This window comes from Puma concolor, chromosome D2 (assembly GCF_028749965.1).
Source record: "Puma concolor isolate L17-30 chromosome D2, mPumCon1.1.hap2, whole genome shotgun sequence".
Lineage (NCBI taxonomy): Eukaryota > Metazoa > Chordata > Mammalia > Carnivora > Felidae > Puma > Puma concolor.
Genome location: NC_141677.1, coordinates 60,075,639 through 60,218,361, shown reverse-complemented (window position 1 = coordinate 60,218,361; position 142,723 = coordinate 60,075,639). Strand labels below are relative to the sequence as shown.

At 43.9% G+C, this 142,723-nt stretch overlaps 4 protein-coding genes across 21 annotated transcripts; 2 read left to right on the top strand and 2 right to left on the bottom strand.

The window, feature by feature from the left end:
* Positions 1-43,498: 43,498 nt before the first annotated feature.
* On the bottom strand, positions 43,499-63,100 carry HIF1AN (hypoxia inducible factor 1 subunit alpha inhibitor). 2 transcript variants are annotated; one of them, XM_086680650.1, is made up of 9 exons: positions 62,878-63,098; positions 58,319-58,551; positions 57,787-58,037; positions 54,179-54,327; positions 51,625-51,770; positions 50,685-50,791; positions 50,211-50,274; positions 49,870-49,980; positions 43,499-49,062 (listed from the first exon to the last, which is right to left on the bottom strand). In XM_086680650.1, exons 2-9 carry the CDS (start codon positions 58,493-58,495, stop codon positions 49,018-49,020), a joined length of 1,050 nt encoding a protein of 349 aa, XP_086536776.1. In that variant the 5' UTR covers positions 58,496-58,551; positions 62,878-63,098; the 3' UTR covers positions 43,499-49,017. The 2 variants fall into 2 exon arrangements, with proteins under 2 accessions (XP_086536776.1, XP_086536777.1); XM_086680651.1 differs by lacking the exons at positions 43,499-49,062; positions 49,870-49,980; positions 50,211-50,274 and adding an exon at positions 50,295-50,581 and having other exon boundaries at positions 62,878-63,100.
* Positions 63,101-63,165: 65 nt separating this feature from the next.
* On the top strand, positions 63,166-68,376 carry NDUFB8 (NADH:ubiquinone oxidoreductase subunit B8). Its single transcript, XM_086680652.1, has 5 exons — positions 63,166-63,308; positions 63,569-63,695; positions 65,249-65,348; positions 65,784-65,939; positions 68,194-68,376. The coding sequence occupies exons 1-5, from the start codon at positions 63,224-63,226 to the stop codon at positions 68,284-68,286; spliced, it is 561 nt and encodes a 186-aa protein (XP_086536778.1). The 5' UTR covers positions 63,166-63,223; the 3' UTR covers positions 68,287-68,376.
* A 604-nt stretch (positions 68,377-68,980) lies between these two features.
* On the top strand, positions 68,981-108,065 carry SEC31B (SEC31 homolog B, COPII component). 17 transcript variants are annotated; one of them, XM_086680639.1, is made up of 27 exons: positions 69,000-71,580; positions 73,967-74,053; positions 80,533-80,683; positions 81,141-81,184; positions 81,320-81,515; positions 81,729-81,824; positions 82,759-82,902; positions 83,220-83,362; positions 84,424-84,523; positions 84,628-84,789; positions 85,297-85,440; positions 92,851-93,081; positions 95,009-95,083; positions 95,346-95,441; positions 95,797-95,896; positions 96,427-96,605; positions 96,869-96,995; positions 97,610-97,755; positions 98,461-98,634; positions 99,137-99,298; positions 104,037-104,205; positions 104,670-104,984; positions 105,245-105,303; positions 105,602-105,748; positions 106,041-106,160; positions 106,616-106,687; positions 106,911-108,065. In XM_086680639.1, exons 5-27 carry the CDS (start codon positions 81,402-81,404, stop codon positions 107,088-107,090), a joined length of 3,255 nt encoding a protein of 1,084 aa, XP_086536765.1. In that variant the 5' UTR covers positions 69,000-71,580; positions 73,967-74,053; positions 80,533-80,683; positions 81,141-81,184; positions 81,320-81,401; the 3' UTR covers positions 107,091-108,065. The 17 variants fall into 17 exon arrangements, with proteins under 17 accessions (XP_086536772.1, XP_086536763.1, XP_086536760.1 ...); XM_086680643.1 differs by lacking the exon at positions 81,141-81,184 and adding an exon at positions 79,846-79,890; XM_086680634.1 differs by lacking the exons at positions 80,533-80,683; positions 81,141-81,184 and adding an exon at positions 74,406-74,529 and having other exon boundaries at positions 68,997-71,580; positions 82,762-82,902.
* Positions 108,066-111,499: 3,434 nt separating this feature from the next.
* Positions 111,500-135,860, bottom strand: WNT8B (Wnt family member 8B). The gene is made up of 6 exons (XM_086679464.1): positions 135,793-135,860; positions 115,570-115,603; positions 114,640-114,778; positions 113,662-113,787; positions 112,773-112,915; positions 111,500-112,538 (listed from the first exon to the last, which is right to left on the bottom strand). The coding sequence occupies exons 1-6, from the start codon at positions 135,858-135,860 to the stop codon at positions 111,993-111,995; spliced, it is 1,056 nt and encodes a 351-aa protein (XP_086535590.1). The 3' UTR covers positions 111,500-111,992.
* Between the last annotated feature and the right edge of the window lie 6,863 nt (positions 135,861-142,723).

Here is a 142,723-nt window from a genome sequence, read left to right as displayed (position 1 = left end):
CACCTTCAAGGATAAGTCATCATCTATAAGACCTATGTTGCTCAAAATGCAGGTTGCAATCCATTAGTGGGTCATGAAATCAATTTAATGAAATAAAATAGAAAATAAAATACCAAGGTACATCACATATGTAAGTATAGGTACTGCTTACTGAAATTTTGTTTCAGAGGGATGTGTGTATGTGTATATGCTGGGTCATCATGCAAAATATATTTCAGCCCGTGATTCAGGGTAGACATGTTTGAAGGTCACTGATTTAGACCTTTCTCTGAGACCCTACTCAACCTACTACCCACTTTTGGCAGGCCACCTTCAAGAGCAAAGATTAATTGCAAGAAGATAAGCCTTAGGAAAACTCAAGGCCTATCTTCTCCATATAAAGTACTTAGAGTACAACATCATACCCTAGGGAGGAGGGCAGATCTCACAAGTTTCTATACTGCCCTGAATTAGAAGCCCCACAAATGGTCAAGGATACCCAGTGAATCACAGATATTCCCTGTGCTCCAGGACTCTGTACTTCAGCCTAATATCAACTCTCTGGGAAGGCCTTTCAGCTGATGTTTAGCAGGACTTTGAGACTCTTAAGTGCTGTTTCTCCAGGGTCTTGACCCCTAGACAGCTGCTTGAATGTGGCTCTCAAGGCCACCATAAAATAGCCACCTGGGAGAACACCTAGGCAATTACTCCCCTGCACTTAGCTCCCAGGGGAATTATCATCTGCGGAAGTCCCCTACACAGTATAGAAAGTAGAAGTGCCAGCTGTAAAGTCTTTACTTTGAGCATCAGCATTGTTATTGAGAAAGGCCCCAGCACTTCTTCCTCCGCTGTACCATCCTGAATGTCTGAAAATCACACAAGGATTCAACCCATTTCATTTACAATGAACCCTGGTATGAAGGGATTTTAGCCTCATTTAGCTTCCACATTCAGTATATCCCAAGGTTCCAAAATAAAAGAAAGAGTCATCTCTAAAAAATCAAACTGATACCCATTGAGCTCCTACTAAGTGTCAGACATTTACACCTTTTGAATGATCTCATTTAATCTTTATAGTAACTCTATGAGGTTACCCAAATAACTTTAGGGTCAGAGAGGTTAAGTAACTTGCTAGAGGTCACCTAGCTAGTAAATGGTTGCTGCAGTGGAATTTGAACTTCAGTTTGGCAGGCTCTTGACCACTATTCCCACTCTACAGCCCTTCAGTAAAAGGCCTCTCTGCCAACAAGGACATAGATTCTAAGGCCAACTCATGCAGAGCCAGTGCTTTCTCTGCATGACTGGCCTAAGAAGTAAAATGACCAGGATGTGGATGCCTTCTCCCTGGCTAGCTCCCTGGACAGGTTGCTTACATCTCTGCGCCTCAGATTCCATCCACGCTAATACGTGGACTATCTCCGTCAGGAGGCTGCTACAAGGAAGACATAAAATAATGACATGAAAGCATTTTGTAAAGCATAATATCCTATGCCAACGAAATACTCTAAAAAGCCATACAATTAATTAGCTGAATGTGTCTGCATTTTCCCTGTTGGATTGGGAGCCCTTTCATTGGCTCCCATTGCTCTTAGAATAAAACCCAAAATGCCTACTTGACCAGCGAGGCCTGTACAATATAGCCCTTTGTTTCCTCCCCCTTTCTCAAGTGTTCCAAATTTACTGACTTCTCTGTTCCTATCTCAGGGCCTTTGAACATGCTATTTTCTCTGCCTGATATATTTCTCACCTCTACCCACAACCTCTACTCCCCACCCCCACTTTGCCTAACTAACTGTTCATCCTGTTAAATGGCAGATAAATTTCCTTGGGGCAGCCTTACATGACTAGGCAAGGTCATTCTATTACACACTCTCATTGCATACCCTGTGCCTTTCTTCCACAGCACTTTGGAACACATTTACTTTACGTGCATAGTGAGGGTGGCCATTAGTGATTGAATATGTGTCTTTCCCGTTGGAAGGGAAGCTTGATGAGAGCAAAGACCATATACATTTCACAAGTCCTGTATCCCCAGCACCTGGAAGAGCACTACACTTGGCACAAAGTAAAGCCTCCACAGATATTTGAACACATTTTAAATATCAATAAATGCAAGCAGAGACTGCTTTACTCATTTTATCACTGAATAGATGTCCACAGAAATCTGTTATGCTTCAACTCCTTTAGACTGGCATTTCTGAACATGGGGCTGTCCATAGGATAGAAATAGGTGTTATACAACAGAAAGGATTTTAGGGTCAAATAATTTGAGAAACAGGTTAAACAGGTTAAAAGGATTTTAACTTTTTTTTCCTAACTATAAGACTTCTTAGATCCATGCTTGGGTCCTTGAGAGATGCCAGTGCAAAGCAGAGCCCCCAGCCCAACCATGATCCACACACGGTATGAAGGAGAAATAAACCTTCCTTGCCTTAAACCACTGGATGGGGGTTGTTACAGCCACAAACTTAGTCTACCTTGACTAAGAATACATTGTCCATATATAGTATTTTTGATATTGGAAAATCTATAGATAGGAGGCCAGAAGGTTTCTGGGAACCTAGATGGGTCCACTGAGGAGGTGGGTGACCAGGTGACCTCATTTACTAGAGTCATTCTGCCCCACACATGACCAGGGGACAAAACTATCATCATACAGCAGATAAAAGTTGATTGGTAGTAGGTCAGGCTTTCAAACCAGAAGGCATTTAATCATTGATTGATTAATAAGCTAACTAAACAACATTCATTGGGCACCTACCACATGACAAATACTGTTAGGTGCTAGTACACACCAGTGAACAAGATATAGGTTCTCAGGGCTCAGAGCCCAGGGTGGAAGACATACAAGTAAACAGTCAATTCCAGTATGGTGTTTTAAGAGCTAAAAAGGCACCCAACACAGAGAGAAGGCTCCCAAAGCAGATGTGGGATTGGAGGAGCTTCTTGGAGGAGATGACATCTAAGCTATGATCCAGAGGATAATTTTAAAAGTAGCCACATAAGAAAGGATAGAAGAGCATTCCAAGCAGAGAGAACAAGTTGCTGGAGGTGAAGAATCTGCTCCAGGTTATGGAAGGGACCCAGCAGGAGACAGTGAAGCACCGGGGAGCATAGTGCCTTCTCTAAGGTACGAGGTAGAGGAGAGACCAGACCCAGATATCAGCTGGGAACCTGAGTGAGGAAGAAAAGTAGCGTAAATCTCAGCCAGTAGGTATGATTCAGGTAACAGGATTTAACAGGGCAGGGGCAAATGGGGCCGAGAATGGGAGCAGGGCCTCTTCTTCTAAGGGTAAGAGTCACCCAGGAAGCAGGAGAATTGGGGATGGATAGGAGCAAGGAGGGAGGAGGGACTGAAACCCAACATAGGAGGAGCCAGACCTTGACTGTTTTCCTTACCAGGAGACCAGGACCCCTGCAGTTAGGCAGCTCTGAGGCACAGAGGTGTACAGCTGGTCAGAGGACAGATGATCAGAGAGGGTGGCTAAGAAGGAGGTTTGGGGAAGACCTGAGGCCCCCCAGCTCCAGCCATGGTGCTGCCTGAGTCCATCATGCTCCACTCAGGACTGGGGTGAGAAATTGAAATGGGGAGGTGTTTGGCCCATGAGCCTTGGCAGCCAAGCTGGTCTGTGGTTCAGCTGCTAGTATGTTTAGGGTCATGAGTTCAGGCACTGAGAGTGTAGCTTTGTTGTTTTCCTTTCATTTTATAATTAAGTTTAAAGATTCCAGCCAGATTCAACTGAAAGAAAAGGAGCCAGGATTGAATTAAAGGGAGGTCAATGTTAATGGTGTTCAGAAGTCTGGAACAGATACAGGAAACAGGACCTACATGTTCCAGTACCAGGTCTAGGTTTCCTCCATCACTCTCTGTGGGCCTCCTCCCCACTACCAACCCCTCTAAGAACATCCAACCCTCTCCTTAGGAACCTCTCTCACCTCAGAAAATGCCAAGAATGAGCCATTTCCTCTTCAAGGGACACTTTCTCAACTGTAGGAAAATGTCTCCCAACTCTCAGCCTTTCCCTGTCCCCTGCATACTTGCCTGCATTCCTTTGTTCATCCACAAGACAAATACTAGAAATAACATAGTACAGTGTGTAAAGGCATGGATTTTGGAATTGGACAGAAACTCAGCTCTACTACCTAATTGCTATGAGAACTTGGAAGAACTTCATTGAGCTTCAGTTTCCTTATCTATAAAATGGGGATGATAATACTTTCTTCAGGTAATGATTAATTGAGATATGTATAGAAGCATTTAGTGCGATGCCTGGCACTTATTACGCACTCAGTAAGTGTTAGTTATTATTACTGATACTATTAAAATAGAACTTTAAACAACCTGTACTTACCTGGCTCACTGGCTTAAGTGACACCATCAATTCTTTTGTAAAACATACTGACTTATACTCATGGCTCATCAAACCTTCATGGCTAGGATGCAATGCACTTGCGCTCCCCCATTTGGTTGAATTGCATGCTTACCAAGAGTCATTTGTTTTTAACTCAGCCTGTTTATGCCAGCTGTGCATATTATTCTTATTATATAATTTAACTAAATGTTACATAAACCAATAAAATATGAGTACTAAACTAATGTTGCTGTTTAGAAAGATTCTGTAACAGCAAGTTGCTTAAAAATTTTATCAAATTATGTATTAGTGAGACAACTGAAAAAGAAGGGGAAAATCATTAAAAAATCTAGCATTCTTCATTCAGATAGCTTCTCAAATACTTTCCGGTTTCCAACCCATGTTAAAGAAATCAAAACTGAAAAAGGCAATCAGTGCATTCTGGGTGCTCATGCAAGAGAGATGCTGGTGAAATGCCAATCAGTACACCCCCACACAAAAGAAGGTCTTGGCCCTACAACTAAAAATTAGAGTAGATAGTCTTTTATTTGTTTTAATCTAAAAACAAAACATTTAGGGTATGGAGAGGCAAGTTGAGAGGTGATCTCAGCCCTCAAGAAATATACAGTATAGAGAGGGAAGACAGAAAAGTAAGTTGTTGATCACAGTAGATTATAATGAAGGTTAATGGAGCAGAGGGAGGGGATACCTAACTTGGACAACAGTGCAGAGGCTACCTGGAGGAGGTGGCTCTTGAGCTTGCTCTGTCCTTCCTCACATCTGTCCCTCAACTCCTTTGAAATCTTTCTGCAACGTAAAAAGCTGGGACTTGCCCTCCAGCTTTGCCTGATGGCTCCCTTATTCAGGTCCCAGTATCGACAGAATCACAAAGAATGTTAGAGGGGACATGGCTACCCTCCCTGACAATAAGAACCCCAAGGATCTTAGGGATTTGTCATACGTGCATTTATTAAGACCTTCTGTGTTCTGTATATATTTTCAGCTATGCTCCATCTCCCAGGGTGAGGTCTATAAAGAGCTTGTACAAAACTCTTTTAAAAAAGTAACGTTTTTATTTTAAGATAATTCACATGCAATTGTAGGAAATAATAGAATACTCTTTACCCAGTTCTGACCAATGATAATATCTTACAAAACTATACCACAGTATCACAACCAGGATATTGACATTGATAATAGGGAAGCTACAAGACATTTCTATCACCACAGGGATCTTTCATGTTGCCCTTTTATGGCCATACCCATTTCCCTCCAGCCCCTCACTCCTTCCTTAACCCCTGGCAACCACCAATCTTTTCTCCAATTAAATGATTTCATTATTTCAAGAATATATAAATGGAATCATAGAGTATATATGGGGATTTGGGGATTGGCTTTTTTTTTTTTTTTAACTCAACATAATTCTCTGGAGAGTTATCCAGGTTGTGGTGTATATCAGTAGCTCACTCCTTTTTATTGCTAAGTATTATTCTATAGTGTGAATGTACCACAATTATTTCCCCATTGAAGAGCATTCTCCCATTGAAGGCATCTGGGTTTGTTTCCAGTTTGGGGTTATTGTGAATAGAGCTGCTATGAACAATGGTGTACAGGTATTGTGTGGATATAAGTTATCATTTCTCTGGGATATATGCCTACATGTACAATTGCGGCAGGTCATATGAAAAGTGTATAGTTTTTTTAAGTAACTGCCAAACTATTTTCTAGAGTGACTATACCATTTTACATTTCCACCAGCTATGTATCATTTCTCTGCACTTTGCCAGCATTTGGTATTGCTTTTTTTAAAAGCCATTTTGAGACATATATAATGATCTCTCATTTTGGTTTTGGTTTTGCATTACTTTTTTTTTTCAAGTAGGCGTCATGCCCAGCGTGGAGCCCAACACAGAGCCTAATGCAGGGCTTGAACTCATGATTGTGAGATCAAGACCTGAGCTGAGATCAAGAGTTGGACACTTCACCAACTGAGCCACCCAGGTGCCCCTGGTTTTGCATTACTTTGAATATCTTTTCATGTGATTATTTGCCATATGTATATCTTCTTCAGTGAAATGTCTCTCTTCATGTTTTTAGCCCCATTGTCTAATTGAATTGCTTGTTTGTTTGTTTTTACTGTTGAGTTTTAAGAGTTCCTTACATGTTCTATAAACTAATCATTTGTTGGGTATGTGGTTTGCAAATATTTTACTCCAGTTTGTAGTTTGTCTTTTCATCTTAACAGAGTCTTTCACAGAGCTAAAGTCTTAAATTTTTATAGAGTCCAATTTATCAATTTTTCCTTGTATGGATCATACTTTTGGTGTCAAGTCTAAGAACTCTTTGCTTAGTCCTAGATCCTGACAATTTCCTCCTATGTTCTTTTCTAAATGTTTTATAATTTTATATTTTACACTTGAGTCTATAATTCATTTTGAATTAATCTTTGTATAAGGTGTGAGACTTAGTTCAAGGTTCTTTTTTTGTTTTTGTTTTTCTTTTTTAACGTATGGATACCCACTTGCTCTAGCATCATTTGTTGAAAAGACTATCTTTCCAGTGTGCCTGGGTGGTTCAGTTGGTTAAACATCTGACTCTTGATTTCAGCTCAGGTCATGATCTCATGGTTATGAGATCTAGTCCCATGTCAGGCTCTGCAGAGCCTGGGGCCTGCTTAGGATTCTCTCTCTCCCTCTCTCTCTGCGCGCCCCCCCACCTCTTTCTCTCTCTCAAAATAAACATTTTTTTAGAAAGAATATCTTTCCTCCATTGAATTGTTTTTGCACCATAAGTTGGGCATATTTGTGTGGTCTACTTCTGGATTCTTTATTCTGTTCCATTGATCTATGTGTCCATACCTCTATCAATACCATATAGTTTTGGTTATTCTTTTAATATAATTTATTGTCAAGTTAGCTAACACACCGTGTGCTCTTGGCTTAAGGAGTAGATTCCCGTGATTCATCGTTTACATACAACACCTAGTGCTCATCCCAAGTGCCCTCCTCAATGCCCACCACACATTTTCCCCTACCCCCTACCCCAACCCGCCCAGTAACCCTCAGTTTGTTCTCTGTATTTAAGAGTCTCTTATGGTTTGCCTCTCTCTCTGTTTGAAACTATTTTTCCCTTTCCCTTCCTCCATGGTCTTAAGTGTGGAGGTTCCTCAAAAAATTAAAAATAGAATTACCCTACAACCCAGCAATAGCACTACTAGGAATTTATCCAAAGGATACAGGATGCTGATTTATAGGGGCACATGTACCCCAATGTTTATAGCAACACTATCAACAATAGCCAAATTATGGAAAGAGCCAAAATGTCCATCTACTGATGAGTGGATAAAGAAGATGTGGTTTATATATACAATGGACTACTACTTGGCAATGAGAAAGAATGAAATATTGCCATTTGCAACAAGATGGATGGAACTAGAGGGTATTATGTTAAGTAAAATAAGTCAGTCAGAGAAAGACAGATATCATATGTTTTCACTCATATGTGGAAGTTGACAAACTTAATAGTTTTGGTTATTGTAGCTACATAATAAAACTTGAAATTCCACAGATGCACTCCTCCCACTTTATTCTTCTTTTTCAAAATGTTTTAGCTATTTTAGCTCCTCTGCCTATTCATACAACTTTAGAATAATCTTGCCTATATTTACCAAAACAAAAACAAAAACAAAAAACCACCATCTTGCCGGGATTTTCATAAGAATTGTGTTAAACCTATATATCAATTTGAGAACGGACATCTTTAGTCTTCCAACTTGTGAATATGGTTTGTCTCTCCATTAAAAAATATTTTTAAATTTCTTTCATCAGCACTTTGTAGTTTCAGGATACCATTCCTGCCCACATTTTGTTAGATTTATACCTGAGTATTTCATTTTATTTTTGAGCAATTATAAATGGTATTTTAGGGGCACCTGGGTGGCTCAGTTGAGCATCTGACTCTTGATTTTGGCTTAGGTCATGATCCTAGGATCATAGGATCAAGCCCTCATCGGGCTCCATGCTGAGCGTGGGACCTCCTGAAGGTTCTCTCTCTCACTCCCCCTCTTTCCCCCCACCCCTGCTCTCTCTCTCACTCTCTCTCTCTCCCTCCCTCCCTCTCAGCACCTAGGTGGCTCAGTCAGTTAAGTGTCTAACTTTGGCTCAGGTCATGATCTCGCAGTTTGAGCTCCACATCAGGCTCTGTGTTGACAGCTCAGAGCTGGAGCCTGTTTCAGTTTCTGTGTGTGTCTCTCTCTGTGGCCCTCCCCTGCTCATGATCTTTCTCTCAAAAATAAATTAAAAAACATTAAAATTTTTTTATTTTAAATAAAAAATGATTCTCTCTCTCCCTCTGCCCCTCTCCCCCGCTCTAAGTAAATAAATAAGTAAATGAATAAATAAATTTTTATTTTTAGTTTCAGTGTCCATATATGCATTGCTAGTATACAGAAATACAATTGATTTTTGTAGAATTTATCTTGTATTCTTCAACTTTGGTAAACTCATGCATTAGTTCTAAAAGGTTTTTGTTTTTTGTTTTTTGTGAGGTCGTTTGCTTTTTTTGTTTTTTAACATTTCTTGGGATTTCCTAAGTAGACAGCAATGTCTTCCTTTCTGATATGTATAGCTCTTATTTCCTTTTCTTGCCTTATTGCCGTAGCTAGAACTTCACGCACTACACTGAATTGGTGGTGAGAGTGAACATCTTTGTCTTGTTCCTGGTCTTAGGGTAAAACATTCAGTCTTTCACCACTTATTGTAATTTTACCTCTAGGATTTTTAAGAATGCTCTTTATCAAATTGAGAAAGTTCCCCTCTATTCCTATTTTTCAGAGTTTTTTTTTTTTTTTGGTTCCCCTCCCTCTCTCCTATTTTTCAGAGTTTTTATCATGAATGGGTGTTGAATTTTGTCAAATATTTTTTCTGCATCAACCAATATGTTCATGTGATTGTCCTTTAGCCTGTGCATAGAGTAGAATGCATTGATTAGTTTTTAATTAATTGAACCAGACTTTCATGACTAGAATAAACACCAGTTGGTCATAGTGTATAATTATTTTCACATATTGCTGGATTTAGTTTGCTAGTATTTTCTTAAGGATTTTTGCATCTATATTCATGAGGAATATTGGTGTGTAGTTTTCTCTTTTTGGTACTGTCTTTGTCTAGTGATATCCAAATAATATTAGCTTCATAAAATTAATTGGGAAGGGTTACTTCCTTTCCCATTTTCTGGAAGAGAATGTGTAGCTCTGCTCTTCTTTTTTCTTTAAATATTTGGTAGAATTCTCTAGTAAAACTGTCTGGGCCTGGATATATCCTTTATAGGAATTTAAAAATGATTAATTCCACTTCCTTGTTAGAAAATTATTAAAATGATCAATTTCATATTGTGTGAGTTGTGGTAGTTTGTGTTTTTCAGTGCGTTTAAGGTTGTTCATACTATTCACTTATCCAGTTGATGTTTGCAGGGCCTGTAGTGATATTGCCTGTTTCACTCCTGAAATTGGTAATTTGTATCTTCTCTCTTTTTCCTTTGTTGGTCTTGCTAAAGGCTTATCAATTGTATTGATACTTTCAAAGAACCAAATCTTTGTTTCATGGATTTTCTCTATTTTTCTGTTTAAAAATTATTGATTTCTTCTTTTCTCTTTATTATTTTCTTCTTCTGCATGCTTTGTGTTTATTTTGCTTTTCTTTTTCTAAATACCTGATGTAGGAGTTTGTAATGTCAAGACTTTTCCTATTTTCTGATGCAAGACTTTAGTGTATACATTTTCCTGTCAGCACTGCTTTAACTGTGGCCCACAAATTTTGATATGTTGTATTTTCATTCAGTTCAATTTATTTTTAAAAATTTCCCTTGAGACTCCCTTTGACTCATGGATTATTTACAAGTGTGTTGTTTTGCTTCCGAGTGCCTGAAGAGTTTATTGTTATTTTTATGTTACAAATTCTTTTAAAAAATTGTAGTCAATGAATGTACCATGTATTATTTCAGTTCTTTTAAATTTGTTGAGGTTTGTCTTATGGCTCAGGATATGGTCTATCTTGGTGTATGTCCCATGTACACTTGAAAATAATATGCATTCTGCTGTTGTTGGAGTGTTATGTACATGTCAATCAGATCCTGTTGGTTGATGGTGGTATTTAGTTCTATCTAGTTATTCTATCAGTTATTGAGAGCGGGTGTTGAAATCTTCAACTATAATTGTGTATTTGTCTGTTTCTCCTTTCAGTTCTATCAGGTTTTGAGTTACATATTTTGCAGTTCTGTTGCTTGGTGCTACAGTGTTACACAAGTAGAACTGTATATCTTCTTGATGAGTTGATCTTTTAATCATTATATCATATCCCTCTCTGTCTCTAGTAATTTTATTTACTCTGAAGTCTGCTTTATCTGCTACTAATACGGCATATGGACTGATACACATATGGAATTCTTCTTTGTTTTGATTAATGTTTTCATGATATATCTTTTTCCACCTTTTGCTTTCTCCACCCCTCCACACACTCTCACTTGCTCTTTCTCTCTATATATTTGTGTGTGTGTGTGTGTGTGTATATACACACATATACATATATACATATGTATATACATATACATACACACACATATGTATTTAGGTCATGATTTTTAATCATTCTGCCAATGTGTCTTCTAATTTGTGTATTTATACCATTTATAGTTAATGTAATTATTGATCTATTAGAGTCTGATCTCTTATTTTTTGTTTTCTATTTGTTCTGTTTTTCATTTCCATTTTCTTTTCCCTGCCTTTTTGTGGTTACTGGAACACTTTTTAGAATTCTGCTTTAAATTTGTTTTAATGTTTATTTATTTATTTTTGAGAGATAGAGAAACACAAGTGGGGGAAGGGGCAGAGATAGAGGGAAACACAGAATCCAAAGCAGGGTCTGAGAGCTCAGAGCCTGACACAGGTCTTGAACCCACAAACTGTGAGATCATGACCTGAGCTGAAGTCAGATGCCCAACTGACTGAGCCACCCATGCACCCTTTGGATTCTGCTTTTAGACTTTTGATCTTGGGGTCATGAGTTCAAGTCCCACACTAAATGTAGAGCTTTAAAAAGAAAGGAATTCTGTTTTTATTTCTCTATAGTGTTTTTGAGTGTAACTCTTTTTTTAAATGGCATCTTTAGGTATTACATTAAATATGCAAAACTATCACAGTCTACAAGTGTCATCATTTTACTAGCTTCAGTGAAGTATAGACCTTTTATCTCATTTTACATCCCTTTATCTTCACCCATTTATAATATAATCATGTAAAACATTTCCGTTATATGCATATGTAATTTTTGTTTCAACAGTCAAACATAAATTACAAAACTCAAGAAGAGAAGGAAAATCTACTGTGTTTATGCATATTTTTGCTTACCATGTTTTTTATTCCTTTCTGGTGTTTCAAGGTTTCTTCTTTTATCAATTCCTTTGTGTTTAGAGAATTTTCTTTAGCCATTCTTTTAGGGTAAGTCTGCCAGTAACACATTCTCTTAGTTTTCCTTTATCTTCTGATGTCTTGTTTTTCCTTTCATTTCTGAAGGATATTTTCACTGGATAGTCTGGATTCAGAGTTTTTTTCTTTTAGCACTTGAAAAAGTTGTGCCACTTCTTTCTTGCCTTCATGGTTTCTGATGAAAAACCCACTGCATTTGAATTGGGTTCTCCTCCAGGTAAGGTGTCATTTCTCTCTCATTACTTTCAAGAGTTTTGTCTTCAGTGTTTAGAATTTTGACTATAATGTGTCTTGGTGTGAGCTTCTTTAGGTTTATCCTGTTTGGAATTCACTCAACTACTTGAATCTGTATGTTTACATCTTTTGCCAAATTCTGGAGAGTTTCTGCCATCTTTGAATGCTTGTTCAGTCCTACTCTCTATTCTCCTTCTGAGACTCCAATGACAAAAATGTTAGATCTTTTGTTATAGTCCTACAGTTTATTTTTGGTATTTTTTTTTTCTCTTTGTTGTTCAGATTGGGTAACTTCTACTGTTTTATCTTCCTCTGTTCTTCTCTATTCTGCTTTCAAGTCCATTCATTGAGGTCTTTAGTTCTGCTATGATATTTTAGAATTCTAAAATTTCTTTTGGTTCTTTATATTTCTATTTCTTTGCTAAGACTTTCTATTTCTGCTAAGACTTTCTATATCTTTGCTAAGACTTTTTGTTTTTCATTTGTTTCAAGTGTGTTCATAATTGTTCATTAAAGCATTTTTTGTGATGTTGTTTTAAAATCTTGTTCTGATAATTCTAACATTTTTGACAACTCAGTGTTGGCATCTATTTCTTTCTTTTTTTTTTTTTTTTCATTCAGTTTGAGATCTTCCTTGTTCTTGGTATGATAAGTGATTTTTTTATTGAAACTGGGAATTTGGGGTATTATAAGACTCTTGATTTTATTTAAACCTCTGTTTTAGCTGGCTTCCACTGGCACTCCTCTAGCAGAGGCATAGGGAGAACATTTCATTGTTAGTGCAAGGTTGGGTAGAAATCCAGGTTCCCCACTTGGCCTTTCTCCTTATTACTGCTGGGTGGAGGTAAAATCTCCACCTCTCCACTAGGCCTTCTCTGATACCTCCCTGGCTGAGAAGGGTTAGGAGTGCTTTGTTACTGCTATCCACATAGCTTTCATTGACACCATGGAAGGAATGAAAGTCCTTAAACTGTACTAGGCCTCCTCCAACACCACTCCAAAGTAAAGGAGGGTCACCTCATAACTGCTGGGTGGCAGTTGAAGTCCAGGATCCTCATGTGATCTCCACTGACACGTGGGGTGGGGTGGGGAGCTTGTTACCTCTGGCAAGTACAAGTGTTCACACTCTCTACTTGGCCTTCTCTGACACCATCCTGCCAGTGGTTGGAATGCCTCATTACAGCCTACTTAGAAGTCTAGGCTCAGCACTCATCTTTGCTGGCATGGGTGAGAGTGGGGCCACAGATTTTTTTCTGTGGAATTTGGCTGAAGTAGATCGGTTATTGTCTAAAAGCTGTCTCACTTAGTTGCCCTTTTCCTGCTTGTTTGACTAGAGAGAGCAGCTTTCATTAGGATTTTTTTGGTATGTGTGTGCTTATTGGTGTTTCTGGGTTGCCAGCTTCCTCAGCTCCACGTCTAAGATAGATGAGGTGGGACAAAAAGAAAACTCAGAGAACTTAATATGTTGTTCCTTGGATTCCAAGGTCCCTAGCTGATCTGCCTTCTTCTCTCCACCTTTCAGACTCTTATGTTTGCTTTATGTATAACATCCAAGAATTTTAGTTGTGCTTATTGGAAAGAATAAAGGAAAGTATGTCTATTCCACCTATTCTATGCTATCTTTCTAGGATAGAACTTCTTTGATGATTTTGAAACCAACCCACTTGCTGGGTCTTCAGGACCCAGGTACTGTGTAGGCACTTCAGGGGGAGCATAATATATAGATTATAGCTCCTGTATGCCAGGACCTCACCATTTGGTGAGACAGACAGCCACGTCTCATATAGTCTGGCTCATTGTTAACAGCATGGCTTAGAATCAGGACTGAGTCCCAATTCCAGCTCTGCTACATCCAAGCTCTGTGACCCTGGGTAAGTGAGTTAACCTCTCTGATACTGTCTTTTCACTTGTAAAACAGGGGAAAGGGGTACCTGAGGGGCTCAGTCAGTTGAGCGTCCAACTCTTGATATCAACTCAGGTCTTGTTCTCAGTGTTATGAGTTCAAGCCCCACATTAGGCTCCGTGCTGGGCACAGAGCCTACTTAAAAAAAAAAAAAAGAAAGAAAGAAAAAAGAAAACAAAAACAGGGGAAATATTAGCACCAATATCATAGGCTGTTGATGGATTAAATTAAATAAAATAGTGCATGTATATCATTTTGCAGGATGTCATCACATAGCAAATGCTTAGTAAATATTAGTTGTTGCTGTTGTTGCTGCTGCTCTTGTTGTTGTTACAAGGCAGGCTGGGCTAGGTATAATAATTTGTTATTATAGCCTAGTCCTTAGCCTTAGTCCTTTCCAGACAGAGCAGGTCTTTTGGCTTACTCTGTGCCCACTGCCTCTCTCTTCTTATCAACTGTGGGAATCTTTTTAACTTCATGTGGTCTCTTTGAAAGTATTGAGATGGATGTTGCACATGATGAGGGGGGAGCAGATGTTTACTATTTGTTTTCACTCATTCATTCCCTTATTTATTCATGAATTCCTTCAGCAAATCTTTGTTGAACAATAACCCTGTGGTTGGCAACATGAAGGAACTTACAATCCAGCACGAGAGGCATCTAAGTAATGATAATTTGGGGCAGACTCTATGTGCCAAGAAAGATATGATCAGAATACCCTTAGAGCTCGGAAGACAGAGAAATCATATTTGGATAGAAGAACAGGGAGGAATTCATAAGAAGAGTGCATCTGAACTTGACTTCAATAGGTAAACATGGAGGAAGTGTATGAGATGAGCATAGGAAAAGAGAAAAGAAGGTACAAGTTGTCCTTAGAAAACAGAAAATAGTATGGTTTGGCTAGAACATAATGTATTTGTGTGGGGGGGGCGGTGGATAGAGTCAGAGGTGGCTAATTATTTGGAGAGCTTTGAATATCGGTGTATCAGTCAGGGTTAGGGTTGACTGCAAGCACCCAAATTACATTAGCTTAAACACATAAAGGTTTATTTTTCTCTAACTAAAATAACTTCAGAGTTTGGTGATCTGGGGTTGGTTTGGCAGCTCTACTGTCATCAGAGACCCAGGCTCCTTATATCCTTAGCAAGCACTTCCATCTTTCAAGTTGTGTCATGGTCCAAGATTGCTGCTGGAGCTCCAGCATTCCAGACATGGAGAGAAAGGAAGGGAAGAGAGGCAATCTACCCAGCTATCTGCCTTCTTTATGGAACCTTTATGGAACCTTCAGGAAGTGGCACCCAACAACCTGTATTAATATCTTATTGGCCTGAACTTAGTCACATGGCCATTTATCTGTGAGAGAAAAACATACCATTTATCTGCTGAGAAAAATAAACTGAAACCTCTGGGCAGATTTCTCCCCTGGATAAGATATAAGTTCTATTACTAAAGATGAAAGTATACAAAGTAGACAACTGGAAGTCTCTTACTAAACCCTTACATCAGAGTAAAGAGTTTAGATGTAATTAATCTGGCAGTGAGAGCCCCGTGGGGGATTGTTTAACAGGAGACTGGCACAATCCAAGCTGCTGACTAGAAAGATTAGCCTGGAACTGTGAAGACTATATTGTAGTAGAAAGAAACTAGAGGCAGAGAGATTAGTAAGTAGGTGATTTCACTGGTCAAGCAGGAAAGGGATGAAGATATGAGATGGAAAGTGAAGGGGACAGAGGGGACACATATTTCAGGAGTATATTAGTAGAGTGGCGGCTGATTGGATGTGATTCTGTGGATTGATTTTGCAATGGGAAACTCAGTCACTTGACCAATAGACATGGAATTGGATGATGGGGCCATTTTTGGAAAGAGGAAAATCTGAGGAAGAGTTTATTTGGGTCCAGGTGATGATTTTAGTTTGAAACAAGAGATTTAGGCAGAACACTTATGCCAGTGGTTCTCAAAATGTGTGCCCCAAACAGCATAGGCATCACCTGGGAACTTATTAGAAATGCAAATTCTGGGACCACATGCCAGACCTACAGAATCACAAACTGTAGGGTTGGGGCCTACCTATCTGTTAGTACAGTAACACATACGGTATTTTTATATACTAGCAATAAACTATAGGAAATAACATTTTAAAACATGCCATTTACAACAACATCAAAAAATATTAAACACTTGTTGAGATTAATTTGACCAAAGATATGCAAGACTCATACTCTGAAAACTAAACAACACTGCTGAGAGAAATTAAAGAAAACCCAAGTAAACAAAGAAATATTATGCCCATGCATTGGAAAATGCAATATTGTTAAGACGTCAATACTCCCCAAATTGATCTATAGATTAAATGCAATATCAAAATCCCAGCAGGCTGTTTATTTTTAGACACTGACAAATGAATTCTAAAATGCATCTGGAAATACAATAGAATAGCCAAAACAATTTTGAAAAAGAACAAAGTTGAAAGGCTTACACTACCTGATTTTAAGACTTACAAAGATGCAGCAATATAGCATGGTGCTGGTATAAATATAGACAACAGTTCAGTGGAGCAGAATACAGAGTCCAGAAATAAACCCATGCATAAATGATCAATTGATTTTTGAAAAAAGTACCATGGCAATTCAATGGGGAAAGGAGAATCTTTTCAACGAATGATGCTGGAATAATTGAACAGCCATATGCAAGAAGAAAAAAAAAAGAACCTCAATTCTTACCTCACACCATATACAAAACTTAACTTGAAAAGGATCATAGACCTAATACGAGAGCTAAAACCATAAAACTTCTATAAGAAAACACAGAGAAAATCTTAGTGACTTTGGGTTTGGCAAAGATTTCTAAATATGACCGTAAAAGTGCAAAGTATTTAAAAAAAAAAAATCAAGGGGTGCCTGGCTGGCTGAGTCTGAAGAGTATGCAACTCTTCATCTCAGGGTCACAAGTTCAAGTCCCACGTTGAGTGTAGAGATTACTTTAAGTAAGTAAGTAAATAAATAAATAAGTAAAATAACAAATTTGACTTCAAGTTAAAAATGTTTGTTCTTCAAAAGATATTGTTTAACAAATGAAAAAGTAAGTCATATACTGGGAGAAATTATTTGCAAAGCAAATATCTAACAAAGCACATCTGTCCTGGAATAAATAAAGAACACTTACAGCTCAATAGTAAAAAGACAACCATCTCATCTTCAAAATAAGCAAAAGATTTGAACAAACACTAAACCCGAGAAGATATATGGATAGCAAATAAGCACCCTGAAAAGCTGCTCAACATCATGTTATTAAGGAAATACAAATTAAAACCACTACATTACATACCCTCGACATACCCACATACCCACTGGAATGGCTAAGATTTTTTTAATAAGATTTTTTAAATGTTTATTTATTTTTGAGAGAGAGAGAGAGAGAGAGAGAGAGAGAGAGAGACAGAGTGTGAGTGGGGGAGGGGCAGAGAGAGAGGGAGACAGAATCTGAAGCAGGCTCCAGGCTCTGAGCTGTCAGCACCGAGCACAACGTGGGGCTTGAACTCACGAACCGGGAGATCATGACCTGAGCTGAAGTTGGATGCTTAATGGACTGAGCCACCCAGATGCCCCTGGAATGGCTAAGATTAAAAAGGCTGGGGGGAGACTGATCATACCAGATACTGGCAAAGATATAGAGCAGTTGGAATTCTCATACACTGCTGGTGGCTGTGTATAATAGTACAACCAATCTGAAAAACTATCTGGCAGTTCCTTAAAAAGTTAAATATACATTTACCATATGACCTAGCCATTCTCTTTCAACAGAAATAAGATCACAGAGATTTTTATGCAAATGTTCTTGGTACCTTTATTTGTAATAGCCCCAAACTGGAAACTCAAATGTCCATTAACTAGTGAATGGAGAAACAAGCTATTGTGTATTTATATGATGGACTACTACTCAGTAATAAAAAGGAATGAGCTATTGATACATGCAACAACATGGGTGAATCTCAAAATAATTATGCTAAGTGAAACAAGTCAGAAACAATAGAGTACATTTTTGTGATTCCATTTACATAAAATTCTAGGAAATGCAAACTAATCTGTAGTGACACAAACAAGTTAAAGTTTACCTGGGGGTGGGAGAGGAGGTTGAGGGGAGGGAAAGAGGGATTATAAAAGAAACAAGGAGACTTTGGGGGGTAGGATATGTTCATTATCTTGATTGCGGTGGTTTCATGATTGTATTCATGTCAAAACTTATCAAATTATTCACTTTAAATATGTGCAGTTTATTATATGTCAATTATACCTTGTATAATGCTGTAAAAAATATTCTTTGGCTCCACCCCAAGCCTACTGAATCTGAAACTATCCAAGTGGGGCCCAGCAACCCATTTTTAAACAAATACTCCAGGTGATTCCGATGCACAACAAAATCTGAGACCACTGATTTAGGTGACAAACTCCCAGCAGGTGGTTGAAATAAGGCTTTGGACTGGAGTACAGATTTCAGAGTGACCTGCTTAGAGGTCAGAGCTGAAGTTATAACATGAGGGGGTTTAGAGAGGAAAGAAACAGAAAGCAAGAGGTGAGACTAGAGAATACCTACCCCCAGGAGACAGAGGAAAAAGAGGAGCAGGTGACAGAAGCAAGGAAAAAGGGATCTGAGGTTCGGGGGAGGAACATAACAGATGCCAAGGAAGACATTTTAAGATATGAGGTGATCAACAATGCTGATACTAATGTGGCATTTCCATAAATGGTGTCCAGTTTCCAAATCCTTTTCATGCATGTTAGTGTGTTAACCGTGCCAGGGCTGGGCAGAGACATTGATGATGTTATACCTGGTCGGCAGCACTGTCTACGGGAGAGAGCCCAGGATTTGGACCTGGACAAACCTGGATAGAATCTAGCTCCTTTGCCTACTCGTGTGTACATTTGGTCAAATTTCTTGAACTGAATTTCCATTTTCCTATTTTCAAAATGGGATAATTCTACCCACTAAGAAGGTAGAATATTTGTGGTATTTTGACTTACAAAGTTGTGTGTTTCTTTACACTTTTCACCTTCACCTCATAACTCCTCACCTTACAGATAAAGAAACTGAGGTCCAGAGTGGGTACATGATGTACTCCAGGTCACAGGGCTGGTAAATATTCCATTCTGGAAGCACATTCTTGACTTGTAACCCACGGACCACTGGCCAGGTGTGTAGATGGGCCTCAGGAGCCTGTGAAACTGCCGAAATCATGTGCAGACTGGATAGGAGTTCCTGGCATGTGTTTTTCCTGGAGCAAGTGTTCATTATTTACGTTGGCATCTCTATGGGGTCCAGGATCAAAAATGGTTAAGAACTTCTGCTCAAAGGTCAGTTGTATTTAGGGACACCTGGCTGACTCAGTCAGTAGTGCATGTGACTCTTGATCTTGGAGTGATGAGTTCAAGCCCCACACTGGGAGTAGAGTTCACTTAAATTTTAAAAAGTCAGTTGTATTTATTTTTCCCTAAGTGCCTTGATTCACACCCCATAGTTCTCAGCCATCCCTTCTCCCACCACATATCTTCTTCCAGAACATAGTTTCGCTACTTCCTTGCTAACTGACCAGTCTGCAAACCAGGAAACTTGCATGGTCTCATCTCAGATCGTTTATTCATAAGCACTTGCTGATCACCTGCAGATCCAATTGGCACCATCTCTGGTTCCGGGAAGGACCCAAACATGGATGAGGATCCCACCACGAAGGAGCTTACAATCTGGTAGGGGAGGCAGGCAGGGATAGAGAGAACCACGATACCTACAGACAGTCTGTGATGAGAAACATGAGAGAAGGGGCACAAGCAAAGGTCTGGAAAGATTGCATTTGGACTGGCTCGGCCCTGACCCCTGGCAATCTCTCTATCTACATGTTTGTCCATTCAGAGTTGTACAACCCTCAGCTTCATCTTTATGTTTCAAGCCGTCACAACTTGCCTTCCACCCACCACTTTGATGAAATGCTGTCCTCAAGTTCAACAACCAGAAACCCCTTGTCCTCTTCAATAGACTCTGCCACTTTTATCTTTGTTGCTGTCTCTGTGACACTGAGCTGTGTTGGCTGAGGCCCTTTTGGGTCTCCTTCCTCCTGGGCTTTCATGACAGCAGCATCTCCTTGTCCTCGCCCCACCCTGTTTCTCTGGGATCTCTTTTTTTTTTTTTTTTTTTTAAATTTTTTTTTTTTTTTCAAAGTTTATTTATTTTTGGGACAGAGAGAGACAGAGCATGAACGGGGGAGGGGCAGAGAGAGAGGGAGACACAGAATCGGAAACAGGCTCCAGGCTCTGAGCCATCAGCCCAGAGCCCGACGCGGGGCTCGAACTCACGGACCGCGAGATCGTGACCTGGCTGAAGTCGGACGCTTAACCGACTGCGCCACCCAGGCGCCCCTCTGGGATCTCTTTTATCTTCCATCTCACACTCGTCAGTTCCACCTGCAGCCAACTCTTCCCTTTATTTACTCACTAGGTGGCTTAATCCAGGCCCATGGGTCCACTGACGTTTACACAAATGATCCCCACACATTTTTTCCCATCCAGCCTTTCTCAGAGCTCAGTTCTGAATAACTGACTAGCACCTCCAGCTGGATTCCTCAAGAATCTTAATTTAAACACCTCCCCCACACCAAATCCGTTTGTGTGCTCCCAGAAGTAGTCACCCAAACCAGAAGCTTGGGAGTCACTGTGAATGCCATCTTTTTCATCACCTCTTTCATCCACACCATCACTAAATCCTGTGAATTTGGCCTCTTAAAAGCTTTTATATATTTATATTTTTTAATTTAATTTTGTTTTTTAGAAAGAGAGAGAATACAAGCAGGGGAGAGGAGCAGACAGGGGGGAGAGGGAGAGGGAGCAAGAGACAGTGAGAGAGTGAGAGAGTGAGAGAGAGAGAGAGAATGAATGAATGAATGAATGAATGAATCGCAAGCAGGCTCCACACTCAGTGCAGAGCCCATACGGGGCTTGATCCCACGATCCTGGGATCATGACCGGAGCCAAAATGAAGAGTCTGATGTTCAATCAACTGAGCTACCCAGGCGCCCCGCCTCTTAAAAACTTTTAAACTGGCCTCTTCTTTCCCACCTCTGCTGCATCTGTCTTAGCTATGCCCTCACCATAGGTTTCTTGAATACCTGCAGAAGCTGTCACAATGCAGCTTCCACTGGTCTCCACCCAGCCCAGGCTGGCCTGTAGTTCATCTTCCCTGAGGCTTGCCACATGCCAGCCTCACCCCCACCGTCTCACATCATCCTTACAACTCTAACCAGCAGGCACAATTATTATCCCCATCTTACAGACAAGGGACTTGAGGCACAGAGAAGTTAAGTCACTTGTTAGTAACACAGCTAGTAAAGGACAGTGCCAAGGTTATTCTAAAATGCAAACAAATCTTAATTAGAATCACACATTGCCCTAAAATCCTTAAGGGTTCCCCATCCTCTCAATACAAAAACTCAAATTCTTTAGCATAGCAATGCAGACCTTCAGATCTGAGCTCTGCCTACTTCTACATCAGCATTGCCTTTGGGTTTTAGCAGTACTATTCCATATACCAGAAACTCCCCTTTTCCCTACACACCCCCTTCCTAGTTTTTTCCCCCTACTTATTCTCCTAAAGGCTCGTGTATTGTCTCATACAGGAAGGCTTTCTTGAGTGCCTCACCCTTCCCAGTTGGGTAGGCACCCATGATGGACAGTGTCATGCACCATCCAGATCCCCTTCAATGAGGAACTTACCCTAGTTGCTGGGAGTGCTATCAGACAGTCCCGTTAGCTCCTGCTGGAGAATGGCCTCAGCTGAAGACAGCTGCCTAGCCCAAGGTCATGACTGCTTCTTAGGGCTACCCACCCTCTGACTATCAATGTGGGGGCATAAGAGCTGAGACCTCTGGCCTCAAGTTTGGAAAAAGTTGAAGGGCCATTCCAGTTTGAGTGCCACAAAAGGTCGGCTCTGTCTAATCCTGATTCCTTCCTCTTCTCCCACGGGTTTTGATCCCTAGAGCTTCCTGACAGCACCTTGCACATTAATCTTGATTTCAGAATCTGCTTCTTGGAGAAGCTTTTAGTGCTTATGACTCAACTAGGCTCTGAGCTCCCTGAGGATTCAGTGATCTGAGGCTGGGGCACTACAGGAGAAAGGCAGCAGTCCCCATGAACCTCAGCCCCAGTGGTGCAGCTCTTTGAATGCGGGGCAGTAAGTGACAAACCCTCTGTCTCCATTGATCCACCTGGTCATGGCTTCTTAACCAGATAATTCATTTCCAGGTAGCCCTGGACTTCCTGGCCCCAGGTGGGCCATTAATTTGGTGACTCCTGCTGTCCTCCAGCACTCCCCTGACCACTGCCCCCCAGAAACCCCCAAACCATACTGTGAAGCCCGAGCATTGATTTCAGAAGGCACAAAGCGGGGATATACGGCAACAAGGGTATAGTACTCTGTCATATACTGTGACCACTATGAAAATGGATTACTTGTACTTAAATTGCTCCCAGCCAAGATAATGTAGACCCTCACAGCACCAGCACTCTCAGACCTCACATCCTTGAGTACAAACTTCAATTCCTAGTCTGATCCTCAAAGCAAAGAAACAGCATGGTGTTTTGGAAAAGGCACAGCTTTGGAGTCAAGTAAATCTGAATTCAACTCCTGAGTCTTCTCTGTGTTGGTGGTGAGACCTTGGGCAAGTCACATCAGCTACCTAAAGCTTCATTTTCCTGTCCATGGAACAGATGCAGTGATGACCCCTTCTAAAAAGGATTTGTTTTGTTTTGTTTTTTAATTGAGATGCCACATATAAGACCCTCTGCACACAGGGGCCACTCAGTACCCAACAGTTCTCTTCCTCTAAACTTGATAATCCGGAATCCTCAGAGCCAAAGCATAATAGAATAATAACTATTACATCTATAGTACTGACTATATGCTAGGCACTATTCTAAGCACCCTACTATACCAACTCAATTCTTTCAACAATTCTGTGAGGTGGGTACCATTATTAACCTCATTTTGCAGATGAGGAAATGAGACAGAGAAGATAAGTAATTTGCCTGAGATCATACAGCTAGGAAGAGGTGGAGCCAGAATTAGAACCCAGGTAGCCTGGCTCCAGATCTGTGCCCTGGGGGTGGGAGGAGCATACTCAGCACACAGTAAGTCCTCAAGGAAGCTTGTTGATGTTAAGGAAGAAGCAGGGAGGTAGGACAGCAAGGGGGAGGAAGAAAGAATCACTGTCTGGGCAAAGTAATGAGGAAGGGTGAGGAAACAGGTAACCCAAAGGATATACCAGGGCCTGCTTGGACAGAGTGGAACCGAGAATATGAAAGGTCTTGGGGATGACCTGTTCATAAGCCTGGAGGAGCCTGGGCTCTGATGAGAGCCCAGGTAGCAAACACAAGATATGACAGTGGAACTTCTTGGTGTTTGTGTCAACATTTGTAGTTGGAGGTCAGTGTGTACATAAACAAGGGCATATTTGGTGCATGTGGGTCTGAGTTGGGAAGGGGAAACCAGGGAAGGTTTCCTGGAACAGATAACATCTAAGTACAGCTTTAAAAGTAGTGGAATGCGGGGACACCTGGGTAGCCCAATCGGTTAAGCGTCTGACTTAGGCTCGGGTCATAATGTCACTACATCGGGCTCTGTGCTGACAGAGCCCCTCTCTCTCTGCCCCTCCCCTCTTCTCTCTCTCAAAATAAATAAATAAATGAACTTAAAAAAAAAAAAAAAAGAAGTGGAATGTGGTTTGTAGAGAAGCAGGAAACTGCAGGCCTGTCAAGGAAGGTGACCCATCTTGAAAGACCTGTAGGGGTGGGAGTGGAGTTGGAAGGGGTAAATTGGGGCCTATAGTGGAGAACTCTGAATGCCATGCTGAGTCATCTTCAACAATGGGCATTTGCTCAGAGTAATGCTTCCGAAAGAATAACTAGGCAGCAGGAGATGAAGGGCAACAATGAGGAGGGAGGCTCTAACAGTCAGGAGGAATACCCCAAGGGCCACCAACTGCCTGCATCTGTGTGAAGTCATCTCTACCACTCCCCTGGTCCCCAGACGGACTAGTTATCCCTTCTTTTCTTTCTTCCTTTCTCCCTCCCTCCCTTTCCTCCCTTCCTTCCATCGATCTACAGCTGTTCATTCAGTCATTCATTTGATAAATAAATTGCTATTGAGCACTTACTGTATGCTTAGCTCTGTGCTAGTCTGGGGATATTAAAGGTGGCTAAGATGTGATTCCTATCCTCAAGGAACTTGTGACCTGCAACTTACCATGAAGAGTGATAAGGAAACCAATTTCACCATACAGTGGGTGAGGGCTGATATGGTATTCTATACACGTGGCCATGGGAACACCCAATCAGAGTGGGTCAGGGAAGACTTTCTGGAGGTGTCTGTGGTCTGTTTGTCTACATATGTCTCTGCCAGTCCTCCCATTTATCCCACCATGCTCCAGTCCATATTTCATTTGTCTAATTCACCTCTGTCCATCTGTCTATTTACTTCATACCCACCTACAAACCATCTTGCCTATCTCTGTGTCAGTTTGAAGAATCTGTTTATTGTCTAACTGTTGGTCTCTTGGTCATCTAGCTGTATGTCTTTCTATTGGTTAGTCTCTCCACTTAGGTATCTCTTCAATTCTCCAGTATTTGTCTCATTTGTCAGTTGATTTGTGTAGCAATTAAGATGCATTTGGCTGCAAGTAACAGATGGCCCTACCAAAAGCGGCTTAAATGATAAGAAACATATCATCTCGCATAACAAGAAGTTTGGGCGCAGGGAGGTTCCTAGATTAATGTAACTCAGTGGTATCATTGAACACCCAGATTCTTTTCACATCTCTGCCATCCTTGTCATGTCAGCTTTTGATTCTGGAGGAACCTCAAGGTTTTAAAAAAGGCTGCAGCTGCTCAGCACGTTGCATTTTAATACAGTGAATTCCAAGATCCAATAGGAGAAAAGAGGGCATTTCTCTTCCCTGGACCCTTTTATAAGTGAGATAAAATTTCTCCAAAGTCTCCTTAAGAGACCTCTTCCCACATTTCAGTGTTTCAGAATTATAACATGTCATTCCTAAATCAATCCCCAGCAAGTTGAAAGGAATTACCATGATTTTCCTGGACTGAGATTCACCTCTGGGACAAGGGAGGGGTTCAACCCCTCCCCTGCAAAGCACTTGGTCTCTAAACACCAAACAAAAGCACGGGTTCTATTAGCAAGGAAGGAAGATGGGATATGGGGCATGGCTACAGGCCCATTCTGTATTCTGAGCTATACATCCATCTTCTCTGTGCAATCAGCTGTCCATCTATCTGTCTATCGATTGGTCTGCCTGTCTGTTGGTCTGTCAGTCACTCCTAGAGATCGTCTGCCTGCCTGACTATTCACGTCAGTCTGTGTGCCTACCTGTACATCTATTTATCCGTGTCTCTATTTGTCTTTTGGTCTGTCTATAAATAAATCTATTAATCAGTTTGTGTGTTCAGTCAGTATGTCTATCTGTCTCTGTTCATCCATCCATCTTGGGTTTCTGCCCACTATTGCCGTTCTATCCCTCACCTGTCCCATATTTAACAAACGGATAGCTCGTTTCCTTTTTTCACCATGGAATGGTCTGAAACTCTTGAAATCATCATTCTGAACAAAGCACACACCTCAGGACCAGAGTTTTTCATCCTACCACCCCATGGTGCACAATATCCCCTCTTCCCAGGTCCTTCCCAGAGGCTGGATTGTTCATGACGTCTACCACTGGTAGTCAGGCCCTCCCTAAGCTATCTGAGCTCCCAGAGTGATTCTGTTCATTCATCATTCTTGAATGAATATATACTGGGTACTTACTACATGCCGAGCCCTTTCTTAGGTGATGGGCATACAAGGGGGATACATAGTTCCTGCCCCTACTGGGCTTACAGTCTATGCATAGACATGTCCACACAGCCTCACTTACATAGGCTTATATACCACAATAGATGTTCCCATGTGTGTGTACACATAGTTCTCAAATATACATTTACAGACATACACAGCCACATTCTGGCTCTGTCAGCCTCTGCAAACATTTGTTGAGCCTAATACATGTATGGCACTTAAATTGGTACTGTTGAAAAGCACATCTTTCTTTCAAAGGCACACACGTACACACACTTACAGAGTTTACCGCCTTGGGACCCCAATAGCAGGGCACAGGAAAGTGGCACAGGTTCTTATTTCCAATCCTCACCTAGTCTGGACTCCCGGCATGACCTTGAGTCATCACTTCTTGACCATATGGTGTCCCCGTGCACAAAAGGGGCGATGCCTGGCCCAGAGACGACCAAACCCCTCTCGTTCTCTGAACTGCTCTACTCATGCTCCTCTGTGGCATAAAAGTTGCTTCCAGTCTCTCACTGGAAATACGTCTCTGTCCTTCCCCCTCTTTCAGTCTGTCTGGCTCTCTGTATCCAGAGGGTCACCCTGACAGGGCTCCTGCTTTTGTGTTTCCCTTTAGAGTGCGACAGTGTCTGGGGATGGGTCTCTGTCTTTGTGTGACGTTTGTGTACTAGGGTGTTCAAGTTCATGTCTGAGTATACATTTGAACTGCTGTGTATTCCTATGTGTGTCTGCTGTGGGTCTCTGTGTGTTTTTATCCAAGTGTGTATGTGTGTACACACTCACATACATACACACACAGGCGCGCACTTGGCTCCCCTAATATGCTGAACGGGCCATTACGCCTCTTGCATGTGGGGCTGGGGGTGGATGGGGAGGGGGGACAGAGGGAGGCAGCAGGATTCTGTAAGAACATTAAATCCCAAATAAAGTAGAAAATATTTTTTAAAATTACCGACTTCCCGTTTTCTCCGAAATGGAGTGAAACGAGGCTGGTCCCGAGGCGGGGGCTCCGCGGGGCCAGCCACTGGAAAGGGGCAGCGCTTTATTTTTTATTTTTGTAATAAGAGGAACTGAATTAGAAAAAACGGGGAAGGAAGAGCAGAGTCAGATTGTTAAAGGATTCAATGAGCTGTGGCCAATGTATTCGAAAGGTGCTTAAGGCAGCAGAGCCGCTCACCAAACACACACTCGCATGCACGCACACACACACACACACCAAGGCACCACATACCGCCATCACACTCACATGACCAAGACAAAGGCACATTCAACCACATTCACATTGGGACACACACTCAGAGACGCACACAGGGTGCACAGACCCACTAAACCCACCCCACATATCCCCCCCACATAGCCAGCACACTCTCCAAGACACAAACATCTATCTCAGGTGCCAGGGCAACTCAGATACACCTCGAGACACAAAATCAGACACACACAACGATACAGACGCCCACAGACAAACACATGCATTCATGGTCACACAAAGACACTGACCACTCTTGGATCCACACAGATATTTTCACATATTTTGCTTATAAGGACCAAACATGCATCTAACACCTGTGTATTCACTCTTGCAACAAACTCATCATAAACAGAGTTCATGCTTACTACTCTCACCCAGACACCCACTATAACTGATACACACAGACATCCAGGCCCCTAGACACACCCACACCATCACACACAGTCACCCAACACGCCCCACATGCAATTATTAACAATGATACCACACGTTTATAAAGAGATTTACAGTTGACCATTTATTTCAGTCCATTTAAGCCCAACAATCATCCTGTGGAACAGGTACCCTCATCCCTACTTCAGAGATGAAGGGACGAAGCTCAGGGAGGATAAATGACCTATCCAAAGCCACACACCAGCAACAGGCCACACCAGGAAGCAAGCCTCCTGTTTTAAGATTTCAATTCCCATAAGCAGAGCGCTGAACACACACACACACACACACACACACACACACACACACACACACACACACACACACAGAGTCCTGCTCACATACTCTCATGACCTCAGCCTTCCTCTCATCTGTTTAGGCAGGTTCGCATGCTTACTCTGACAGTACAGTCACCTACGTGCGGGCACACAGTCTCAGTCACCCCTTTCATTCCCTCTCTGTTTTCTGCTTCTCTATTTGCTTCCTAGTCCTGCCTCCCTGGATAGTTGGAGGTCAGGCACACTGAGGGGACAGAGGAGGCATGGGACTCTTGCTCTCAGCTACACCTAGAACCGCATTCCTCCCACCCCACCTCCTGGCTGCCCCAGCCCCTCCTCCAGGGCCTGGGAAAGGTGAGCTCCAGCTTCCCTCACCCCACTCCTCCCACGCGTTCTAACTGAGGGGACATTAAAAAGTGCTGACAGGGCAGGGGAGAGGCCACCTGCCTGCCCGCCAGTCGGACCACTTTCATCTCAGCCGCCTCCTGCCAAAACCACCCGCCCTGGCCTGCCCTCTCCCAGGTCCTGCTTTATTAATCTGGCCCTGTCTGGCCAGCCAGGCCTGCCCAGGCGCCCTCCTCTCCCCTCTGCCTCCAGCTCCAGCCAGCGGGGGAGGCTCCACTCCCTGCACCAATCATCCCAGAGGCTGTGGAGAGCGCCTCCAACAGTCTCAGGAAGCTTGTTCTCTGCTAGATTTACTGCAGGAGACAAGGTCTCCCAAGCTGCACTCCCAGACACACAGACACATCACAGTCTTACATTCACATCACACAGCCACACACAGAACCATCCACAACGTCAGCCACACCTGCTGTTATTACATCAAGTTAGACAAAACACCCAAAATGATAGGCACACATAATGACACCTAGAGGAGCCTTACATGGTTACCCACGGTGGCCGTCATTTTGAGCATATGGCCAACACATTTACACACAGCCCTCATGCATAATGACACAATGCACCAACATCACACACAAAGACACACTATCACTCATCATGTTGGTTGCCCATAGTGACAAGTGAACAGTACCTGCCTCATAGCAGCACTTAATAACTTCATATTTATTGAATGAATAAATGATACAGTAGCAACACACTCACACACCAAATGCACATGTACACCTTACAGCTGAAATGCATATGCCACAAAAAGTGGAAACTAGACCTGCTGAGAACACCCCAAGCAGCATGTGACTGAAGTCAGAAAAACAGACAGGAGATGGAATGAAAGGAAGTCAGTTGAGACAGGGTTGGGGACAGGGCATTCAGTTACCTTTTACAACTGGAGACATCTTTTCGAAACAATCTAATCCTCGAATAAAGCCCCAGCACTCTTTAACAGCCCTTGTTGGTATACGGAGCCGGCCGCCTGTCTGCCCACATTCCCGCCTCCCACACTACACTCTAGCCTTGCTTGTTCCCCCACCAACTTCGCTCCCTCCGGCCACAGGGCTTTGCATATGCTGCTCCCTCCACCTGGAACACTTCGGTTCTCTATTCTCCCAGTTTACTTTTAGCTCTGGCCTCCAGGTTACTTTCTAACTAGGTTAAATCTCACATGCTACTACAGACTGAATGTCTGTGTCCCCCCCAAATTCATATGTTGAAATCTAATCCCCAATGTCATAGTATTTGGAGGTGGGGCCTTTGAGAAGTGATTAGGTCATGAAGGTAGAGCCCTCATGAATGGGATTAGTGTCCCTATAAAAGGGACTCGAGAGCTCCTCTCTCCTTTCACCAAGTGAGGACACAGTGAGAATGACCATCCCATGATCCAGGAATTGCGTCCTCACTACACATCAAGTCTGCTAGTACCTTGATCTTAGATTTCCCAGCCTCCGGAACCGAGAGAAATAAATTTCTGTTGTTTATGAGCCACCCAGTCTATGGTATATTTGTTCGAGCAGCTCAAATGGACTGATAACCACTTACAAGTCCTCCTTTTCACACTGTTGATCTTCTTCGTGGTACTTGCCACAGATGTAGTTTTTCTACCCCTGGCCCTAGACCGAAAGCCCTATGAGGGCACAGTGACTGCTTTTGCTTCCATTCACTACCAGGACTGGTACCTAATAGTCCAGAGGGCCTGTGTACTCAGTGCACAGTTGGTGCTCAATAAACATCTGCTAAGTAAATGAATGATCAACACAGAACATAAAAGAACACTAGAGAGACAGCTCAGCTAGAAGTTAACAAGTCCTAGAATGCTAGAACTGGGAGGGATCTGAGAAAATCCTGAGTTTTTGTTCTTGTTGTGTGACCTTGGGCAAGTCCCTTCATCTCTTTGGGCCGTTTTTTCACCTATAAATTAAGGCATCAGACTTTCAAAATGTGTTCTGTGGGACTCTAGGGGTTCTCAGGAGCATCCAAAGCTGCTGTGGGCAAAGGCTGGGGCAAGGGTGAGCAAGTTTGCTGATAAAAGCCACTTCTACTTTTAGCTGTGTGTATGTTTTTTCAGAATTGAAGAATCTAAAGTTTAAAATATTCTTTGAGGGGCGCTTGGGTGGCTCAGTCGGTTGAGTGTCTGACTTGGTTTCGACTCAGGTCATGATCTCACAGTCCGTGAGTTCGAGCCCTGTGTTGGGCTCTGCACTGACAGTGTGAAGTCTGATTGGAATTCTCTCTCTCCCTCTCTCTGCCTCTCCATTTCCTCTGTCAATATAAACAAATAAGCTTTAAAAAATATATTCTTTAAAATTTCTGTACTAGGTGATCTCTAGCTCCATTCTAGAATATCACAATGCAACAGAAGCAAAATGGTTCCAAAACAGTAAGATACCAGAGCACATGCTGCAAAGTTACCTAAGTGGAACCCCACCTGCAGAATCAACAGAGGAAAAGACCAATAAGAATTGAATGAGCCCAATTGGAGGAGGAATCCTAGAGAAGAGAGTTTTCAACATTTTGTGCTGATTTCTAACTCTGGTGACAGACTCAGACACCAGAGAGCTGATGAGGGAGGGATCAGGGCACCACTTCCCAGAAGGACAGGTGATCAACTTGACCGTCAATAAAGGGCAAGTCTGGCCTGAATGGGAGTAGCAGAAGATTATGGGGGAAGGGGGAGCAGAGTGCAGGGTGGTCTACAAGCTTCCTGAAAAGCCCACACGCGTTGGGGCTTTCCAAATAGGAAAAAACTCTATGGTCAGGTCACCTAATGGGAGCAAACTGTATCCTGGGGAAGGGAAGACTGAAGGCGCAGGAAATCACTGAGCCTGGAGGGCTGGGTAGGAAAGCCAGATGAATCAGAATAGTTACGGGACATGGGCTCCCTGTTCTTTTCTGTGTTTCTTGAGGAAGAACAGAGGAAATAGCCTAAACTGGGGGTTGGGGAGTGTGCAGAGAAAGGCTAGAGGATTGAGTCTGGAAAAATCCATTACTTTGTACCTAAGTTGAGGATAGCTACTTGGGAACCCCTTAGGTCATAGAGGAACCTCCTTTCTGGTTTCTTCCCCTCCATCAGCCTCACCACTGCCTCTCTCAAATACACCCTCTTAACCTGCCTTCAGAACCCCAGTTCTGCCCCTCTCTTCTTGAACTCCAAAACCTCCAACTCACCAGCCACCTTCACCTACCACCCCCTTTCCTCAGTGGCTCTATTGCCTGACTCTGCCCTCCACCCTGCTGCTGTCTTGAAGTCACTTGCTCTGAAAGCAGTCAGACCCTGGGCCTTTTCTCTGTGGAGCCTGGCACTAGTGAGGCCTCCAGGAAGCTCTTGGCCTTCTAGTGTCCTGGCCTCTCTCCCAGCAGTTCTTCCTCCCTTATGTGCAGAGAGGGCCAGGCTATCTGAAGATTGTAGCACTTCACACCCTCTCCCATGACCAATGTATCCGCAAGTAGGACTTCAAATTCAACCAGCAACCCCACAGGAACGGCCCTCAATAGATGTGGATTACTGACTCCCAAATCTGTACTTCAGTCCTGACTTCGAATAGTGTCTGTGGCTCCTCACATCTCTCTCCTGACTCCCTATTATCATCTTACATCCACCATAATCACCATGTCCCAAACACCAGACGTGGGTCCCAAACCAGCCCACCTCTCCCAGAATTCCCTCCCAGATCAGGGCCTGCCAGATCCAGCGCCAGCCACTCTCCATTTATGCATCTTCATGCTGGGAGTTTCCTTAGTGTTTCCACTTACTCCAACCCCAAACTCTGTCCAGCTCATGGCTGTTTCTTGCCAATGTTTGGAGTCAATCCCCTAACGAGTCTCCAGACTCTCCCTAACCTCTTCCCTGGCTGCACGAGTATCTTCCTAAATATAACCTGCCCCTCACCCAGAACCCCACAGCTCTCCACCTCTCCGGCTCGGTGTCCAGACCTCTCAGCCTGGCCTTAAGGGGTTTGGCCCCAGCCTACCTTTGCAGACCTCTCCACCTTCCCCTCTAGGGAGACTTGCTTCCACCAGGGTCTGATCCTTCCCAGGCCCCTACATATCTCTAAGTTCATTCCAAACGTCTGGCACTTGCTCAAGCTGCTCCAATCTCTGGCACTGCTACTCTTCTGAGTTAAACCTCAAAGCATCCTTCCCAGATGGGTTTCTCCTGAGTGTTCTCAAGTGGGGTGTGACTGCCCACTGTTAACACTCCTGGGTCCTGCCTACCAAAACGCCAAAACCCAATAGCTCCTCCAGGCCACTCTGGTAACAAAAATGTCCCTGGTTGAGAACCACTGGCTGGATCCTATTCTTTTACCTTCCCCCCACTACCTGACCCTCTCTAAATGACCTATGCCCCAGGACCTTCACTTTCCTCAAAGTCTTCAGTTTCTGTTGAGAAGCAGTAAGGGACAAAGACAACAATAAAATAATACCAATTAATGGCATCCCCTTAAGTAGCACTCTCTATGTGGAAAGTGAGGAGAGAAATCAAGTAACTTATCCAAGGTCACCTACCTGGTAAGCAGCTAATAAAAAGGCATAGCAGAAAATAGACACTCGAGTCAGAAAAAATCTTTCAAATACTAATTCTGCCACCAACCGGCTATGTGACCTTGGCCAAGCTACTTTCCCTCTCTGAACTTCATTTGTGAAATGGTAATAATAATAGCACCTAATTCGTGGGGGCGAGGGGGTGCTTGTGAGGATTAAATTCACTTATATAGAACAGTGTTTAGTACAAAGCAATGCTCCCTTTATGCATCTCCTTACATTTTTCTCTCCACTCAGAATCCATCTCAGACACTTAAAAGGAGAACAGTAACTCCTCACATTTGAATCCAGGCCCTTGACCCCCACATTGTATGGCTGCCACTGTTCCATCAAGCCCCCGTAGGTCAGGATCTGACAGCTGTCCCTCTGTTCCCCTAGCAAGGTCCCTCACTGCCCTCACGGTGTCCTGGCCTCTAGGCTCCTGACACAGTTATAATATGGTTACACTGTGACTGGCTTGCTCCATCCTGCTCCCAAAGGCACAGCTTCAGACACTGCCCAAGACAAACCCCAGCCCCACTGTGTCCTGGCACCATTGGGCAGTATGTTAGACGTTAGACTACTCCTTTGATTCCACCATTGCCTTCTTCTATGTTCCTCCAGCCCAGCCCCACCGCAGGCACCTTTACTTGAATAAGCTGACCTCAATCATGACTATTTTTAGATCAAAGCCTGGGTCCAAGTGGAGTTCCTCACCTCACCCCTTTCTTCACATCTGAGGCTTTGACCTTTTAGGCTGTTTCCATGTCTTTCCTTTCCCTTCTATAACTGGTTCTTCCCGGTGTTGTCTTTCTAGTGACGCCAGTCTCTTCCTCTCCAATGGCTTCTTCTCCTCTGTCCACAAATCTGTTTCCCTACCTCTAACAAAGCTTCACTGTAGCTTTTCAAAATGGACTGCCTCCAGTCCTCCATGTATTTTTCAAAGGATAGCCTATATAGTCTACCTTGCTGCCCGTATCTCTTCTCCACCAACTCACTTTGGCCCCTACCATTCTGCTGACTTCTTAATCACCGACTCTAATGACCTTCCTTACCCCCACCTCCTATTCCAAACTCTTCAGAGTTCAAGCCTGTGATCACCCCATGTCTGCCTCTACTCTCTTGGTTAAATTTTTGATGCCCTGGGAAGTGCTTCTTTGGCATGTTCACACCTGTCCCTGTAGCCCTCTTCTATCTCCTTGGGTACTCTCATTTGATTCTTTAGACTCGATCCTCAGTGTCCCTACAATGAGCCCAATCCAGTTCCTTTCCTCTGGCCTCCAGCCTCATACCTCCTGCTGCACCCAGACCTTCCTGCCCTTCTCACTCTGCCCAGCAGTGATCAGTAACCTCTAACCAAGTGGCCTCTTTATTGTCCCCCAAACCTTAGATGGATCCAGGCCTCTGTAGCTTTGCTCCTCTGTGGCAGAACATGTCCCACCCTCTAATCCAGTATTTTTTTTTTCATAAAATTATAGAAGAAAAATAACTAAAAATAAATCCTACCCATTTTAAAGTGCAGCCTAGCCACCCTGCTCTAGGGAACCTTCTTTTGCAGGTGTTCATCCCCCTCTGACCTAGGTGTTTACTGGCAGAACCCACAACCCTACTCTACTGAGTCTCCCTTTTCACTGTGAGTCTCATCTCCCACGTCAGCTTCTGAGGTCCCCAGAAGCTTAGAAAGCAGAGTGTCCGCAACAGGTGTCTATCCCTCAGGACCAAGCTGAGGGAGACTGCATCAGATGGTATCTAAGTTCTCTTCCAGCTCCAGTGTTCAAGGATTTGAATTTGAGGATTCTTTCTAGAATGTTCCTCTGGGAAGGTCTTCAGAGTTTCCGGAAGGTGTTTTCAGTTGGCAGACATCCACATGCTCGCGAGCTGCTGACAAGAGTGCCCCCTTTTGGGGAGTTGAGCCCCAAGAGAAATTACACAGGTCAAATGTTATTGTGTGTGTAGGCAGAGGAGATGAGTGTGTCCTGGGGACTGACTCCTTTCAAGTCAGTCATGAAATCCAGAAAGGAACTTTTGAAAATCTCATTGCATAAGCTAACCTTCTCCTACACACACACACACACACACACACACACACACCCGTATGCCCTCTGGGGGCAAGAAAGTTCCCCCAGAAGCTCTTAAGGAGCATCCTCCTCCCCTCTTACTCCAAAAAAAAAAAAAAAAAAAGTTAGAAGGCTGAGCTCAATGCCTCATCACAAATCACAAAGCATGGCTGCCCCCACGGGGCTTCACTGAGCATCGCAGTCTCCATCATTATGTCTTCTTGGTCCCATCATGATAGAACAAACCTCAATCTCCAGTCCTCCAAGAAAACGTCAATGTACTCTACCTCAACCTCTCAGCTTCTTCCCCTCCCAGTACACTCTAACCCCATTCCCTTCAACACATTACACCCAGTGCTCCAATACACCAACACCTCATCAAGTGGCCCCCAGCCCTAGTGCCAGCACACCAATTCCTCTATAGCCCTCAGTATACCCAATCTTCTCAGTTCTCAAACATCCATTTTGAGCTTTAATATCATATCCCCATCTCCAGACCCATCTTCCTTCTTCATCAAGGCTACAGTTATCTGGAGAGCAAGCCTGTGTACTCTTGTGAGCCCAGCCCAATGATCCCCATTGTCCCTCCTACAGGCTCCAAGAACTAATGCATATTAACTAGGTCACCTTCCGTGTCCTAGGTCAATTTCTCAAAATGTGGTCAGAGAACCATGAACATCAGAATCACCTGGGGAACTGGCTAGAAAAACAGGTTCCTGGGCTCCATCCAGAACCACTAAATGACTGGTGATGGGGTCAGAAATCACATTTACAATCTTGTCTGATGATTCCTACACCAGTTCAGAATCATTGCCCTAGATGCCTCATTCAATCTTAACAACTCCATGAACTTGGCATTGTTATTCTACTTCAGTTAAGGAACCCAAGACATATAAAGCGTAGGTAAGTTGGTGACAGTAACACAGCCAGTCACTATGGGGGATTTGGGTTCACCCCTGATCCCACTGTGATGGAGTCCTTAGTGTCCCAGGAACCCTCCTGCCATAGAAGCAGCCCTCTGCAGCTTGTGCTCGGTGCCAGGGCAGACAAGAGGTCATGTGTGGAGTAGCTCACGTTGGAGTATGTGGCCGTAATAGGAGCCACATCTGGATCCCACACGTTTGTGCCACGGGCAAGCTTTTCCTCACCTCAGTCGTCTTCTTGGCCACACAGAAGTCCCAAGTCAAACACGACTAAGCTGAGTGCCCCCCCGTGGGCTCCCCATAGTGGGGAGTGCGGAAAGTGCAGGTGCAGCTGCAGCCAGGCCACCCACTCCGCTCTCGCCATTGGCTCAGGATCCATGTGGAGCGAGGGCGCCACTTTGTGACCAAAATGGGGACTGCACATCCCGGGGGAGAACGATGAAAGGAGGTGCTGGAGATGCAAATGTGCAGCTTCCTTCCCACTTCACTACCCCATTTCCTACTTACTCCCATGCTGATCCCCATTCTAGACCCCACTGAAGTAACCCTTAGTCCTCCGACTAAGAAAGGCCTGTGATGAGACTCACAGGCCAGTGTCTGTGGGTACCCACAGGATGGGAGGAAAGCAGACTCCCAGATTTTTTCCCAACCTCCAGAGAAGTGCTCAAGATACACTTTGTATCTTTGTTTGGGTTCTGATTATACACCCCTGCTCTTCATCCCAGAAGCTCAGCACCCGAGTTTCTAGAAAGTTTCTGGCAGTAGTCAGGCCCACGGCCATGCTGGCTGCTTGTCAAAATATTCTCATTTGTCACTGACCTCCTTTAGAAAAGAGGACCCAGTATTCCAGAGGTGGCCTGACAATCTGAGAAAGCAGTGGAGTGATGGCCTTCCTTGATCTGGCTGCTTTTTGGTTAATGCAATTCGTGACTGTATTAGAGGTTTTAGCAGTCACATCACATGGTTGACTCCTATTGAGTTTGCAGTCAACTAACCACCCCCCCCCCCCAACCAGGTCTTTCTTCATGAACTGCTGTCAAGCTGGGCCCGCCCCCCGCCCAGTACTTATGTCATTGATTTTGTTTTAACCTAAGTGCAGGACTCTACATTTATCCCTGTTAAATTTAATCTTGTTGGTTCCAGCCCAGTGTTCCAGCCTGTTGAAATCATTTTGGATCCTGACTCTCTCATGCAAAGTATTAGCTGCCCCTCCCAGCTCTATCACCTGCAAACTTGATGAACCTGCTGCCTTGGTCAGTTGTCAATAAAAATGTCAGACAGGACACAGGCCCAGACTGATCCCTACAGCATGCTGCTGGAGACTTCCCTCTGGCCTAGGAGGACACGGATCCATTAATCAGCTCTCACTGGGTCCGGCTCTTCACCAAGCAACATGACCATTTGGTTCAGATGTTTCTGCTATGTCTACAGATACTGGGAGAGGCTATCAGCTGCATTGGTGGAAATTTCTCTTGCCCCAGGCTGTGACCCCAATATCATGACTATGCCCTCTTTCCAAAGTATATAGTGCTATTTATTTAATTGTAACATTAGGAGATTACAGGCCCCCAGTGGTGCTCCCTCCTGTATCTCTTGTCTCTGCAGATATTTCTGAGCTTCAGGATCTCCCTGAGTTTAAGCAACTATTGCCATTTCCTATCTTATCACCCTGTGCCTTCTGAGACCCTATCCTCACACCTAAGTTCTCTCCTGTCTTCTCTTCTGCCTTCACATATATGAAGTAGCCTCCCTCCTCTAAAAAGCTACTAGTTGCCTCCCTAAACTATGGTTGGCCTCTGCCTCTTTCTCTTGAAAATCCAAAACTCACCTCTCATGTCTCCTGAACTGTCAGTAATCTTCCATACCTCAGGCTAGAGAGAGCAGGTATAATCTAAAGCAGAGAACCCGGGGGGCGGGGGGCGGGGGGTGAGGAGGAACCCTCACTCACCAAACCAAAGTGAGGCTGTGGCCAAATTATAAAGGTGATCAGGAAATTCACAAGAACTGAGACATGATTTAAGTGCCTAGGCAAAACGTCTGGGCAAGAAAAGACCTGGAACTGGTCTGGTCATAGAAAAGAGCAGCAAAACAGGGAAGTCTGAGCCTGGAAATTTCTCACATATTTCCTAGAGGGGCTGAATCCCGTCCTGGGACCAATCCAGATGGGAAGACAGCCTAGCTGGAGTGCAGACAAGAACAGAGAGGAGGTTGGGGCCTGCACTTTTCCTGAGCCCTTACCCAAGGCTATGAACCAGATGTTGGAAACCTCAGAACCTCTAGTTCAGGGGTCACACGCTTAAAAATCTATGGGGCCAGACAGGTCACAGAAATGAGACAAACTAGAGATAAACCAGACAAACCAGAGACACAGTGACTATAGCAAACTGGAAGGAACACCCCCAAAAGAGTGGTGGCTACTCGGCTCCAGCCAATTGTCCTATAAATTTTATTGTCAGATCTTTTGATTTTCCAGACAGGCCAAAATCTGGCTTTTTAGATGGAAACTGATTTTAAATGCTAATTAAAAAAACTTTAAAAAAACATGTCTGTATTTCTGATTTGACCCATGTTGGCCATATTAACTGCTGCCAGTTACCTGGTACTTGGAGAGGCTAAAGACCTGGCTTTGTGGTAATACTACATTCCCTGAGTTTTCTGATATCCATATGGGTGACTTTTGTGTAGAGAATATTAGTTTTAAGATATTAGTTTTAAAAGGTATATTCAACTTTCAGAGTTACATAAACCTTAGTTCTGCTTATAAAACAAAGGAGTTTGGTTTAATGGAAGGTTAATGTATTTGATTTCCTCAAGTACTTCATTTATCTGACTGAAATAAACCTTCCCAAGTACTTATTATGTCTCCAATAAATTAAGTTTATAAATATAGCAAATCTTAAATCATTTAAAATGTTCCAAAACTATATAGAAACTTAGCAAGATTTCAACATAAGATTCAAGCCTAAATAAATTACTCAACACTCTTCAATACAAATGGCACAGGGGCACCTCTGTAGCTCAGTCGTTAAGCGTCTGACTATGGATTTCGGCTCAGGTCACAATCTTGTGATTGTGAGATGGAGCCCTGCAACAGGCTCTGTACCAAATGCTCAGAGGCTGCTTGTGATTCTTTCTCTCCCACTCTCTTTGCCCCTCCCCTGCTGGCCTGCTCTCTCTCAAAATAAATAAACTTAAAAAAAAAAAAAAAAGTATAGATTCCTTAAAAGCAAATGTAGTAATGCTGTGGCTTTGATGTTCTTAATTAAACACTACTATCCTTCATTCTAAGTCCTCCAGTGCTAAAAGATGCGTGCCTACCTATCAAAGAGGCAACTGATGCTGCCCCATATAGTTTTGAGGTCATCTTCTCAGATGGCTGAAGGTGTAAACCAGAAACTCTGGTTGGACCAGTGACTGAATTGTAAGATGGGACCCAGAAAGTCCTACTTGTAGCCTCTGGAAAGCCCTACCAAAGGACCTCCATTATTTAAAGAGGTGGCCACTCAAATCATCCCTGAGTTCTATGCTCTTCAGTACCTAACTGCATTTTCTCATAGAAGACCAGAACCCCAACTGGGCTACCATATACCCTGGTTGGGGTAATGCATATCCTTGGCTCTAAAAACATCTAGAAGTCTTTCCATCTTGAGGCAGCTGGCTGGTTCACTCAGTAGAGCATGTGACTCTTGATCTCAGGGTTGTGAGTTCAAGCCCCACGTTGGTCATAAAGATTACTTAAAAAACAACAACATGTCTTTCCACCTTGAGGATAACTGCTTTCTTTTTATATTCTTCCTTTCTGAGAGGACCACAACTCTTACAGGTATTAAAATGATAGCTGGTTGAAGGCAAGACATCTTCATAACTTTGACTTTTAGTCACTATTCCTAAGGTTCTCCTGGCAGAACTCTGGTCTTCTCACCCTTAGTTCACTCTGTCCTCCACTCCATACAGCCTCTGCTCGAATTGCTTTCCCTCTAGCAGTCAGCAGCCACCTTTTTTTTTTTTTTAATATGTTTTAATATTTATTTTGAGGGAGAGAGAGACAGAGTGTGAGCAGGGAGGGGCAGAAAGAGAGGGAGACACAGAATCCGAAGAAGGCTCCAGGCTCCCAGCTATCAGCACAGAGCCTGATGCGGGGATCGAACTCACAAACTGCAAGATCATGACCTGAGCCGAAATCAGACACTTAACCAACTGAGCCAACCAAGCGCCCCAGCACCCACCTTCTTTCTTGAAATTCTCACCTCTCAACGTCACCCTTTGTTCACCCACCCCTGTACCAACTCAATAATGAGAGTCCCTGTACTGCACCCCCAACACTGTGGGATTGTGCCCCCTTCTCCACAATTCTTCCCTTGCCTTTTTCTTGCCTTAAAGGGCAACTGATCTCACCCTAGAAATCTGGTATTACTTGTTCCTATTAAGGTATGGATAACTGAGACCCTTTTATGCTGGGTAAACTGAAGCTTTCTTGTCTAAGGGGAAAAGAAGTGAAAGAAAGGGAACAAACATTTACTGGGCACTTACTAGATAGGCACTAGGCAGTGAGGCAGCTCATTCATTCCCAACAGCCACATGAAGAGGCCTGTTAAGAAACCAAAACTCAGAGATGGTAAGTTATCTGACCATCTCAATGCTGGGAATGGTAAAACCAAGATTCAAGTCCATGCCAACTCCAAAACTGCCCTTTCTCACCACACTGCTTTTTCTTCTTTAATCAAAATCCTTCCTAGTCAAACATTGGCAGGATGAAAGAACAGTGTACTGGTGGGAAACGCTGCTTTACTACTTCCTCCTGAAATCGTGGGAGGCTCTAATCTGTGAACTGTTGCAATTCTGTAACTCATCCATTCTGGAAACGTTCTCCTAGACCCTCACCCTAACAACCACCCAACAACAAACACATAGTACTCTGTTTAGACAGCATTTTCATGTAAACTGTCCCATCTATACTGTAAGCAAGGTAGTAGCAGTATTAGCCAATTTTAAATATGAAGACTGAAGCATAGACACAAACATGCTCAAAGTCAACCAGCCTGTGAAAAGTACATCTACATGTAGGTTCACTGCCCTTGAATCTTGTTTTCTTTTCACTCAGCCAGTGTCCTCCACAGACACTCTCCTGTCCCATTTCCTCTCTCCTTCTGGGAATTAGGTGGTAAACTAGAGCTTAGGTCTCTGCTTCTGTTCCCCAAGACCCCATCCTGGCAAAACCACCTTTGTCCCCAGCCCTTCCTCTCACAGACATTCAGGCTCTTCCAAAGCTTTATGATCTTTTCCATTTTGCTCTTCCACCAAGCCATCTCCTGTGAGATTCTGCTTCAGGCGTGGTATCCTGAGTCAGTAGGATCCAAAAGGCCCTGCTGCCAGCAGTTTCCTTCTCTCCAAATACTAACTGAACACTGTTCAAAGACACCCGGGTCTTCATAATAAACCACTTCCTAAGTGCCCACACTGAACTGGGTATTTTTACAACATTCCCACGTACTCGTGTAACAACATTGCAAGCCACGTGCTATTTCCCAGCCCTCACAGGTGAAGCAGCCAAGACCAAGAACCCTCAACTCACCTAAGGATGGAAGCGGGAAGCAGCAAATAGGGATTTCAAACCCGGGAGGCACATCTAATTTCTCTATTCTTATTAAGACATCACACAAACCCTTGTGAGATTAAGGACCACACACTGACTATAAAGTGGGTAGGATGTTGCTCAAACACCACTGTCAAAAGCTATTTGAAAACTTAGAGGGAACCTTAAAGTCCATGGTCCTGCTGCCTTTCAACTAGTATGGTGGCCTCTGCACCAATCTCCTTGCCTCAAAGTCCCTGCCTGTTATGCCTCCAGCTTGCACACACCTTCAGTGCCTCTTACCCCTTGGCAGCAGTTCTGACGTTTTCTACTGTCACTGCCATTGTTTTAATATTATAGAAGAGAGATTCTGGAAGACCATTTCCCAGTGATGGTGGTGTGATAGGGTCCTGTGAATCAGGTCACCGAGAAGGGGCAGGGACTCATAACATAAGCAGGAAAGTTCATATCTCTGCTCTGCTCATGAGTTGACAACTAGACTTACCCTGAGACTGGAAGCAGGACCTGTTGGAAAGCTAGATGAGAAAGAGGTGAAGCCTTTGAAAGACAGAAGGGCTGAGGCTTGCTATCAAATAGTCACTCTGCTAAGCCTTTCTTTACAAACCGTATTTCATACAGCCTTGACACGTAGTAGTTATCCCCATATATATAAAGGAGTTACAAGCAGTCTGTCATTTTGCCCAAGGTCATATAGAATGACAGATCTAGGATTCAAAGTCAGGTATGCAGAGCCCTCATTCTCAATCACTACCCTATGTTGCATTATACACTTTATATTGGAGAGGTAATAAAAACCTAGCCCAGATATAGCTTACATTTTGGGTTTCGGAGTAGAGCTGCCCTTAAGGACCAAAGAGAAGGCTTTTAGGGCCCGGAGCCAAAGAAATCTAGAAGTGAAGAGGTGAATGCAAAGCAACTACAGAATGGCCTATAGTCCAGGAATGACTTGGCACAAGCTAAAGAGGGGTCTTCTTCACCCATGGGGCTGGGGACCAAGGTTAGAGGCAAGAGGTTGTGTGTGGCTACAGAGGGGGCACTACAGAGAGGCTCAGCTCATAGTGGGGAGGAAGGGAGTGGCTCAAAGTGGGAGACAAAACCTAAGAAATCAGGAGGATGTCAGTGTGGAAGAAGCTGAGAATTCCAGGCAGCCAGAATATACCTCGGGCTGACTTCTGAGTATCCAGCATCTCTTCCAAGTAGGGTGGCAGAGTGGCTCCAGAGGCCAGAATGCAGACAGATTTCTGAGAAAGAGGACAGTGGAAAGGTTACAAGGGAGCAAGTCCAATCCATCTGTACTCCAGGACAAACTTGGGCCAGCCACCAAAATGATTTCCAAAGATTTCTGTGGCTAACCAAAGGGTTTCTTCTTTTAGGGTCCATCACCTGGCTCCTTTCTAGGTGTTATTAACAGAACCCTTAAACATGGAGGAGCAGAGGGTTTGTTTGGGAACTGGGAGAGAAGCCAAAGAAGAAAGGTATGCCTTTCGCTACTCCCCAACCTCTGGTTAACTTCTAGATATCGGCTTAGCCCATGTTACTTCCTGCAGGAAGCCTGCTGTGAACACCTAGCTTCTCCTTTGCACATCTGTAATGTTAACTGCCTGGTTGGTGCCCCCACTGAACTGAGAGCACACAAGCACAAACTAGCAACGGGTCTGGAACAGAAATGCTCCAGGGCACTCCACAAATGGTAGCTGTTAAGATTCTAGTCTGGTATTTTTCTGGATTCTCTTCTAAAAGCCACTCTACCCCAGAGCTACCTTAATACACATATAATTTAAATACAGTGAAGGGCATGGAATAAAACTGAACCAAGGAGGTTGGACTTGACTGCCTTGGTGTCTCACAGTAGGAAACTGGCAAGAGCTTCTACAGGGGTGATGGAAACTCTTTCAGATGCCCTCACTCCTCACATAGCGTAAGGAGAGCTCATACCTGATGACTTCTCACCCTGGCCTTGGGCTGGTGTTGAGAGTGGTAAAGTCTGGCTGTCTAGACAGAAGGCATCAGGCATTTCCCTGTTTCCCTCCTTCTAGGACAGGTTTGGGTACCAAAGCCCTTCTGTCTGCCTGCGACTCGATGTGGGTGTCTCCAGGGCATGTTCCTTGTTCTTTCCTATGGTTTTCTTGAGAGAGGAAAAAAAAAAAAAATCACTGGAAATCTGCTCACAAATCACTGAAATAAAGTTTCTGAATAAGTCACATAATAAACGTAACCACCACCACCACAGCCATTTATTAAGTGCTTGCCAGGTACGTGCTAAAGCTTTACAAACATCGTTTCAGTTAATCCAACAACCCTGAGGTAGATATTTTCAACACTCCCCCTCGCCCCCCACACATATTATTGTAATTGAGGAAACTGAGGCTCAGAGAGGTAAACTCAATCAACAAGGTCAAACCTGGCTGATAAGTGGCAAAGCTAGAAATCTGAACCAGAACCAAACACATCTGACTCCAAAATCCATGCTTTAAAACACTATGCTAGGTTGCTTCTATTGGAAGGTAAGGACACATGCCCCTTCCCAAAATACTACCTAAAACCCAGACTTCGGGTGGGGAAGAAGGCAAGGCCTAGTTTTTTTCACTTCTTTAATCAGTTTTTGTGCCTAAACACTTGGAGGAATGGAAAAGACAATCTGGGTAAGCTGACCACTGCTCCCTCACCTGCTATCCCAGCTTCCGTGGCTTGTCTCATCTAAGACCTTCGTTCCAGACACAAAACTACTCAACATGCTGTTTCCGTCCCAGCAAGCGCTGAAATGCGGAGATCAGCCAAACTTGGTGACTCAGAGCATCGCCAAAGACACCACAGACCAGGAGACATCCACAAGATGACCACAATCCCTGAACTGCTTGCTGGACCGTAAGGCACACAGATGCATTCAGATGGAAACACAAAACTCTGCTTCTTCCACCCTGGCTTGCCAGGCCTGACCCCACTCCTGGGGATTCTCCTACCCAATCCCTCCTCATGATTCTCCGTTATCCAAGACTCTGGGTACCCTCCCCTCACCCATCTTTGGAGGCACCACTGGCCATAGATCCTCAGGCCTCACGGTTGCTAGTGTCTAAGGCCTCGTCCCCTAAAAACGCACCAAAAGTGCTCAGTCTCCACTAAGGACCCCAAGACCTGTGAGGACTAAACAGACGGCTGAAGACTAGCAGAAGAGCCACCAGAGTTAGAAAAGCTAAACAGGCTACACAGAACAAACAAAGGAATGCTACGTGGGCAGAATAGGCACAGAACAAACAGACTAACTGCAGGTCAGAAGAGAAGATGACTCAAACATGCTCAGGGCTGATCCCAGGGAGAGGGATCCTAGAGAAACTCTATCCCAACACTTGCAGCCATGGACGTGGCTTTTGAAGAGAGGGCAACGCCCGTTCAGGAAAAAGGCTCTTGGTGGAGACTGGACAGAGGGAGGCTGAGTAGGAGAAACGGGAGGAGCCCTGAAAAGGGAAACTGGAACATCTCTTCAATGCAGGAAGCTTGAGAGGACACCAGAGAAGTCAGCAGGGACTGGAGAACGAGCACTGAAGGTCCCAGGGAAGGACAAGAACAGGCTTGAAAGGCCAGGGCCCCTGGAACCCCATGAGCCACTTCTCAGTGCACCCCGGCATCCATCCTATTTGGGTAAAACTAGTCACTGAGGGCCATTCCCTGCAGCCCTACTAAACTCTGCATCCGATCTGGAAGGGTAGAAGCCACAGAGGTAGGGAACTTATCAAGGAAGAGAAACAGTCCTGTCTGCGAAGTTCACATTCTGACAGGAGACAAGGAACCACCCTTTTCCCCAATCTTTGAGGGAGCTTCTAATCTAAGGAACCCACCACATACAAGTCACAAAACTGAGGAACAAATACCAACTAGTGCAAATTAATACAGTCCCTGAAGTTTGAAGACAGAGGAAGAATGAACACAGGTACCACAGAGACCTGGGAAGATCCAGGTTGGGAATCTCCACACCTTATAACTCAGCCCACTGGAGGTGATCTCATTACCTGTTCACGTATCTGGGTGGGGCCTCAGTGCCCTCCACGCAACTACTACGGCTGAACTGACGGGGAAGAATCAACATTACTCCCTGGGTAGCCCAGAGGTTTGCTCTCTACTGATCTTCCTCATCTGTCAACAATCTCTCATCTTGTCCTCACAAGGGCGCACGATTCATGGCTTCATAACCGCTGGTTGTTTCATGTGGTTTCCCCTCCAACTAAGTAGAAGCTCCTACAGGATAAAAACTAGGTTTTCTCCACACCCTGTAGTGTTAGAATATAACAAATACTTGTCACAAGAAGGGTATCTGGGGTGTTGAATTAAAAAATTTTTCCACAAACAGCAAGCATGTCACAACTATTCTGTCGTTATCCTTTGCCCTATCACTTGCAATTGACACTCATCTCTCTCTCTCTGATGGCTCATGCCTATACGTGTCCATTCCTGTATCCACCTCAGGCTGGGGACTGGGCCCACCTAGCCTGTCAAGAAATATCAGCTCCGTTGGCTTGTGGAAACAAGGAAAGGGTACGTGGCCCAAGAGTCTCTGGGGGCAGAGGGAGGGCCTCCCCACACTGGGCTGGCCCACCGATAAGGATCCTTCCCCTCTCTGTCTCCTAACAGATTCAGATTAATGATCGCTCATTCCTAATTGTCAAATTTCTTTTCCTTCATCCTGTGTCTAATCACCAGTGACAGAAACCATTACGCAAATGAGAGCAGACGACTTCCCCCAACTGTTCGCATTGGTAAAAACCTTGTAATTTAGAGCTCTGATTTGTATGGGAAGCTGGTCTCCCCCAGGCATCCTGGGCATCTGCTCAACTGATGCCCAGAACAGCCCCCCCCCCCCCCGAACTCCAACCCCCCAACAAATATTTGACTTCACAAAAGAGTAGTTTCCCGTGTACCTGCTGGTATAAAAATGGGAGCCTGCAATATGGCTGACCTCCATTCAGGCCCAAAGGCCCACCTTCCCTTGGTGTGTCTGCCTCTACACTGCTGGCCAGCACAGGAGTAAGCAACAGAGCAGGTAAGTTTCCTCAGCTGCAAGTAGAATTTGAGCCCGAACAGCCCTAATCTAGGTAAGTGAGGGAAGGAGCCTAGATCTCTTCCTTGGGGCAAATGGAAGCAGCAGAACATGAATCAATGTTCTTAGTTATTATCTAGAACTGAATCTTCAATCTCATAGGTGCAGACGTGTGCTGGGAGAAATTATGGGGCCCATTCAAGGACACACAAATAATGCACTAGGGTCTAGAACTCCATTTCCCCACAGCTCCTCCCAGTACTCTGCACTCAGAACAGGGCTTCCCAGTAGTTTTCCCAAGTCTTTAGCTGGAGCCCAGAAGAGCTTTTACCCTGAACTGTATCTCATGCATCCTCTTGGGCACTGCACAGCGGGGTGAGATCCGAGGATGGCTTGTAGTGCAGAGGAGGAGGAAAGGTAGGAGAACTAACAATTTGGTGGAAAGGGAGCAGGGGGTTTGCAGCCAAATAGCACTAGGTTTAAATCCTTACTGCCATTAATCACTGAAACTGCTCTGAACCCATCTCTTTAGCTGTGAAATGAGAATACCCACCTTGCAAGATGGTGAGGAACAAGATAAGAGCACTAGGCAGGTGTCTAACTATCAGGGTCACTATTATATTATCCATGGATCAGGACCAATCCTATAAAGGATCCTCCCCCTTGGGAGCCTTAGGTCAGACCTGTGTCAGCACAGCACCCAGCAAGGACCAGCTGAGTGGCACATGCCTCCTGCCGTACGTCACCCTCATCTTTGAGGGCTGAGCCAGGAATGCAGCAGACCTGCTAAGGAGAATGAAAATAATCTTTCAAAGTTTGACTGTGGTCAAGTTTATCATCTGTCTGCCTTATTTTCTTTGCTGTGCTCCTCTTTCCCAAAAGAGATAGAGGGATGGAGATCACTGCAATCATATTTTCCAGCATTGGCTATATTTGAAAGAACTACACTTGAGAAGGTACCGTGTTTGCGCACCCAAGCTGCATCAGAGAACCCCAGAATGGGGCACTACAAATAGACGCCCCTCCCCAAAATACATACACAGATGCACACACACATACACACACCCTCTCAGTCCATCAGTGCGCTGTAACTGTAAACTGAGCTTCGGGACTTAGAGCCACAGCTCAGACACTGAAAGTAAACCTTTGGCAAAAAAAAAAAAAGGGGGGGGGGATAAAATCAGTTTTCCAACTCCAGCTCCTCTTTCCTTCCAGGAAGAAGGGGCATGGAGATGGGACTGGAGGTGAGAAGACACAGGGGCCACCACACTGCCCAATTCCAGGGGCCCCAGTTCCACTGAGTCATGTGACTGATGGCCCTTCAAGTGGTGCAGTGCCCAGCTATAAGCTGCGGCCCTGACACGGGTTCCCACAAGTAACAATGAACAGGAAAAAAAAAAAAATTCCACTTCTGTGCTCCATCGGTTGCCCTGACTTTCAAGAGTGTTTGTGGAACATTACAGTGGGGTCTGGCAGAGGAGCTGGCTTTAAGAGGCAAGGCTACATTTTTGTCCTTGCCCTGAGGTGGATGACAGTGGCAAGTTAGCTGCCTAAGCTTGACCCCATTTCATCTACTCAGCCAGGAAGGACTGCAGAAGAGGACGTGGCCTGGGGAGTGAGGGTCACAGGGCCTGGACGCTCTAGCCAGTCAGCCTCAGGCAGTTTGCAGTGAGACCCGAAGAGTGTCCAATGGCTAAAACTAAGTGTAAAAGCTTTAGGCTAGGTCAGGCGGTACTTCCCTGGGGCTCACACTGTCTGTCCCACTGGACAAGGTTAAGCAGTGGAGAAACCTGGTAAGCAGAGAGGCAGGCCAGTGTGGACACACACACGCATGCACACACACACCACACACACATCCACAGAGGCTTATACCCCTAGAACCTAGAGAAGCCACTACAGGAGGACTCCCTTGGTACTCAGCACAGGGAGCCAAGAGCTGGTGCTGAAAGAGAGAAGCTGTATGTGTCTGCAATTTGGAACTTATACACAATCCTTGGTTCTCGTATCCCAAGGCTGTTTTCTATGTATGGCTTGAGCTTAAAGGTCCGAGTCAGAACCTTGTCTAATTCTCTCACAGGAAGCCTACCTAGGCTCATAGAGGCAAACCTCCCTCTCACTTTCCCCACGAAGAGTCCCGGTGGCCATTCCCACCCAGCCTAGAGCCTGACTCTGCGAAAACTGGAAGGAGGCAGACTGACCTGATGGTCAGGAGAGCTCTGGCCCTGCAGCCCAGGTGTGGTGGGCGTCCAAGACCATCTCCTCTCTCTCAGGCTGAGGCACTGAGGTTGCAGGAGACAGGGCTGAGAGCCAGCAGCGCCATCCTGACCCAGGAGAAAGCAAGAAACAGATACATACATGCGTGTGCATGCACACACACGCACACACATCCTGAGGGTGACAGACTGACACACACAGATGTGATGACAACCAGAAGCTGGGACTCCACACACTGAATGCAGGACCTTAGGGGGCAGAGAGGGAAGATGCTGGGGCACAGAGGCAAGGGCAAGAAGTCCCTCCAAATGGGAGTGGAGTGCCAACCACCCTGCCTTGCCCCAAACACCTGCCTCCAGGGCCATGGCAAGAGTCCAGTCCATTAAGTGCAGCGTGCAATACTAGCGCCTGGAGTCTCCTGTCCTCATCAATGAAGCGGTGTGGACGGGCTAGCAGTCACCTGGCAGGAGGCCTCGACTCCTGGCAGGCTAGTTGTATCGACCCTTGATCATTGTGTTCAACAAGGGCCCCACCTGTGAAGAGACATGAGGAGCCAGTCAGAACTGCCTGTCCCCTGGCCCTGGAACCAGACGTGGTGTGTCTGGAGGCATTCGATGTCCAGCCAAGGGCAGGGACAAGGCTTTCAATCTTTAAAACCCTCTAACCTACTCTCTTCCTGGAAAATATTCCAGGACATGGTCCCCTCCTCTGGGTCCATCTTGTAATACTTTCCCTCTCACAATACCTTATAAGCAGCACCAAACTGACAGGTCAGAGGAGCCACCCAAGAGTGCCTGCATGTTTCTTAAATGTGATTTAAGAAGGTTAAATGCCTCTGTATCCTGAAACGGTCACCTGCAATTGGGGCTGGTGCCACCTCCCAATCCCACAGGTCCTCTGCATGCTGAGGCTATCCACAGGAAGAAGGCAAGAGCATTACAAATACCTCCCCTGGGTACCCAATGGGCCACTGGCACACCTGTGTGGGAAGCAGGTCTCAACATTACCTAGAGCAGCCTTGGCACAGCTGGGAGAATGTGAGGAGATGCTTTACTGCTCGCTTTCCGTTCCAGAAGAATCCCCTCAGGGGTCCCCAGCTGGCACACAAGCCCCACGGGGAACATTACCACTAGCATGGAACAGATTATAATTGATCCACCAGTCAAGCCCAGCTCTCACCAGAAAACAAAGATTTTCTGAACACACCCATAACCTCTATGGAGAGAAAGGACACCAGACACTGAAACAGAGGAGCTATGGAGAACGTGACACCAATCCTGACTTTCTTGGTCACTCTGCCCACTGGGCCACAGGAGTGCCACCTTGGGGCAGCCACATACCTCTTGTGGGTTCCCCAAGGCCTCTCCAAGCATCTTCTCAATGTTTCTCATTATGGCCACTTTCTGATGGGCTTTGAGAGGATATTCAATTCTCTTAGGGGTGGGGGCCCCCTGCAAAGGAAGCAGCAGCTCAGGAAATGCCTTTAGCAGCAGGCTTCAGTGTAACCCACCATTCTAGAAGCTTCTTCCCTTTTAAGAAGCCCAGTTCAATCCCATCCCTCATCTCCCCAAAGACCTGGGAGTCACTTGCAGAGATAGCGAACCTCCCCACCCTGCCCCCAAATCATTTATTACACCTACCTCACCCCAATCCCATCTAGGGGGAAAAAACCCATATTCACCTTATACCAGAAGTTCACAGTGATGGTAATCCCCCCATTTAGTAATGACTCTATGTGATGCCACCTGCAAGAAAATAAACATGCTCCTGTTTGCCACCAATATTCTTTAGAGAGAGGAATGGAAAAAAGTGGTAAATTCCAGCTAGGGCAAATAACAAGGACGTTATCGTTACACTTATTCTGTGAAACACACCCGGGACCAGAGGCAGTGGTGTTCAGTCTCCAAATACAAAAGAGCCAAGAACAGTTTCTCCAGCCTCAAGCCTCTGGGATCTCTTTTGACCTGAGGAATTGTCATCTTGTCCTAGAGACAGGGAGGGTTGTCATTTCCTCCATGTTCAGTACGCTCACATCTGGATATGCCAACCTTCCTCTGGACCAATCCTGCCACAACTCAGAAGGGACAAAATACAGTTTTCCAGGGAATGGGAAAGAAAGCTCCCAAGAAGCCCCCAGTCCTAGCCCCCTCCTCACCAGTACATTGGGATGTAAAGAACATCACCAGGGCCAACCACTGTTTCATAACCAACCACGTTCTGGAAATTGGGGAACCTCTCGTAGTCAGGATTGTCAAAGTCCACCTGAGAGGTTCAAGAGAAAGAAAAAAAAAAAATCAGTCAATCACCAAATCTTTATTATTAACTATGATGTACTAGTTTGGTAGTCAAAAAAAAAAAAAAAAAAAAAAAAAAAGATGGCTTTAAGAAAAAAAGACGTGTTTAGAATTCATACCTGACAGAAGATATCATACAAACATTAAACACATTCTCTCTCTCTCTCTCAAAAAACAATGTTATGACAGGCCATGCTCAAAGATTAAGTGATAAAGAATCCTGGGCCTCAGTGCTCCTGAGATCAGAAGCCAATCACCATAGTTTGCAAGTCAGAAAACCTACTCATGGCCTGCCAATATGAGGAATTAAGGATGCATCCTTCAACCAGACCTTCTGAAACTTTCTCCCACACACACGTTCTAGCCAGCAAAAACTCCTACGTTAAGTGGCTAGGCAGTTTTCTCAAGAAAGGAGAGGACCTCTCTGGTTGGCCATAAAATCAACCATATACTTCTTTTAGATGCAGGAAAGACAGTAAGTGATATATCTCAATTCTATTCACCCTTCTCCTTATCAAAAAGAACAAGTATCCACGACAACAGAAAACAATTATTAAACCCAGTGGAGACATACACATTCAAACAAGGTAACCAGAGTCCACAGCATCAGTGATGGAGTTTGCCCTCCAGAATTGCAACAGGACTGTTTATCCTTATATACATTTGGGATCACCACAGGGGCCTGGATGATGTGAGCTATACTGTAAAATTATCCTGAGTTTATCCATGGGGAAGGGGAAAAACATGCCAACCTTGTATCCCAAAGGAGTCCTATACCCTCCTCAGACCACACAAGCTCACCTGGCTCTGTCTGTCACATGGGTGATGAACAGGATATGGGTACAGGCATTCAAACTGATCCGGAGGGAATAAAATGCATCGCTTATAGCCTTTTATCTGGGCAAAGAAGTTCTGCTGCTCATCATAGTGAGCAGGTGTCACATTTCCTGTGGGAGGAAAGACAGGTCTTATTCAGAGCATTGGCTCTACTGCATAGGCTGAAACACAAGGCCCAATGCTGGAGAAACCCAGTCTGCCCTCTCAGCTAAGGGTTCCCAATCAAAATTTCAAGCAGAATCAGGGAGACTGCAATTACAACTCTCAGCAAATTAGGTGTTGCACTTTCAGTGGGTAGTAAGTTGTTTAGAAACCATCACTGGCTAAGAGTTCACCATAAATTGGAGCAAAGCAAACTTTCATAAATGATGCTTCTGTCCTTACTAGAAGCAGCAGCGCATCAAGATAATACAAGTCTGGCAAAGTAATATACTGTGCATGCTAGTACCTTTCTTGACTATGGTAAGAATTCAAGAGTAGCAAACTAAGAGTTAGAAACAACCGAAATGACTGGGATCAACAACACACACATAACTTCTTTGATGGGATTAACCGGTCATTCCAAGTTGTATGAGTATGTATTTGCCTGGAGTAGCTCTTCTGGAGCTCAAAGATTCTCAATCTTTGCTCCCACTTCAACACATCTACGGGATGCAACACTTCTTAGAGCAACAGTGGGGCTGTTAATTCTCATAAAGGAATCGGGAGAGTATATCAGATTCCTGAAGAGTGTTGTATAATTTTTATAAGGCTAATAACTTTATTTTATTTTATTTTTTATACTTACTTTGGAGAAACAGAGTGAGACAAAGTGTGAGCAGGGGAGGGACAGAGAGGAGAAACAGAGAGGAGACACAGAATCTGAAACAGGCTCCAGGCTCTGAGCAAGCAGTCAGCACAGAGCCTGCTGCGGGGTTCGAACCCACAAACTGTGAGATCATGACCTGAGCCGAAGTCAGACGCTCAACCGACTGAGCCACCCAGGCGCCCCTAAGGCTAATAATTTTAAATGCCAACTTGTGGCACTGGGTGGCTCAGTTGGTTGAGTGTCCAACTTCAGCTCAGGTCAAGATCTCACATTTTTTGGGTTTGAGCCCCACATCGGGCTCTGCGCTGACAGCTCAGAGCCTGGAGCCTGTTTCAGATTCTGTGTCTCCCTCTCTCTCTGTTCCTCCCTCACTTGTGCGTGCGCGCGCTCTCTCTCTCTCTCTCTCTCAAAAAATAAAAATAAAAAATAATAAAATAAAATAAAATAAAATAAAATGCCACCTTGAATTACTTCTGCCTTAGTGTATATATGCTCCATCTACTCTTTTGTAACTGGGACCTCATCTGTTGTTTATTCTTTGCACAATCCTTGGGAGCTGAGGGGTCCTCTGCAGAGCATGAAGGTTAGAAAACACTCCCCAGGTCAGCCTGGGTGGGCCAAGACAGTCGCCCTCTGACATGCTGAGAGTTCATGTGCATCGTCAAAGATTTGTTCTCTCATCTCTACCTGAGGGATCCGCTTCTGTGTACTCTACCAAAGGACAAGAAGGCAGCAGCAAAACTCCTAGTTAAGTAAACTACAACTGGCTCCTGCCAGGTCAGTCAAGAGTTGCTTTCAAAGGGGCAGGTTAAGGATACAATCCATAAGCTGCAATGCTAGAAATCTTTATTAATACTGGCAGCAAAGAATCCAAAACTGAAGAAAGGACAATCAAAGGAGGAGAAGAGACTTCAGAGCCCAGTGGTGAAGGACAACAAATAATTACTTTCTTGTTCAATACAAATTATTCACCATTTACTAAATACCTACTATGGGCCTGGCCTTCAGCTAGTGCCAGAAATAAAAATAAGAATGAGACAACGACCCCAGCCAGTAAGCAGCTCTCCTTCTTCTGACTGGAGTTCAAAGGCTTCTCCTTTTATTCAAATGAGTAAGAAAATAAAAGAACGTATTCACATATTTGCTTGTGTATGCATAAAATCAGCTAGCAGGATACACAAGCAACTAATAACATGCAGATGTCTCCAGGGAGCAACACAAGAGGCTGGGAAACAGGAGTGGAATAGAAATTTATCATTACACACCTGTTTATACCTTTTGAATTTAATTCCATAAATATATTAACATTCAAAAGATAAGGTTCAATTTATATTGAAAAAATAAGCTTGCCTCTTCTACTGGGATAAAAATCTTCTGAATATAGACAGATCAAATAGAGAACAGCAACCTTTTCAGGAAGATCCCTAATATCTGAATGTACACACTCGTGAAGCAACTGAGGAAGGGAAAAGAACTCATTTTCTTTTTCCAGTGCATGAAACAAGCTTACTTGCTTAACATACATCATCTCATTGAATCTTTAGAGTTATTTATAAAATATTATCATGTTCCTTTTACAGGTAAGAAGGCTGAAGTTTAAGAAAGTTAAGTGACTCGTTCAAAGTCATAAAGCAAATGACTGGTGAAGACAGGCCTTGAAATCAGGTTTGTACGACTCTAAGCTATGCTGCTTTCTGAAAGATTTCTTACCTTCCATGCCAATGAGCAGCAGGTTGGATGTCAGCTGTCCCCAGCCACGCTTTCCCTGTTGTTTATTAATCCAGTTCCAGTTAAAACCCAAGAAGTCCATGACAATCTTCCTGCCCACGGTGTCATTGAGCGTTTGCTGCAGATACAACCTATGTTCCCCGAGAAGAAGATCCCATTAGTGCACGTACACAGTCCCTTGACATGGCCTCTCCACACCTGGAAATCCAAATCCACACCTGCACCTCCCACAGAACAGCTGCAGTCATGCAAATCTTAACCAAGACAGATTCTCTGAAAACTGAATCCTTGCCTATCCTTCTCTGAGCTCTGTTCAACACCAAACTTATATTTCAAAGAAGTGATTCTTTTTTTTAAAATAAGCTCTATGCCCAATGTGAGGCTTGAATTCACAAGAGTTGCGTGCTCTACCAACTGAGCCAGCCAGGAGCCCTTGAGAAGTGATTCTCAACCCTTGGTGGTCACAGCATAAATCTAAGAATCTAGGGAAGGTTTCCATAAAAATGCACATACACACAGAATTGCATAGATTCCTCAAAGCCTACTCATAGAGTCTAGAATGATTAATCAGCCTTGTTCCACAGACTCTCTGGGCCTGAGACATCCTCTTTGGCCCTGGATGGGCATTATAGTAAATCGTATTACTGTTCACCAAGAGCTAGTTCCCTCCCTGTGGGAGAGTTAATTCTTCTGTACCCCTCTTGAAGCCAAGCTTGCATATTTAACTTACTCTGACCAACTAAATGTCCGCAAAAATGACTTGTGTTGCTTCCAAACTGTAATCTGAAGAACGAGCATACACTACCACCACATCCCTTTCTCTCTGCTAAACAACTACAAGGTTTCAGATAGTAGCTGCTGGGGCAATCTGGGTCCCAAACTGAAAAAAAAAGACGTAAGAGCAGAACCTCGACATGAAGTGTGGATGGAAATGCAGCATGACTATTGTTGTTATAAAGCTAAATAAACCTCTGCTGTTTCAAGTCATTGACTCTGGCTTGAACCCTAGTTTATCTTAACTACCTGAGCCATCTCTCTGTAGTAGCCTTCTACAGCTGAAGGCCTCATCAGGTTTTCTGCAGACCCAGGGCTCCTAATACACTGTGGAAGATCAGAAATTACTTAAGGGATACGAAAACCCAGACACACGTGATCAAGCCCCACAAGAAATATTAATAAAGGGGCAAACATGAAGACAAAATGCAAAAGCCCCATCCTAGTCCTGAGACCATTACTTCAAAAGGCACATTGGGTGCCTGGGTGGCTCAGTGGATTAAGCGTCCAACTCGGTTTTGGCTCAGGACATGAGCTACATGTCGGGCTCTGTGCTGCTTAGGATTCTCACTCCTCCTCTCTCACTGCCCCTCCCCCGGCCACTCTCTGTCTCTGTCTCTCAAAATAAATAAATTAACTTAAAAAAAAAAAGGCTCAAAAGTTTCTCAGTGCCTAGAACCAGGATGTTTAAGACAATATTAACTAGAAATCTTGACAAGTTGTAAACACTAGTGATCTTTTGGGGGACAAGGAACCCTCAAGACTCGAATGTAACCTTCAGACTCTCTCCAGAGATTATAAAATATATATTCATATAGAAATTTTGCCAAGTAACTTTGAAAGAGGCAGAACACTCACCAAATGTGAATCCAAGCAATTCCTATTATAGCTGAACAGTAAATGGTCAAAAGAGCTCAAAGAGGAATCTCAGAATTCCTAGAACCTTAACAACCCGTACAATTACACAATGGAGTTGACTGGTGATAAAGTCAGCTGGTGTGGCAGAACTTGCACAAAGAAAGAAATTTTCCTTGAATCACCCATAAAGTACAGACTACACTCATAGTTTATACTTAGGCAAACTGCTCCCCCTAAGGGAAGTAAGAAACTTAAAGTGTCTAATTTTAAAAATTTGAATTAGGGGCACCTAGGTGGCTCAGTCGGTTATAAGCACCTGACTCTTGGTTTCAGCTCAGGTCACGATCTCACAGTTCCTCCGTATGAGCCCCGCGCTGGGCTCTGCACTGAGAGCAAGGAGCCTGCTTGGGATTCTCACTCTCTCTCTGCCCCTCCCCAGCATGTGTGCACATGTGTCTAATTTCAAGCTCCTTCCAGTACAAATGTTCATTTAGTGGAATTACACTCCAGCACCACTTAAACGCCCTCTCTCCAAACGTTGGGGTATGTGTGGATGTATGCACACACATGTACACGCTATGTTAAATCTGAAGAAACTAATGTACAAGATGATTCAGGTACAGCAGCCTTTGTAAGACATAAAGAACAGATCAATCATGGTTGAGATCTTGGAAACTCTTTTTGGTTAAAGTTCTATCATTAAGATAACTGCAAAGTATCAGGAAGCCAAAAAAAAAAAAAGATATTTTGAATCCATTCACTCAGCCATATGCTGCTAACAAAGAGGAAAAGAACTGAGGCAGGAGACTAAAGAGGAACCCAGAGCTGGATACCAAGTGTGCGACAGAGATATCATTCACCATGACATACTCAGTGACAACAATTCCTAGAAACAATGTTATAGCATGGAACTGAATTCTGTCTGGGACCTACCTCAGAGACTGTCTTCATTTCGCATATTAGAATAAGAGGAGAAAGAGTCACTTCTGTGTGTGTCTTGTGTTTGCTATCTCTAGTACAATATGAAAATCTGTATCAACCCCTCCCCCATTGAATCTGATCTTCCCTAATCTAGTGGATCCTGATATCCTTCACCCCAGAATCATGAAAATCTATAAAACGTTCCAGTTTCAACAGTCCCCAGCCAGCCCAATATTTTAGGACACAGAATACAAACTGGCAATCTCAGGGCTAAATCCAATTGAGTTGTTTTTGCTTGTCCCAACCCCCCTCCCCCCCCCCCCCCCCCCCCCCGCAGCATTTTTAATAATTTGAATTAGGGGCACCTAGGTGGCTCAGTCAGTTATAAGCACCTGACTCTTGGTTTTGGCTCAGGTCATGATCTCACGGTTCCTGCATTTGAGCCCCGTGCTGGGCTCTGCACTGACAGCACGGAGCCTGCTTGGGATTCTCTCACTCTCTTTCTGGCCATCCCCAGCATGTGTGCACACACGCTCTTTCTCTCTCTCCAAAAATAAACTTAATAAAAAAAATTTAATATAAAAACATATACAAAAAACAAAAATGTGAATTAGTTGCCCACATTTAAAAGTCAAAAAAAAAAACCAAAAAACAAAAAAAACAAACATTTAAGTAAAAATCTTGATTTCTGGCTTTTCTTGAAAAATGAGAGTATCTGGCAAACCCTGAAACTGCACTCCCAAATAGAAACAAGAGTCAAGTAATGACTTCTCACTATGAACAGGGCATATGCATTCAACTTCACTGTAGTTTTCATCTAAACAATTTCACTCGCTTTGTTCACCTATCTGACCCTTCCAGGCAACTCTCCCACTTGTAAAGACGACGAAGAACTTCAGAGTTCCGATTCAAATCTAATAAATTCTCTCATCTCTCAAGCTAGAGAACTCATCCAACTCCTCTATATGCTCAAGCAGCTACAAGAAAGGAAAATGGATGCCCCAGATTCAGTGGGAAATCATGATCTGGGAACTTACCTCTCTTCCCCTCCTTGCTGCTGTATATCCTGCAGTTTCTCAACAAACTCATGAAATTTCATTTCCTCCCTGTTGGACTTGGGCTTAAAGTTCTGGAAATTAGCCATCTTCTTCTCATCGTAGTACAAAAACTTGTGGGTGCTGGCACTGTACACAGAGAAGTCTCCGTTGCCAATGTTCTCCTGCAGATATTCAAGGTCCCATTTCAGAGCAGGATACACAAGATTTGTGTCTGTCAGCACCACAGGCTCCTAAGTGGAAAAACCAAGTGAAAAAAACAAATGAAGTCATCCCAAGGATTTGGTGCATTGTTGTCTCATGACTCCAAAAACTTTCCCACTTCAAAATAATTTCTACTGTGAACAAGCGCGAACCCCTTAAGGCCCATGTTTCCTCGCCTCCCTCTCCATCTTCCCTTAGGTTCTAGGCGACAGCCCAGCCAGTCCCCCACATCCATCACCATTCACCTTTGACCTCTCTTCTCAACCTGGTCCCTTCCCCCTCCCCCTTCGGGCGGGGCCCCGCCCCCTACCTCATTCTCGATAAGTTCCTCCGCCCGGGGGTCGCTCTGACTCAGACGCGGGATGGGCCGGGTCGGGAAGCTATAATTGCGCAGTTGGGACTCATCCCAGGCTGGACCGGGGGCTTCAGGTTCTTCCCGAGGTTCTCCAGAGCCCGAGGCCACGGCCTCCGCTGCTGTCGCCGCCATCTCCTTCGCTACAGACTGCCCCACCGGAACCGGAAGCTCCGCCTATTCCGGATAAACTACAACGGAAACCATAGAGATGACTTCGAGAGAGAGCGGTCCGGAGACACAAAGGAAGCGGAACCGGGGCCTGGGGAGAGCTCCTCCTAATGGTGACCTACAGCTCTACACACTAAGCTCCGCCCCTGAAGACTTGGGGCCCAGAGGTTAGACCTACTGAATAGGGGTGATCACCTGGTTACTCAATCCACAAAATATTATTTCTGCTTCAGTGTGCCCAAGTCTACACAAGAAGCAGAGAAGGAGGCCAATTTAATGGGGCTTTAAACTTTACAGTCATGGATGGGGAGAGAAGCCAACCCTTGACCTAAGGAAGTCAGAAGGGAAAGGCAGATTGATAGATGTTGGGCAAAGTTTGCTCTGAAGGCCTAAACAAAAGATAATATGGCAAGTTGAGAGACAGCCCAAGCAGGGGAGGGGCAGAGAGGAAGGGGGACAGAGGATCTGAAGCGGGCTCTGTGCTGACAGCAAAGAGCCTCATGCAGGGCTCGAACTCATGAACCATGAGATCATGACCTGAGCCAAAACCAAGAGTTGGACGCTTAACTGACTGAGCCACCCAGGCGCCCATTTATTTATTTTTAAGAGAGAAAGAGAACAGGGGAGAGGCAGAGAGAGAGGTAGAGAGAGAATCCAAGCAAGTTCTGCACTTACAATGTGGAGCCTGACGTGGGGCTCAATCTCACAATAGTGATATCATGACCTGAGCTAAAATCGAGTTGAACGCTTAACTAGCTGAGCCACCCAGGTGCCCCATTGAAAGATGTTTCTGCCACGGAACCAAGATTATTACTAATGGCCAACCATGAGCGTCTCACATTTTCCAACAATTTGTATTGGTTATAAAAGGCCTTCTCAATGACTTCTATTGCTTATTTAGACAGTTTTTACGGCCAGTTCTGGGAGGCCAAATTCTAAGATGGATCCAAAGATTTCTATCCCATCGTGTACGTGCCCTACACGTTTTATAAGAGCAGATCTTATGAATATGGTACGGTATCATTCCTTCAATGAGGTTATGTTATATAGCAAAAATGTAATTAAGGTTCCTAATCAGTTCACTGTGAGTTCATCAAAAGGGAGATTGACCCTGGGTGGGCCTGACTCAATAACTCTAACTCTTCCAATCAGGGTCTAGAAGGCAGTGACAGAAGCTGGGAAGATTTGAAGCCAAAGAAGTTCTCTCCTGTTGGATTTGAAGGAGTAAACTCCTTGTGGCAGAGAACGGCAGGTAGGCTCTAGAAGCTGAAAAAGTCTCCTGGTTGACAGCCAGCAAGACAGCAGGGACCTTAGTCCTGCAACTGTAAGGAACTGAATTCTGCCAACAACCACTGAGCTTGGAAAAAAAACACAGAGTTTCAGATGAGGACAACAGCCCCCACAAATACCTTAAGATCAACTTGGTGAGACCCTGAGCTGAGACCCAGCTAAACTGTGTCTGGACTTCTGACTCATAGAAAATGTGACATAATTAATTGGTGTTGTTTAGGGCTGCTACTAAATTTATGGTAATTTGTTATGCAGCAATAAAAAACTAATACACTAGCTTAACTATGTAATTATGCTGCATGTAACTATGCTACACCAAACTGATAATGGGGTTACCTCTGTGGAGGGTTTGGGGTTGTGGGTGCCAACCAAGACCCAAGTTTTATCTGCATATTTGTATTTTTACAAGAGTATATTGAATATGTAAACTTGGGAATTAAAAATAAATTAGAATAAGAAGATTCAAATTACTAAAATCAAGAATGAAAGAAGGGTCATTACTACTGACTTCACAAAAATTAAAAGGAGTGCAAGGGAACACTATATACAATTGTATGCCAAAAAATTAGATAACCTATGTGAAATAGACAAATTCATAGAAAGGCACATACTATCATAACTGATTTAAGAAAAAATAGAAAATCTGAATAGACTTACAACAAGAGATTAAAATAGGAATAAAAAAACATTCCACAAAGAAAAGCCCAGGACTAAATGGATTCACTGATAAATCCTACCAAACATTTTAAAAAGTATTAACATTACTCTTTCACAAACTCTTCCAAAAAATAGGGGAACACTCCCCAACTATGAGGAAAGTATTATCCTGATACCTAAATGAGGCAAAGATATCACAAGAAGAAAGAACTATAGACCAATATCCCTTATGAATATAGATGCAAAAATCCCCAACAAAACACTAGGAAGCCAAATCCAGCATTATATCAAAAAGGATTAAATACCATGACCAAGTAGGATTTATTCCAGGGATGCAATGTTGGTTCAACATCTGAAAATTAACCGTATTAATAGAAGAAAAAAAATCACATGATCATCTCAATAGACAGAGAAAGCTTTTGACAAATTCCAACACCTTCCAGGATTAAAAAAAAAAAACAAAAAAACGGTCTGAAAGGACACCATCAAGAAAGTAGAAAGACAATGCATAGAATGGGAGAAAATATTTACAAATCATATAGCTGATAAGTGACTTGTCTCTAGAATTCGTAGAGAATTCTTACAACTTAGCAATAAAAAGTCAACCCAATTAAGAAATGGATGAAAGACTTGAATAGACACTTCTCCAAAGATATACTATGGCCAATAAGCACATGAAAAGGTGCTCAATATCTGTAGTCATCAGGGGAATGCAAATCAAAACCACAATGAAATACCATTCCTGGACACTAGAATGGCTATAATAAAAAAGACAGGAACAAATGTTGGTGATAATGTGGAAAAATTGGAACCCTTACATGCTGCTAGTGGGAATGTAAAGTGGTACAGCTTCTTTGAAAAAGAGTTTTGCAGTTCTGCAGAAAGCTAAAGATAGAGTTATCCTATGATCCAGAAATTCTTTTTTTTTTTTTTTTAATCCAGCCATTCTACTGCTAGGTATATAGCAAAGAGAATTGAAAACATACATCCACACAAAAACTTGTACAGGAATGTTCACAGCAGCATAATTCACAATAATCTCAAAGTGAAAATAACCCCAATGTTTATCAACTGACCACTGTATAAACAAAAGGTTGTGTATCCATATGTTATTTGGCCATAAAAAGGAATGGAGAACTGACACATGCTACAACATGGACAAACCTTGAAAACATTACGCTATGTGAAGTAAGTCAGACACAAAAGGTTACATATTGCATGATACCATTTATATGAAATGTACAGAATAGGCAAATCCATCCAGACAGACAGCAGATTAGTGTTGCCAGAGGGTGGGGGAATACACTATCAGGGACAGGGTTTCTCTTGGGGGTAGTGAAAATGATTTAGAATTAGTGCTGATGATTGCTCAACTTTGTAAATATACCAAAAATCACTTTATTGTTACACTTTAAAACAATTTTTTTTAACATTCATTTATTATTGAGAGACAGAGTGTGAGCAGGGGAGGGGCAGAGAGAGAGGGAGACACAAAATCCGAAGCAGGCTCCAGGCTCTGAGCTGTCAGCACAGAGCCCGACGCAGGGTATCATGAGATCATGACCTGAGCCAAAGTCAGACGCTTAACCGACTGAGCCAGCCAGGCGCCCCTATTGCACACTTCAAAGGGATGACTTTTATGTTATATGAATTATATCATGATAAAAATAAGTAAATAAATCAGAACAGCTCTGTTTCTGGACCCAATTAGATCAGGGCTTGCTTTGAATGAATGCAGGAATTGTACAATTATTTTGAACATCAACTAGAGATGCTCATTTACAAGAGGGCAAGTTGCTATGAAGTAGTCCTCCCCCAATTTTATATGTCAAATAGTTCATATAATTTTATTGCTGTAATATATATTTGAGAATGTCTATAATAATGGATTCTGCTCCAAAACAGTGATCATACCAGAAGTTGCTGGAGATATGTGCACATTTATATTGCGTAAATTATGCAAATCCCGCTTATGTGAAAGTGAAAACATATTCACATGCAAACATGATAATATCCCCCATTCTTCTGTTAAGCGAGTGTTTGCAACTGTGGTCCGTCCTGCTTGAAATCTATTTAATACAAGTCCTAGCCGATCTGAGGTTTTAGCCAGTCTGGGAAGAGCTGTTTCTGGTGCTAGGATTCGTTTTACATTTGTTGGATTGAGGTGACTGGGACATTCAAGTGTAAACACGAAGTAAAACTGAGGAGCGAATTTGGGGCCGATGTGTGTTGCACCATGCCTGTACGTGAAGATCGAACGATTTGCAGAACAGAACAAGAACAAGGAAGACCAAGGGCTGAATTTGAGGAATAATCACTTTTGGGGATGAAAGGAGAACGTGTCAGTGAAGGAGAGGAAAAGGGCAAGCAGAGAAGAAATTAAGGCGGACTCATCTTACGTGTACTACTCCTGGGGGGGCGGGGCGGGTAGGTTAGCTGTCCACAGGAGATGCTCGGGTTGAGTCCCCATTACCCTTGTAAGCGTCTGAGTCCCCTGACGGAGAAAGGGACACGATAATATGAAATATCAAAGTAGTGACTTAATTCATTTTCTCTCCTTCTAGCTTTCTGTCTCTATCCATTCGGTCATCTTCCCTGTGGCTTCCCGACACAGTTTAAGCCCCGCCCTTGTTGAACCCTTAAGACTTTCCTTCACTGCAGGCTTCCCTCGTCGCGTTTGACCCGGCTCAGCCGCCGTGACAAAGCCTTTGCGCATGTGCAGAGTGAAACTGCAGGAAGGTGAAGATGGCGGCGGCCAGGGCGCGGGTCCTGGGAGTTCGATGGCTGCAAAGGGCAGCCCGGACCGTGGTGCCGTTGGGTGCACGGACAGGTTCGCCAAAACGGGCGAGTCCGCAATGTGGGAAGGGGATGCCTGAGGTTTGGTGTGTCGAGGGTTGGGGGGGGGGGGTGGGTATCGCGGATACTGCAGTGGCCGTGTCCGGCGAGGGGGCGGAGGTATAGCCACAGAGAAAGGGGTCAAGTCTCACCTGGTCCTTTGAAGCCCGGGCCGCCGCAGCCTCCGCAGCTTGAAGCCTTCGGGGCGGCAGGAGGGACCAGGTCTTTTCTGACCCGCCCCTTTCTGCTCTCCAGCTTCGCACGTTACCAAGGACATGCTCCCGGGGCCCTATCCCAAGACCCCAGAAGAACGGGCCGCCGCCGCCAAGAAGTATAATATGCGAGTAGAAGACTACCAACCGTACCCTGATGATGGCATGGGGTGAGATGCAGAGTCTGCTGGCAGCCGGGCAGTGATGGGAAATGGCCAGCTCCGTTGCGTGGCTCCACTCTGACCATTTTCCCTGAACCTTCTCGTGATCCCCCAGAGTCAGTGGTGTGGGTGCTTTTCTCGGTGGAGGGAGGTGGGAGGTGATGGGTGAGCAGCTGCAGCCTAGAGGACTTCAATTTTCTCCTTGGCTCAGGCTGTTTCCTCAAATGAGGAAGCCGGGATTTTAATAGCTCCCTCGAGGACCCCTGAATAGCAGGAACTTTCCTTGGCTTCATCCAGAGCGCAAGGTTTCATTTAGATTGAGCATCTGCTGGGCTCAGGTGCTGTCATGCAGACACGTGATCAGGCTGGAGCTGGACTCCTGTCTTGAGAGCCGTATTTGTAGATGGAGTACTCTATATTCGTGTGTATATCTTTCTTGTAAAAAATACCTTTGCTATTAGGGCTGTGGAAATTGTAGTCACTGTCAAGCGGATTAAGCAGCCAACTCCCCTACGCCAATCCACCCCCCCCCCCCCTTTAAATAACATCCCCATGGTTAATTATCTGGAGCGATTACCATCACCCTCATTTTCTTTCCTAGCATCGCTCTTTCAATAGTGGTTTTAGCAGCTCCTATTCTTCTTCTTGTTTTCCAATCATTTTCTGTGACACATGACTAGTTGTCATCATTTCCTATGCCTCTTATTTTGTTGCGGACAAGAGTAGCATTGGTAGCAGTCTGTATAAGCTGAAACTGGATTTGTTGGGGGAAAACCCAGCTTAGCAGGAAATCCCATGAGGTGTTTGAGACATGGAGATGTATGCTAACTTGGTGGTTGGGAGCACAGTTGCCATGAAGAGAAAGCTTTTCTAATCTGAACCCCTTTTGTTTGTATTCCAATTAGCTGGGTGACCTTGGGTTCAGACTAAACTACAGTTTTATTTTCTGTCTAATGAGGGAATCAGAGTGATTGATTGCTAAATTCCCTTCCAGCTCTGACATTATAACATTGCATGACTTTTTGTTGTTTTTGAAAGAGGGGGACAAGCATATATGTTATAATGTTGCAGAGTTTGACATAGGGGTGTCTGGGTGGCTCAGTCGTTGAGTCTGACTCTTGGTTTCTGTTCAGATCATGATCTCACGGTTTGTGGGTTCAAGCCCACACTGGGATGGGGGAGGAGAGGGAATTTGGCTTGGGATATTCTCTCTCTCTCTCTCTCTCTCTCTCTCTCTCCCTCTCTCCCTCTCTCCCTCCCTCCCTCTCTCTCTCTCTCTCTCTGCCTCTCCTTCCCTTGTGCACTCTCAAATAAATAAACTCTAAAAAGGTAAAATAAAAACCAGAGTTTGACATGAAGTTTTACTTACACTTTGGACTTTTGTGGTTAGTTCTGTGCTTAGTGACTATAAATTGAGATACTGATTTGAAAGTGGTTTCCTCTGTCCTTAGGTGAAGCAATTTTTTCTGTCACTTGGGTTCTTATCTCTAACATGAGGGGACTTTGAGTTTTCTGAGTGAGGCTGCTCAGAGCCCCTTCCAGAAGTTTTTCTGTCTCTCCAGATATGGGGACTACCCAAAGCTCCCTGACCGCTCACAGCAGGAGAGGGATCCATGGTATGACTGGGACCACCAAGACCTGAGGTTGAACTGGGGTGAGCCGGTGAGAAATCCAAATCCCATTTGACCTTCCTTCCTTCTCCCTAAATCTTCCGGAGGATTCTTTCTTTAGTCTAAATGGCACTTTGCTGTCTAAATAACATTAAGGCTTTCTGCCCAAGGAAGCAAGGTCCAGTGATCTGAGATCTGAGGTTCCATGTGTGGTACATGGAATGGGATTTCTGGAAATAATCAGAACTATGTACTTTGAAAATTGTGAACTTCCATGATTGAGCTGTCTTTAGTCAGCAGAACCTAGAGCTAAGCCAGCACCTAGTCCTATATGCTAGAGTAGCTCACACTTGATTCTCAGAGTATTGTCCTGAGGCAATAGAATGCTTTTATTGAACTTTATATCAGGCTCTGATCACCCTTTTGCAGACTGCCTGCCATTTGCAGGAAGAGCAGTATGTGGTATTTATCTGCTTTTCTGCCTCAGATGCACTGGGACCTTGACATGTATATCAGGAACCGTGTGGACACATCCCCTACACCTGTTTCCTGGAATCTCATGTGTAAGCACCTCTTCGGCTTCGTGGCCTTCATGCTGTTCATGTTTTGGGTTGGGGAGACTTACCCCACCTACCAGCCTGTGGTGAGTATCTGAGAAGTGTCCCCGTAGGCACATTTGCTTAGCCCTGTTTCCTGAGGGAGTGAAGTCTGTAGAGTAGGGATCCAGCCAAGACCAAGCCTGTCTTCCTGGTAAGGCCTGTGGAGGGCCTGACTCATTGGCCTGGCACCAGAGTCAGAGCACTGCTCCATGCCCACATCTTGGATCAGCCTAAGAGAGAAGAAACGGTTTAGGACTAGGTGAGGAATGAGAATGTGGAAGTCAACTCGTCTTCTATAAATGTTTATTTTGAGAGAGCAACGAATAAATTTCTTTATTTATATTGAGGGAGGGATAGAGAGAGAGGAGGGAGGGAATCCCAAGCAGGCTCTGTGCTGCCCGACCGACACAGGGCTCGATCTCACAAACCATGAGATCATGACCTGAGCCAAAACCAAGAGTCAGACACTCAATTGACTGAGCCACCCAGGCGCCTCTCAACTAGTCTTCTAGAGTTGCCATTTGGGGGCTGTACTCACTAATTATGTTTTAGCAAGTGATCTTTCAAGGTAGAGTCAAGGAATCTAGAGCTGAAACCTATCTTCTGCTGGAGGCATGAAGGGCAGTTCCCTTAGGGTACTGGAAGCAATTAAGTATTTACTACAAGCATGGACCATTTTATTTTGGAGAGTGTAAAGGACACAGAAAATATGCTGTCTAGCTTTATGGGAGTTTAATTTGGATAAGCAAATGGTGAGCAACATTTGAACAGAGATATAGGAATTTGGCAGTTTTAGTGTATATATGTAAATTGTGAATGTGTGCGTTAAGACGTGTGAGATGCTGTTAAAAAGAAGGATGGTGCTAAATACTAAAAATATGTATAGACTTTGGATGGTGGGGAGAAGTTGGAGAGAACATTTGGGGCAGGACAAAATAGAATGAAGAGGAGAGTGAGTTAGCTGGAATGGAATAGGCATATAAAATATTCCTAGAATAACCAGCTGTATTGGTTACTTAGAGAGCTGCTAAAAATTCAGATTCCTGGAGAGCCTAATTCAGTAGCTCCATGGTGGGGTTCTAAAATCAATATTTAACAAGTTCCCAGGTTATTCTGATGATTTCAGAAATTAGGTATGGAAATTGCCATGTTAAAAAAATATCGTGAGGCGAGCTGGTTAGGTTGGGCTGCTTTTATTGCATGGCTAGGGATTTGGGCTTCGTGGCATAGTAAGACATCAATGGCATTAATAGTAAGACTAGTGGCATAGTAAGACATTAATTCAACAAATATTTATGAAGACCCTACTATGTTCCACGTACAGATTGGGCTAGGGGTTGGGGACCCAGTGATGACCTGGACTTCCTCTAGTCAGCACCGAACTGTGTTGGGTTTTTGAACAGAAAAATGACATAATCTAATGAAGGCTAGGAGTTTAGGATGATTGATCTGGGAGTAGTCTACAGGGTAGATTGTCCGGGAAGGAACTGAAAGCAGGAAGACTGTCGTGTTTGCAGTTGGCTGCTCGGTGCTACCTCTGCAGAGATCATCGATGTCCTGATGGTAGCTGGCATGTCTGTGTGCACTGACACGAGCCTTCCTACCAAGCCCCAGGGGCTCCAGGCTGGAGAGTGCACGTAGGGCTGGTGTGAGCACTAACTTCTCTTCAGGAGAGCAAGAAACACAGTGTGGCTCTTCCATTTTTCAGTTCTGTAAGCACATCACCCTTTTCTCCTCCCCTTGAGCTGTGTTCCCTGACAGCTGTTTGTTGGTAAAGCCAGCAGCCCCTAAAGCACGTCCCAGCCGTGTCTCCTCTGTGCTTTCCCCCACCGCTGCTCCTGCACGCCTCATTTGCTAGGCCACTTTAGTGGTGGAACCATTAGAGGCTGAGTGACTTAAAGGAGATTGAGTCTGTCTCGACCCCAGGAGAGAGTGGGATGGATGGATGCATCGTCTCATTTAGAAAGCACTCTCCCTTCCTCCCTCCTTCCTTTTCTCTCTCTCCCTCTCTCCCCTGACACACTCTCACTCTCTCTCTCTCTCTCTCTCTCTCTCTCACACACACACACACACACACACACACACAGTGTAGGCACCACCTCTTTTACAATCTAGGCTTTCTGTCTGCCTTGGGCTGAGTAGGGAAGAGGAGCAGTGTTCCTGCTGTTCTAGCCCAGCTGGGTCCGACCAGAGGCCACCTCATACCCATTTACCATGTGTGATTGTTAACTCAGAGTGGGGTGTAGCCAGGTATTGGCTGGATGTATGCTATCTTGCTGACCTGTGTTTTTTCCTCAGGGGCCAAAGCAGTATCCTTATAACAATCTGTACCTGGAAAGAGGCGGCGATCCCACCAAAGAGCCTGAGCCGGTGGTTCATTATGAGATCTGAGACGGCTTCATCGGCTGTGTGTCCCCTGACTTCCTCATTTCTAGAGATTTAACCTTAATGAAATCCCTAATAAAACGAAGTGCCGTGGTATCTGTGCCTCATTTCCCCAGGAATAGCCACTGCCGTGAGGACCTCATCCTTTTCCTTTCCTTTTTTTCTGCCTGCTATCTGTTCCCACCCCCTACCCACTCTGAGATTAGAAAGATGGGAGGGTAGGGGGAGTTAAGCACAAGAAAATGGTACTTTGTTAATTTTGCTGGGGCTGTGAAGGTATTTGAGGGTTTCAGTTGTGCAGTAGGTGGTAAAGGTAGCTTCTTTGCCCATTTACAGGGTTGAAGAAAAAGGAAGATATGTTCCTGACTTCCCAAGTTGGAACAAGAGATATTTTCCATAAGAAACCTTTTTATAATGGTTAGGGTTTTTGTTTTGTTTTTGTTTTTGTTTTTTGGAAAAAGTGCACTTAAAAAAATTTTTTTTTAAGCCTATTTATTTATTTTGAGAGAGACAGAGACAGCATGAATGGGGGAAGGGCAGCTAGAGAGGGAGAGAGAGAATCCCGAGCAGGCTCTGTGCTGCGAGCACAGAGCCCGATGTGGGGCTCAAACCCATGAAGCCATGAGATCATGACCTGAGTCAAAACCAAGACTGAGCCACCCAGGCGCCCCTAAAAAGTACACTTTAACATGTTTCAAGTGTGTTATAGGATAAATAGGTGTTTTTGAACTCACCTGAGGCTGTGACTGTCTCTAATGTCATTTCTGTTGTAAGAGTACACACAACTATTCCTTGTTCCAAAGCAACTTGTGAATCCTACATTTATGAATTAGAGGGTAGTTCAGTGAGTTATTCTGAACCTATGCATGGCTTTTGCTATGGTTTTTGAGGGTCTATCTCGATGCATCTGTTAAGTGAAACAACTCATTTTCTCTTTGTCCCTTTGGAGACGTTTTCTTAGAATTACACTGCCTGAAAACCTGTCCCATAGGAAAAAAAAAAAAGCACACTTTCAATATGACCTATGAAAGCAAGTCCATCCAAGTTACCAGACCTTTAGTGGTTGTCCAGGAAGTGAAAGAGGGATTTGTTTTTAATAATTTTTTTTAAATGTTTATTTTTGAGAGAGAGCAGAAGCAGGGGAGGAGCAGAGAGAGGGAGACTATATTCAAAGCAGGTGCCAGGCTCTGAGCTGTCTGTGCAGAGCCCAACACGGGGTTTGAACTCCCGAACTTCAAGATCATGACCTGAGCCGAAGTTGGATGCTTAACTGACGGAGCCACCTAGGCACCCCCAAAGAGACTTTTATGAGACCAGAGGATGGGTACTTCTAATAAAATGCCACTACTTGAGGGTTTCCACTGGCTTTTTATCTGTCTTCATTCTCTGTCCTCTGTTGCCTTTGGTAATATATGTAACAAACGTCTGTGTGTCTAATATATATATCAGACATTGATAGGCCCTGGGGCTATAAAATTGAACAGGACAAAAATAGTTGCCTTCAAGTATAGAAGCTAAGACTGGGAGTTACAAAACAGTGAAAAGAACAGCTGAGTTGAGAGAAAAGAGTGTACCTTTTTTTTTTTCTTTTTTTCTTTTTTTCTTTTTTTTAATTCTGACCTGCTTGCAGCTGTGACCTGCTTTCGGTTAAAATTTTTCGGAGTGTCCCCATCAGTGACGCTTTTGCCTCATTCCCTAGTTTGAGGTGTTGTCTAAGGTTCAGTTTTCCACCCTATTTACTTGCCCTCGGGTTTCATCCACTGTTGAGGTGCCTAACATGTTCAAGAAATACTTAGTACGCACAAAGAGTGGGCAGGCACAGACAATACCCTAAATTGTCTAACATCTGGACTTCAAAACCCTCTAATCCCCACAAAAAGGAAATCTAGACTTGTATCACAGTGACTTGAGGCTCCATTGTAAAATAATGGAACTGACTCACCATCTTTGGAGGCAAAAATACAGTGGAGTTTCTGCATTAAGCCAAAGTTTTGAATCAAATAACTTAGGTCTAAGATCTTCAACTGCTGGTAGAATATTTTTATTTGGAAATGCCATAATTCCCTCAGTCAACGTAAAAAATCCATCTGATTTTTTCACCTCCCTCTTCAGCTCTTTAACTTCATCACTCACAAGAGCCTGTCCAGTTTTCCTTTACAATCATTGCTACTATATTAATCCAGGCTTTCATCACCTGGTACCTGGACTGTTCTATTAGTCTTCTAATTTGAGTCCCTGCCTTCAGCTCTGGTCTCTCTCTAAAGGGATCCATATTGCTTGCCTTAAAATACAATTTTCAGGGGCACCTGGGTGGCTCAGTCCGTTAGGCAGGGACTTCAGCTCAGGTCATGATCTCGCGGTCTGTGGATTTGAGCCCCGCCTCGGCTCTGGGCTGGCAGCTCAGAGCCTGGAGCCTGCTTCGGATTCTGTGTCTCCCTCTGTCTCTGCCCCTCCCCTGCTTGCTGTCTCTTTCTCACATAATAAACATTAAACACACACACACACACACACACACACACACACACACACACACACACACACACACAATATATTCATCTTATTGCATCCCTACCCATAATTTTAACTAACCCCCAATTACCTGCAGAGTTGAATTGGTATTCCCAATCTGTTTCCCGCCTCTTTCATTCATGGTGTGGGAAATGCCAGGGTGCCTACTAGCCAGTTGGGCCCTTCCTCCTTTCTGAGACACCACCTATCTTGCCGCTGCAAGGTATGACACCCGTCTTGCGTCCCTGAAATACTCCAGGAAGCCCCTGGTCTACAGTACCTAGGCCTCTGCATGCCTATAGCCCTTAATTCGTTCAGCCAACAGCTTTTCGGCGTCAGTTGTTGGTGGGCTGTAGTGCGTCACCGCTGTTTATGGCCTCGATTGCTATTTACCTTTTCAATTAGGATTCCACTGAGAGCTTCTGGAACTAGTTAGTACCAGGTCCTCACCATCATAACAAATAATGAATTAGTATTTTCCCTTTTCAGGGCTGTTCCCCGAGCCTGGCTCTAACTGAATAGGCCAGAACTTAGCGGTCGCAGGATCTGACCCTCTGCGGCAGAACCGCGCAATCGGCGCAGGTGAGGGAGCCGGCAGAGCCAGAATCCTATTCCATCCTCTCCGCTGCTCCGCCGGCGCTTCGCGGCGCGTGCGGGCGGCAGTGCTCGGCCTCCAGGACTACTTTTGGCCCTCGGCAGCCGCCGTCCGCAGCGCCCAGCTGAGCCCACAGGCCCTCGGAGGAGACCTGCCGTGGCTGCGCCGCGCTGCCGTGACCCGGGCTCTCCGCGCAGGTGGGTTTTCCCCGCCTCTCTGGGGCCCGGGGCGCCGCTCCACCGTAGGGAGAGCGCCGGAGGGACCTCGTCCCCCGCGGAGACCCCGGTCCGCGCCTCTCGGGCGCCACCGCGCTCGCCCTCGGATTGGACCCGGCTCCGCTCTCGCGGCCCCGCCGGGGTGCTGCGGCCCCACGAGGGTCTGTCTCCCTTCAGCGCTGCCCTCGCACCTTCTCCCGTGCTCCCCGGACCCCGGCTTAGCCTAGCCTGGAGGGAAGCTGTGCTCACCGCCCCCGCAGGGCCTCGGCTGCGGAGGGTCGCTGGCGCCCTCCATCACCGCGGGAGTCTGTTCGGCTCTTGGTTGAATGTAGATTAACAGCCCATCTTCCCAGTTTCTAGGCCGTCGGGGATTTAACACCTCATCTGGAGTTGAGTTTGAACTAATATCATGGTTAAAAGCACTGAGCTATGGAGGCTCAGTGGGGTTCATATCTCGGCCCCAGCCAGTTTTCTTCCCGGTGAAATGTATATAATAATAGTACCTGTTGCACAGAACCGTTATGAGAAGTGAGATTTGCCCGTCAAATGCGCAGGGCTGAACGCAGCTCCTACTTCTGTAAAGGGCTTTCCCCACAAACGGGAAAACGGCTTTGACCAGCAGGTGGCAGTGGCGACTGTATAATATGATGTGCAGCGAGTCCGAAGTTCCCTGGTGTTGCCTCAAGCGTTTAGAGGCCCCCTCTAAAGAGGGTCTTGGCTGAGAATCTTGGCTGAATTGGCAGCTTTAAACTCTCTTCAGGCTGGAAAGTACATTAGAGATTGAGGAATACTACCTACTATTTTAGTAGGTTGCGACTACCCTGACGGTGGTTTCCTTAAGCAGTTTACAATGGGTCCCAAGTTTCTTCCCTCAAGTTCAGTGTTACATTAAAAACAATACAAAACAAAACCAAAAACTTTTCTGCCACTTTGCTAGCCTGTTGGGATGGCACTTTGAATATGTGTTAGAATTGTATTGGAAACCACAGAATTAACATGGATGTCTACGTTCATTAAACATATTATCAAGCACTTTACTCTATGCCAGACATTGTTCTGGCACTAGTTAGTTATAACATGGTGAACAAAGCAGACACAGTACAAGCTCTCCTGGAGTTTACTTATTGGTGGTTGAGACCAACAATGTAAATGTAAATAAACACAAAACAATAAGTTACCAAGGAGAAAAAAAATTGAGACTGATTTTGGTTGGGTGGCTCACCTCCCTGAGGGGGTGAGACACTTAGCCCAGAAAGATGTGAAAAGGAGCCAGTCATGCAGAGAATGAAAGGGAGAACATTTAAAGTATCGGAAACAGAGTTTACAAAAGCTCTGAGGTAATAAAAAGCCAGGAAATGAAAGAAAGGAAAAAAAAAATGTGGCTGCAGCGTAATGAATAAAGGGGGAAAGTAGCAAGAGACGAGGTTGAAGTGGAAGGATGAGCCGTTAAGCAGGGTCATAAGGGGTTTGAGTGCAATTGTGTTTTGAGGGCAATAGAAGTCATTGGAAGATTTGAAGCATGGAATGCCAAAATTCTATATCTTTTTTATTTTAAAAGTTCACTTCTGCTGCTATGTAAAGAGTTAATTGGGTGATGGTAGAATAAGGATAACCATTTGGAAGATTATCGCAGTAATGCAGGTGAGAGATGACGGTGTCTTCAGATAGAATGGTGGTGGTGGAGCTAGAGAAAAGTAAACAGGTTAAGAGACATTTTGGGGGTGAAATCAGGCAGCCTTAATGATGAATTAGAAGGGAATAAGGGGCAAGAAGGAATTGAGGGTGACTTTCCGGTTCCCAGGTTGAGCAGTTTGGGGGGATAGTGATACCATATACTGAGATGAAGAAAAATGGAGAAGGAACAGATTTAGGGGAAGGAGGTGGTAGAATGGAGAATTCCGTTTTAGACAGACTGACTTAGGTTATCTTTGCTATATCCAAATAGAAATGTTTGACGAGCAGTTACATATAAGAACTTGGCGCTCAGAGTTGAGAAATTTGTGTTGGTGGTATGAATTTAGGGGTCATCAGCATACGGATGAAAAGCCAAGGGGATGGATGAGGTCACTGAGAGGTTATCCAATTTGATGGTTATCATCACCATTGGGCCTGTGGCAACCAGTGTGTTTAAATATCTTTTTGGGGTTAAAGCATTAGATTTTAGTAATTGGGTAAGTGAACTGTCCTTGCAGATCTACAGATGGTCATGCGTGTGTCACCCTGTATTGCCCTGAAATGCCCCCATTCCATGGTGGGGAGAGAGAAACAAGAACTCGTGTCCACAGGTGCTTCCTAGCTCTGGCCCTTAAGCTTGCTGATTTCTATTTTTAGTAAGCTGAGGGTTATGTCAGTTTTCTGCCACCTACAGGACGGACCATGAAGCTAAAGGAGCTTGAACGGCCTGCTGTCCAAGTGTGGAGCCCAGCCAGCCAGTGCCCTGTGTATCTCGCCACAGGTATGATGATACTGTGGACTAGGATCCACTGGAAGTACATAGGTCAAGGGGAAACTTAATATTCAGAATTCTTTATTGAGCTTCAGAGAAAGCTTTAGAGTCATGAAAAGGTGGGGTTCGCTTGCAGGATAAGCAAGGGGACATTAGGTGTTTGGGGTACCTAGGGGCAGCCTTGAATTATGGTTCAAGCTTGAGCACCTCCTGTTTTCTTGCTTTCTTTGGAGTTACCACTTGAAAAAGGATATACCCAGTCCTCTCCTGTTCCGCTGCCTCTCCCTAACCATTTATACCCCAAATCCATGCATGTATTTTTGCTTATATGCTGCCTCTTCCTAACTTTTCTTGTGCCTAGGAACATCTGCCCAGCAGTTAGATGCCTCCTTTAGCACAAATGGCACCTTGGAAATCTTTGAGGTTGATTTCAGGGACCCCTCCTTGGACTTGAAACGCAAGGGAGTCCTTTCTGCCTCAAGCAGGTACCATGTCTGAATTGTTGATGTGTGTGCAGGGCAGCTCCTGATGTAGACTGAGGAATTCTGGGAGCAAGGTGTGCTTCTCAAGGCTCATAAGGATATCTATTAGGTGAAGGACCTTCACCAAGTTGGGGAGAAGTTAACTCTGGGTTTATTTTACCAAAGGATTTTAAAAACGCCCACTCTCACTTTTTTGGTCAGCAGCGGCATCAGGCAGTGTCGTGTGTTAGAGACTCCTCACCCAAGCCTGGACCCGTACGTGCCTGATCTCTCTCTGAGCCCAGAGATGTTGGCTTCTTCCTCCCTTGGCTCTTGTGAAGATAACCTTACACAATATCTCCTTTTCTGCCAATGGGAGGAGAATGAATGGGCCTCTCCTCATTGTGGTTAGGCACTGATTGGGTACTCCTGGATTTCATGGCTCTGGCAGGCTTACAGGCCTGAGTACAGGCATTCACAGAGCACATGTATACAGGTCAGGCACTATGCTAGGGACTCTGTATATCTTATTCATTCCTCAAAATGAGCCTGAGCAATAAATACCATTATTCCCATTTTGCATAGGAGGGAACCGAAACTCTGGGAAGCTAGGATTTACACATAGGTCTGATTCCAAAATCTACCTTCTTTCGATTATTCAACTTCTCTTTTATAGGTTTTGTAAAGATGTGGCTTACAGTCTGAAGCAGTGGTCTCCAAATTTTCATACCACTGGGGAAAATGTGAATATTCACTATACTCAAGTTATAGAGGCAATATAAATATATACATGCATTACTCTACTATTAAAAAGTGCCATTTCCATAATTTTATAGATTAAAAATGTCTTTTTCCTACAGAGAATTATCTTGTCCATCCCTCTTTAGAGATTACTGGTCAAAATGCAACTTTGCATTCTCTTATGAATGTTTTGGTCCATTTGAGAGATAAATTAAGATATTTAGATAGAAGTACCCTCTTTTTTCTTTACATGGGTTAGCCTAATAATGAAAGGTTAGTTATCGTTCTCCCTTTCTTGAGCCCCTATATCACTTTCTGACAGTATCCTTTATTTTACAGTTTTTTTTATATCTTTGTATTTCCAGTATCTTCCCTTTGAAGAGCAGCCACTAGAGGGTTTACCAATAATGATGAGATATTCTTAGCCTCTAAGCAAGCATTTCAGAAAGGGCTCCTGAAAGAGGGGAGCTAATTCAATAACATTTATGCTCCTGGACTTAAGAAGAGGGGCAATGGGTAAGAGCTCCTATCCTCAGCCAGCCAAGCAACAGCTTTAGCACAGTAGTGGCTCCTTAGGGCTAATAGTTCCTAAGAAAGAAACAATATAGTTGCTTAAGAAACCTTGAAATTGAATCCTAAGATCCCTGTGGACAGAGATTTTTGTCTGTTTCATTCACTGCTGTATCTCTAACTCCTAAAACATCACCCGGCATTTGATGCTTAAGGATTATCTGTTAAATGAATGAGCGATGCTAGAAATGTCTGGATTACCAAACTGAGCACTCATATCCACCATTTCAGTTAGTTAAAGTTATTCTTCAGTTAATGTTAGTGCCCTGAGAGCTTTTCAGAGGTGATGATCGGTTTGTTTTGCAGCCAACTAGGCTGAAGGGACCCTTTTTGAAATGTTGGTACTCAAATCAGGAATTGTAAACTTCACTTCATACCCTGTTTGATCCTGCAGAGATTGGGAGCTATACCCAAAATAAATAGTGCAGCTAACACTATTGATAGTGTGTCATCTCTATTTTCTTTTCTACCTCTATAATTGTGTGCAAAGATTGAGTTGCATTTCCAAAGACCTAAGGAACTATCTTTGACATAGATCTATAGGGTGTTGTTGAAGAAATCATCTTAGACACCCGAGGGCCTAAGGCACCCACTTCTTTCTGTTCCAGCCTGGGTTCAGTCACTTACTCAGAAATCCACATCTCAAACTATTGACCAAGATGATCGAGGTAGAGAGAGGGCTGCCTGTTCTTTGCTTTATACTTTCCTCTTTCTTTTCTGTGCCATCTTTTGCGTGGTTTAGTGGAAAGCACAGTTGTATTGGGTTGCATCCTTGGCTAGAGATAGGTGACTTTGTGCAAATGGAGGTCGTAGGTTTCCTTACTTACATATAAAGAAGAGGTTGTACAAGAAGACTAAGAACCTATTGAGCTCTAAATTCAGGTATTATGTTCAGTGTTTCCTTCTCTTCCTTTTTTGTATCATAATCTCTTTTCTTTTTCCTTTTTTTTTTTTAAAGAAAGCTTCCTTGAGTCTCACCATTATTACCTAACACATACTTTTCAAAATCTTCCCCCATCCTTTGCCTGCCCTTTTCACCAGACGCATGCCTCAACCACATTTGAATCCTGAAGATCCCCGTATATCAATTCATGAGGCATCAGAAAATATTATGTATTTAGAAATATCTGACTGAAAGAGAAGTCCTCTGAAACACTGGTGTGGGGGTGGATAAGGGACCACCTCAAGCTGTAAATAGACTGAAGAGAGGGAATGGATTAAAGCCAGTGGATGCATCAGAATCAATATGGATTAGCACGTGCATTGAAGCAAGTGATGTTTGGTTTGTTAGATGAATCTCACTCAAGAATAAAGGTTTTTGGGAGAATAATACGTTATTTATGAATTGTCTTAATGAAACGAGGACTTAGCTGCTGTGGCTGAATGAGGTCAGAGACCAGTGTGCGATGTGCAATACTCCGCCCTCTGTCTGCACTGAGGGTCTAGATCTTTTTGTGGCCTCTGTACCTCTGTATGACCTATTCTCTAGTAACGTGAAGACAGTAGGTGATCTATCTTCCAGCACCTTTATAGTAGTTCTGGCTACTTGGGGAACCCTATGGCCTCTCTTTGGGTGCCTGTGTAAGGAACAACACCAAGCAGAAAAAGATCACTTTGTGTACTTTTCTTAGTTTTCCCATTTCCAAGGTTTGCCTTCCTTAGAGATTACATCAAGATCACAGAGTGGAGAGAACGTGGGCTTTGTTGTTGGATAGGCCTGGGTTCAGATCCCAACGCTGCCATCTAATATCCTCTTGGGCACATTGTTTAACTTCTCTGGCCCTGTTTTTCTCTGCTGTAAATTTGGGATACACGGGCACGTATTAGCTGGTGCATATTAGGCTTCAGAAAAGAAGTTCTCTCAGACAGCCACTGCTTCACTTCACTGTCTTCATTCTCCAACTTGAGCACTGCCCTCACTGCTCTACCTTTTTTTTTAGTGTGTGTGTGTGTGTGTGTGTGTGTGTGTGTGTGTGTTGAGAAAGACAGAGCATGAGCAGGGGAGGGGCAGAGAGAGAGGGAGACACAGAATCCAAAGCAGGCTCCAGGCTCTGAGCTGTCAGCACAGAGCCCGATGTGGGGCTCAAACTCACCAACTGTGAGATCATAACTGCAGCCGAAGTCAGACACTTAACTAACTGAGCCACCTAGGTGTCCCTTCACTGCTCTGACTTTTAAGAAAACTTGGATTCCCTCAGCTAGTTTGGCTTGTTTTCACTTTAGTTCAGTAACATGAGGTTGGAATTTTTTTAATGTTTATTTTATTTATTTTGATAGCAAGCGATCAGAGGAGGGGCAGAGAGAGAATCCCAGGCAGGCTCTGCACTGTCAGGGCAGAGCCCAGTGTGGGGCTTAAACTCACAAACTGTGAGATCATGACCTGAGCCAAAATCAGGAGTCAGTTGCCTAACTGACAGAGTCACCCAGACCCCCTCTGAGGTGGTTATTTTTAAAAAGGAACCTTACTAAGCAAATAAAAGCAAAATCCCAAACAAAGAAGTACATAAATTATGGAAGAAAGAATTTACACAACACATATTCCTAGTTATAAATTAGCTAAAGCTTGGCCTCAGCTGAGCTTAGCTAGGATGGCCTTTTGATCTCCCAGGCCTCAATTTATTCTCTTTAACCTTGTCTTTTTCTCTCCGCCAGGAGCATAGCCATGAGCTGGTCGTAGGGCTGGTTCTGTCTTTATGAATTTCAGTGTCTTCCCCTACTGGTCTAGGCTGGTATCAATCTGATGTATCCAACACAGGGGTTCTCAACCCTGTTTGCTTGTTACAATCACCTGGGGGCTCTTGTTTAAAATGTAGATTCTGGGGGCGCCTGGGTGGCTCAGTAGGTTAAGCGTCTGACTTCGGCTTAGGTCATGATCTCGCGGTTTGTGAGTTTGAGCCCCATGTTGGGCTCTGTGCAGACAGCTCAGAGCCTGGAGCCTGCTTCAGATTCTGTGTCTCCCCTCTCTGTGCCCCTCCTATGCTCATGCTCTGTCTCTCTCTGTCTCTCAATAATAAGTAAATGTTAAAAAAATTTTTTTAAAATGTAGATTCTGAGGGCCTGTCTCTGGAAATTCTGCTTTGCAAGGTCTAAGTAGGAAAGTAAAGAATCTGTTTTTTTCTTTTTCTTTTTTTTATTTTAGAGAGAAAGAGAGAGTGCAAGTGAGGGAGAGGGGCAGAGGGGGAGATAGTCTTAAGCATGCTTCCTGTTCAGTGCGGAGCCCGATGCAGGGTTCGATCCCATGACCTTCAGATCATGACCTGAGCCAAAATCAAGAGTCAGTCAACCCCCTGAGCCACCCAGGTGCCCCAAGAATCTGTATTTCTTTGATGCTGTATACTGCCCCTTATCACCATCTCCATGGGAACCTCTTCAGCAGAGAATTGCACCTGTATTCTCATGTTTTGAAAGTTCCCATCATTCCATGCAAACTCTTCCTATACCATCTCTTTAAATCTCTTCTAATCTCTGGAGATCCTATTTTCAAGCCAAAGGCTATCTTTTTTTTTTTAACTTTTAAACTATTCAAACATAGAAAGTTGTAGAATAGTACATGAACAATTATATACTTTTACCTAGATTTATCAGTAGTTAATATTTTGTTGCATTTGCCTGCATTCCGTGCACTCTTTTTCTGCGTGCACATGTGTGCGTACACACACACACACACACACACACACACACACACACACACACACACACACTGTTCCCTGACCATTTGAAGAGCAGAGATGATTGACATTCCTTGAGTCCGTTGAATGATCATGTCCTGGTCCTCGCTTAACTTGTCCTAGCCGTTCTCACTCTCCTAGATGTTCTCTTTCATGTCCTATTTGGGCTCTAGGCTCACTCTCACTAGTGAAATGGTTAACCATAGGACTGTACTTTCTACATGCTTACAGAAAGAAAATCATTTTGTCACACTCTGTGTTCTGCATTTTGGTCGCTCTAAACTAACTAGGCTTGTTCTCTAACTCTTTGGTGACTCCCCCTTGAGGTCTCAGGTGCCTTTGTCTTTGGTCTGTATGCCAGGTGCTGTGATCATACTGACGTTCCTGTGACATCTACCACCCCCATGTGAGTTTTTCACTGGCCATATTCTCCTCTGGTTCCTGTGAGACTTATTATGGGTTTCTTTAGTTATTTTGTTGACTTGCCCGCAGCCCACACTGACCTCTAGCCCCAGGGTGACATGGCAGCCTCTTGAACCAATGTGGCACATGTTCTTCTGCCCTATTGAGATCAGTGCAATGTTAGAACACATGGCCTTTTGGACAGTACCTTTAGAGCCACTGTTTGTGTCAGCTCTGCTCTGACCTGGTCTCAAATGGTGTTCAACTCTTCACTTCTAACAGGTTGGTGCTGCCTAATGACTGGTCAAACAGGTTCCTGCCTGGTCACCCCACTCAGTTTCTTGGCTGATGTTTCCCAGGGTGTGGGAACATTTCATTCCAGTTAGGGATCTTATGACATCATTCAGTGTGAAATCTGGCTTCCCCGAAGGGCTGTGGAAATACCCTTGGCTAGCAGCTGTGAAATGGAGGACAAGACTACCTTTAAGGCTTTGGGGATTTCACATGGCTTCCCTAGGGGCTTTGTAGAGGACCTAACTCTGCAGGGGCCCAGGATCCATCTTTTCCTTTTGTGTAAGATGCAGGCCAGAAAGCCAGAAGTGTTTCCCAAGAGATGTGTTTATTCTTTTTGCTTCTATGTTTCTAGGGCTGGCCGGCTACAGCCATAGAGCAGATCCAGTGGGCTAGTCACATGGGAGAGACACAAGGTGGAGTGATCCTTGGGTCCCTTCTCACTTACAGCTTGAGAGGGAAGAGAGGACAACAGTTGTTGGTGTAGGGAACCTGCTTCTAGTCAGGTACAGAAGAGTTTGGATCTTCCTCTAAACAGAATACAGTCTTTTATGATGGTTAAGGGATCAGACTCTAAAATAAATGGGCCAGACTGTATACCTTGATTCCACCACTTCCTAGGTGTCAAATAGGGATAAAACTACTAAGTGTATGTACAGAAATTCATATATTTTCTGTGTCTCAGTTTCCTCAATTGAAAATGGAGTTAGTAATAGTATCTTATAGAGTTACTGAATATTAAATCAGTGAATACATGTGAAGCACTTAAAACAATGCTTCATACGTAGGAACTGTTTAATAAGTGTTAGTTGTTACTGTTATTTGAGTTGTGAGGATTAAGTGAAGTAATTTATTTGAAATATGTATCACTGGCCCTATATAACCCTAATAATGTTAATTTAGGGGGAAAAAAAAAGCCTGGCCTCCTCACTTCTAGTGTAACAAAGATGGAATATTTTTCAGAGAAAGGGCAGGACCAAAGTGAGGACACCTCTGTTGTGTGTCTGGTAAGTGAGGGAGAAAGGCAGGCCTGTCTTGGGGTGGGGATGCCTGCATAATGGCAGAGGCTGACAGAGATGCCTGCTCTCTGCCTATTAACATGGTTCTGAGTTGGTGCTGATGCCAGTTTCTCCTCTTTGTAGGTTTTACAAGCTGATCTGGGGGAGCTTTGGCAATGGGCTTCTGGAAGCCTCCGGGGTTATTGCAGGCGGAGGGAACAATGGCATGCTTACTCTATACAATGTGACCCACATCCTGTCTTCGGGGAAGGAGCCTGTGATTGCCCAGAGGCAGAAGCACGCGGGGGCTGTCAGAGCCCTTGACTTTAATCCTTTCCAGGTACTGCATTTCAGTTGGTCAGACATGGCCAAGCCATGGAGTAACAATTCTGTATGGAAACATTCACTTGTGGCCTCCAGTCTGTAACTCTGAGCCCTTCCCAGGCTGTTAGGGGAGAAGCTTTGGAAACCCCACATGTGGGTCTCTTTCCCCCTTTCCTGCTCTCACTTCTTCCTGGGGTGGTGTTTCCCCAAAGACCTGTTCTTCATACAGGGCCACCTCCTGGCCACAGGGGCCAGTGATTCTGAAATCTTCATTTGGGATTTGAATAACCTAAATGTGCCAATGACCCCAGGATCCAAGTCACAGGTAAGGAGGCTCCTAGGGCAGCTGATTTTCCCAGGGAGAATTCTTGAATCCTGGAGGCAGCCAGAGCACAGGAGGTTTTGGACTTTACCACTGGAGGGCAACAAAGCTCCGCAAACGAACACATTTTACCAGCCAGCCATTAGCAGCAATGGAGGGGAGGGTGTGCGTGTGGTGGGGTGGTTTGTGGTCATTAACTGTCCTAGGGTTTCTGGAAGGAAGATGAAGAAGGGCAGTGGGAGGCATTGAGAAAAGAAGTGTGAGTACGATTTATCATAGTAGAGCTCAGGCAGGGTAGAGTAGGACCCTAAGCTCAGGAAGTGGGGCTAAGAGTAGGACACCCAGATATACTCTTGTCCTTTTTGTGAGGTGGGTCAGCTTTGCCTCTGTATCTAGTTCTCCATGCAGTTGGGGTCCTGTGCATATCTGTCTCTGAGTGTACCTACCTGTCAGTCTATAACTGGGTCTGTCTTTTTGCTTCCTGGCTCTTCTCTGTCTTATGCTTACAGTATCGTGAGGTAAGTTAAGTATAAATTTGATAGTACCCTGTGCCCTAAAAATAGCAATGGCTTTTCTTTCTGCCTCATTTTCTCTGAGGGTCTTACGTGTCTGTGTTTCCCTTTCTTCCTCCTCCTCTCCCTCTCTCTCTGTCATAGATAAGAGGCCTGTTTTAAATCTTGACTTTATTCTCTCAGGAGCAACTTGGGATAGGAGTAAAATCCAAGTGTGCCTGCCCTTCTCTCAATTTCTACACCAGTACCCCCAAAGGATCCTCTCTAGAAAATTTAACCCCCGGCTCCCTGATACTATCTGGGTTTGGGAAGCTCATGTCTGCTCTTGGGCTTTCTGTGGGTGGTTGGGAGCAGTGGAACAGCAAATGTCTCTTGGTCCAGGGGATGACAAGTTGTCCTCCACCCCTCCCCCCATCCTGCCACAGCAGCCTCCAGAAGACATCAAAGCACTCGCTTGGAACCGGCAGGTTCAACACATTCTGGCTTCTGCTCACCCCAGCGGCAAGGCAGTTGTGTGGGATCTCAGAAAGAATGAACCTATCATCAAAGTCAGCGATCATAGCAACAGGGTGAGTTCTGGAGGCAGAATGCAGGGTTGGGCTCTGGCTTCTCCCTCATGCCTGGGCTTTGGAGCTGTTCTTCCCCAGGCCAGGGTTCTGCTTTCAGCTGCTACACTTGCAGACTTAGCCTCTTATCAGATTTCCTGTTGAGAGTGAATGCTTAGGGAAGCTAAACAGAGCTGATCTGGAGGCTTCTAATATTCATTACTTACTCATGGTCATCACACAGAAGAGACACAAAACCTGCCCTATTCCAACTGGGTGGAAAAGGTTCATAATCAGAAGAGTCAGGTTACATCACCCTTTGGGGTCTTCTTTGTTCACAGATGCACAGCTCAGGCTTGGCCTGGCACCCAGAGATAGCCACCCAATTGGTGCTCTGCTCAGAAGATGATCGTCTTCCAGTGATTCAGCTGTGGGATTTGCGCTTTGCCTCCTCTCCCCTGAAGGTGCTGGAGAGCCACAGCAGGTAATATCTCAAACTCTGTCTACTTTTTTGGCAGACGGTATGGCATAACTGACCTGGGTAGGAGGCAGTGAATGCCTCACTTTAGTTACCAAACATCCTCCCTGCCTTCAAAGCCATTCCCAGTGAACAGTTTCCCAATCCTAGCTCTAGCCCCAACAAAGAGGAGTTTCTTGAGATGGTAAGGTTGTGGAGAAGAACCTGAGATTCCATTTAACTTCCAGAAATTGGAGTGTGGATGGGGTCATGACAAATATTTGGAGCCAATGTTTAGTCCTCCTGGGAGAGTCCAGGATAATGTTAATCTCTTTAGGTGGTGAGGTTATCTCCTCCAAGACTTCTTTTTTTTTTTTTTTTTTTTTTTTTTTTTAGTTTCTTTATTTTGAGAGAGAGAAGGGGAGAGAGAGAGGGAGACAGAGAATCCCAAGAAAGCTCCACACTGTCAGCACAGAGCCTGACATGGGGCTTGATCTCACAAACCACAAGATTATGACCTGAGCCAAAACCAAGAGTCAGACGCTTAACTGACTAAGCCACCCAGGCACCCCTAAGACTTTTCAGTAAGAAAACCTTGGCTCCTGTTTATCCTCCAAACAGGCCTGCCCCTGAAGCTGTAACTCTTAGGCCCCTAGCAGAGAAAACAACCCCACACTGTTCTTTCTTACTAAAGGTCTATGTTGCTTTTATGCCTTCTTGGGGACTTTTAAGAGTTAGATCCTCACTCCTCACATGGGCTAAAAAGCACACATAGGGATGGGTGCTTGAGTGACTCATGCTGATTCACAGTCCCTACTCTACAGTCAGGGAAGAGAAGCGGGCCATCCTGCAGGGAACTGTGAGAGGCAGAATGATACAGTGCATAGTGCCCAGGCTCTGGGGTTTGACGTGTCCTGGCTGTATGGCTGCTGAAGGTTCCTTAATTTTTCAAAGCCTCCTTTTCCTACTTTGTAAAATGAAATCAGGCCACTCATTTTATAGGGATGAGATATATCCAAGATATGTATGACACTCTACTCCTAGTGGTCATTCAACAAATGTTAGTTCCTCTTTCCTTTCCTTTTTAGGGGGATCTTGTCAGTGTCGTGGAGCCAGGCTGACCCTGAGCTGCTGCTCAGTAGTGCCAAGGACAACCAGATCTTGTGCTGGAACCTGGGGAGTGGTGAGGTAGGCCGGCCTTTCTGTGGGCATGCTGGGAGAGGAGATGAGCTGTGTGTTCTGCATTGTTTTACCTAAGTCAAGGTGTCCCTAATGGTTGGGTTCCTTCACAGGTAGTATATAAGCTACCCACACAGAGTAGCTGGTGCTTTGATGTGCAGTGGTGCCCTCGGGACCCTCCAGTGTTCTCTGCTGCCTCCTTTGACGGCTGGATCAGTTTGTACTCCGTGATGGGTAGGAGCTGGGAAGTCCAGCAGATCAGACAGGCTGACAAGGTTTGAAGGGCTTGGTGGAGAATGCTGGAGGGAATGCTATCTCTATGTTGGGGGAGAGAGAAGGACGAATGGCCTGGGAAGAAGTGGGGACTATTGGAGACTGGGAAGCCAGGGGCCTGGGTTGGGAGGGCTGCACCTTTGCTCTAGTGCCCATCTTCCTGGGAGGATGTCAATTTCTGCCACAATACAAAAGAGGCCTTCACCTTGACGCTTGCTCTTGGATGTTCTCTGTGGTATTTCGGGGACACTGGACCTCTATGGTGGAATCGTTATTTTGGAAGTGCCTTATCTCCCTTTCTCCTATAGATCTGTTCTGTGTCTACACTCCACTGTAGACCTTGGATACAGTAGGCTTTCCAAGAGCCTACCGCATGGGAGTTTTACTCTCACTACCAGTTCCCTAGAAAATGGGAGTCTAGCCTTTGTGGGCCAGATTGGATGTTTCAAGGATTTCCCCCAAACTTGTAGATGCAGCACCACTTCAAGTTGGTGTCCTTTTGCCCTCAGATCTCTTCTTCCTTCAGCAAAGGCCAGCCTCTCCCACCATTGCAGGTGCCAGAGCAAGTGGCCCAAGCATCATTGGTATCAATGATACCTCCTCTAAAAAAACCCCCCAAATGGATGAGAAGGCCAGCAGGTGTTTCATTTGCTGTAAGTGTAGTGTGTGTGTGTGTGGGGGGGGGGGGGGGTGGCTAGTGCATGGTTGTATGTGTGTATGTGTTTGTGAAGCCTGTTGCGTGCCCAGCACGGAGCTGTGTTCTGTAGGAGATTCATTCCTACTGCCTGTGTCTCAGATCAGGTCCCACCTTCATGCTCAGGCAGAATTACTGTAGCTTTCCTTTCTACCCCTTCGCCTAGCGTACTGTGCTGGTCCTGTCTAAAGGGAATTGAGCGCTTTAGACTGCTCGGTTATGGAGAACTGCTTGAGATTCCACCTGATCTTTCTCTAACTCTTACGTGTTTGGACTGGTAGTGAGTCCAGACATGTAAGGGTTAGAATACAAAGCAGGAAAGAAAAAAATGTAGATTCCATCCTGTCCCTCCTCTGCTCAAAACCTTTGGCCCCCATTGTCTTATGGACTCAAGGCCAAATGTACACAGGGCCGCACTTACCTTTCCAGTTTTTATTCCCCCTTATTCTTATGTGTTTCATGTGCTCCAGTTATATATGACTCCTTTCTGTTCCACAAATAACTCCTCAGCTTTGCTGCTTTTGCCTGTACCCTGCCCTTCAACTTCTCTCCTGAGCCATTGAATCCTACCGTACCTTTTCATGTTCTTTTGCTTAAATACCACCCCCTCCATGATGTCCATCTTTAAACCCTTGTCAGACTTCACTTTGAGGATTTATCCTCCTATAATGATACACTTTACTTGGACTAAGGTTATTTACATACTCGGGTGGAGACCCTACTAAGTAATGGACTCCTGGAGGATAGGGACCGCATTTTGTTCATTTTTATCCCTAAAGCAAGTGCTACTCAAACTTTAATACACATACAGATCACCTGGAGATCTTACTAAAATTCAGATTCTGGTTCCTTTAGTCTAGGGTAGGACCCAAGATTCTGATTTCCAGTAAGTTCCCAGGTGATTCCCTTGCTGCTGGCCTGAGGAGAGGCAGGGCCCTAAAGCACTAGTTTAACCTAATGCTTTAAATATTAGGTGTCATTTAAAAACAGATGTATCGAAGAAGTGATTCTTCTGTGCAGAGCCACCAGTTTTATTGTGGAGGCAAGACCAACACACTCAAGAGGCAGGGAGGTGAAGAATTCTGATGTTGAAAGACCTACATTTCTTCATTTGTTTTGTTTATTGATTTCAGGAGATAATTCTGTGTTTAATTGTTGAGGACTCACCATACCATTTTCCACAGCAGCTGCACAATTTAATATTTCCAACAATGCCTAGGAGTTTCATTTTCTCTGAATTAGCCCCAATACTTATTTAAAACCTTTTTTTAAAAGTTTTTATTTATTTATTTTGAGAGAGACAGAGAGAGAGAGAGAGAGAGAGAGAGAGAGTAGGGAAGGGACAGAGATAGGGGGAGAGAGAGAATCCCAAGCAGGCTCTGTGCCATCAGTTCAGAACCTAATGCGGGGCTTGAACTCATGAACTGTGAGATCATGACCTGAGCTGAGATCAAGAGTCGGACTCTTAGCCACCTGAGCCACCCAGGCACCCCTCTGCCTTTTTTAATTGAAGTATAGCTGACACACAATGTTACATTAGTTTCAGGAGTACAACATAGCGATTCAGCAGATTTATACGTTCCGCTACGTTCACAAGTGTAGCTACCATGGGTCACCATACAGTGCTATTATAGTACCATTGGCTGTATTTCCTATACTGTACCATGACTTATTCATTGCATAACTAGAAACAGGTACCTCCCACTCCCCTTCAACCATTTGCCTGGCCTCTCTCCTAACCCTCCCCTTTGGCGGCCACTGGCTTGTTCTCTGTATTTCTGGGTCTGTCTGGAGAGGCCTGCATTCTTTTTTTTTTTTTTTTAACTTGTTTTATTTTTTATTTTTTAAAATTTACACCCAAATTAGTTAGCATATAGTGCAACAATGATTTCAGGAGTAGATTCCTTAATGCCCCTTACCCATTTAGACCATCCCCCCTCCCACAACCCCTCCAGTAACCCTCAGTTTGTTCTCCGTATTTATGAGTCTCTTCTGTTTTGTCGCCCTCCCTGTTTTTATATTATTTTTGCTTCCCTTCCCTTGTGTTCATCTGTTTTGTCTCTTAAAGTCCTCATATGAGTGAAGTCATATGATTTTTGTCTTTCTCTGACTGACTAATTTCAGTTAGCATAATACCCTCCAGGTCCATCTATGTAGTTGCAAATGGCAAGATTTCATTCTTTTTGATTGCCAAGTAATACTCCATTGTGTGTGTGTGTGTGTGTGTGTGTGTGTGTGTGTGTGTGTATGTATACACACCACATCTTCTTTATCCATTCACCCATCAATGGACATTTGGGCTCTTTCCATACTTTGGCTATTGTTGATAGTGCTGCTGTAAACATGAGGGTGCATGTGTCCCTTCGAAACAGCACACCTGTATCCCTTGGATAAATCCCTTGGATAGTGCAATTGCTGGGTCGTAGGGTAGTTCTGTTTTTAGTTTTTTGAGGAACCTCCATACTGTTTTCCAGAGTGGCAGCACCAGCTTGCATTCCCACCAACAATGCAAAAGAGATCCTCTTTCTCCGCATCCTCACCAACATCTGTCGTTGCCTGAGTTGTTAATGTTAGCCATTCTGACAGGTGTGAGGTGGTATCTCACTGTGGTTTTGATTTGTATTTCCCTGATGATAAATGATGTGGAGCATTTTTTCATGTGTCGGATGGCTATTTGGATGTCTTCTTTGGAGAAGTGTCTATTCGTGTCTTTTGCCCATTTCTTCACTGGATTGTTTTTTGGGTGTTGAGTTTGATAAGTTCTTTGTAGATTTTGGATACTAACCCTTTATCTGATATGTCATTTGCAAATATCTTCTCCCATTCTGTCAGTTGCCTTTTAGTTTTGCTGATTATTTCCTTTGCTGTGCAGAAGCTTTTCATTTTGATGAGGTCCCAGTAGTTCATTTTTGCTTTGTTTCCCTTGCCTCTGGAGACGTGTTAAGTAACAAGTTGCTGTGGCCAAGGTCAAAGAGGTTTTTGCCTGCTTTCTCCTCGAGGATTTTGATGGCTTCCTGTCTTACATTTAGGTCTTTCATCCATTTTGAGTTTATTTTTGTGTATGGTGTAAGAAAATGGTCCAGGTTCATTTTTCTTCATGTTGTTGTCCAGGTTTCCCAGCACCACTTGCTGAAGAGACTGTCTTTATTCCATTGGATATTCTTTCCTGCTTTGTCAAAGATTAGTTGGCCATACGTTTGTGGGTCCGTTTCTAGGTTCTCTATTCTGTTCCATTGATCTGAGTGTCTGTTCTTGTGCCAGTACCGTACTGTCTTGATGATTACAGCTTTGTAGTATAGCTTGAAGTCTGGGATTGTGATGCCTCCTGCTTTCGTTTTCTTTTTCACGATCACTTTGGCTGTTCGGGGTCTTTTCTGGTTCCATACAAATTTTAGGGTTGTTTGTTCTAGCTCTGTGAAGAATGCTGGTGTTATTTTGATAAGGATTGCATTGAATATGTAGATTGTTTTGGGTAGTATCGACATTTTAACAATATTTGTTCTTCCTGCCCAGGAGCATGGAATCTTTTTCCATTTCTTTGTGTCTTCTTCAATTTCTTTCATAAGCTTTCTATAGTTTTCAGTGTATAGATTTTTCACCTCTTTGGTTAGATTTATTCCTAGGTATTTTATGTTTTTTTGTGCAACTGTAAATGGGATTGATCCCTTGATTTCTCTTTCTGTCGCTTCATTTTTGGTGTATAGGAATACAACCGATTTCTATGCATTGATTTTATATCCTGCAACTTTGCTGAATTCATGAATCAATTCTAGCAGTTTTTTTGGTGGAATCTTTTGGGTGTTCCATATAGAGTATCATGTCATCTGCGAAGAGTGAAAGTTTGACCTCCTCCTGGCCGATTTGGATGCCTTTTATTTCTTTGTGTTGTCTGATTGCAGAGGCTAAGACTTCCAATACTATGTTGAATAACAGTGGCAAGAGTGGACATCTCTGTCTTATTTCTGACCTTAGGGGGAAAGCTCTCAGTTTTTCCCCATTGAGGATGATATTAGTGTTGGGTCATTCATATATAGCTTTTATGATCTTGAGGTATGCTTCTTCTATCCCTACTTTCTTGAGGGTTTTTATCAAGAAAGGATGCTGTATTTTGTCAAATGCTTTCTCTGCATCTATTGAGAGGATCATATGGTTCTTGTCCTTTCTTTTATTGATGTGATGAATCACGTTGATTGTTTTGCGGATATTGAACCAGCCCTGTATCCCATGTATAAATCCCACTTGGTTGTGGTGAATAATTTTTTTTAATGTATTGTTGGATCCGGTTGGCTAATATCTTTTTGAGGATTTTTGCATCCATGTTCATCAGGGAAATTGGTCTATAGTTCTTTTTAGTGGGGTCTCTGTCTGGTTTTGGAATCAAGGTAATTCTGGCTTCATAGGAAGAGTTTGGAAGTGTTCCTTCCATTTCTATTTTTTGGAACACCTTCAAGAGAATAGGTGTTAACTCTTCCTTAAATGTTTGATAGAATTCCCCTGGAAAGCCATCTGGCCCTGGACGCTTGTTTTTTGGGAGATTTTTGATTACTAATTTGATTTCCTTACTGGTTATGGGTCTGTTCAAATTTTCTATTTCATCTTGTTTCACTTTTGGTAGTGTATATGTTTCTAGGAATTTGTCCATTTCTTCCAGATTGCCCATTTTATTGGCATATAATTGCTCATAATATTCTCTTATTATTGTTTTTATTTCTGCTGTGTTGGTTGTGATCTCTTTTCTTTCATTCTTGGTTTTATTTATTTGGCTCCTTTCCTTTTTCTTTTTGATCAAACTGGCTAGTGGTTTATCAATTTTGTTAATGCTTTCAAAGAACCAGCTTCTGGTTTCATTAATCTGTTCTACTTTTTTTTTTGGTTTCAATAGCATTAATTTCTGCTCTAATCTTTATTATTTCCTGTCTTCTGCTGGTTTTGGGTTTCGTTTGCTGTTCTTTTTCCTGCTCCTTAAGGCATAAGGTTAGGTTGTATATCTGAGATCTTTCTTCCCTCTTTAAGAAGGCCTGGATTGCTATATACTTTCTTCTTATGACCACCTTTGCTGAGTCCCAGAGGTTTGGGGTTGTTGGTGTTATCATTTTCATTGGCTTCCATATACTTTTAATTTCCTCTTTAACTTCTTGGTTAGCCCATTCATTCTTTAGTAGGATGTTCTTCAGTCTCCAAGTATTTGTTACCTTTCCAAATTTTTTCTTGTGGTTGATTTCGAGTTTCATAGTGTTGTGGTCTGAAAATATACACGGTATGATCTCGATCTTTTTGTACTTACTTAGGGCTGATTTGTGTCCCAGTATATAGTCTGTTCTGGAGAACGTTCCATGTGCACTGGAGAAGAATGTATATTCTGCTGCTTTAGGATGAAATGTTCTGAATGTATCTGTTAAGTCCATCTGGTCCAGTGTGTCATTCAAAGCCATTGTTTCCTTGTTGATTTTTTGATTAGATGATCTGTCCATTGCTGTCAGTGGGGTGTTGAAGTCTCCTACTATTATGGTATTACTATCAATGAGTTTCTTTATGTTTGTGATTAATTGATTTATATATTTGGGAGCTGCCACATTTGGCACATAAATGTTTACAATTGTTAGCTCTTCTCGGTGGATAGACCCCTTGAGTATGATATAATGCCCTTCTGCATCTCTTGATACAATCTTTATTTTAAAGTCTAGATTGTCTGATATAAGTATGGCTACTCTGGCTTTCTTTTGTTGACCATTAGCATGATAGGTGGTTCTCCATCCCCTTATTTTCAATCTGAAGGTGTCTTTAGGTCTAAAGTGGGTCTCTTGTAAACAGCATATAGATGGATCTTGTTTTCTTATCCATTCTGTTACCCTATGTCTTTTGATTGGAGCATTGAGTTCATTGACGTTTAGAGTGAGTGTGTGTATATATATATATACATATATATATATATATATACACATATATACATACATACATACATACACATACATACACACACACACAGAGTCCCCCTTAAAATTTCTTGCAGGGCTGGTTTAGTGGTCACAAATTCCTTTAATTTTTGTTTGTCTGGGAAACTTTTTATCTTTCCTATTTTGAATGACAGCCTTGCTGGATAAAGAATTCTTGGCTGCATATTTTTCTGATTCAGCACATTGAATATATCCTGCCACTCCTCTCTGGCCTGCCAAGTTTCTGTGGATCGGTCTGCTGCAAACCTGATCTGTCTTCCCTTGTAGGTTAGGGATTTTTTTTCCCTTGCTGCTTTCATGATTCTGGAGAGGTCTGCATTCTTATCATAGCTCGGTCACTTATTAGCTGGGTAACCTTGGGCAAGTCACTTAACTCAAGACTTCAGTATTCTCATTTGTACAACAGGGATAGTAATACCTGCTCAGCTATATGTTAGTGCATTGACATGAACCTCAAATAAGCATATATACAAGCACTTTGTAAAACTATCAAGTATTAACAAGTCAAAAGTTAAAATTGTTCTGTGTAGCACTAATCTATAGTGTAGGTTTGTGCTGTAGGAGAGTCAAGTGGAGAATTTTGGCTGGGAAAGTCCATTAAGGCAGGGGTCTTAGGAAAATAGTGAAGAGTTGGGGAGTAAGCAGTAGTTGTCAACCATGGCTGCAACCTGAAGAGCGTGAAAATATACTGATGCCTGGTCCCACCCCCTGGGATTCAGATTTTATTGTTGGGAGTACAACCTGATGATGACTCTGGATAGCTCCTCAAGTGGTTTTAATATGCAGCCAAGGTGGAGAACCGCTGGAGTAAAGGAACTTCACTGAGCTCTGCTTTGTGACAGGTGCTTTATGTAGGGTACCTAATTTGGTGAGAAGGATTCTCAGTTGGGGGTGTTTTGGTGGGTGAAGGCTCAGAAGCAGGAATAAACTGGGCCCTTTGGGGATGTGGAGCGATCACATAAATGAGGAGGGAGAGAGAGGCTAGAGTGTCTGGCCCTGATCTTGGAGGATTTTGTATGCTATGGGCAGAGGTACTTAAGCCCTCGTCTGAGGCCTTGTGAAACCGTAACAAGCCCCTAAGTAGCAGTAGGTACAGGCCAGTAGTCTAAGGCTTGGGTTGAGGAGGAAAAACCCAGAGGCTAGCAACCAATTCCAGTCATCTAGATGTGCTAGCACTGGGAGTGGGATGGAGGGGACCTGCATGGGAGACATTGAGCAAGAGGTAAGACTGCTGTTGCTTGGCTGTGGTGGGTATAAAGACCGTGATGAAGCCAAGGTGTTTAGTGCAGGTGACTGGGAGAATGGTGCTCCCCGCATTATTACTGATTTTCTATCCTAGGGTTGACCAATAGATAGCCTTCTCTGTGATGTAGACTTGGTGTTAATTTTTTACCATTCTTGTTTTTCCTCACCAGTTTGGGGGAAAGCTGGTTACCTTTGGCCTCCCCAGCACCCCTGCCCATCAGGTGCCACAGCTTTGCCTCCGCCTAGTCTTCGTCAGTCAAGTCACCACAGAATCTGAATTTCTGAGGCGGTCAGCTGAACTGCAGGAGTCCCTGGGGTCAGGAAATCTCCTGAATTATTGTCAGAACAAGATCGAACTAACGTCACTACAAAGTGAAAAGATGCTCTGGCAGTTCCTGAAGGTAGGAAGCCCAAAGGCTGGCTGCTCCAAAGTGTTTCCCTAAAGTGGGAAATTCCAGGAGATGCACAATCACACTGGGACCTAGATTACAAAGGCTCTGACCTCTCAGCCTTTTTCCTAATGCCACACCCACCCTCTGGACACGAAATCTTCACCTTTTGCCAGTGGCTCAGAGATCCTTTGCAGCCAAGGAAGCCAAAGGGTACAAAAACATTTGCCTTTTTTGCTACTATTGCTGATGTCCTGGAGACTTTACCAGGGCCAAGGTGAAGGCTTTCATGCCATGCCAAAGGGCAGATAAGGTGATGGGAAGAGAGAAGAAGAGAAGGAAAAGGAAGGAAAGAGGATTGGCTGGAAGTGGGGAACGCATCATGAGAAGGCTTTGAGTTTATTTCCGTTAACCCAAGGCAAGTTGTTGTGGTGAGACTCAGGGATCAAGTCCCAATTTACTCTGGAGCATGGATCGAGTTCCAGTGCTAATGAAATTTCAAGCTGCTTATGACACCAGGAGTGCTCTACCTGTGAAAGGAAGTGAGCAGATGAGAGGAGAGAGGTAAAGCAAGAAAAAGAAGTAACCGACTGGGCAGGCAGCGAGAGGATTATTCAAAGCTTTGGGGCCGTAGCAAAGATTGCAAAAAACAGGACAGACCCCAGCCCGGGGTTCTGAGCAAGGCTTGGGGTCTGTGTTTCAGACACAGAAGAACTTTGTGATGGTAGTCACCAGGTATCTGGGAAGGAGACAGGATTTGAGAAAGATCATCTATAGAGTGAAGCTAGAAAAAGATGTGGGGAGAAAAGAGTAAGAAATGCTGCTTTTGTTGTAAGCAGAATGCAGGCAACAGCTCCAGGAATGACTGGTGGAGTGAGAAAGAGAATAGAAGGCACCATCAGTAGTTGAACCTTTACTCTTCCAAACAAAGGAGGCAGCAGTGCCCAAGGACAGAGGGGAGTCTGTTTGAAAAGCTATCCAAGAGCTGTCTGTGATGATGGCCCTGAAACCGAATGTGGCTGGACATTTCTAAAGGACAAGCGTGGGAGAAAGAGGGAGCCCTGAGACACTGTGAGGAAGATATTAGTCAGAATTCACAGTTCTGTGTAGGGGAAATGAAGGGCCCAGCCATCTAACTCAGGTTAGGGTAGGGCTTCAGGAAGGCTTGTCCCTCAGTATCTGGCTTTTACTGTATCTATGCAGCTTCCACTAGGAACTGTGTTTTCAACTGGATGTTTAGACACGCACAAGGCTCTCTAGGTTCTCTTGGCATCAGTCTCAGAGAGCTGTGGGACAGGACCCACAGCTTGTCAGCCGGGCAGCAGGTTGTGGCTGTCTTCTTTGGGAGCCCTTGTGGCAGGCCATGCAGCAGTTCAGAGCTCTCCTCTTTACCTCCCCAGAAGACAGCTCAGGTGTAAGGAGATTAGATAAAAAATTAGGCAGTTGTGGAGGTGGCTCTGCCTTAGAAGCCTAACGCCCACAAGAGCCAATGTCTCTTGTACCCACACCAAAAATGTAGTTTCTAGAGTCCCTGCAAGAGATCTCTTCAGTTACAAGAGCCCTTGCAATCAGGGCAGACTAGAGCATGGTGTCCACAGAGATTATTTATAGTTTATAGTTCCAGTCCAATTTATCAGTCACAAGCAATGTTGCCTAGAAACATAGCTGACGTTTTACTCTTATCAGGTAACCAGGCCAACAGATCTAGTAAGTCAACTGAAGGTCTCATTCTCATGCAGAAATGGAAGAGGGTTTTGTTAACACCATGCCACCAGCCCAGCGGGATCAAATCTGGGGAGAAAAAGAGGAGAGATGGTGCCAGCCTTAGTAGGGCACCTCTGGTAGGACAAAGAACTGTATTAGAGGGTACGCCGGCTTAGGCAGGAGAGGGTCATTCACATTGGTTTAATGGAGACTTGTGTATTCTGTGGTTCCTTAGGTGACCTTAGAACAAGACTCCAGAGTGAAATTTCTAAAACTATTAGGATACAGTAAAGATGAACTTCAGAAGAAGGTAAGCTGCTCACACATCAGAAGCATGTACTTGAGGCAGAGAAGAAGAAAATGCTGTCAATGGAAACTGTCTTGAGTAACCTCTTTGTGGGCTTCGTTAATGCATATACAAAAATATTACCTCCTGGAGGTCAGCTTTTCCCCAGGTGAAAAGCCCCAGGATCTTAGAGAGTCTAGGCAGTAGGGTGTGGAGGTGGGAAGAAAGCATAATGCATGTCTGATCTTGTGCCGGGAAGAGGGCGCTCATAGGTCTCTCCCTGCAGGTGGCCACGTGGCTGAAGAGTGACTTGGGGCTGGGTGAGAGCCCTCAGTCCGAGGGAGATGATCACAGTAACAGACAGCAGGTCTTCTGCAGCCAGGTGTGGTAGGAGCCCAGGCAGCCAGACCTAGGGTAGCACGGGAGACTTGCCTGTAGAGCATCTGCCTCTTCCTGGCCCTTTGCTTTGCTCTCATGAATTGCTCAGCTTCTGTAGAAGTCTTCAGACTCCTCATATTTTTAGAACCGCAGTGAGATACAGAGTGCATAAGCTTTTGCGCTGGGAGAGAAGCTATGTTTTAACCATGGATTAGAGCCCTTCCCAAACCTTACCTGATTATTCTTTTAGCTTTACCCATTAAGGGCCAAACAGTAGAGCTTCCAGAGAGAGTCACTAAGGCATCTGTCTGTTTTGGGATTCATTTCCTAAGTACCCACCTCTGTCCTTCCTTGTACAGGCCTCAAAACACATCACAGAGGAAGCTTCTGCCTCCTCAACCTTCTTTGATGAGCTGGTCCCTCAGAGTATGACTCCATGGGAGATCCCCATCACAGAAGGTACCCCGATCCTGAGGGAGAGAAACCCTCTGTGTTGCAGTAGGTGGGCTCAGAGTTCTGGGACTTGAGAATATTTTCTTCTTGTCCCCTGCCTCCTATCTCCTGCCTCCTTCCCACCACACAAAAGCTGGGCAGTTCTGTTACTGGTTAGAGCTCTCTCTGGATTTTCATGGCTGCACCTTTCCTCTGGAAGGCCTTTTAGCAAGATATTTCTTTCTATCCTTCTGTTTCCTTGCTTAAAAGACTGTACCCTGTCCTTGCCGAGTGAGCGCACACTATACCTCTGATGCTGCCACATGAAGCCCTCCTTCCTCTTGAGCCCTATCCTTAGAGAGTTACCTACCACCAGACCTGGCACTCTAGGACAGCCCACTACATTTTATTGTTGAGGAATGAAACTTGGGAGTTTTGTTTGGGGCAAGGGAGGCTGAGTGGTACAGAGGTGGAAGGGGTGCACTGTGGGCCCTGCAGGGGACAGGAAGCTAGGGTCTGAGGGCAGACTCACATGGAGGGGATGCCTCTGCCTGCAGACACTGATGGACTCCTGAGCCAGGCTCTCCTGCTTGGAGAACTGGGCCCTGCTGTGGAGCTGTGTCTAAAGGAAGAGCGCTTTGCTGATGCCATCATCCTGGCCCAGGCTGGGGGTGCAGATCTGCTAAAGCAAACACAGGAGTGCTACTGGGCCAAGAAGAAAAGCAGAATCTCCTCGGTAACTGCCCACTGTGAAGGAGGGGAGGGGAGGGGATTACTTGGACTTTGTCAGGTGGATGCCCACACCTTGGCGTTCAGAAGATCTGCCGGGATCCCTCTCTTCCAACTGCAACCACCCCTACCTCACCCCCAACCCCTAGTCAGTGGTCTAAGAGGAAACCTGCTTGCGAGTGGCTTTTCTTAGCATGTCCCTGTGTGTGACTCCTGCTGCCTGTGCTAGATGGATGGCTGATGGCCTCCTTCGCTCTCTGCCCACTACAGCTTCTAGCCTGTGTTGTACGGAAGAATTGGAAGGATATGGTGTGTACCTGTAGCCTGCAGAACTGGAGAGAGGCACTGGCCTTGCTACTGACATACTCAGGGCCAGAGAAATTCCCTGAGCTCTGTGGTAGGTAGCCCTAGGCTTCGGGATGGAGTGGTGTCACTCCAACATGGAGTTAATGGACACACTGAGGGAGAAGGCAGAGGAGCAGCCTGAGCTCTGGGAGGCTAGGCCATGTTGTCAGGGCCAAGGTCTGGTTCAGCCAGGAGGCAAGGACTACAGTGCATCTTCCTACTTTCAGTAGGGATCATTAGTTGTTCTGTTTTACTTTTTCTCATCACATCGTGATGCAAGAGTTCTGCCCTTTATTGTAGAGCAAGGTTGGCCTCAGTATTGTCCAAAGCCACTGTGGTCACTTGTCCCACAGCTCATGGTCCTCCACCTATTTCCAAACAGGAGAATGAGGAGAAGCACAGGGAAGCTGTGCCATTAAAGAAATTTCCATCTTGGGGCACCTGGGTGGCTCAGTCGGTTAAGCATCCGACTTCGGCTCAGGTCATGATCTCGCGGTCCGTGAGTTTGAGCCCCACGTCAGGCTCTGTGCTGACGCTCAGAGCCTGGAGCCTGTTTCAGATTCTATGTCTCCCTCTCTCTCTGACCCTCCCCCATTCATGCTGTCTCTCCCTGTCTCAAAAATAAACGTGAAAAAAAAATTTTTAAAAATTTCCATCTCTCTGCAGACATGCTGGGTATGCGCATGGAACAGGAGGGTGGCAGAGCACTGACCTCTGAAGCCAGACTCTGTTATGTGTGCTCAGGGAATGTGGAGCAGCTGGTGGAGTGTTGGGCAAAATGCCACCAGGCTTCATCCCCCCTGGCTCTACAGGTACTCCTTCTCTACAGGGCACTGGTCACTCCATACCAGGATCTTGGGAGAGGCTAGTGGTAGGGATGTGTAGGGACATCAGAGGCGAGTCTTCTGTGTACCCCAGGCTGGAATCAGGGATATTAGGGAGGAGAAAAGGGCCCTTCTCCCAGGGATGAGCCAGCACCTCCCTCCCCCCTTCTCAGTCAGGGGAGACTGAGCAATAAATAGCTGCTTAGGTATTAACCTTCCTAATTTTTTCCCACTTCAGGTTTGGTTAATATGAGTTTATTCTCTATCTGAGTAATTGTGAGCCTGGGCCTTCTCTTAGCTGCTCTGAAAAGTTCTGTGGATTTAAATTATACCAGACACCTTGCAGGTAACCAGAGAAGGTGGGAGTCACAGATTCATAGGAAGACAAAGTCACAGATGAAACAGTAGCATACCAGAGCCTGAAATTGATGATGTACTAACAGAGTAAAGAGTAAAGAGAGCAAACAAAGAGGCAGAGATGTACAAGAGTCTAAGACCCAGATAGGCCCAGTTGAAGTTAGTGCTAACACCAATGGCCCTTCTCTAACTAGATGTATCGTCACCTACTATCTGTAGCTGGCTATGGCCAAGTACCCTCATACCCATAATGGGAAGTCCCTGGGTGAACTGCCTAGGCTTAGAGAGCAGGATGCGCTTTGAAGAGGCCTGACTGTCTTGTCTTTGTTCCTATAGGACCTGATGGAGAAGGTGATGGTCCTGAATAGGAGCTTGGAGCTATTGCGGGGTCCTGATGGGGTGAGCTCAGGCCCTGCCACAACCTACAGGGTCACTCAGTATGCCAACCTCCTGGCAGCCCAGGGCAGCCTGGCCACTGCCATGAGCTACCTACCCAGGGACTGTACTCAGGTGAGTGGGGCCATGTAGAGAGAGCAAGCCATTTCAGTCATCTACCACTGGCTGAGCACTTCCACGTTCCAGGCACTATGCAAAACATGGACGTTCTGGGATAGATAATACCTAGTCCCTCAGGAAGCTCACAGTTCCTTGGGGGAAATCAGTTGTCAGTAACTTACAGTGTCACAACAGAAGCTTATACTAAGTGCTGTGGGACTCCAGGAAAGGGGCTGGTTTTGCCCAGAGTAATCAAGGAAGGCTTTCCAGTGGTTAAAACAGTTGAGCTGGACCTTCAAAGAGAAGTAGCTTACCAGCAGATGTAGAGCATTCTAGGCAGAAGGAACAGAAAGGAAGGAGGCTTGGCAGGGATTGGGAACCTTTGAATTATCTAAGGTGGCTGAAGTGTAGAAATAAACTGAAGTTTGAATGCTGTATGGGGCCAGGCTTGTAAGAGAGGACATTTGCTTGTTTTAATTTTAATTAACACAGTTCTTCATTGTCATAACTTTTATAGCCACCAATTCAGCAGCTGAGAGATCGGCTTTTTCATGCCCAGGGGTCTGGTGTCATGGGCCAACAGTGTCCTCCTTTTCCCTTCCCCCGGGTTGTTGTGGGGGCTACCCCCCACTCTAAAGAAGCATCATCTTACAGATTGGGATTCCAGTTTTCTCACCAGGTAAGACCTGGTTTGTTCATTCATTCAAAAATATTTATCAAATGTCTACCAAGTACCAGGCATGGTTCTAGGCAGTTAGAATATATTAGGGAACAAAAATGATGAAAATTCCCAACTAAAGCATAGATCGAGTTATTTTTCTAATAACTGCTTATTGAACAACTATTAGGTTCTTAGAACAGAAAGGTGGCCAAACTATGATTCATGCCCCTAATTAGCTCCTAATCATAAATGTCATAATTGCGGTATGATAAGGTGCCATGGGATCCCACAGAAGAAAGCAACTTTTGGGGGGAGCAGGGGAAGTTTAGGGAATGTTTCAGAATGAGTATGATGTTTGATCTGAATCTTGAAAATTAAAAGTTATTAGGCAAGGGGGGGCACCTGGGTGGCTCAGCCAGTTAAGCATCTGACTTCAGCTCAGGTCATGATCTCACAGTTTGTGAGTTCAAGCCTTGTGTTGGGCTCTGTGTTGACAGCTCAGAGCCTGGAGCCCACTTTGGATTCTGTGTCTCCCTCTCTCTGTTCCTCCCCCATTCACACTCTGTCTTTCTCTCTCTCTCAAAAATAAATAAAGATTAAAAAAAATTTTTTTAAGTTATTTAGGCAAAGGAAGGGGTCAGTGAAAACTCTTTTTTTTTTTAAGTTTTTTTTTCTTCATTTTGAGAGAGAGAGCGAGAGCGAGCATACAAGCAGGAGAGAGACAGAGACAGAGGGAGAGAGAGAATCCCAAGAAGGCTCTGTGCTGTCAGGACAGAGCTTGACCTGGGGGTCGATGTCACAAATGGTGAGATCGTGACCTGACATGAAATCAAGAGTCAGACGCTTAACCTACTGAGCCACCCAGGTGCCCTGGTGAAGGCTATTTCAAGCAGTGGGAACAGCATGTATGAAAGCATTGAAGGGAGAGTAAGCAAAGCCCACTTGAGGAATTACTAATATTTTAATGAAACTGCTAAATAGTTGTTTGTGGCAGAGGAGTGAGGTTAGGTGAAGTTTGAGTAACAGGTAGGCAATAAATCAGGAAGGGCATGGAATTCTGTGCTAAAGATCTTAGACCTGACCCTGAAATTGATAGCAGTTAGGAGCTATTGAATGGTCTTATGCAGGGCAATGGCTAGCCATTAGTTTAGAAAGGAGGCATCTAGGAGGCAATAGCAAGAAATGATGAGGAAATGAAATGATCTAAAGCTGGAGAGTGAGGTTAGCTTTAAAATATTTAATAGGTAGAATTGGCAGAAATTAGTGATGGTTTAGAGGAGTCCGTGAAGTTGGGGAACTAACTCCCAGGTTCCTGGCCACTGTGCCCAGATGGTTTGGGTGCTGTTAACTTATACCAGGAGCCTACTGGAAGGGCTGGGGAACAAAATCCAGCAAGATTGCAAATAGAGGTATTAGGCAGAAGCTCTGATGATTCATCCTGTCCCACCTTCAATTCTCACCCTAATTTTCTTTCTTCCTTCCCCCTTCTTTCCCCTCTGTCCTCTTCCTTCTCCTACTCTGTCTCTCTTTCTCTGTCTCTCCCCCTCTTCCACTCTCCTTTCTATTTTGAAATAATTGTAGATTCCCAGGAAGTTGCAAAGAAATGTACTGGGAAGTTTCATGTAGCACATCCCCACCCCACGTCATGCTAGTCACACATGACTATAGCACAATATCAAAACTAAGAAACTTATATTAATACAATCCATAGATTCAGATTTCACCGATTTTATATGTACTCGTGTGTGTGTGTGTGTGTGCGTGTGTAACTATGTAAGAATTTGTCTTCATTTTTTAAACAGGGTCCTTCACAGAGCAAAAATTTTTAATTTTATAAGGTCCAGTTTACAGATTTCCTTCTATGGATCATGACCTTTGTGTCAAGTCTGAGAACTCTTTGCCAGTCCAAGGTCCTCTAGAGTTTTCCTGTGTTCTTTCTAAAAGTTTTAGTTTTATGTTTTACATTTAAGTCCATGTTCCATTTGGAATTAATTTTTGCATGTGACATGAAGTATAGTCAAGCTTCTTTTTTTTTTTTTTTGCCAATGGATATCCATAATCATTTATTGAGAAGTCTGTCTCTACTCCATTGAATTGACTTTGCTCCTTTGCCAAAAATTAACTGGCGAGTGCCTGGGTGGGCTCAGTTGGTTAAGCGTCCAACTCTTGGTTTCAGCTCAGGTCATGATCTCATGGTTTCGTGAGTTTGAGCCCCACATCGGGCTCCATGCTGGCAGTGTGAAGCCTACTTGGGATTTTCTCTCTCTCCCTCTCTCTGTCCCTCCCTTGCTTACGCTGGGAGACTTAAAATAAATAGACTTTAAAATAATTAACTGGATGGGGCGCCTGGGTGGCGCAGTCGGTTAAGCGTCCGACTTCAGCCAGGTCACGATCTCGCGGTCCGGGAGTTCGAGCCCCGCGTCAGGCTCTGGGCTGATGGCTCGGAGCCTGGAGCCTGTTTCCGATTCTGTGTCTCCCTCTCTCTCTGCCCCTCCCCCGTTCATGCTCTGTCTCTCTCTGTCCAAAAATAAATAAATGTTGAAAAAAAATTTTTTTTTAAATAATTAACTGGGCATATTTATATGGATTTCCTTCTCAGATCTCAATTCTGTTCTATTGATCTGTGTGTCTTTCCCTCTGACAGTGCCCTCTGTCTTGAATACTATCTCTGTATAAGTCTTGGCATGAGGAAGAGTAATTCCTCCCACTTTGTTTCTCTTTTTCAAAATTACTTTGGGTATTCTAGGACCTTACCCTTTCCACCTAAGTTTTAGAATAAGCTTGTCTATGTCTACAAAGAAACTTGCTGAAATGTTGACAGGAATTCTAGATTAAGGTAGGGAGAATTGGTATCTTTACTGTGTTGAATCTTCTCACCTGTGAACGTGGTATATCTCTCTAATGCTATCTCCATCAGCATTTTATCATTTTCATCATACAGATCCTGACATGTTTTATTCATTTCAAACCTAAGTATTTCATTTCTCTTGAGCAATTTGAAATCAAATGGTAATTGTATTTTTAATTTTGATTGCCCTTTGTTCATTGTGGGTATAGAGAAATATAGTTGATATTTTTGTGTTAATCTTGTATCTTGTGACGTTTCAATGTTCAGAAGTGAGTTTCCCGAGCTCATTTCTTAGTTCTAGGAGTTTTTTGTGTATCCCTTGAGATTTTCTACGTAGACAGTCATATTGTCTGCAGATAGAGATAGATTTTTTTCTAGTCTGTATGCTTTAATTTCTTTCTCTCGCCTTATTGCAGTACTAAACTTAGAAAAGCGAGAGTGAACATCCTTGATTTTTTCCAACCTTAAAGGGAAAATATTCAGTCTTTCACCATTAAGTATGATGTTAGCTGTAGGTTTTTTTGTAGATGCTCTTTATGAGTCTGTGCAAGTTTCCTTCTATTCCTAGTGTGCTGAGTCATGAATGATTGTTGAATTTTGTCAGATATTTTCCTGTTATCATTTTAAACAATTTTCCTTTGTTAGCCTGTTGTTATGGTGGATTATGGTGGATTTAAATATACTGAACCAGCCTTACATCATCTGGAATAAATTCCATTTGATTGTGGTATGTTACTGTTTTTTATATTCATTGTTTGGGGTGCCTGGATGGCTCAGTTGGTTGAGCATCCAACTATTAATTTCTGCTCGGGTCATAGTCCCAGGGTTGTGGGATTGAGCCTTGCATTGGGCTCTGTGCTGAGTGTGGAGCCTACTTGGGATATTCTCTCTCTCTCTCTCTCTCTCTCTCTCTCTCTCTCTCTTCCTCTCCCTCCCTCCCTCCCTCTGCCCTTCTCCCCTGCTTGCACGCTGTTACTTTCTTTAAAATAAAATAAAATAAAATAAAATAAAATAAAATAAAATAAAATAGTTCATTGTTAGATTCAATTTGTACAAATTTTGCTGAGGATTTTTGTGCCTAAGTTCATGAGAAATGTTGGCTTATAGTTTTATTTTGTGCTGTCTTTGTCTGGCATTGGTTTCAGGGTAATACCTCATAAAATGAGTTAGGAAATGTTCCTTCTTCTATTTTCTGGAAGAGACTGTATAAACTTTGTGTTAATTCTTTGAATGTTTGGTAAAATTCTCCAGTAAAATTATCTAGGCCTAAGGATTTATTTGGGGGAGGGCTTTTCAATGACAAATTAAATTCCTTTAATTGTTTTAGGACTATTCAAGTAATCTATTTAATTTTGGCTGAGTGTGGTTCTTGAGGAATTGGTTCATTTCTTCTAAGTTGTCAAATTTATTAACATAAAGTTACTTGTAATTTTGTTATTTGTATTCCTCTATTATCTTTTTAGCAGCTGTAGGGACTGTTGTATTATTCCCTGTGTCATCCCTGAGTTTGATGAAATTGTCTTATTTCTTCATCTTTGTCACTTTTTTTTAATGTTTTTATTTAGTTTTGAGACAGAGAGAGACAGAACATGAGCAGGGGAGGGGCAGAGAGAGAGGGAGACACAGGATCTGAAGCAGGCTCCAAGCTCTGAGCTGTCATCACAGAGCCCGATGTGGGGCTAAAACTCACGGACTGTGAGATCATGACCTGAGCCGAAGTCGGACACTTAACCCACTGAGCCACCAGGCGCCTCCCCCATCTTTGTCACTTTTTATATAGACTTACCAGTTCTGTTGATTTTCATTTTAAAAGCCAGCTTTTTGCTTCACATTCTCTATTGTTTTTCTATTTTCAATTATTTACCTTTTTTTTTCCTTTCCAAGTGATGACCCTTTTTCTCTTCACAGGTTCCAACTCCATCTCTAAGGCCAAGGATTTTCACACCTCTAGTGACACCCTTGACACCTTCCCATTCTAGCCCTTATCAAAGCTCCAGAATGCATAATATAAGTGACTACGGGTCACCTGGGCCCCAGGCAGCCCAGCCTTTGCCCTTGGGCCCTGGGGTAAGGCCTGGTGAGTAAGTGAGTGAGTGAGTGAGTGAATGAGTGAGTGAGTAAAGGTTTGTCTGGGGAGAGCACAAAGGAAGACAGTTGGCATGGCCAGCATGGATTTTGGGGGCATAATGCCTAATATGTAGTGAGAGGAGCTTGGAATTTGAAGTCTGAATCCCCAGTACTATTGCTTACTGGCTTTGTGTCTATGGGCAACAGACTTAGCCACTCTATTTCTTCTGAAAAATGATAGTAGATGTTATGTTGGTCATTTCAACCCTACAGAATTATTTTTAGGATCAATTGAGGAATAGTTAAAAGTACTTTGTAAATGACAGTTCTCCATACACACATACTAATGTTTTATTATTATCATTATTAGGTTTGTGTGTTCATTTTATTGCTGCCTTATTCTTCCCTGATATGATCTGAATCTCTCCCAAATTGAAGTTTGGTGGCAAATGACCTGTTTCTGTTCCTTTTCAGCTTTATTTGAACCACCACTGTTAAGAGAGCAAAAGGCACAAGTTCCTAACCCCACGGGGTTCCCTGGAACATGGCCTCCTCCTGGTCCACCTCCACCCATGGCACCCCCAGACACCATACAGCCTGGCTCTGCCTCCCTGGCTGAGACTGCTCAACAGCTCCCTCTGCTTCCTGTGAGACTCCCAGGTCTCAGCCCTATGAGCTTCCAGTCCCCAGCCCCTCCTGTCAGCTTCCCTGTGACACACCCTCCAGGAGGGCCTGGTGCTCCATGCTCTAATGCCCTCCCAACCACTGGCCTCTCGACTGTTCCCCCAGGTCAGTCTTCCTTCCACTGCTTCCCTTTTCTGGATCATTGCCTCCTTCTCCTCCCCTCGCCACTACCACCTTATTAGGAGTCTTTCCTCAGGCCAGTAAACTGGGGGCCTTTGGGTTGGAGAATGTCAGCTGAGAGTACGGCTGGTCTGCAGAGGGATGTGTGGTAGTCTCCAACTGAAATAATTTTGCTGGCCTTTAGGCTAAAAATTAACAACGTTCCTGACCATGCCCCTAAATACCTCTATCTTTGTGCTATGCAGGACCTCAAGATTCCTTGAAAAATGCCCCAGTGCCCAGGACAAACCTTCAGAGGAAAAAGGTCAATGCATCTCTTGCCACTTATCCCTCATACATTCACCAATGACCTACATTCCTGTTGAATTCAGCCCAGTCCCCTTCTTCGTCACACGCTCTATCCTGTCTCTTTCCCCACTCATTATTCTCCCCTCACCTGTCTCCTCTTTCCTTCTTGCGTGCAGATACCAGTCTCCCTATTTCCTGGTTCCCTACTCACTATTCTGTTCCCTTGCTCACTCACAAGTCCAGTGAGTCTCTCAAACCAGGGCCTAGGAAGTCTCTCAGCTTAGACTCATATGCCTTTCTTTCTCTGTCTCTAGTTGCCAGAGACATTTATGCCCCCAGCACGGATTACCACTCCAGTTATGAGCCTCACCTCTGAGCCACGAGGGGTCCTTTACTCCCAGCCTTCTGTCCCTGGTGTGGGCCATGCTCCCCCAGGAGCACCAGGAGAACTCAGCCTGCAGGTGAGAGGAGCAGCATGTTCCCCTCTGCTTTCCAACTCTGCTTGGGTATAGAAAAGCAGGGAACATGGAAGATGGGCCTCTTTCCTCAAGAGGGAGGCAGATTCTGCGCTGGGGAACTGGCGCAGGCAGGTACCAAATGTCCTTACCGCAGAGAAGAGGGGGTGTCCTTCTCCCCGACTCTGTTCTGCTCCAGCGGGAGAAGTGTGACACTGAGTCACTGAGGACTAGTCTGTAGGGCAGCTGTGAAAAGGAAATCTTGCCCATCTATCCTGTCTCCCTGCTCCTTCCTCAGCAGCTTCAGCAGCGGCCACCTGAGAAGGTGGAAAGGAAGGAGCTGCCCCCAGAGCATCGGTCCTTGAAGATTAGCTTTGACAAGCTTCTACGACGCTGCTCCCTGTCTGCCGCTGATTTAGTAAGTCTGAGCCTTCCCCACGATGTTCTCCTCACACCGCTAGCTAGTCCCAGGATTTCTGAGCTGTTCATCAGTTCCTTGTGTGACTTTTTTCTCATGGCCCCTGGGCCCCTGTGTCTTGTACTTATTTGATATCCATGTGGGGACATGGGGCTCGTCTGGTCTGAGTCCAGCTTCTCGGTAGCAGGGCCCAGAGGCATTGAGGCTTAATTCTTGGAAAGGCAGCCCGGGGCACTGGAGGGTAGGTGAAAGCTAGGAGTAGGAGACCTGCCATTCATTCACCGACCGTGTCCGCTTGAGCAAGTCACTTACCGTCTTTGGGCCTTCATTTCCTCTCCTGTGAAATGAAAGCAGTAGCATTAAGCCATTCCAGCTCTAATATACTGTGATTCTTTATAGTCCTGTGTAGTGTTAGTCTTAGGGGCTGGAGTCAGAATCCATTTCCCTCCCTGCAGAAGACAAAACGGAAGCTGGATGAGGCAGCCCAACGTCTAGAATGTCTATATGAGAAGCTCTGCCAGGGGACAGTAAGTACGCTTCGTGGTGCACCTCTGCCCCCTGCCCTCCATCACCCATGGCCAAAGGGAGCCCAGTGTCCTCTCCCATAGGTCTCACCGGCCTGGGTTCCCCCACACAATACATACATCTTGCCCGGACTGGGCTCCAGAACTTAATCCTCTCTTACCCTTCCGTCCTGCCAGGGTAGGGGCTGGGTTGGGCTCCCTGACCTAAGGGTCGATCCCTCCACAGCTCTCGCCTCATGTCCTGGCTGGGCTCCATGAGGTTGCCCGATGTGTGGACGCAGGAAGCTTTGAGCAGGGCCTTGCAGTGCATGCCCAGGTGGTGGGCTGCAGCAGCTTCAGCGAGGTCTCCAGCTTCATGCCTGTCCTGAAGGCCGTCCTCACCATTGCTCATAAGCTGCACACGTAAACCAGGCAGCCTCTCTTGCCAGGAGGCTACTTCTGCTGTTACTTACCTCCTCCCTGTGGAAAAGGGGGAATGTCGGAAGAGATTCTGTTTGTTTTTCCCTACCCTCTTCCCTTGCTGCCAGGTATATGATGCTGTGGGCTTGCCTCTAAAGTTAGCAGGGTGCTTTTCACCCTTTTATGCCTGGCCTTGTAGAATCCACCCAAGGCTCTTGCAGCATCAGAGGCAGAGCATATAGCTGGTTCTTCACCTTCCCTGACTCTGTACTCTGACAGGACCTGGGGCAGGGCCTCTTTAAGAACCCCAGAGATATTCTGTTTAAGTGGCTTCTGAGGGGGTGAACAGGATTATTACCTCCAAGTCTACCTCTGCTGTACCCATCTTGTGGGGCTTTTCTTTCTCCCCTTCTGTGAGTTAAGAGCCTGGCCTTACCTTCTCCTTGCCTCTGAGTTCCTATTTCCGGGTCCATTTTCCTCTGAGCCCCCGAGGCTGGGGTAGAGTTGACTATTGTTCATCTTCTGAACAAATCATGAATGTGAGGCATGGGTGCTGAGCAGAACCCAGAGAAGGAACTTATTAGATGCTTTTTACAAGGACCTTCTCTTCTGCCAGCATCATAAGGGTGGGCTAGGTCAGGTGGAAAGGAGAAGGGGTGCACTGTCTTTTGCTGGGAGCTGTCTTAGGCTATGAAATAGGAGCAGAGAGACCTCTGCCTGCAGGGAATGGTCCTGACTTGACCTGTCTGAGCCCTGGCCCAAGGTCCTTCCATTGTGTGATTATGAGCCCACTTCTTGAATAGGAGCCACATTAACAAGACTTTTCTGGCACTGTTCCTCAAGGGCTGGAGGCCCTTCTCCTCCTCAGCCCCCACACGTCTCAGGGCTGCCTCCTCTGGCTGCACTCTTCATGGTTGGACTTTGCATTTGAAGCACTGTTGTACTCAATGGGCAATAAAGCCGCTTCGATTTGGTTTCCTCAGTCATCTCCCAATGATTGTCTCCTCTGGGTCCTGTTTTGCCCTTACCTCTCTTCCTAGCCTCTTTGTTCTTGCTTCCCGCACCCCAGAAAGACAGGAGAAGGGTTTGGGGACAGATGGGGAGTCAAGAGAGTTGAAGAAAGGAGGGTGGCACTGAATTAGGCTGCAAGACTTTCTCCTCGCAGCATTTGTGGCCGTGTGTGTGTGTGTGTGTGTGTGTGTGTGTGTGTGTATCTCCATCCGTGCCTGACATGCAGCTCTCGGGGTTTTCCCCACACCACTTCAGGGCTGAGCTCAGCTGCACAAAGGGGCTGGGTGTGAAGCCAGGGGTACTATCTCTAATCCTGTTGTAGATCCCATCATGTCTGTGGGCTAGATGTGTATGTTTGGGAGGAAGGGATTGTTAGGCAGTATTTGTTTGTAAAGCCACTTGCTCTTCAGATAATACTTGCACTAACTTCTATTGATGAAGCAGTGTGAGCCCCAGCAAAGTCCTTTCCCAAAGTGTCTTTGAAGCCAAGAGCCCATTGAAGGGAAGAAAGGCCGGGAGAGGGGATTAGTTTGTTCAGCAGCTGTGAATTTCAGTGGGAGGTTGATGAACTCTGAAGTCTTTGTTTAAATTAAAGGGGGGGAGAAAAAAGCCGCTGCTGGAGCGAGGGCCCCACTTGGGGCCCTGAACTAACACAAGGAGAAGTCTGAGCTGCAGGGAGCTGTGTACTGACTGCGAAGACTTTTCCCAAACACTTTCAGGAAAGGTGTTGTGAGAAGAGAAGGGGCGGAGTGGGGGATTAGCATGTGAAATGAAGTTTTCATTGACTCCAGTGGGGGTAGAAGGCTATTTTAATGGCATTTTGTTCTCTTATTTTCTCTTCTTGAGCTCTTTAGAGATATTGTTTTGCTAAGGCAGGCTTTCTTCCCCCTTCTTTCCAGTCTGCGGATTGCCTCTATGGGAGCCAACATAAATATTTCTCCTCCAGGAATGCGGGTTAATTAAAAGGAAATGAATGAGTGGAAGCATCCAATCCAGACCCACAATAGGCGGGTGCCCTGGCCTGCCCTCCCCTCCCACCACCGCCAGCACCACCAGCACTGAGCACGACCCTAACCTGCTGCTAAGGCCAGTTGAGGCTGGGATTCTTTTCAAGAAAAGAAACCCCTGCCTGAGTGTAGGCTCAGAGGCCAGGGACAGGAAGGAGACAGTGTTTTGCACCACTCTCCCCACCCCCCACCCCCTGCACAAACCCATATCCTTGTCACTTCTCAGGATCCCCCTCTGCTTCTCTCCTCTGCTGGAGACAGATGGGCCTTAAAGAGTACACAAGAGAAGGGGAGAGACCAGGGTTCCAGTGTGCACCCCATGGCAACTTACTAGTTGGTTGAACAAGCCAGACATCTTGTTCAGCATCAGTTTTAATCTGTAAAACAAAAGCTTTGACTAGCTGACCTCCAAGGTGTCTTCCCAAGCAGCTGTTCTGGAGTTGTCCATGTTTGCAAAGGGGAACACAGCCCTGGTGGTTGAGTATAAGAGAGAACCTAAACTCCATGAATGCAGGGAGGTCACTGTGTTGTTCGCCATTGGACTTGCACTCCAGCGTTTGTTGAATGACCAAATGAATGAATAGATAATGCAAAAAAGGAAAAAAAAGCAATGCAGATCTAAGGTAGCTCAGTAATGTTTTCTTTATAGAACTCAGATGAAGCTGGTATCAATTATAGCCATTTGGGAATACAAAACAACCCCCTATGAAAGAACTTTCTGGCAGCATGACAGGTTTCAAGTACTGACCTGGAATTATCAAATACGAAGCACAATAGTCCTACTTTTGTGCTGAGAGACCTCCTGGAGAATGCAGCTTTCCTGTACGATATTGTACTTTTGTATCTTCTAGCTGCCTTGCCAGATTTTCTTACCGCACACTGTCAAGTAATTCTGCCAAGTGGGACAGCCAGGTTAGTATATGTTGCTGCTTGATTAGGAAAGATCAAGTTGAGAGATTCAACAGGCTCAGATCAAAGCTGAGGGACTGAGCAAAAGGCCTTTTGCTGATTGTACTGGAAATGAAGCAATAGGAGACCCTGAAGGGCAGTGTGTCCCTGTGAGGAAGGACAGGCAACCTCTCTCCTCAGTAAGTGTTCATCGACCAGAGGATATGTAGGGAAGAGACTAGGGGTTTGGGGTCTGACCTGGCCACTGCCCCAGTCTGGAATATAAGAGGAGTCTTTCCACTGTCCCGGGTTGGCCCCTAAAGCCTCAGCCCCTGTTACCTATTGAGAGCCACATTTCTGTGCTGTCTCCTACTCTGGGAGGTAGGATGAGGTGGTCTGGCATCTGACCAGTTCTCCTAAACAGCTGCCCCATGCCCAGACCCAGGGCCAGCCTCGGAGAAGGGAGATGGCTGGGAAGCTCCTTGGGCTGCAGTCTGTCAGGGATTTGGCTCTTCTCTTTCCAGAGCCCTCTTTCAGAAGCAAGTCCCTGCTGGACTGCTTCTGTCTCAAGCACCACAAGCAGTGAGCTCTTAGCTACTGAGTGAATGTATTGGTGGAAGATTTATGTGGATTATTCACTAATTGTTGGCAGATTAGCCTCATACAGACCAGTGTAACTACTTAGGCCATCAGGGAAGTGAGGCTTAAGGGAGGATAGTGTTCTGGCAAGGTGGAAGGGAAGAGAGGGCCTAGACGTTCTATCTTCCACTCACCCTTACCTGTGTCCCCAGGAATAAGTTCAATACCTAGAAAAGAAGGCACATATCACAGTGACTGTAATAAATTAAAGTTCGAGGTGCTGAACTTCCTATTGGAAAGTTTCCCTGCAGGAAGTGTACCTATTGAAGGAAAGTATCCAATGCCCTGAATCCTGCCTGTTTGAGATCCAGGTTTGTGAAAAGAAAGGGTCCCAGCTTCTCCTGCTTTATGATCTGCTTTTAGAGCTGCAAGCTGGGATCTGAATGGGAAATTGACATTCCTTAGCTCAGTCTTGGCTCAAAGGAACAAGGATCATTTGGGGAAGGAGAAGAGGTAACGGCGGCGGCTAGGAGGAAACAGTAGGGAGAAGCTGACATTAAAAGATAGCAAGTGACTCGTAATCTGCCCTTACATAGTTCCTAGACACGGGGGGGGGGGGGGGTCTGCCTGGAGCACCTGGGGTGATTGTCTATGAAGGTCTGACTGGCAAAGTCCACTGGAGACGTGTATCACAAGGATGAGGAACACCCTGGTTTCCAGCAAGTGGGCACTCTGGGGTTCCCACTGCTTCCATCTTCAGGCCCTGCCTCTAGGAAACGACCCCCAAAGACATGCTTTCTCCTGCATCAGTTTTGTCACAGTTTTTCTTAAGGGAAAGGAAAAAGGAGAGAGGAAGCATTAGAGATCACTGGGGTGCCTGTCAACAGTTAGCAAGGAGTCAAAAGCATGGAAGGAGCTCTGCAGGAAAAAAAAAAAAAAAAAAAGATGTGGCTATGGTAGAGACCTGGCAGTAGGAAAATGGGGAAATGGCGGGAGGGCAAGAAAATGGGCAAAAGAGAGAAGCAGGGCTTTAGCCTGACCCTGTATATCGGAGAAGTGTTCTTCCGGTTCCCTACGGCTGTATAGGCTAGGTCAGGCGTTAGGGCAGTTAGGAAGGGGAGGAGGAACGCTTATTCTCATCCTAGTCCAAGGAGAATCAGAAGCTCAGAATCTCAGAACTGGGAGCCCTCAGACCTAAGTGTGGCCCGTGAGGATGATGCAGGGTGATGATGGACTGGAGGAGAGCAAAGAGCTAGGAAAGGGGTGGAAAGTGGCAAGCTCTGGAGAGATTGTAGCGTCTCTCCCTCTTGGGATCCCTGGGCAGGGGAATGTGGGGGGGGGGGCAGTTCCCTAGGTTCCTCTATTACTGGGGTCTCTAAAAGAAGCCAAGGACAAATGGGGAAAGGAGGGGAGAAAGGAGACCCTCAGGGCTTTCTCCCGGGTTTGTGCGCCGCGCCCCCCCGCGGCCGCTCGGCGCGGCTGCAGAAGTACTTGGTAACCCGCCGGCGGCACTGCTCACAGCGGACGGCGCAGCACCAGTGGAACTTGCAGTTGCAGCTGGACACGGTCTCGGCACGGCGCTCCTCCACCGCCAGTCCGCAGTCCCCGCAGAGCCGGCGGCAGCTGCGGCGCTCCCAGCGGCCCAGGGCCCGCCCCCGCCGCAGGCACTCTCGGCCTTCGGTGCCCAGCAGTCCTAGCGTTTTGTTCTCCAGGCAGTAGTCCGGGGAGTCCTCCAGGTGCACCAGCTCCCGCGTGGAGATGGAGCGGAAGGTGTCGGCGATGGCGCCGCGGCCGGCCGCACTGTTGCCGGCACCCTGCAGCAGGTCCACCTTGAGAGCCGCGTGGTACTTCTCCTTCAGGTGCGCGCCCACCTCGCGGAACTCAGGCAGCTGCAGCCAGCAGGTCTGCGTGGTGCAGCTGCCGGACACGCCGTGGCACTTACACGTGCGTTTCATGGTGCCCTTCACCGCCTGGGGAGAGAGCTGGAAGTGAGCTGATCGGGGATGAGGCTGGGGGAAGTCTGCCAGGGGCGGTGGGGGGGGAGGGTGAGGGAGGGTTGCTAGGCGTCCAGCTGATTAATCCACGTGGCTGGCCGGCTTGGTGCCTCGTTTTTCCAATCTGTTAAATGAACTGAAGAGCTGTCCGCACCTAGGGCTCATGGTGGATGGAGCCAGTTGCCTAACCCCCAGGGCTGCAGGACTCACCTTACGGCCGGCCTCATTGTTGTGCAGGTTCATGGCGGCCCGGGCATCCTGTCCTGTCTCTAGGGCATCGACGAACTGCTTGGATATTGCCTCTCCGAAGCCCACGTTGTCACTGCAGCCTCCCCACAGCCAGCCTTGGCCCCCTGGAAAAGTGCAAGGGGAGGAAAGGTCGTTGAGCAGGCGGGCTTGGAGCCTCCTAGCTGCTGTTTCTAACTGGATTTGGGGTTGGGCGGGTGCCCTGTCTCCAGATTAGTTTCAGCCCAGATTTGTTTAGGCCACTTTTGGGCTTCCGTTTCCAGCCTCATCCAGTCCCTTGCTCTGGACTCCATGACGTAAATAGTTGCCGAGTGGATTCTCTGCAGGATGCTGGGGTCTCCCTCTACACACAGTGCTTCTGGCCTTCGGGCAGAGTGTTCACGTGCGTGGCCAGCCACTGACATCCACAAAATGGCCCAGGAAAAAGGCGAGCAAAAGTGCCAGCATGGAGCCGGGGAGGCGGCACAATGAAAATAATATGGAACAACAAAGTTGGAAGTTGAGCTGGAGGGCAGAGAGGATGGGAGAGGACAGTAGAGGTAAAGAGTGGGGAGGAAACAGGGACAGGCAACAGAGAATGACACCCCCCTATTTTCAGGGAGTAGAAGGATTGAATCCTCAGGGAGTGTTGTTACTTTATTGTGTTTAAGGAAACCATTCAGTTGGACGAGGGCCCCAAGCTACATTTAGCCTGGTTTGTCACTCTAGGGTTTGGGCTTAAACCAGTTGGCCCTGATTTTCCTCAGATTTAGAAGAACACAATGCTTCTTCACCCCCGCCAAACTACCCACCAGACTTTTCATTCACAGTGAACTTTATGGCCTGCCCTACCCACCGCAGTATCACTACTCACCCAGCTGCCCATTGCGGGAGTCATCACAGCCACAGTTGTCAAAATCCCCGAGGCTGCAGTTTCTAGTCAGAGTGTACATGACCCCAGCAGAGCTGATGGCATGTACAAACGCTGTCTCCCGATTAGCTGGGCAGGAACCAAAAATGGGTGAGTTAGAGGGAGGGGTTGTAACTCAAGGTATCAGTCATGCTGTCTTCCTTTATTATTATAATAAATATAGGATAAATAAATGTATCCTTCCTTCCATCATTATGCCCTCCTTCCCCAGCTCCATCCTATTTCCCCACCTTTATAATGTACCTTACTTCCATGGTCTGCTCCAGCCTTGGTCTCAGCACTATGCTTCTTCCCTCCCATCTTTTCAGGTCACACATTATGACTAGGTGGCTAGATTACTGTTTACATACATGGTTGTAAAGGATTTAGGTGGTGAAGAGCCAGAGGGAGAAATGGGGAAGGAGATGAATCTGAAAGCCAGGTTGTAAAGCGCACAGGCCTATTTCTACCTGGAATACTGAAGTCTAACAGGCACATGCTAGCTAGTCGTGAACTTCTGATTGGCAGCTATTTCATTTACTGACATGGCCACTCTTTAGCTTCTCCATGGGAGGTCAAGTCCAAGTCAGTCCTTGCTTGGCCTGTACCTCTCTGCTGAGCTGCTGAAGGAAGGGGCTAAGAGGCATGAAGAATTATGACACCTACCTACCTCCTGACACTATTTATATTCAGCCAACTGGGAGGCCAACGATGCTATTGGATTGGGGGTGAGGCAGGGTCCATTCATTGGGCAGTGAGGGTGTTGGGAAGAAAGAAAATAAAGCTTTATAAGATGGAGAAGGGACAGAGAAGATCCCAGAGAGAGGACAGAGGCCAGGTTGAGGAACGAGGAAGTAGAAGTAGCAAGGGGTCATCCCTGAAGAGTGGGGCTCTAACCTGTGGCCAGGGGGTCCAGGGAGCTGTGGCCGAGGCTTTCCTTACCACTGCGAAGGCCACTATGGCTGGACAGCTGCAGGGCTCTCTCAGGACAGTTCCACCGGTCCCAGGCAAACTGATACTTGCATTCTTCAATACCACTCTGGGCACCAGCTGCCACACTGCTGGAATATATCAGGTAAGCCTGCGTAGAAACACAAGGGTCAAAATTCAGCCTCTCAGCTGAACTCGGGAGGCATTTGCCCTGTAGTGGCCAAGCACCTCTTTTCCTGCCCACTCTCCCAGCCTTCTAAAATAATGACAGAGTAAGCACTTTAAATTTGCTGTCCCATTTAACATCACAAATAACCTTGTGAAATAGGTACCATTTTTATAGATTAGGAACCTGAGGCTTAGAGAGGTGAAGTAAAGCAATTTGCTCAAGGTCCCACAGGTAGCAGAAGGTAAAAGTAGGAACGAAATTCAGTGTTACCAGACCCTAGACTTCACCAGCCTTTATTCACTATATTATCCTGCTTCTCCAAAATGAGCCCAAATTATATAATTCATGGGTTTTCAGTATTCTCACTCCATTACTGTCTTGGAAAAGAACATTTGGGGGCTGAAAATGGCCTTGGAGATCATGTAGTACGATGCCAGCAGTTTAAAGATGGCAAGCTGCATCCAACCACTGCACCGAGAGGGATGTGTGACTGCAACCTGACACCATGAAAGGCTGTTGACTTTTCTCGCTCTGGAAATTCTGGCCATACATTCAGAATCAATACTCCTGAGTTCTTGCCTTGGCCCTGACACTAGTTTGCTGTGTTCTTTTGGGTGTATCCCTAATCCTCTCTATGCCACAGTTTTTCTGTCTGTAATATATACAGCTAATAAAAAATGTGGACATAATGAAAAGAAATGGACATGTATAGTCTTCAGTCAAGAGGCTAAGATTTAGTGAGTCCAAATAAATCGAAGGACTTTTTTTCTTACCTTTGGACCAGTCATCAGGAAATTGTTCACTGACCTGGAAGAGAGAAAAACCACAGAGCATAATGGAGATGCACCAACTCATTTCTGTTGCCAAGCATTGTAAGGATTACTTCAGCAAACAATTGATAGGAAGAAAGGGAAAATGGTTTTGCCAAGGAAAAATTATGCATAAGGAATCTATTAAAGATAATTCATCTAATAAAAAAGAATATGGGGTCGCCTGGGTGGCTCAGTCAGTGAAGCACCCAACTCTTGATTTCAGCTCGGGTCATGATCTCACAGTTCATGAGCTCAAGCCCCACATCGGGCTCTGTGCTGACAGTGCCCAGAGCCTGCTCGGGGTTCTCTCTCTCCACCTCTCTGTTCCCCTACCCTGCTTGCATGTGTGCGCTCTCTCTGTCTCTCTCAAAATAAATAAAAAAAGAATTTAAAAATATGTACAAAAGGAGCTGACATTATGCTTTCTTTTGGTTTTTAAAATTTCAAATATACCAAAAAAGTTGGAAGTAATATTTGATCATTATTTTGCCATGGAGTGAAAAGAGAGCATAACTCGCTGCAGTGTAGCAGGCTCTGCTCTGAGTACTTTATATGCTGATCTTGTTAAATTCTTCCTTTCTCCACCATCATTATCCCTATTTTTAAATAGGGAATCTGAAACTCAAAAAAGGTAAATAAGTTGTTCAAGCTCACCCAGCTAATAAGTGATCGAAGCGGAATTGAATACAGGTTCATCTGACTCCACAGGACTCTGAGAAGGATAGTTCTCTAATCAAAAAGAGGTAAACAGGGGAATGTCTTTCTGGGGACTGAGTCATAATTAAATTCAAAAAATAAATAATTTGACTCTGGAATCATTTGTTCCTTTCAAAACTGAAAAACGGACTTGCCATTCAACTTAGCAGTTCCACTCTGGACATTTATCTCAGAGAAATGAAGACTTATCTTTATTCAGGAACTTGTGCATGGATGCTTATAACGACTTATTTATGATACCCCAAAACTGGAAACAGCTCAAATATCCTTCGAAGGGTAAGTGGATAAAAATAACTGTGGTACACCCATGCCATGGAGTATTACTCAGTGGTAAAAAAAAAAAAAAAAAAAAAGGAATGGACTACTGATACATTCAATAACTTGGGTGAAATTCAAGGAAATTATACAGAGTGGTCAAAGCCAATCACAAAAGGATACACACTTCATGATTTTATTTATTTATGTAACAATCGTGAAATATGTGATCATAGTGCTGGAGAATAGATTAGTAGTTGCAAGGGGTTAAGGGATGACTGTGGCTATGATGGGGTAACACCAGAGTCTTGCTTGGCTCACAAGGACAATGTCTATGTTAGGCATAATTTGCAAAGAGTTTTGGACATCACCAGGCCAGTCAGAGGCTAGTTCCCATGCCAGAGGGCAGACAGTGTCAGGAAAGAAGAAAAAGCAACAAAACAAAAATCAAGCAGCAGGCGAAAGAGAAAGCTTTGCCATGAGCCCGGGTGAAGAGACACCCTGTGAGAGGATACTAAGTTGGAATCACAGGGAGTGATGGGCGGAGATAGTAGAGGATTCTTCTTTCCTCAAGATCCTACAGATTGTAAAGATTCATATGATACATGGTTGAGCCCAAATGATTAATCAATCAGATTTAACTGAACACCTGCCATGGGACAAGACTGTAGGCATTATGTGGACAGCGTTTCCATAAATTAACATGCTGTTAACTCCTGAGTTATTTGCAGACATATTTGAACCATTATGGCTGACTTACTTCCTCGTAACCAAACTATCCAATATGAAGAAAAGATTTGGAATAGATGTTAACTAGATTTATTGTGATGATCATTTTACAATATGTACATATATTGAATCATTTTGTTGTATATACTTGAAACTAATATAGGCTGACTATATCTCAATAAAAATACTGTGTCCTTGTGGTGAACACCAAAGGAAGAGGATCTTGTTCTTTTTTTTTTAATTAATTTAATTAAATTTAAATTTAATTTATTTTGAGAGAGAGAGTGAACCGGTGTGGGGGACGAGCAGAGAGATGGAGAGAAAGAGAACCCCAAGTGGGTTTCTTGCTGTCAGTGCAGAGCCAGATCCGGGGCTCGATCTCATGAACCACAAGATCATGATGTGAGCATGATGTGAGCAAGAGTAGGATGCTTAACCGAGTAAGCCACCCAGGTGCTCCGAGGATCTTGTTCTTAATTGATGAGACAATCGCAAGATTTCCTACTGGGGAGTAAAATATAACATGCATTACAGAAAGTATGGTGACCATGTAATGTTAGAAAGTGGAAAGAGAGCCAAAGAGGAAGGAATTTAAGTGTTTATATGGGTATTTATTACCTAGGGACAGTTATATGATTGGAGGAAAGATGCTAACAGTGGAAGATAGCAGCGTTTGTTCACTGGGTGGAGCAGCTCTAAAGAACATGGTACAATCAGCATGCTCCTAGACAGAGGCACAAGCTTCCTATTCCCTATATGGACAGTGCTAAGATACTACCCAGATTGAGTGCCATTCAAAGGGTTTGTGCCTTACCCTCTCAGCAATCTCAGACCTTGAACTCTAGACTTGCATGTCCAACTATATTCTTGACATCTCCACTTCAGTGTTTACTGGGCATCTCAACCTTAATACTAAAACTTAACTTCTGATCTTTGCTGCCACCATCCCAAACCTGCTCCTTCTGTAGTCTTCCCCACTTAAGTTCCTCCTTCTAGCTGTCAGAGAAAAATCTTGGAGTCATCTTTGACTCCTTTCTTTCTCTCACATCCCATATTCATTCTGTCATCAAATCCTGCTGACTCCAGCTCAAAATATATTCAGACTCTAATCAGTTCTCAACACCTTCACTGCTATCACCTGGTCCAAGCTATCATTGTCTCTCACTTGGGCTATTGTTAAAAGCCTACTGACTGATTTCCCTGCTTCTACCCTTATTCTCCCACATTTTATTCTCAAAATGATTGGTCCACTTAAAGATTAATCCCTTTTGGGGCGCCTGGGTGGCGCAGTCGGTTGAGCGTCCGACTTCAGCCAGGTCACGATCTCACGGTCCGTGAGTTCGAGCCCCGCGTCGGGCTCTGGGCTGATGGCTCAGAGCCTGGAGCCTGTTTCCGATTCTGTGTCTCCCTCTCTCTCTGCCCCTCGCCCGTTCATGCTCTGTCTCTCTCTGACCCAAAAATAAATAAACATTGAAAAAAAAAATTAAAAAAAAAAAAAGATTAATCCCTTTAGGGGCACCTCGGTGGCTCAGTTGGTTAAGCATCGGATTCTTGATTTTGGCTCAGCTCATAATCTCATGGTTGTGAGATCAAGCCCCATATCAGGCTCCATGCTGGGTGTGGAGCCTGCTTGGGATTCTCTCTCTCCCTCTCCCTCATCTCTGCCCCCCCCAAAATAAATAAGTAAATAAACAAACAAATAAACTCCTTTAAAATATAAATCAAATTTTGCTACTCTCTGCTCAAAATCCTCTAATGATTTACTGTTTCACATACAACAGAAGCCAAACTCTTGTCATAGTTTATAAGGTCCTATGCAATCTGGCCCCCATCAATGCCTAATCTCTTACTACTTTCCCCTTACTTGCTCTGCTCTAGCCACACTGATGTCTTTGTTGTTGCTCCAACACACCAAGCACTCGCCAGCCTCTGGGCCATTGCACTTGCTGTTCTTTCTGCCTGGAATGCTTTTTACTCAGATAGCCACGGAGTTTGTTTCTTCACCTGCATTCAGATTTTAAATCGAATGTGTCTATCAAAACAATAGTCAAACTATGGGACTGTCCGAGCCCAGATGTCCATTGGCTGATGAATGGATAAAGAAGATGTGGCATATATATACACAATGGAATATTAGCCATCAAAAAGAATGAAATCTTGCCCTTTGCAATGACATGGATGGAGCTACAGTGTATTATGCTAAGCAAAATAAGTCAGAGAAAGACAAATACCATAGGATTTCACTCATATATGGAATTTAAGAAATAGATGAACATATGGGGTAGAAGAGAGAGAGACATAAACCATATGAGATACCTTTTTTAAGTTTATTTATTTATTTCGACAGAGGCAGAGACAGAGTGAGTGGGGAAGGGGCAGAGAGAGAGGAAGAAGAGAGAGAATCCCAAGCAGGCTCTGCACTGTCAGCACAGAGCCCAATGTGGGACTTGAACTCATGAAACCTGAGATCATGAGCTGAGCCGAAACTCAGAGTTGGACACTTAACTGACTGAGCCACCCAGGCACCCCCATATAAGACTCTTAATGATAAAGAACAAATAGGGTTGATGGAGAGAGGTGGGTGGGGGATGGGCTAAATAGGTGATGGGTATTACGGAGAGCACTTGTTATGATGAGCACTGGGTGTTGTACATAAGTGATGAATCACTAAATTCTACTCCTGAAACCAATACACTATCTGTTAACTAACTAGAATTTAAATAAAATTAAAAAAAAAAATCGAGTGTGTTATTCACCCTAAAGCTTTCCCTGATCATCCTATTTAAAACTGCAACTCCCCTGGGGTGCCTGGGTGGCTCAGTCGGTTGAGTGTCCGACTTCGGCTCAGGTCATGATCTCACAGTCTGGAGTTCAAGCCCCGTGTCAGGCTCTGTGCTGACAGCTCGGAGCCTGGAACCTGCTTCCGATTCTGTGTCTCCCTCTCTCTCTGCCCCTCCCCCACTCATGCTCTGTCTCTCTGTCTCTCTCTCTTTCTCTGTCAAAAATAAACATTAAAAAAAATTTCAAGTTGCAACTCCCCCATCCTCTTTCTCTGTTTCATAAATTGTATAATTCTATTTATACAAAATGTCCAGAATAGGCAATTCCATAGAAACTGAAAGTAAATTAGCAGTTGCCAGGGGCTGCAGGGAGGCAGAATGGGAAGTGATAGCTAATGGATATGGATGGGGTTTCTTTTTAGGGTGATGAACATGTTCTAACAGTGACTGTAGTGATGGTTGCACAAATTTGTGAATATACCAAAACCCATTGATTTGTACACTTTCAAAGGGTGAATTTTATAATATGTGATATATCTCAGTAAAGCTATCCTGGTATATAAAAATCTTACTCTTAAGTATCTTACTCTTTTTTTTTTTAATTTTTTTAACGTTTATTTATTTATTTTTAATTTTTTTTTTCAACGTTTATTTATTTTTGGGACAGAGAGAGACAGAGCATGAACGGGGCAGGGGCAGAGAGAGAGGGAGACACAGAATCGGAAACAGGCTCCAGGCTCTGAGCCATCAGCCCAGAGCCCGACGCGGGGCTCGAACTCCCAGACCGCGAGATCGTGACCTGGCTGAAGTCGGACGCTTAACCGACTGCGCCACCCAGGCGCCCTATTTATTTTTGAAACAGAGAGAGACACAGCATGAACGGGGGAGGGGCAGAGAGAGAGGGAAACACAGAATCGGAAGCAGGATCCAGGCTCTGAGCCATCAGCCCAGAGCCCGACACGGGGCTCGAACTCACGGACTACGAGATGGTGACCCGAGCTGAAGTCGGACACTTAACCGACTGAGCCACACAGGCACCCCTTAAGTATCTTACTCTTATATTTACTCTTATACTTACTCTTAAGTATCTAGCACAAAAGCCACAACCAGCATTTCCTGAAGACTCACAGCAACTTCTCTCTACCTCACATTAAGGTTTCCCTTTATTCCCTAATACTCGACTACAAGTAGGGGTTGCCTTAATTATCCTTGTATCCCCTCCAGCTCCTAACCCAATGCCTCGAACACAGTAAGTACTCTTTAAACATTGATTGAATTAAATGGATTGAAAAAAAGGATGGATGCATCATCAGAATGAGCAGAAAATTGTAGGATAATAAGGACTGAAAAAGATCTGGGGGAGGGGAGGGGAAAGCAGTCCGGCGAGCCAGTGCTCCCACTATTTTTCCAACATTGTGAGCAGACCACCATGCTGCATTAGCAGATGTATGTACCAGAAGAGCTACAGTCAGTGAGCACGCAGCATATGTACACAGAAGTTGGTGTTATAATCAAAAGTTTTAGCAAAGTCAATCTGACTCACTTAATGTTACGTATAATTGTTATTGTGCTTCATAGTAATTAGACATAAGTGGGAAGCAATTTACATAAATAACTGCAGTCAGTTTTGTTTTTATACTGCCAAATAAAAATTTTATAATTGTTTCTTCTCCTTTTGACAGTCTTCCAGGATATATACTGATACCATGTAAAATTTAATTTCCATCACCCAGCAATAGCTGACATTCATTGAGAACGTCTCTTCTAGAGGAGTGCTTTACCTGTGCCGTCATTTTTTATTTCCATGGCAACCCCATGAGGTACTGTGCTATTTACTGAATGTTTATTCTGTGCACATAAAATACTACTTTAAATGCTTTATGTGTTTTAAGCTCTTATAATTGTCACAACACTTGTATAAGTTAGAAAGGGTTATGTCTTCCATTTTACAGATACAGAAACTGAAAGAGTGATAAGCTAACGTCACACAGCTAGGTAAGTGGCAAATCCAGGATTGGAACCTAGTCAGTGTGATTCTTTTTTTTTTTTTTTTTTTAATATATGAAATTGATTGTCAAATTGGTTTCCATACAACACCCAGTGCTCATCCCAACAGGTGCCCTCCTCAATGCCCATCACCCACCTCCCCTCCCTCCCACCCCCCATCAGCCCTCAGTTTGTTCTCAGTTTTTAAGAGTCTCTTTTGCTTTGGCTCTCTCCCACTCTAACCCCCTTTTTTTTTTTCCTTTTTTTTTCTTTTTTTTCTTTTTCTTTTTCCTTCCCCTCCCCCTCAGTGTGATTCTAAAGCATATATTCCTTCACTGCTACGCTCTCCTGCAACCTGTATTTCTCTCGCTCTTATTCCCACTTGCTAATCCAGGACTCCTTATCCCCGCAAAGTTCTTGATAAGTATTTCTTGGAGGTCTTAGTGATGTTCTGCACACACTCATGAACAAACTCAGTTAGCTATCACATTGTCTCTGCTGCTTTTCCAGTCTTCCATTGCTCTAGCCCTCCCTCTGTATGTCCTGTAGGCCTACAATATCTGCCCATATCTGCCAGGCCTAGGCTCTGCTTTGTCTGGGTATGACCACATCCCCTGGGCACATTTTGGGGGTGGGGAGAACTGTTGCTGCCTAGACTGGGTTCAATGCATAAAAAAAGTAGGAGCATACTACACTAATTCAGGATGTTAACAATGGGGGAAGCTGTGCAGGGGGTGGATATGTGTGGGAACTCTACTTTCTGTTCAGGTTTTCTGTGAACCTAAAACTTCTCCTAAAACAACTATTATTATTATTTTTTAAATACAGGGACAAATGTCTTTTAACCCATTTTAGAGTCTTGCCTTTCCACTTAGGTATCAAAATGCCATTTGTGTACAAGTTCTGATAGGGTTTTAGCAAAGCAGTACTTTCAGGTTTTGCCTGTAACATGCCCCCCTAATCACCCTCCAGCCTTCTTAGTTGGACTAAAACTGAGGAGCTTGCTAACAAACTCCAGTGAGAAGTGTCATTGCTGGATCTTCTCTGTTCCCTTCCCTTAGAGTGAATGCTATCCTGGGAAGACTCCATAGTCACTCCTTTAGATAAACATCTGGAGCCTGCAGCCTCACCAGTTCTCCTGACCTGCCCATATATGTGGAATCCAAGTGGTGGGCCCAGCCTGGAGCCCCGTCAAAGGGTGCTCCTTTCGTTGGGTGCCATCCCTGCAAAGAAATGGGCAATTAAGAAAAAGTATTAACTAGAGTTTCTCTAGTGTTTTGTTGATACCTTTCCTGGGCTCAGCTTTCTGTGACCTCATGCTAAAAACACCTTTATCCACCCAGGAGCGATATCCTTGGCCTATAGCACACTGGCTACTATTGTTTCACCCATACTATTGTTCCATAGGCATGGAACCTCTTCCATCCCTATAACGACTCCCTGAAGAATAAGCACCAGTGCACTTTCTGATTTTAGGAAAGACTCTTTATTACCTTGGGAGCTGGCATTTTCCATTGCCCCAAGAGCAAATACCTGGGGCTGCAGTCTGACCAGATAAGCAAGATAATTCTTCAATGAGATTCTGACTGAAGCTAGCCCTGCCCTTGTCCCCAGATGCCTGAAGAAGTTGGCTGTGGTGAAAGCATCTACCCAAATCTGCTCCTGGCCTTTCTGTGAGTCCCAGTGGTGAAGGGTGTAAGCAACAACCATACTCCACCAATTCCCTATAACAGTCAGGTGGCCATAGTGCCTGACCTAGATAGGACTGGATTCTTTCCCTACGTCCTGTCTCCTGGTGTCAGTCTTGCTTTAGCTTTTTTCTTTTTTTTAAGTGTTCCATCAGTCTAGGATGATGGGGTGCAAACTTTAGTGGTATATGTCAAACTGTGAAATCTGAATAAGCTTTATGGATGTGTTAGTAGAGTTATAACATGTTAACACTGGAGGAGGCTATGGAAAGGGTACATAGGACTTCCCTGTGCATTTCTTCGCAAATTTCTGTAAATCTATAAAATTTTATTTATATAAAATACATTTATGATTTAAATATATAAAGTATAAACATATATATAAATATATACAAATAAAATGTTACATACTTACATGACCTGAGGTGCCAAAGATTTGGAGAATAGACTTTAGTATAAGCATTTGAAAATTAATCCACACGTGGTAGCTGGTAGAGTCCATGAGAATCATCTGGGAAATTTCTTAAACATGAAGATTCTTGAGCCCCAGCTCCAGAAACTCTTGTTGAGCAGTGGTGATGGGGGAAATGGATGGAAGGAATCTGTATGTACACATTCCTGAGATGGTCCTCAGAGTCCACTTTGAGAAACACTGGTCCAGAGGGTGAAGAGGGAGGTGCCCCAAAGCATCTAACACCTAAGTAATAATTTGAGGGCTCGGGAAGCTCAAATTATTGTTTTAATTTTCTGGGAAATGGCTGCTATAACTGTACCAGTAACAAATCGGGGGGCATTCTCTTCTTTTGTTTCTGGATTGAGTACCTCTGGTTCTGGCAGCTCTCAAAGCTCTCTGGTCACTGCCTTGAGGGGCTGGGTCTTTGTGCTGAGTGTTAAAATCATGGGGATCTCTTTCCTTCCCTGTAGTTTTTCTTGGTACTGTAGTTTCCCCCCCCTAGCAATTATAACCGACCTGTTTATGCTTCTCTTCTTCGTACCAGGAATAAAATATATTGGGAGTGGAAAGTGCCCAAAAGATTCTGAGTGTTGGTCTAGGGGCCATCTGTCCTCTAGGAAACATGCTATCTGCCTCCACTCATGGAAGTCTTCACTACCATAGCTATTATTTAATATTCTTAGACCACCTCCATGTTCTTGTCATCAACCCATTGTCATCAGCGAGTCCATAATTCAGTCTTTGGTTTGTGCTTTTTCCTACGTCTAATGCCATCTCATCCTTCTTCCAAGTTAATGTACCAAAGGTAGGAATTTGGGGGAGAAATCATCTCTCTATCATTCCTTCTCAGCTCTGATAATAATGTTTCACTGTAAGTACCTCCCTTCTGCTGTCACTTGTTCCAGTCTAGGCTGGTTAGCTGAGTCATGTCCTTCTGTCAGGCTTTCACTACCTTCTGCCCAGCTCCCCTCACGTCAACATTTATGAGTTCTTTCCCCCTCGTTTCAATGTGTGTTTAAGTCCTAGCTATTCTCTTATTTACTAAATGTTTTTTCAATTCTTGTTAACCATCCAGATACAGATGCATTTGTAGTTTTGAAGCTATGGGTAACGCTAAAGCAGAACCCTGTGGATTATCATTTTCCCATTGCTCCTCTGCTCTATGGACCTTCCAACCTTGCAACAATTCAGTGGCCATAATCGGCCACAATCTAATCACCAAAATTCTTTGATGTAAGGCAGTAGAGCTCCTCAAACAACCGCAGCGTTCAGCATTATGCAGTTTCCCTTGGGGCTATATTGCCTCCTGAATTGCCTATCCCTCAGTCAGCCTGACCACCAGCAAAACTTTTTCCAAAGTTGCTGAGACAGAATGGGACAGACTTTGGATCAACCCAAATACAAATGCCATAGCTTCTCTTTTAGCTCTTGGAAAGTCTCCAAGTTTGTTTTGTTTGTGTTTTCTCACCTAACATTTATGATCCTTAGGCCCATACACTCTAATTTTCCAAGCTCCCCTTCATTTGATACCATTTGAAGAAATTTATTTTACCTCCTTAGGAAGTTCACAGAAAATTGCAAGTTCCCATTCTCTGGTAGTTACGCCTAATTGTGGATGAGCAGTTTAAACCGCTATCCAATTAGTTTCAACAATTTCTCCCTATGTGGGGGCATTTTCCGAACCCGCCTAGCCCACGAGGCCACCTGTAGCACATCACATTCCATAGTTTCCCATTTAGCAGCCGCGATGAGAGCACATGCCTGATTCTGTAGAGCCTGCGACACAGATGGGCACAGGACCAGCAGGACCCAGCACCATGCTATCTTCAGGCTTACTTCTTCCTTTGCATGGCCAGGACCTTGTTACGAGGTCAAGTTCATGTTCTGGACTCCATCTCCCCTCAGTATGAGAGTCCTGTCTCAGTGAAGAACTCAGTCCCACTCAGCAAGCTTCTTCCAGGCCAGCCTCACTAGTTTGCCAAGTGTACCCTGAGGCATTTGAATCCCAGTGGTTAACATAGTAGCTTAGATTTAAGTTAGGATTCCCTTCTTTCCTTCCCCACCATATTTCTTAAAAAGCAAAGGCTTCGAATATGAACCTCCAGAATTTAGTGTTTTCTTCTCAGGGTCCAAAACTTTCATCTCAGTGCCATCTGACCCCTCCTTTGTTCTGCCTCCTTCACTTTCCCCATAGATCTTTGAATAATAGGGTTGGCTTCTCCCTACCCTTTAATCTCATCCTTCAAGGTCCATAAAAAATCTCTGGGTCCTGAAGCTCTAGCCGGCCTACTTCAGGAGAGACCATCTGATCACTACAGCTTGGGCTGAGAGCCCAGGCAAGGAGAAAAGGGGCAGATGCAGGTCTCCATCTGGTGGCCTGGCACAGAGAGGGAACGAGAAGAGGGTAGAAAGGGCAAGAGGAGGATCCAGAGCAGGAGAGCTGCCTGGAGCTGTAGCTAGAAGGTGCTTCAGTGAAGCAACTTCTCCTAGAATAAGTGCGTGACAGCCAGCTTTTCACCTCACAGAACTCTCAAGATGCTTCGGGCCAGCGAGAGCCCAAAGACAGTCGTTTCTCAGCAGGCTTCCTTGTGCTTCTCTCCATCCTCTACGGCATCTGACCCACAGAACATGTATGCAGCAGCATACACACACACAGATCTACGCACACACACCGTTACACAGAAGGCGGGCTTTACTAACGACTGTGAAATACATCCCCTCAGTTCTAAGTTGATCACTGCCCCCTCTGACAATACACAAGCATATTTAAGCCAGGAGCAATTCGCTGTATGATTAGAAAGAATGAAGTTTGAGATGCAAAATTTTTTTTTAAAGGGTGAACAGCATGACTAATTCTTATCCACTGTAAAGTACAGGTAATCAAAATCAGGCTCTTTCCCAGTTTGCTAGAGGAAGGGATTAGGAAGTAGAAGGCACAGATACCTGAAGTCTTGAGGGGAAGAGAAGTACCCAGAATTTCAAAGACAAGTTGCCTCCTCCTTAAAAATTTATCAAGAGGGGACAAAGGTGATATTGGTGTTGAGATCTGTTTGGTACAACAAAGGAACAGAAGCGAGATTACAGCGAATGAACAGTTATGAAATGAAAACAGAAGCAGCCAGTGTAGACTCACTGCAGGCGAGCATGCCATTGAAAGGGAAGAAAGAGGGGCGCCTGGGTGGCGCAGTCGGTTAAGCGTCCGACTTCAGCCAGGTCACGATCTCGCGGTCCGTGAGTTCGAGCCCCGCGTCGGGCTCTGGGCTGATGGCTCGGAGCCTGGAGCCTGTTTCCGATTCTGTGTCTCCCTCTCTCTCTGCCCCTCCCCCGTTCATGCTCTGTCTCTCTCTGTCCCAAAAATAAATAAAAACGTTGAAAAAAAAAATTTTTTTTTTAAAAAAAAGAAAGGGAAGAAAGACAGGACTGCAATGAGGACTGGGGCCAAGTGAAGGCTTTTTCCAGGATAAATATTTTTTAAAAATTAAGGAATGTGTAGTTTTTGTCACATCCCCATATCTATGTCCTTGATTTAAACTCCATCTCTTTGGAGTAAACTCCATCCAGGTCTGTAAATAATTCTCGAACTGTTTTTTATAAACATGAATTTTCCATATTATAATGCAGGGCCCTAAAAAATATTTTTAAAAAGTCTTGTAACCCACTTAGCTAAAAAAAAAAAAAAAAGGTTAAACAGATGCATCAGTTTTAGTAGGTTTTAGTAGTAGTCATGTTAAAATTTACAGTAAAATCCCACATTATCTCAAATCCAGCCCCTGCCAAATAATTGCTGGCAAAGACCGTAGAGTAGCTGACGGGACAACTGTGTATCACAGGTCTCTGCAAAACAATCCCGGGCAGTCTTTCCCGAGCAAATCACCAGTTTTCAAGGGATAATCTTTTCCTCTGAAACTAAAATGTCATTTGTATTCCAGGATATTTTATAAAGTGACGGGCTGTCTCTCCTTGTCCTCATTTCCTTCCTTCTTTATGTATTGTGGCAAACTCTGCTGAGAAACACTCAGCTACAAAAAAAGAGCTTCAACACTTAGCATTTAAATGAGGACTCTAACTGGGAATGCGCTGTACTCATTCTCTGTTCTGTGGTCTCTAAGTGAAAGCTGCTAAGGGACAGCTCAAGCCACTGCTCCCAGAAAGCCTGGGATCACAGGAACCTCTTCCAGGATCATTATGCAGGCAGAGAATTTTGTTTTGTTTGTTGATCTTGTTACTTTGATCCCTGTAGTATAGACTTTGGAGAATATTCGTGTTCTCGGTTGCATTGATGGATATAATACTAGTTTATTTCAGGATGAAGAAGGTAGGCATATATGATAACTCTACAAATTATCCTACAAAAAACTAGATGAACAGTTAAAGGTGAGAAAATTGACAGGTTTTTGAACTTTAGTGCCATTTTACTATTTAATGGAATTAAATCTTAATAGATGGTAAACATATTCTGTCCTCAATCTAAGCCAACTATCAATTTCTGTTGTCTTTGCTAATCAGCCACAGCTCAAACGGAAATAAATTTAAATATATATTTGAATGAATTTTCTCTTTTCACAAGTTATTATTCTCGATTTCTCTCCCTAAGGGTGGCCAGTCATATCTGTATGATGTTCTCCAAGATTCACTCTAATCTCTGGCTCTAGATCTCTCAGACATGACATAGGAGATTTCTTTTCCTATTCCTCTTCTTCCAAGTTTGAAGCATTTAGTATTTGGAATATTTAGACACAGAGAAATATATGCAGTTGAAAACGTTACTCAAGTATACATGAAGCAAGATTGGCTAGTGGTTGATGACAGTTGAAGCAGAGTTATAGGGGATTCCATTGTATATGCTGTTCTCTCTGGAAATTTTCCATAATGTAAAATTAAACAATACACTCCTTCTGAAACAATAATGTCCAAAAGCTAGGCTCCTCCAGACACCTTGGATTAATGGGAAGAAATGTCAGACAGGATAGTATGGTTCATTATGTATTATCTCGGCTATCAGTATGGAATGGAATCTTTAAAGTCAGATATGTGAACCTGAAGAGCCTGAGTAAGAGAAAAGAACTGAGCTTTATGGCAGCAAAAGAGAATTCATTTTGAATGAAGGAGAAATTTCTCACTATGCAGGGTGGTGTAAGCTTGGCCTAGAGAAACATAAGAATCTCATCTATGGACTTGTACAGAAAGACTGAACTACTGGCCCACTTACAGGGCCTTATGGAGACTACTGGAACATAGCCTCATACTGTGCTGGTTCCAGAGGATGTATAGTTGGGAAAACAACCAATTAAGAAAAGTGAATTCGGATTGGTCAGATAATGGTGAATTTAAGTGATCCCCTTATAGTCTGATTGCTCTTGGCCTGGACCGTGGTCCTTCATGTTGTGACCATCCTTCCTTCTCTGTCTGGCACTCCAATTTTCTGCGAATTTTTAATGATGTTCACAGTGGTCTGATATACATTTAGAAGTCTGGCATTAAGAAACAAAAGCTTGTACCTGACTAGCATTTTTATTTTAAAAGATATTGGTTCTGGTAGCTTATTTAAGTTATCTCTTACATTTATTTATCCATAGAATTTATATTTTTTCATTCTATTATCTCATTCCTTTCATCTCACTGAAAACTCTGACCTAAGAAGTGTACAGAGAAATGATATGATCAATAACAAGGGCCTACAATAAAGATTGAGAAAAACAAACCCATAAAAGCTTGGCTTATAATGAGACTAGAGAGTCTGTCCAAAGTGGATGGTAGTTTCTTTTGAGAGGCCCTCGGAGTGTAGGTATATTTCAATGGGAGGCAATGGGGAATGTTATTTATGTGAACCAAGCTCAGAGTTTCCCCCAGGCTAGTCTTTTACGTAGGATAAAAAATCTGCTTTCTGAAAAGTGAGGGTTTAGCCTAAGAAAAATTATATTGACTTCTCTCTCTAAGCCCTATGAATTCTCTGCCTTTCTGATGGAGATAAAGAAAAGAGCCTTTCTTTCTTTCCTTCTTTCCTTCCTTCCTTCCTTCCTTCCTTCCTTCCTTCCTTCCTTCCTTCCTTCCAGACCAACATTTATTTTCTACATATCCCCATCACTTGCTTGAATTGGGGATCTTAGGGAATTTGTTTTTACCACTGGCCATTATTTTGAATGTAAGGGCGATCAAAAGGCAAAGGAACTTTAAAGATTCTAAATATCTATTTAAAAGCTGTGAAATGAAAAATGATGAAAAATGGCGGACACCACAATAATTCTTGGACTCCTGGAGATCCTAAGACGTGCTACAAAAATGGGTCTTTATCCTTAGGAAAATATAGCCAGAGCTAGCTCTCTTATACTATACATAAAATCTTAATATCAGAGGCAGTACAGATGGTATTGATACTACAGATGGTAAAGATACTTTTTGAATGATCTCCAAAGAAGCACAAGCCCACTATGTTGAAAAGAACAGGTAAGTTGGGGTTTCTGGCAAAAGATAGTACTTGATGCGTCTAATCCAAATCAAACCTGCAGGTAGTTTTCAGTGAGATGAAAGGAATGAAATAATATAAATTCTATCGATAAACAAATGTAAGAGATAATTTAAATAAGCTCTCAGAACCAATATCTTTTAAAATAAAAATACTAGTCAGGTATAAGCTTTTGTTTCTTAATGCCAGACTTCTGTGTATCAGACTACTGTGCACATCATTAAAAATTCACAGAAAATTGGGGTGCCAGACAGAGAAGGAAGGACAGTCACAACATGAAGGACCACAGTCCAGTGCTCTGGTGACTGTGGTACAAATGTGGGCAGGTCAAAGAAAGCAAGGTCCCATCTGAAGCAGGATGGCTTACTGGCTAAAGGTAGTGAGTGGTGTAGATTCAGATTCCTGTCTCATCACTGACAGACTTTGTGTCTTTGGCGAGTTACACAGTGAGTGTGAAGTAAATGTTGGTTCACATTATTTTATTCCTGAGTATCGATTTTGTTCCAGGATATGGGGCAGAGTTACCCTTTTCCAGAAGATTATAGCAATCCAAAAGGAAGGACTTCAGTAAGCCAGGGAACTTTCTACTTTTAAACTAGCAAATATGAAATTGCTCTATTCTGGGAACCTACTTAGGAAAGTTTAAGCTTAAATTACGTTTAAAGTTTCCTGTCATGGTTCTTCCCTTATGTAAAATAGTTTGCATGCATTGGTCAGTTCAAAACACGCTCATTAATAGGGCGTAGTGGTTCAGCATGGGGCCTCCACAACCATGTTTTCTGTGTTCAAATTCCATCTGGTTCATTACTAGTTAGGTGATCTTGCCAAGTTATTTTAAGATCTCTGGGCCTCAGTTCCCTCATCTGTAAAGTGGAGATGACCCTAGCATGTACTTCAGAGGATGGGGGTAAGGATTTGTAAAGCACTTACAACGTGCCTGCCTACAGAGCAGGTTACTCATTGTTACAATTGTGGTTAATTTCCACCTAAGAGACACAATGATAAATGAGGTAAGGTGTCTGATCCTAGAAGAGTTTCTGGGCTAGTGAAGAAGACAGATTCAAAAGCAAATTTTCAATAAAATGTACTAAGTGCCTTAATGGCTTAACCTGATGCTGGATATATGGGGGTGGGGGCGGGGGGAAGGAGAGGTAGCTAATTTAACCTGGGAAGACTTCCAGGAGGAGAGAATACGTAAACTAAGTCTTCAAAGATGGGTAGATGGCAAGGTTCTAGTGGAATCTTTGGAATCTTTCAGCCAAAAACCATTTCACCCAAAATGTGAGCAAATAAAATTGTTTCTAAATGTCCTGATTTTAAAATAATAACAATAACAATAATAATAATAATAATAATAATAAACATCCAGCAGATTAAGAGAATTTGATCATATCAGTTGAAAAAGAAAAAAATCAAAGAGTAAATGGAGCCCAGGAAAAGGGATTTTTATTAATAGTCCCCAAAGAAAATAGCATTACCCAATATATAGCATGAAACCAATTGTCCCAGCAAAGAAGTAAACTTTTTCCTCAGAAGAGAGAGGGTTTGGATCGAAACTCTTTTCCTTCTGATCCGTTTTTAATATCCCCATTTACATAATATCACAAAAAAGAGATCCTTATTTGTGTCATATTATCACACATGCACACACACACACACACACACACGCACAATAGAGATGCATTATGGAGCATCTGCCTTATTGCTTATACAAACTGGTTTCATAAGAAAAGCTGTAATGAAGTGTCTCTTCTCAGGACTTCTTAGCCTTTGTAGATGATGATGATGATGGTGGTGGTGGTGGTGATACTAATAAATATTATTAGCTAATTATTTTTAGCTAACTAATTGTTATTCATGGAGAAAATATAGAGACTCTGAAAGCAAAACTGTAGGGCTAAAGTTGTTGACAAATCAATGACAGAACTGGAAGTTAAACTTCTGTGATCCTGTCTCAAGCCCTTAGAAGGACTTTCAACGGTGCAGCTGCTAACTTCATCCCCCTGAGTTACCCCACAAACCCCAAGCTTTTTCATGGATTATGAATTTTTTTACTGATCAGAAAAGCTATTAGGATGTGATTCTTTGATATTGGCACATTATTTTCCAAATTCCAAAGCAATTTTTCACTTACCTTTTATTTCCCTAACTTCAGAGATTCCCAGCCTCTGTGAGGATGAGAATTCCTTTTTAATGTAACAAAGTTTATAGTGCAGCTTCACTTGATTGCACTTATCCTTTTTGTATCTGTTGGTGGGAAAAACTTAACAGAAACTTAACATGGCAACCAGTTATCATGAATTCAGTAATTTTAAGTGTATATCTTATTGTTCATAATATACATTTGAAAAATAGTAGCACATGTATGTGGAGAACAATAATTTTAGCTATAGATGATGCTTGGGGAGAATATGGATTCAAGACAGCCCCCTAAAATAACTGAAGCCCTTGCTGATCAGGGGCTCTGCACGTCATTATCAGATGAAATTTCAAGAGCCATAGAAGGGTTGCTCTAAATACATAAATGTAGAGAACCAAGGGATGATGTATTTCAAAAGGTGCCTTAAAACCCAAAGATTTTCGATGAATTCTTGCTCTACTGTAGACAAGAAATGAACCCTGTTTAAATCCTTTGGAAAGAAGTGGAGGCAGTGACTTTTGCAAAGAATGAGAGCAGAGCCATAGTTAACCTCCATGTTCTAGTGAGTATATCTTTCTGATTTGGTCATCAAGTTGAGGGGGTGGGAGAGAGAGAGAGAAGAAATGGACAGAACAGGGCAAAACCTAGGATCATTATGAGACATCATTTGGAGTAAAATGAAGAACACAGTTAAAACAAACAAACAAACATGTTCTAGGCCTGATCATTCCAGATGAGTATGTATACTGGAAAATGAAAAGTCAGATTGGTTCATCTTCGGCCACCATTATAACCATCACCGTCTGCTTGGCTGTATCACGCACTCCCATTCTCTCTTTTGCGGGGAGCCATTAAGATTCGGGAAAACAAATTCAAACAAAAGCTTTTTTTCTCAAGGTACCAAAGGATAATTCTCAGAATTGTCCCAACAAGAAGAAACTGTGGAGAATGCTTGTTTTTCCCCCTCCAGTCATCTCACTTTGAAAGTCTAGCAAAACTGCATGTCGTAAATGAATGTCATCTTTATTTTCTCCTTTCAAGCCTAGGAGTTTCTGTTGATGGACTTTTTTTTTTGACAGTAATTTCAGGCAAGCCTACAATTGAACAGCCAAGCAGAAATTATGGTTCTCTATTTGTTAAATGCTTTTGAGGTCCTTACATAAAAGGCTGATAATGAAGTATTAAGAGAGACATCGGAAAGGCTGCGGTTGGTCAAATTTCTCTGCATGGCACAAAGGGGAAGGTGACCTTATGCAGAACCCTGATAGTTCCATTATAAGAAGAATCAAGATTTAACGTTAAATTTAAAAATCACTCTTCAAATGCTACCAAAACCAGACTCTTGACAAAGTATAAATGTTTAATTCAAATTGGGGCTTATGGAGAAAAAGCAATTAAAATCTAATTGCATTATAGAGGAGATTTGTACATTTTCTCCTCAAAGTCAGGCAAGGCGAGAAGGGGTTCTTAAACCCTGTTTTTAAATTAGAACTTTCTTTCACATCTCTTTTTTCTTTTTTTCTTTTTAAATCCGGACACTTGAATTTGGACAGACAAGCAACCCAGCCACCTTTCAGTGTGGCTGTGTCAGTATCGGAATGAAATGAACATGACCCCCTCCAGCAGGGAAGGAACACACAGTAAAGGTATTTTTTATAGAACAATTCTTCACACTGCCCTGGTGACTGGGGAAAGGAATCTCGTGTTTCTCTTTTGCTGATACTGAATCAGCTGAAGAATACCATGAACATCAGTAGAAATGCTCTGAAATAGTCTCTGCTCCCTTTTGTCTTTTTGTTCTCATGAGGGGGAAAAAAGAGAGACTTTTTTTTTGAACATGAAATATTTAACTTAAATGCCAATTAAAAATTGACCAATTATTTGGCAGTTCATTTTGTAATCAGAAGTGTTACAAATTATTGCCTTAACTTGCAAATAATTATATTTATTTGACATATTTCTTAGCAACTTTCCAATAAAGATGGCTATATTCATTTATGATAAGAATACATTCTTGGCACAGGAAGCTGATTTCAACAAAGAAATCCCTATCCTTGCTTCCTCAACAGTTTATGGAATGATTGGATTCATACCTTGGTTAAACAGATGGTCAAAATGCAAACTGATAGAGACTGAGCTTATGTATCTCAATTGGGGAGAGACTCCAAACACATAGCAATGTAGCAACATGCACTTCCCAGGTCTTTCTTCTATATGTTATTACGTAGTTACTTGTTAACATTTCCATGTATAGATACTTTATGTGGTTTCCAAGAGCTAAATGAAACTGACCATAAAATCGTCTATCATTTGTGCAATTGTTTATAGTTTCCAAAACACTTTTAAAAACACTGCCCCATTTTCTGAGCAATTTAGCAATATTTGTAAATTGTATAGGTTACATAAATCTGTAGAAAGTTTAGCTTTCTAAAATATTTCATTTCAAACGTGTTTGTTAACCCAATACCAACTCAACAGATCAAGTGAATTTTTATCTCTAAGACATGATGGTATGAGCAGTTACTTAGAATATTCTGAAAAAAAAAAGTTATGTCAGAAAGTGCAAAACAAGGTCCCATCGCATTTTGTCTCCAGCCTTCACCTCAAAGATCAGAATCAAACACAGTAGAACTTGCTTTGAACCACCTTCCTTTTTCCACAATGCTGACATCAGGATTTGGTTTAAAAAAAAAAAAAAAAAGGCTACTGTCCATTTTCCCCAAAACCACTTAGAATATTTGTGGTACAGCAGCTTATTAATCTATTTTTTAATCTATTCATTTATTGATCAGGGTCCTAAAGATTTACTGAAATCAGCCATAAATTTAGAAAGAGCCCCTACTCCATAGAACAGTTTTTCCTAGGAGAGATCCCAAGTATTCCTACATTTCGGGAAATGAGGAAGAACTCTCTCTCATAGACGGCATACATTTACCTGGTCCCAGTCCCAGGTGGGAGTCCAGGTTACTCACCAGGTGTGGCCGATTCGGAGGATACAGGTGAAAAGGAAGATGAACACAGGAGGCTTCACAAGCAACATAATCCTCTGGAGCAACAGAAATAGAAAATTCTAAAAAACGCGGGAGACAGAGAAGATGGGGAAATATTCTCCTTGTGGTAGTGGGATGGAATTCTCCTCAAGCCCCAACTTCCGTGGTGTGTAAGCGATCCCAAACAGAGTTGAAGGGATGTGAAATGGAGCTGCCAAACGTCCAAAGAAGAGATTATCTACTTAATTAAAGTGTTTTTTTCCCCTCTAAGTCCTTCAGCCAATCAGAACTCAAGTGCCAGAGAAAGATTGAGTCGATCAAAAGAACACTCCAGGATCCTCCCAGACAAATGCAGAAGAAGGAGACGAGGAAAAGGGGACAAAGAGAGGAACACGGAGAAAGAGGACAAAGAAAGAAGAGGGGGGGAGGAAAAGAGACATAGCAAATCCCCTCCACAGAATCAGCGCTTGGAGTTTCTCTCCTCCCTCTTGCCGAGGCCCTCCCGCCCCACCACAACCTCCCCCACCCATGCACACTCGCCCGCAGACACGGACACACGGAGAGGAGGGCCTGGTCCCCAAGGGGATTTAGAAGGGACTGTGCTTTCCCTGTTGTCCTTTGTAGGGCTTTGAGACTTAATCTGCATTCAGAGTAGCTTTCCTCAGAGAAAAATATACCATGTACTACTGGGTGAACCTCAGCCCTCTGATCTGAGAATGTGGGGATTCAACCCAACCACCTCTGTAAGTTAGAAAGAAGCTTAGGGAACTTTAGGGAACCTGGTGGTTTCTTCCTTTCAACTTTTCCATAGAACACTTCCTTGTTGAACAACCTATCCCATTCTCAACCCCACGCTAGCCATCATGGACATTTTAAAAAAACAAAACATGATTTCTGCCCCAAAGACATTTACAGTCCAGTAAGGTGGTAATATAAGAATGTAATTTCATAAGGTATTAAGTTGCTACAAACTGACTATAAATCACATAGGCTTATTTGGGGAAGGTTTGCTAAAGAAGATAGAATTTGAACTTCAAAGAGGGGTAGAGATTTCAATAGGCAGCCAAATCCCTACCCACTCAGGCTCTGGTGGTGAAGCCAGTGGGACACCGAGGCTTCTTGCTCACACATCTCTGAGTTGCTGTCCCTTCTGTTCACTAGGGAGGAAGCATCGGCTCCGTCACTGTTCAGGGGTCCTCAGAAGGCCTCCAACTTACTTCCACATGCCACATCTTCTGCTTTGACACTCACATCACCTTTCCCTAGAGCTCCCCAGAGTCAATGGTCTGTCTTTGCTCTCTTCCTTTTTATCCCTGTGGCTCTTACTTAAGAACTCTCTCTGGCCAGATCTACACTGGCAAATGTAACTGGAAAATAAAGAATTATCAGATTAATTCATTGTCAGATTATTCAGGCTGGATGATTTAAGGCTCTTGATCTGAATATTCTGACTCGGTAATTTTATGGTCCACTTGGAATCTTCCGGACCAGGCCTTTATTTGGGATTCCCAACGGTGAGATGAGCTTAGTTGGTTTTGATTCCCACTAAATTTTAGGTCCTTCACTCCCTCTTCTTTTCCCCCTCAGCTTTATTGAGGTATGATTGACAGATAAAAATTGTATAAGTTTAAGGTGTACAATGCGATGGTGTGATAAATGTATATATTGTGAAATGATGGCCACAATCAAGTTAATTCACACATCCATCACCTCACATGGTTATCGTGTGTGTGTGTGTGTGTGTGTGTGTGTGTGTGTGTTGAGAACGATTAAGATCTACTGTCTTAGTAAATTTCAAGCACACAATACAGCATTATTATTAACATCACCATATAGTACATTAGATCCCCAGAGCTTATTCATCTTATGACTGAAAGTTCATACTCTCTGTAGGTCTTTCTGTCTTTTGTCATTCAGAGAAGGTAGCAGCCTATTTAAGACCTAGAGTCAAGTCCTAGGAAGGTAAAGAGTAATGACTACTGAATTTCAATCTTGACTTCTTGGCTGACGACAATAGTGACGGGGTTCTCTCCATTTACTTGACTAGGGAATTAATTCCCAGGGGATGGAAAAACTTGTAGGAGGTAGAACAGACTTGGGCGACTTTTATGTGAATAAAGAGTTTCTTGATGCACTCCCCCACTACCTCAGAATTTTTTCCCACAAAGGGAAAATTTAATATCCTTATTTTTGTATGAAATTAATGCATTCTCACTGTAAAAACTTAAACATGACAAAAAAGTTTAAAGAGCGCAAATCCTGATGACCCACCTCCTACTCTGCACTTCAGTGTAACCACTGTTAGGTTTTAGATGGTCTTTTAGGCTTTAAAATACACATAATTGAATACAAATATGTATGTAAAAATTTTCACCCAAATTATATAGATTATTTTTTTGCAGGTTGCTTTTCTCATTTAATAATATATTATGCTGCTTTCTATATTAGGGCCTAAATACCTCTCTCTCTCTCTCTCTCTCTCTTTTTTAAGGAGCGGGATTATATAAATTTTCATATATATAAATTGTCAGCATTCTTATTTTGCTGAATATTTGGGGGTTGTTTTCAGCTTAGCAAAAGAATTGCCAACTTCTAAATTTAATCTAATTTGGACTTAAGTGTTGCTGTGTTTGTTTTTTTTCATGGTTATATTTTATTTACTTTTTCTTTAAGTGTTGCCACTTTTATCACCTTGATACTAGAGAATAGAGTTATCCCAGTGTCTTAGATACGATGGATTATATATAAAGTTATGAGTTCCATAAACTTTGTGTTTGTTTTCAACTTTATAGCCTTCTTTTTTTCTTTTCATATCTCTTGATCCCCTTTACCTATTTCCCCCATCCTCCCAGCCCCCTTCCCTCTGGCAACCACAAATACAGTTTGTTCCCTGTATTTGAGTCTGTTTCTGGTTTATTTGTTTGTTATGGTTTTTTTTAATAACCTTCTTTTCTGAAATTGAGATATAATTGACATATAACCTCCTGTGAGTTTAAGGTGTATAATGTGTTGATCTGATACACTAGTATAATTAGCATTGTAGTGTTAGCTAACACCTCTATCATTTCACATAATTATCATTTCTTCTTTTGGTGAAAACAATTAAAACCTAGTCTCTTAGCAAGTTTGAAGCATATATAATTTTCTTAATCTCTCATCTCCAAATCCTAGCTCTGGAGTTTCCTCTTGATGTCCTTAAATCAAGGGTTCTATGAAAAAATAAATTACATTTGCATTGTTCCTCTAAAAATGAACTATATCACATTATTTAATAACTTTTAATATTATAGATATTTGAAAATAAGATGTTTTTAGGTTTCCTGAAATTTTATACCAACAACTGATATATCAAAGCATTTTATAGTCAAATTTCTGAATCTTCTTCTACCTTAGTTTATCTGAAGATAAGATGTTTACTTGCTCGTATCCTTTTAGACCTAAAAACGTGGAAATAAAGGCATAGGGCAGAAAAGCAATATACTAAATATTCTAAGTGGTAAGAGTATTTCAAATGATTATTAATGTCCTACACTCTCCTATATCGTTTAATCCCTTTTAAAACTTCGATAGTGGCCCATTTGCTTTGTTGTACTTTTTCCAGGGAAAGCACAGAAATGTTAATTCGTCTATATATTTAATTGGCAAAAACTTAATGGTCAATGATGTGTCAAGCCCTGTGTAAGACCCTGAATTATAATGACAGAAGAATCTGTCACCAAGTTTATAGTCTGGAAGAAACAGACCAGTAAACACTCAGAAGTGCTAAGGGAAAGAAATGCATGAGGTGTTATGCATGCATAGAAACTGTGTAGCTAAAGAAACAGAAGAGAGGTAGACAGGCTTCTGAGAATATGCAAAGATTTGGCTGTGTCTAAAAATTAAGTAACAGTTCGTCACTAATGACAAGGAGGAAGGGGGTTCCACACAGAAGGAAACACAAATCTGTGAAGCAACAGGGTACATTTGGAGAACTATAATTAGCTCTTTGTGGCTGTGGTGTGTGTGACATAGAGAGAGAAGGCAGGCCAGAGAATTAGGTAGGATGCAGGTGGGGAAGGGCCTTGTGCTAAGGAGTTTGGATTTTACCATGAAGGCAAGTGGAAACCACCAAAGGGTGATAAGCAGATGTGTGACATAAAATGTGGACACCAGAAGGATTATGTTTTGACAATGATGGAAGATGGCTTGGATGAGACTAGAGGCAGAGACAATTTAGGGCCAGTTACAGAAATCCAAGTGAGAAGAGAAAAATACCAACCTATGTTACTGAATGAAAGAGGATGGAATTAGCTATTTAGTATAATAGAGGCTACTATGATCAAATACATGCTTGGCACTTCTTATTCATTAGGTATTCAATATTTATTTGTTAATATTTTAATCTATTTTTCTCCAGAGTATTTTTAAAAAATCTATTCTTAAAGTTTATCTGAGGACAAGCAACATTTAGGCAAAAATATCCTTTTAGATTGAAGCAGGCATCAAACAAAAACAAAAAAACAAATCACCTTTCTATAAACAAAATAAAAACACTGGTGCATCTGGGTGTCTCAGTCAGCTAAGTGTCCAACTTTGGCTCAGGTCATGATCTCACTGTTTATGAGTTTAAGCCCCACGTCAGGCTCTCTGCTGTCAGCACAGAGCCCCCTTTGGATCCTCTTTGCCCCCCATCTGCCCCTCCCCCACTCATGCTCACAGTCTCACTCTCAAAAATAAAACATTTAAATAAATGAAAAGAGTAATAGAAATATTTTGAACATATATGTTGCTTTTACCACCATTAGGACGAAGAAAACAGTTCTATTTAAAAATAATTCATTTATATGGGGAAGCTCTTCAAAAGTTCAGAAATAAAAATATCAAAAAAGCAGATGATTCACCAAAACCCATTAAATACCTAGGAATAAATCTTACCAAAGAGGTGAAAAATCTATACACTTAAATCTATAGAAAGTTTTTGAAAGAAATTGAAGAAGGCACAAAAAAAATATGGAAAAATATTCCATGCTCCTAGATTGGAAGAACAAATATTGTTAAAAGGTCAATACTACCCAAAGCAATCTACATATTCAATGCAATCCCTATCAAAATAACACCAGCATTCTTCACAGAGCTGGAACAAACAACCCTAAAATTTGTATGGAACCAGAAAAGACCCCGAATAGCCAAAGCAATCTTGAAAAAGAAAACCAAAGCTGGAGGTATCACAATCCAGGACTTCAAGATCTATTACAAAGCTGTAATCATCATGATAGTATGATACTGCACAACAACAGACACTCAGGTCAATGGAACAGAATAGAGAACCCAGAAATGGGCCCACAAATGTATGGCCATCTAATCTTTGACAAAGCAGGAAAGAATATCCAATGGAATACAGACAGTCTCTTTAGCAAATGGTGCTGGGAAAACTGGACAGCAACAAGCAGAAAAATGAACCTGGACCACTTTCTTACACCAGACACAAAAATAAACTCAAAATGGATGAAAGACCTAAATGTAAGACAGGAAGCCATCAAAATCCTAGAGGAGAAAGCAGGTAAAAAACCTCTTTGACCTCAGCCACAGCAACTTCTTACCCAACACGTCCCTGGAGACAATGGAACCAAAAGCAAAAATGAATTATTGGGACCTCATCAAAATAAAAATCTGCACAGCGAAGGAAACAATCAGCAAAACTAAAAGGCAACCGATGGAATGGGAGAAGATATTTTCAAAGGACATATCAGATAAAGGGGCAGTATCCAAAATCTATAAAGAACTTATCAAACTCAACACCCAAAAAAACCAAATAATCCAGTGAAGAAATGGGCAAAAGACATGAATAGACACTTCTCCAAGGAAGACATCCAGATGGCTAACAGACACATGAAAAACTGCTCAACATTACTTATCATCAGGGAAACACAAATCAAAACCACAATGAGATACCACCTCACCCCTGTAAGAATGGCTAACATTAACAACTCAGGCAACAACAGATGTTGGCGAGGATGCGGAGAAAGAGGATCTCTTTCGCACTGCTGGTGGGAATGCAAACTGGTGCAGCCACTCTGGAAAACAGTATGGAGGTTCCTCAAAAAGTTAAAACTAGAACTACCTATCACCCAGCAATTGCACTACTAGGCATTTATCCAAGGGATACAGGTGTGCTGTTTCGAAGGGGCACATGCACCCCAATGTTTATAGCTGCCCTATTGACAATAGCCAAAGTATGGATAGACCCCAAATGTCCATCGATGGATGACTGTATAAGGAAGATGTGGCATATATATACAATGGAATATTACTCAGAAATCAAAAGGAATGAAATGTTGCCATTTGCAACTATGTGGATGGAACTAGAGGGTATTATGCTAAGTGAAATTAGTCAGAGAAAGACAAATATCATATGACTTTACTCATCTGAGGAATTTAATATACAAAACAGATGAACATAAGGGCAAAAATAATACAAAAACAGGGAGGGGGACAAAACATAAGACACTCTTAAATATAGAAAACAAACAGAGGGTTGCTGGAGAGATTGTGGGAGGGGGAATGGGCTAAATGGGTAAGGGGCATTAAGGAATCTATTCCTGAAATCATTGTTGCACTATATTCTAACTAATTTGGATGTAAATTAAAAAATTAATTAATTAAAAAAACAATGAGAGGGGCGCCTGGGTGGCTCAGTTGGTTAAGTGTCCGACTTCAGCTCAGGTCACGATCTCGCAGTCCATGAGTTCGAGCCCCGCGTCGGGCTCTGGGCTGATGGTTCAGAGCCTGGAGCCTGCTTCGGATTCTGTGTCTGCCTCCTTCTCTGCCCTTCCCCCGTTCATGCTCTGTCTCTCTCTGTCTCAAAAATAAATAAACGTTAAAAAAAAAAAAGAAAAAAAAGAAAAAAGAAAAGAACCATGAGATACCACCTTCA

Coding starts and splice junctions, on each gene's coding strand:
- NDUFB8 (XM_086680652.1), top strand. CDS start 63,224: ATGGCGGCGGCCAGGGCGCGGGTCCTGGGAGTTCGATGGCTGCAAAGG. Junction 65,349..65,783: donor GGTTGAACTGGGGTGAGCCG/GTGAGAAATCCA, acceptor TTTCTGCCTCAG/ATGCACTGGGACCTTGACAT. Junction 65,940..68,193: donor ACCCCACCTACCAGCCTGTG/GTGAGTATCTGA, acceptor TTTTTTCCTCAG/GGGCCAAAGCAGTATCCTTA.
- WNT8B (XM_086679464.1), bottom strand. CDS start 135,860: ATGTTGCTTGTGAAGCCTCCTGTGTTCATCTTCCTTTTCACCTGTATC. Junction 114,779..115,569: donor TCCTGATGACTGGTCCAAAG/GTAAGAAAAAAA, acceptor GTTTCTACGCAG/GCTTACCTGATATATTCCAG. Junction 112,916..113,661: donor CTCCCGCAATGGGCAGCTGG/GTGAGTAGTGAT, acceptor GCACTTTTCCAG/GGGGCCAAGGCTGGCTGTGG.
- HIF1AN (XM_086680650.1), bottom strand. CDS start 58,495: ATGGCGGCGACAGCAGCGGAGGCCGTGGCCTCGGGCTCTGGAGAACCT. Junction 58,038..58,318: donor AGGAACTTATCGAGAATGAG/GTAGGGGGCGGG, acceptor TTTTCCACTTAG/GAGCCTGTGGTGCTGACAGA. Junction 51,771..54,178: donor GCTGCTCATTGGCATGGAAG/GTAAGAAATCTT, acceptor TTCCTCCCACAG/GAAATGTGACACCTGCTCAC.
- SEC31B (XM_086680632.1), top strand. CDS start 73,975: ATGAAGCTAAAGGAGCTTGAACGGCCTGCTGTCCAAGTGTGGAGCCCA. Junction 104,985..105,244: donor CCTCTCGACTGTTCCCCCAG/GTCAGTCTTCCT, acceptor TGTGCTATGCAG/GACCTCAAGATTCCTTGAAA. Junction 106,688..106,910: donor AGAAGCTCTGCCAGGGGACA/GTAAGTACGCTT, acceptor ATCCCTCCACAG/CTCTCGCCTCATGTCCTGGC.